We start from the raw sequence: 138762 nt of genomic DNA on the forward strand, positions 1-138762 counted from the left end.
CTAATAAAATAAATAAAATCAATTGACCTTAATTCAATTGTGTGTCATAATTGTCACCCCAAGAATTAGAGGAAAAATATAAAATAAAAAGCACAACGTGACACATTATGAAAAGTTAAAACATAGAAATCTTTTGTGTATTGAGTTTGGCACGTCTTGAATTGTACTTTTGGGAAAATATTTATTCTAAGCCAATAACTTTAATACTAATCTATTTCAATATTAATATGGATGTTCAAATTAAAATTTTCACTATATTCATACAAAATTCAACAAAATATAAAAAGTATTGTGGTATATAAATAATAATAATAATAATAATTTCAGATTTATTTAGAAATTATGTTTCTTGTCATTCATTTTGATACTTTAAAAAGAATTTATTGAAACGATTAAATCTATATTTCTGACATTTATTGACATGCAGATTTTATATTCTATTCACATTAACAATAATATTTATGATTCTATTAAGGGGAGTGAATTTTAGGAGTCTTGCAATTGTTAATCCCTTTCTAATATTTTTGCTCCAATTTCCTCTCGAATTTTCCTTCATATTTGTTTGATGTTTGAAGACGTACATCATTGTTAGCCATTCTTTCGAGGGGAACTCTAGTTCAAAAGCTTTAAATGATGGTGTGAAAATTGTTGTTATTGTTAGCAACTCCAACTTAAAGAGAACTGAGTTTTAAGCTATTTTTTGCAACTTCAATATTTAGAGACCGAGAACTACAAATAAACGATTTTTCTATGGAGAGACCGAGAAATGGAAAAAAGAGTATGAATGGAAAACTTTACCCACAAACTCTACAATTAAACTTCAAAAGGAAAAAACGTTTGGAGTTGGATCACCATTGGATTCCCAAATGGAATAAAATCAAAATAGTAATAACTCTTGAAGGAAGAAGATGATTTTCCTTTAATTAATTTTGCTTAGTTGTCGTCTTCTAATTCGAATCGCCATAGCCACCACAGGCCACACCCATAGCCATATCCCAACTCCTACTTTCTTGTGTATCGTGCATAACAGAACGCAGGGCAGTGATGAATCGCCAACCGCTATGATGGAGATTTTTCTAATTAATTATCATAAACAACCATTTTTATTTTGCCACCCCATTTCCTATCAATCGACCCCACGTTATCATTCCCATTTCTCACCTCCTGCGCTGTGTTTTGTCCCACCCATTTCTCCCAATTCCCTTTTAGAGGCAACCCCATTTCGTTTTGATTATCTAATTTTGCTTATTTTCTTTAAGCACGCAGAACCCAGGGAGATTTCTGTTTCTGGGCATTGATGGGTCGGTGGAATGACAAACTTGTTGCCTTTATCAACAATAGATGGTTGGTTTTTGTTGCTGCAATATGGCTTCAATCTTGGGCTGGAATTGGATATCTTTTTGGAAGTATATCGCCGATAATCAAAACCAATTTGAGTTACAATCAGAGACAAATTTCTCGTCTTGGTGTCGCTAAGGATCTTGGCGATAGCGTTGGCTTTTTGGCTGCAACGTTAACGGAGATATTGCCCTTTTGGGGAAGTCTCTTGGTCGGTGCTATCCATAACTTTGTTGGGTATGGTTGGGTTTGGCTCATCGTCACTGGTCGAGCTCCCGTTTTGCCTCTCTGGGCTGTAAGTTTTTTGCTCTTTATCTTTTAATGCTCTCTATTTGAGTTTTGATCTTTGTCTTTAGATGTTTCTAATAACATATCCATATTCAAATCTTGATTGAATGGCTTCTGATTAAGATGTTTTGCTTTTGCGAACTAATTTCAAAAGTTGCATAGTGATTAGCGGTCAACGAGTTGGAATCTGTTGTTGGCTTCAAAAGTGAATCTGGGGATGGGGAGATGATTCTTTCGTGGTTAGCCTTAATGAGGATAGTTAGATTAAAGATAGTTTGCTACTTGTCTTAGAATTTTCTCAGAATGGTTAGTCTAAGTTGTGTTGTAGCAAAATGCAGCGGGATTCAGATTAACTGTTTGATAATTTGTTTCTACGACTATAGAAGCATTTTTATGGAATATTTCATGGATGCAGAACTGTTTGTTGTGGATAGTACTTTACAAACAGATCTGCTGAATATATAGTTTGGTTGAGGCTATTGAAAAGTCCTTTTGGAAGTTCCAGAATCAATCCTTCCCAACCTGTTCATTAAGATTGGTAAAATGCATCATCTTCTAGCCTTTTTACTCTATAGTCAAAGGAAATGAGGGGTGAGATGCACGAATGGCTGTAACCAAACCACTCTAACCAATTAAAGTTTGAAGAACAAACTGTTGAGCTATTTTCTTCTTTTACCATTTTTGTTTAGTTAAGTATGGATACCATTTTGCAGATGTGCGCTCTTGTATTTATTGGAACGAATGGGGAGACATACTTCAATACAGTTTCTTTGGTTTCTTGTGTACAAAACTTCCCGAAAAGCAGAGGCCCTGTGGTCGGGATTCTGAAAGGCTTTGCTGGTTTAAGTGGTGCTATTTTGACTCAGACATATGCAATCTTCCATTCTCCTGAATCAGCCAATCTTATATTTATGGTTGCAGTAGGCCCTGCACTGGTGGCTATTGGTGTGATGTTTTTTATCAGACCTGTTGCCGGTCATCGACAAGTAAGGCCGTCCGATGGCATGAGCTTTACTAGTGTTTATGGTGTCTGCCTCCTTTTGGCTGCATATTTGATGGGAGTCATGCTTATTGAGGATCTTGTTACCTTGAGCCCCATTGTGATAACCATATTTACTGTGGTTATGTTTGTCATCCTTCTTACGCCCTTTTTTATTCCCGTGTCATTGACTCTTAGCTCGGAGGCAACAACATATGCTGAGCAAGAGGCTCTCTTGCCACCGTCTGAGAAAGAGGAACCTGCTAGAACTGAGCCAGATGGTAATGAAGTGATATTTAGTGAGGTGGAAGATGAAAAATCCGAGGGAGAGGACTTACTTCCTGCATCAGAGAGACAAAAACGCATTGCTCAGTTGCAAGCAAAACTATTGCAAGCAGCCGCAGAAGGAGCAGTAAGAGTCAAGAGGAGGAAGGGTCCACGTCGAGGGGAAGACTTCACTTTGGGTCAAGCTTTAATCAAAGCAGACTTTTGGCTTATATTTTCCTCCCATCTTCTTGGTTCTGGAACTGGATTGACCGTGATCGATAACCTCGGACAGATGAGCCAGTCTTTAGGTTACGATAATACACATATCTTTGTATCCCTGATCAGCATATGGAACTTTCTCGGCCGTGTGGGTGGTGGATATCTATCTGAGATTGTTGTGAGGTACAAAAGTTTGTTTTAGTTGTCTGAACGCCAGTAAATAAAACTTTTGTTCAATTATATCTTACTGTCATTTTCTTCAACAGAGATTTTGCTTATCCAAGACCCATAGCAATGACGATTGCGCAAGTCCTTATGATATTTGGACATGTCTTCATCGGTATGGGATGGCCCGGGGCAATGTACATTGGCACTCTCATAACGGGGCTCGGGTACGGGGCTCACTGGGCCATTGTACCTGCTACTGCCTCCGAATTGTTTGGGTTGAAAAAGTTTGGCGCTTTGTACAACTTCATCACTCTCTCAACTCCTATGGGATCTTTGGTATTTTCTGGCTTAATCGCGAGCAGTATATATGATAGTGAAGCCGAGAAGCAAGCTCGTAATCATCTCACACAGTTCCAAAGCTCCTCGTCATTTTGGTTCACCAGACTTTACACAGAGGGACCGCACAAGTGCGAGGGCGCCATATGCTTCTTTTTAACTTGTATGATAATGGGTGGATTCTGCGCGATTGCAGCGATATTAAGTTTAATTTTGGTGCACCGGACAAAGGGTGTTTACCACAACCTCTATGGAAAATCTCGTACATCAACACTTTCATAGAGTGGTTTCAAGTCTCATATCAATTGTGCTACCGTTTTGCGTGTTCGTTATTTAGAGATCGAGTTGAATTTTTTGCTCGGATGATGGACTTTGAAAGAAGCATTTTCCAAGAGCCAAGGACTCGAAATCGACTTGCTTTCACTGTTACAATTCACCCTTTTTTGGTATGAAGAAGCTTTTTTGCCTGTGTGTTGGAGAATGAAGTTGGGTGGAAGAAGATCATACATACACCTTCATGTCCAATCTTCCACCGGAAAGAAAAAAATTGTATGAAATATAATTGTTGTGAAATATTTGATATTTAAGATTCACCATTATTGATCATTGAATAAAAAGAAAATGTATGCTATTTATTTATTTTATTTTATATTTTTTTGTTGTATTCTCTCTTTAGATAGTCATGGATAGGCTTTGTATAATTGTGATTTTTTCAATATTTATTGGAGAACCATATATAATATATATATATATATATATATATATATATATTTTGTTGTTGTAATATACTTTAATAGAATTTCTAATAACATAATTTTCAGCTGAGGTGGGTAGAAGCAATTGGAAGTTTTGGAGTTGAAATTTTTATGATTTGAATGATAAAAATGAGAAAGGGTCGTTGAAGAAACATAATATAATATATGTTCTCTTTAATTAATATGAATATGAATGAAGATGCTTTTAAAATGTCCATATCCATAGAAATATGGAAGTTGAAGTTTTTATTTTATGAAAATTTTGATATAAATGGGAATGGGACCATTATAGAAATTAGATTCAAAAGAAGTAATATAAGTAAATATATATTAATCTTTTAAATTTTTTATAAATATAGCAAAATCTATCTGGTTTTTGAGTGATAAACTTTTATGGTTGATAGATTTTGCTATATTTGCAATTTCTTTTAAAATGTTGTTATATACTTAATTATTATTCATAAAATTACCACTAATTATAATTACTCTTATAAAATAAAAAAATGGGTGTTATGAGTTTTTTTTTTTTTTTGTGAATATTTTTATGATTGGATGAAATTTTCTAATAAAAATTTTCAAATTAGTAAAAAAACAATTCATTATTTTCAAATAAATATAGTTGTTTAATTAATTTTGGTTGTTAAGTAATGTAGTTGAATACAACAATGCATGAATGAGTATTAATAAAGAATGTGGGGTTGGGGGAAAGACAATGTTGAAAACGTGAGGCTTTCTTTTTGGGTAATTGGGTCCAAGTTGTTTATTATTGCATATTTTTCAAGTAGTTGAAGGATACCATCACATGTGATTATAAATGAAGGATTATTAGAAAATAAAAACATGTATAGATTTGTATATAAGTAAGGTAAATCAATAGATGATTATTATTTTGATGTTTTCTAATTAATTATATATGTTAAGAAAAAACTAGTTTTATATTTTGGCTTTTTCTTTAGACAAACATGTGATTTCCAAAGAAGATGTTACACATAATTGTCATATCTAATTAATTTAAAACAGATCTATAATGTTTGCATTTTTTTAAATATGTTTATTTTTCTCCTTCAAACTTTAACAATAATTACTAGTTAAACAATGGATTAGAACAATTTAACCTAATCCTACTTTTGAGTTCTAATTCATTAGAAGATGTTACAAATATCATAAGTGGTTCAAAATTTAATAAATTTACACCATTACATATATAGTTCATAAAACACATGATTGGAAAAACAAATGTAAAAAGGTTCATAGATGAGTAATGAGAAGCGTAATTATTAAACTCTTGGTATAGGTTTCTTTAGGGTTTAGGCAATGCCCAAAGTAGTGGTCTATAATACTTTTGATTGGTTATATATAGTTAAAAGTTACATCTTTAGAGTTTTCAAGATATAAGACCTAAAGTACTTTACAAATAGGTTTAAACTCACACAACATATCAAGAAATAGGCATAGAAAAACACAGATTCCAAAAAAAGATGTCAAATGTCTCAATGTTTAAATCGACCCTAGCTAAGCAAATGAATATAACAATTGCAAAATAATCAATGAGCCATGTTCAAATTGCCCCTTGGCCAATCTCAAGCACCAAACATATCCTTGGACACTATTGTCGTCATATGTAAAAACGTAGCTAAAGGTGAGACACTTGATTACTTCTTTTTGAGCATTTAAGTATATAATTACGTCAAATTAGTACAAATGTCTCTTAAACAAGCCAACTCATAGTACATTGATACCATATCAAAGAGTACACAGGCAGAGATCAAGATTATTATAAGAACCATATTGAAGTCCAACAAGGACGAGATTCAAGTGCCAATTTAACAAACTAAATTAACTTACAAATCCAAGAATACTTCAATCATCTTGTTTAGGTATGGATCGAGATCAAAAAGTTCATGTGGCTAAACTAAACAAACAACATAAATTAATTAGTTATTTATATCATATCATTGTTTATTTTTTGTTCAAACAAATTCCATGCAAAGGACAAGCAATTGAAAGTTATATATATATAAATTAAAGGCCACAATATTAACGTATACTTCTCTGTGTTGATATATAACATGTATTAGGAATTAAAGGCAGTGCAATCCCTTCGAATTTCACCATCATTACCGGTCTTAACCCCAACTCGACCTAACTTGGTCATGGCTGTGATAAACGCTGCATTAAACTCTGCTCCATTGGTGGCAAAACTACTAACTGTTGGTTGTGATTCAGACTCGGTAAACAGAATCTGATCGGAAGTGAATAAGCCTTTGCCAGAGATGAGGTTTTGATAATAAACGTTGTCAAAGGTCTGAGGAGTTATAGGGTCCATGTTGATGGCCACACTGGGATCCACATTCTGCGGACAAGCATCCATTAGCTGCCGTGCGTACTCGGGGTCCAACGATGGGTCCGTTGGAGAAGAAGGTGAAAATGAGTAAAGGCGATTTGCGAAACGGTCACAGTGGGAGAATCCCTGGGTGTGGGCTCCAGAAAGGGCGATCATATCGATTAGGGTTAGGTTGTGGGCGGCAAACATGTTTGTTAGTTGGTTCAGATCGAAGAATGGTTCTGGTAGGTTTCCTGCCACTCGAGATGCTTGAGAAATAAGCCCATCTCTACGTCCAAGTTCCACACTATATTGTGGACCTCCTGCCTGAAACACAAGAACAATGACTTTTAGATATTTGTATTGATATAAACAAAATATCAAATCAACATATTTTAAACAACATTTCAAATATAGGACGATGCATGTTACTTGTTACCTACCAAGTTAACAACATCTCTAGTTGCAAGAGCCAAGATGTCAGCACAAGAAACGAGACCAGGACAAACATTTTCAACAGCTTGCTTTGCTTTAACAACGGTGTCAAATCCATCTCCCGCTAATGAAAGATTGTCTTTTGCATCTTTCTCTGCATCTCCATTTAGAGAAGCTATCAACACTGAAGCATCGCATCCCTACACACATTCCATTCAAAAGAAAACAAAGTAAAATTCAAATTACTGTTATCGACCTCTTTACTATATCAACTATCTGAAAACTAGTTTGTACTTCAAAGAAAACCCCCCAACCCTCAATCAAATGTGTGAAAATGTGGAGTGAGATGAAAGATAACCAAAGGTGCAAGTTTTTCAACATATATAGTTATACATAAAAGTAAGAAGTTTGTTCTTATTTGGTTAGCTCCAACTCCTCCAAGTCAAATTGTTTAGGTACTTTACTAAATAAGTTGGTTTCTGACTAAAATTTCTTCTCTTTTGCTAAATAAGTTGGTATCACTAAAATTTCTTCTCTTTTGCTCAATTTACTTGATTATGAACCACACCAATATTCTAATATTAAAAAAAAAACTAACCATACTTTCAAAGTCGTACAAAGTTCAAACTTTCAAACAATTGTTTATATAATTTTGTATCACGAAAAAGAATCAAACTCTCCTTTTTGTTCACTGACATAAATGAAAACAAATTTATAACGTGAACAAAGAGAATATGATATCTTGATAGTACTACGAAAAAAAACTTTGATTTAGAAACAGATATAGACATTTTATGTGAAAAACATCATTTACATTAGGATATATCTCGCCTAAAATTTAATTTTTAAAAAGCATCAATAAGAAGAAAGAAGAAGAAGTAATACCTCGACAAAGCAATCATGGAAGAAGAGTCTCAAAGTTGCGGGAATTGTAACAAAAGTTTGAGCAAATTTGGTTTGAACAGATTGCGTAACGATTTGCTCTAAGTTTGGGCAATTTGAGCCATAGAAATTTTCAACTAATTGCGCCTCCCCTCTCTTCACCGTCCCCGTCGCCGCCCACGCAACAACCACTGCTAAAACCAAACCTTTCCAAAGAAACCTCAATCCCATTTTTCCTTAATAATCTATATACAGTTTGTTTACTTCGGCAATTATTATATATATGGATTGCCTATTTATTCAAAACTTAATATGGGATTTGGGTGAAGAAAAGTATGGAAGAAGAAGAAGAAACGATGGCTTTTTCTTATTTTTCCAATGAGAAAGTAAGTAAATCAACATGACGTTTGAGTTGTTGGGGTCAATTGAGAATTGGTATTAGGTTAATAATAAGGATAATCAAATTTACAATTGGGATGACTCGGTTTGTTTATCACTTGGTTAGTTATTCAAAATCATTAGGAGACTTGTGATCGTGTGTTACTTTCGTTCGGTTGTGGTGTTCTTATATCTCTAGCAAATGAGTTTTGTGTAATAATATACTAACGAGTCTAAAGCTACTAATTTTTGTGGAGAAGATACAATTTTACATTAGAAAATGATTTTTTTTTAAAATTTGTTAATTTAGTTGAGGGAAGGGTCTTAAATACGGTTGTTGTAATTCGTCATGTTTAGTGCAAGTGAAATATATATGTGTCCTTGTGGTGTGAATAAATGATTAGTGCAAGTGAAATATATATGTAATTCGCCATGAGCATGTTATTTGTTGTCGTCAGTCGACAAAAGCTTCTCTTGTAAAGACTTAACGGAAGACTATAGCCTTGACATATTTTTCGTTTAAGTCTTAAATTTACAATAATATTATTTGTTTTTAAACATAACTCTTTTTTTAAAAAAAAAAAAGAAACAAAGCATTCCTTGTGACGTATTAAAATTAAAATGATTAATTTGTTATTATTGTTATTATTAAAAGTAAAATTTTTTAAAAAAAATATTTATTATCGTTTTACATTCTCATAACCCTTCTTTAACCTATACAAATTTAAGAGAAAAAGGTTAGAATATAGAAAATCTCTTTATTTCAATGATTAATTTTCTTCTTTTTACTCACTCTTTATCTTATAATTTCTATTAGATTGTTTAAATTTAACATTATTCTAATATTGTAAGTTGGATTTCCATTATTTTTATACTAATTTTGTCAAGAAAATGTTCCATTTTTCCTCAAAGAAAAGTCTGCTTTATATTATTGAAGAATCATTCATTCACACGTGAAATTGAAATTTTAATTTGTTTTTATTGATTTACTAAATAACATACACTATTCCTTTCCTTCCAAGGATGGATGAAAATGATATTATTATTATATATTATTCAAGTTTTGTGCTCATGAAGCCTATATTAATTTTCTCAATTGAAACTAAAGTCAATGTTAGAAGTGGTAAGAAATAGAAAATTTTGATCATATATATATATATATATATTACAATTTAATTTACTACCCACCCAACTTGGGATATACCAAATATTCAAAACACTTACTATTAAGAAATCAATACCCACTAACAAACTTCTTCCCTACTTATAATATATATTGTTTGTTTAATCATATATAATGTTAAATTTTCAAAAAAAAAATGAAAAAAACATTTTAATAGCTTCTTGTTTTCCATAGAATATCAATCAAACAAATAAATTACCCAAAATTTAAAGTTTGATCTAAGTCTAATATGAACTCAATCTAAGTCCAACGCCTAAAGTTAGTATCAATTGGCTAGCATATTTAGTAGCAAAAGTAAGTACCACTGTCGATTAATTTGTTCGTTTGATGACGATTGACAATGTTTAAAAAACTTTCAATTTTTTTTATTGGATCTTTCTTATTGAACCCCTAAAAGGACAAATTTGAGAACAAAGTATTTAAAATTAAAGTCTCCCACGTAACTTCTTAAATTTGAAATCAATAAGTTATCCAACTGCTCCATAATATATATATATATATGTTCAACCAATGTTGTTTTCAAGTCTTCATTAATTTAATCTGAAGCTGTTAGTTTACAGAGTACTTGTGTTGTTTTGGCCCCTTTACAAACATATATTCCATTTTGTATATTAATATATTCTTGTGGAATTGTGTGGCCAATTAAATAAAATGTTTGTCATCTCCAACTATTTAATTATATACGTGGATTATATTCAACCTTCTATCATATCAACAACAAACAAAATTACATGTTTTGTTTAACTTCAACATAAATTCCCTTGATTTTGAATTTCTAGTGGCAAGAAAAAAAAATTAACTTTAGATTAGTTTTGGTTGTTTAGAAACTCTATTTTTGTTTGATCATCTTGAAGTCTAGTACTCTATTCACAATTAATAAAATCTAAGTTTTAGAGGTGAAATAATTTTTATTAGATAGATGAAAGTAGCATTGAGAAAGTGTCGTACTTAAAAATTGTTTAACATTCATTATCACTACGATTAGGTTGTGCGATATAAGTATACAACATGGTAATTAGTTAAGTAACAAATTAATTTGAGAGTATTTGATGGTAATGAGTGGGTTTATAAAGTAATTGACAAAGAAAGGCATAGCAAAGCTTAGGTTCCCCAGGATGATTAGAAAGAATCAATTGAAAGCAGTACAATCTCTTCTTATCTCTCCAGCCTTCCCCGTCTTAACCCCCACTCTCCCAAGCTTCCTCATAGCCTTCACAAACGCCCCATTAAACTTCCCCTTGTTATTCGCAAACCCCACCACCCTCCCCTTCGACGCCGAGTTCGTGAACAGAACCTCATCTGATCTAAACAATCCTTTTCCCTCCACCAGATTTCTGTAATATGCATTGTCGAAACTGTCCGGAGTAGTCGGATCCAGCTTCACCACCACCCCTGGATCTACATTCCGAGGGCACGCTTGCTTCAGCTCTTCTGCGTAACCAGGGTTTAGCGACGGATCTACACCCGAATCAGAGAAGAGTCGGTCCGAGAACCGGTTACAGTGGGAGGCGCCGATTGTGTGGGCGCCCGAGAGGGCGATCATGTCGGTTTGGGAGAGCCCGTGTTTCGCGAACATGGAGGTCAGTGAGTTTAGGTCGAAATTTGGGGATGGTAAATTGCCGTCGACGCGTGAGGCTTTCGAGATTAAACCGTCGCGACGTCCTAATTCGACGTTGAAATTTGGGCCTCCGGCCTGTGGAGATGGGAATTGGGTTTAATTTTGGATTTAATTGAAACTGTACGTGACCATGCATGAATATGATGGAGAGACTTACGAGGACGACGACGTCTCTGGCGGCGAGAGCCAGAATGTCGGCGCAAGAGACTCGACCGGGGCATGCGGCTTCGACGGCTTGCTTAGCCTTGACGACGGTGTCGAAGCCATCTCCGGCGAGGGAAAGGTTATCTTGAGCGTCCTTCTCGGCGTCTCCGGTTGGCGATGCAATCATGACGGAAGCATCACATCCCTCCCGCCACCAGGAAACCCAACCAATTCATAATATCCATAAATTTAATAAATCTAACCCTAAATAATGAGTAAAACAAACAAACAAACAAAACCAAAACAATTCTTTCCAAAGAAATTAATATAATAAGAATAGAGAAATCATAACATATAACATAAATTATAAAACAACATAGTATAATCTATAGTTGGATGAAATAAAAAATCAAGGTCAAATTTGATTTAAAAAAATTATTTTATCTCAATATACTAAAACCAATACCAAAAATGATTTCTAATCTTTTAAAAATAGAGGGAACTTATGATTAACCTAAAAAATGTTTAAAACAAGTAGCCAACCATTTACTAAAATGAGAAAGAATTAGTTATATAGAAGTAGAAGACACTAAACATTTTCTCACTTTTAGGATGGTTAAACTATATATATTAAGAAGTATATGATATATAGAGTTATGAATACCTCAACAAAGCAATCATGGAAGAAGAGACGGAGAGTAGCAGAGATGGTAATGATAGTTTGAGAGAACTTGTTTCGAACAGCTTGTGTCACAATTTGTTCCACGTTTGGACAAGTCGACTTATAAAAGTTTTTCACCAACTGCCCTTCACCTATTTCTACAAAAATCCCCATTAAAATGATGAACACCAAAAACCAACGCATTCTTCTTCTTCTTCTTCCTCCTCCAAATTCATCCATATTTTCCACTCTCTCTCTATTCTTTTTTATACCCATTACCATTTCACTCACCCATTTATTCCAAGTCCTAATGTACTCGTTTCAGCTTACGTGTCCCATTCTTTTTGTAATTTGTCAACTTCGGCCATATCCACGTCATAATTTTTTATATTACATGTAATTAATAATACCGCCACCTCATAACACCTTCCTCTGGCTTACGCTAATATATGATTTGATTTCAACCCTATCCACCTCCCGATCCTACTTGGCCTTCTTATACACAATCCAATCATATTGACGCTACACAATCTAACAAAACAACATACATCGAGAATTTTTTTAATTTATTTTTAAGAATTCCAAGACTAAAAATATCATTTTAAAAATTTATAGACTAAAAGTAGGTTGATTGTTATAAAAGGATCAAATACATATATTCATCCAAAATTAAAACTAGAAGAGGTAATTTGTTGTGGATTTTATTTCAATTTCATTTATACATGATTTTTTATTTCCAACTCCGATTAGGAAAGCAAGTAGTTCTCTTATAATATAATATTAATTGTTTGTTATTATGAAGATGGATATGATACAAATTAATTAAGTCATATGTTTCTTTCATTTTCTTAAAATAACTTGTGGCATTGCTTTCTTCATCCAATATTTTATCAAATACTCTGCAAAGTCTTCACAATGAAAATAATATAATTTGTGTGTTAACCTCAATCTCTCTCTTTCTTACGATGTTTGATAAATTTAAAAGCTTCTAAAATTTTATCCAAAAATCATAATTGTTATATATTGTTATGACTAATGTTATTGTTTACATGATAATTTTTTTTTTTATTTTGACATTTTTATTGGTATCATTATAGATACTAATATTGCTTGACCCTTAAAGATAGAGTATTAACGACGATAACAATAATAGTAAATTTTACATATTTACAATTAAAGTTCATTATCATTGATCCATCAATAAAATTTTGTTATGATTATATTAAGTTTTATTATGGTTTGACAAACGTGGCCTAGGTGAAAGATCACCCAAGTCATGAAAAGAAAAGAGAGAAAAAGAAAGTAAACCTCTCACACTCATCCATTTGCACTCCCACATGTATATATAAAATTTTCCCCAAATGGACACTTTCAAACCGCAATAGAACAACTTTATTCAAAACTACATTATTTGTTACATATTATTATTCCAGCTGCCATGCTTATTTTAGTGAAATTAAAGTCTTCATTGCAAATACTTTTCAATCACTTTCATTTAACATTAAACTACAAATCAAATTCATGTATCAAATTTTGAAGGTTTTCTATTAGTTATATTTTCAACATTATTTGAAGGGCATAAGAAATGTGTCTTTAAAGTTTTAAAGTTAACATGACTCTTTTTTGTCCACATATCATCTCACATTTAGAAGGTTAGACGTTACTTGTGAAAATTTAGTTAATACGACTCTTGTTATAAGTACTTTTATTATTAGCTAGGGAATTATGTGATGCATGTGATCAATCAAAACGTATTGTGCACAAAATTATTATAGGTTAATGTCGGTGATATATTATTTAATTAGAGAAGCTTAATTTCACAAGATGCTTTACTGTTTATCTTGTTGAAAAAAATGGATTTGATTTTAAAAGTCAATATCATAGCAATATAATGTTGGAAGCTTCAAATTTGGAGTCATTAGAGTATGTTTGGTTAACAATTTAGATTTTGGTTTAGGGTTTAGGGTTATTTTTTGAAAAATCACTCATGTAATTCAATAAGCCTTCCTTGACAATACTTGAGGTTTGGTTGTAGAGAAATTACAACCTCCAAGTAAGTAATACACACATAATAGTTGAGAAATAGAAAAGATATGAACCTATGAAGCATATATTAATTAAAGGCAGTACAATCTTTTCTAATCTCACCCGCAGCCCCCGTCTTAACCCCCACTCTCCCAAGCTGAACCATAGCCTCTCCAAACGCATTATTGAACCCACTGCGATCATTCGCAAACCCACTCACGGTGGCTTGCGACAATGGATCCGTATACAGCACTTGGTCCGACGTGAAAAGCCCCTTATGGTTCACAAGATTTTGGTAATACACGTTGTCCATTTTCCTTGGGGTTACTGGGTCCATGTTCACAGCGATTCTAGGGTCCACGTCTTGTGGGCATGCGCCCATGAGCTGCTTGGCGTACTTCGGATCCAGAGAAGGGTCTACTTTGGAAGTGGCTGAGAAGTTGTAGAGACGGTTCGCGAAACGGCTGCAGTGTGAGAACCCAACCGTGTGGGCTCCTGATAATGCGATCATGTTGGTTTGGGTTAGGTTATTTTTGGCAAACATTGTGTTTAGTTGGCTTAGGTTGAAGTTTGGTCCCGGTAAGTTTCCAGCTACCAATGAGGCTTTTGAGATTAGCCCATCTCGTCGTCCTAATTCCACAGCAAAATTTTGTCCTCCCGCCTATATAATATCAGTTGAATTACACAAGAAATTAGTAGATTTTTAAAAGTCATTTGGAAATGGTTAAAATACACATTTCTTAATCACTCTCAATTACACATGAGTATAACGTTTCAATCTAAACTGAAGTTGCCAAAAATCATCCAGAGCCCAACTAAATTCGTGGCTATCCGTTGTTATTTATGTCTTTATAGCAACTTATATGCTTATTTATCAATTTAATGTTTATAAATTTTTCTAAAATACGTAAAAAAGAGGAATTAAACTTTCACAATATTAATTTTTTTAGAGTGATATCTTTTAAGCATTTTTAAGGTGTTTAACACAAAGATTTGGGATGGTATGACGCATAGGTTCGTAGGTGGAGGGATTTCAAGTAAGGATTTCTTGGTCATCGGGTGCATGCAAGTGCTAGTAGGCAAAAAAAAAACATCACTTTCATACCTTATTAATTCTTTATTTTTGTTGGTCCCTTAGACAAAAAATAAATTTGAGAGTTCACACCTAAGCTTCTTTGTCCTAAACAATCTCCTTTGAAATCACTCATATATAACACATGCCATTGGAATCAAACTATCATTCTTATGGTAGACTCTGAATAATTTAGTGTGTAAATAGTTGAGTTTAGAAAAGCTAACCAAAACCACGACATCCCTTGCAGCAATGGCCAAAATATCTGCACACGATACTTTTCCAGGACATTGAGCTTCCACAGCCTGCTTCGCCTTAATCACAGTATCAAACCCATCTCCTGCCAACGACAAGTTGTCCTCTGAGTCTTTTTCAGCATCACCACTTGCGGACGCTATCATAACCGAAGCATCACATCCCTACAACTTCACAACAACCCACAATTACCCACCCAATATGAGATTTTTAATCTACTACACATTTACTTTATTACTACCATTCTAGGGTTTAGGAACCTATTAACAAATGCAACTAAATTTTAGAATAATTTTTAATTTACTACTAATTCCTCCCGAATATCTATTTTTATTCTATTTTTTCTATTAATTTTTACTATATATTTTTTCTCGGTGATTCTTTTTATTTTTAAATACTTTGAATATTTTTTCAATATGTATTCATATACATTTAAATATAGGGATTTGCAAATGTTTCTCTCTCAGCCAAATTTATTTGATCTTAACATGTGTGAAAGAAATTATGAGAACGCCAATGAATAATATGATTGTTCGGTTCGTGAAATGAAGGTAAATATGAAGAAAATAATCGAACTGCACATCGTTTTGTCTAGTTGAAGATTATATTGTCTCGGAAAAATTATTGATCTTATTTATATTTTGTTCTTGGAAATCAATTATTTTTTCTATGATTATGTATTTACATTTCAAGATATTTGTATTTTCTAAAATTTGAATGTCCACAAAAAAAAATTAATACAAAAAAATGAAATCATGAGGTAGCTAAAAAATTAATAATTTCAAAATAATTCTAAAAAAATATAGTACATGTATTTATTTGTGAAATTAGTTCATAACATATAATATTTAATAGTGTAATTTGAGTTAAGTATAAACAAACCAAACTCGCATATAAATGTATATAAGCGGATGAAAGGAAACACGCAAAACCTGTTTAAGTTTATAAATTAACCTCATAATTGTTTGAATAAAGAAAGCAAATCCTATAAGTTACCTGAACAAAGCAGTCATGGAAGAAAAGCCTAAGAGTTGCTGGAATGGTAACGAATGTTTGGTTAATCTTTAAGCTTACGGCTTGGCGAACGATTTGTTCGACATTTGGGCAGGAGGAATTGTAGAAGTTGAAGGAGAGCTGCGCATGGACAACGCCAATGAGCATGCAAAGCAGAGCCAAAGACAACACCGCCACTCGCATTGCCATGCCTGCCATTAATATAAAATGTGAAGCTTCCCAAGTTTTTGTAGGTTTAAATAGAGACAATGGAAGAGGAGAGAGCTATAGAGACAGATAATTTAAGAAACTTAGTGGGTTAGTTCCTCCCATGTTAAATGATTGTCTCCATTACTTTTTTAATTTAGTTGACTTCATTAAGCCAGTGATTTCAATTTTTTTTTTAATAAACCATAATTGTGTGAATTTAATTGGGACGAAAAAATTCTTAAAAAAAAAGGTTTTGCTATGGGTAGTGGACCATTGATGCTATATATATATATACACAAAGAAAATGGCCCTTGATATAGTTAATTAATATATATGTATGTATATGGTCTTTCTTATACTGGATTAACACATGTGATATAAAGAGATATACCTTTTAGTTTCAAATGTCGTGGTGGTGGACCTTAAAAAGACTGATAGAACTTGGTTTGGGTTCTAAAGTCATGTAATAAAGTCCATATATAAGAATTCAAGAGGATCGATTTTCCGCTCAAGAGTCAATACATCTAAGTTAAGGTGTGACTAATACTAACTTCATGATATTGTATATATATATATTGTTATTTCACTTTAAATATAATTCTCTTGTGATTTTGCTAAATTTTTAGCTTCATCCAAATAGGGTCTCGATATATCCACTTATTGTTCTCTAATTAATGTGAGACTTTCGATTATATTTTCAATAATGACACACACATGGAAGCATATAATAAATAAACAACCATGCATATTATTATTATTCTTAACATACATATATATATATATATATATAACCTAATTATGTACATACCAAATTCAAACTAATATAATGTAACTTCAATATAATTATATTTTTTTTACATTTTTAAAATAAAAATGAGAATTTTTCTTGCATCATTGCTGTTCCATTTCATTTTCTTAATAAAGTCAATTTAAATACTTAATTATATCATCATCAATTCAATTGTCGATATAGAACTCGATATATCATTTTAATTATGTCGATAAATTCAAAAAAAAAAAAAAGAAAAATTGTCAAAGTAAAGATTAAAACGTTTTTCCCACAAAATAGAGATAGAATTATATTATCGAATGATCTAAAATTTTACTACATTTATATTTTTATTTATTATGTTATCTTCAGATATTTCTTTATTATAAAAGTGATGCGATCCTTCTTCTATCTTATTCAAAAGTTGTTTTTGCAAGGCACAATTTAAAGTTTTTTTTTAAAAAAAAGCTATTATACAGTCATTTCATTAGTGATGAGTGATGACTCAATTGATAAAGTTAATTCGATCCATTTGAGATATTGATCGCGTTCTTACTTAAATTTTAAAAAATGACTTAAATTAGGCACGTTATTTCTTTTCTTACCATTCTCGATTAATTACTGTATATTTTAGAAAAAGATAACATGTTAGATCATGTTTATCAATTCATAATATAATTTGGTACATACAATTATAATGAGATCTCATCCATCGTAGTGAATCTTAATCACAAATGTAATTTTATTATATTCAGATGGATATTTTGCAAATGCAATTGGATTATGGCTTAGTTTAGCATCATTATATCTTCTTCTTACTACCTAGGTCAATTAGTAGTAATAATAATAATAATTATGATAGATTTATTATTATATTACTAATAACGATATCAAACCATGGATTTCATGTAATTTAAAAATGCAATTGGATTGATCGTCTTTCTCTTTGCAATTAAGTTGCATTTGTTAAGTACATATTTTATCGTAGATAGACTGATATTTCATCACCATTGTATAACACAAATAAATAAATGAAACATGATAAAATGAAATCCACCTTTAATTTTAATTTTAGATTTATACGACTATGTTGTGTTTTTGTCATTTACAAAATACTTTTTCTAAATAAGAGTAATTATAATTAGTATTAATTTTAAAGATAATAATTATCAAATGTATAATAACGTTCTTAGAAAATTGTAAATATAAGAAAGTGATAAATATATTTATAAAAAATATAATCTAATAGCTTTTATCATTATTACACTTTTGACAGATTTTTGAGTATTTATAACTTTCAAAATGTAATTTTATATATATTAATATTTGAAATTAATGATTAAATTTTGAAGGGTTATGAATTTATAAAATATAAATCCAAAAATCGGGTCGGAGCTTGAGGTTGGTGGATTTTAACCGGAAACGACGGGATCGAGCTCCGATTAGGGGATTTCGTCGATTGCGGGCCTTCAAAGTTCAAATTAAATTGAAAAAGTAAGTAAGAACAGATTCTTCCATCTGCAACGGTCCATTGCACTTCCATGGAAGTTGAATCACAATCAGAGTTCCCGTGCTGGAAGCCTCTCCAACGGAGGTTCGATCCTGATTCTCCCTTTTTTGCCTCTGGAAATGTCGAGCGCGAAATCTTAGCCAAACAGGTTTTGCTCTCTCTTATGTTTACCCATATTACTCTTGCCCTTCTTCTAAATCCGTCTGTTTATTGCTAAATGGATCCAGTATTCGTGAAATCAGTTGTTGTCAAAACAAGATTATCAGTATGTTTGTTTGATTCTGAAGCTTTCTAGGTTTTCGGTTTTCTGTTTGTTCATTTCTGGAATTTTCATTCTAATCCCTAATGTTGACGCTCATGATTTTCCATTTTTATTTATTTTGTCCAATTTTGAAGGTTGCCTTGGATTTAACCGAAGATGAAAAGCTACAGCTGCATAATATGGCAGTTGATGCTCGCAGGTAAAGATTCATACGAAGTTTGAACAAGTTAGTTGTGATATTTATTGACTGTTTCTTTCTTTAGTTTCAATAATGTTTCGCTATCGAAATTGTTATCTGTATAGTGAAATCTTTTGCCCAATTGTTGGTTGCGGTGCACACTTGAAATCTCTGGATGACTTTGAAGATCATTACAATTCAAGGCATACTGCCTCTTGTTCAGTTTGCCCTAGAGTTTACCCGACATCACGCCTACTTAGTTTACATGTCTCTGAGGCGCATGACTCGTTCTTTCAAGCAAAAGTCGCGCGTGGCTATGACATGGTATGTATCTTGAACTTGTTGTCCATATATTTCTGTGCTGCAGCCGTAATAGTTCTTACTCTGCTGATCTATATGTACAGAGAATTAGTTATGCTTGGCATTGTACTTTTTTCCAAGTCGGGGCTTTGAGGCCTACTTTGAAAATTTCAATAGTTCGTATGTTTTTTTTTTTTTTTGGATAAGATTCAATAGTTCATATGTTATTATTGCTCTGTATGATTGTGATAGCAGCCATGAGCATGAAGCTTTTAAGTATGGTTGGGGGGAGGGATCAAAGCTTTAGATTTTTTAGACTAAGCTATTAGTATTCTTGTAACAGGATTTATTTTCCAAATTCTTGGTCGAGAGTAGCACTGAACTAGAATAAAAAGCATCATTGTTTTGATTGGATGACTGCATAAGGAATATGATACATCTCTTTTGTAGGTAATATTATCACATCAATTGAAATAGGCTACTGGTTAACACTAGACTGTTCTTGTTAATGGATACCAGTTACCACTTTGGTTCATTGTCTTTTTGTCTGATATTAATGTGTACCGTGTGGCTCAGTATGAATGCCTGGTGGAAGGTTGTGGTTTGAAGTTCAAAAGCTATAAAAGCAGACACCAGCATCTAGTGGACAAGCATAAATTTTCTGCTTCATTTGAATTCTTTAAGAAAGCTCATCCATCTAAAAAACAAAGACAGAAAACGTATCGTAAACAAGCCAGTCAAGGAAGGGAAGAAACCTCCAAAATGGAAGTCGAGAATGAAATTATGGATGGCCTCATTTCAGGAGTATCTAAACTAAGTACTTCGGACTCAACTCCTTCGTCAATCAGCTTTGGCCGGAGGCACACTCGAGGGTTAACATTTGTTCCTCGAGCAGTTCAGCGAGAAAAAGTGTCAGACTCATCAACAGCTGGAACAAAGAGATGAAAGTAGTGTATCTAGACCAAGTATGTCTGTCATTTCCAGCATATTTGCCTCCAGTTTTTGCTGCATAGTTTTTACGGTTGGTTCTTCTCATTTTCATCTAATATTTGATCATTGACCTCATCAATGATTGATTGATATTCATTTTGTAGTTGGGATGTAATTTCAGATGATATAGGAAATGGTAGGGGAGATATCGAGTTTCAAGATGGCAGAACTGATTCCTATTTGTCTCAGTGGAGGAATCAATGTCGGTTGAAATGGATGGATGCCACAATGTTGATAGTCAAAGTTAGCAATGTCTTTAGATGGATTAGTTAGTTTGTTACGTACTTCAAATAGACTGAATATTGATGAAAACATTGTTTGAAATGTTTGAGTCATAGAGTCTTGGGTAGTAAATCACCTCTTGGGATTAGTTGGACTCTTAATCTTAACCGTGCTTGTGGAGAATTGATGAGGATTGGGAAGGTATTTATTTAGCTTTTCTATTCAATTTAAGACATAGAATACCAAGAAACAGAACTTCACTAAGTTGGAAAAGTTTCCATTGAGGGAACCTTGATTTGAAGTTTCAATATTACCTTTTAGGTCTGTTAACATTTCATCACCATTTTTAAACAACTATTTGATTAGAAAGGTTTTTAGAATTTCTTTTGAGATTTGAGACATGCAATGACTCAAAACAAAAATTGTCACTCACAGTCACTTAATTTTTTATTTATTCTTTTACGCACTTAATTTTTTTTCATAAAAAAGAATGGGTAATAATACTTAGGTCAGGGTAAATTTGTAATAAATTTTTATTGATAGATCGATTGATACCATAGTTACAAATGTAATTAAATTATTTTTAATCACTTTTATTTGTAAATATGACTTTGACTCAATAGACCAAAAAATTGAACTAACCAACTAAATCGAAGTTGATCCGTCTAAAATCAAGAAGGTTTTAAAGAATATTTTGAAGTGTTAAACCGATCCAATAAAATTGACCCAACAAAATTGATCGATCGATCATTACTCATTGATGTCGAGGTCGATTGGACACTTTACTTAATGGATTATATTCGGTTCGGGATCGATTTTTTTCTTCAAAAAGCACACTCCGACCGACCAATGGTCATTCATTTTTTGTTACTATTACCATTTAGGTCAACGATAACATTGAATAAATTTTTGAATAACTTTTTTTAAAAAAATTACCATATGACATGATAAAAGCAATTATTTATGTCATTGGAGATGATTTCAAATCATGTTTTTACCTACAAACTTTTCTACTAAAGTTTTTGGATTATGCAGGATTTCATAAAATCTAAAAGTAAATTATACAATTGATGTTGTAATTTTGTAATTTTGAATGAACCCATCTATGAATATATTTAAAATACATTTTAAACTTTCTTTTTCTTTTTAATTACAAACATTAAAATTTAAATACATCCATTAATTTGAAATTATTTTTCAAATTTAAAATCAAGAGATTTAAAACCATTTGAATCCAAAGGGAGAATGAGGCCATCCAAGTAAGTTTTTGTGTTGGTAGTTACATATTTGATAGTGGGTTTCATATTAGCCTCGAGTTTGGCTGAGTGACTTGGTGCGGTCGAGTGAGTGCAGGCTTGTAGCGACTGGCGAGCGTGGTTCTAAAGATAAGGTTTGCATTCGCTCCTTCTCCCTCTCTTTCACTTCTTCATATCCATTTCCTTTCTCAATTTTCTCGTCTTCCCTTCAGAATTCCCCATTGCAGCCATGACTTTAAACCTACTTTCTTCATTCAAAGGTCTCTCTCTCGCCTCCTCTTCCTCCTTCTTCAAAGGCGATTTCGGCTCCATTCATACCTCTCCTAAGCTCTCCGTTTCCTTCCCTAACATATTTCCTTTAACCATTGAAAACGCCCACAAGAAAGGAGCTGGTAGCACCAAGAACGGTCGTGATTCCAAGGGCCAGAGGCTCGGCGTTAAAATCTTCGGTGATCAAGTTGCCAAACCTGGTTCCATTATTGTTCGTCAGCGTGGGACTAAGGTAATTTCTCACCTCAATTCCCTATATTACATCCACTTCTATTTTCTACCCTTTCCCCCCCATTCTTTAGGGCATTCTTCAGCATACCTCCAACTTTTTTTTTTTCTTTTGTAATTAACCCTCTCATGCCTCCATTATGAATCATTGCCATTAATAAAACTATTCTCTTTTGCCCGTGACGTAGTTAGCACATTGTTGTTGAACTACATAAGTATGTGTTGATTCAGTATTGTTTTGTATGTTGTTACTGAGTCACCTAGATCATATAGAATCAAATTTCTTTCTGGTTCCCCCATTGTTTAGGGCACTCTTGAGCATACATCTTGTTCTGAATCATTCTCGTTCTCTCTGCCCTTGACTTAGCTAACACATAGTTGGTGAATTACTTAAATCTAGGTTGATTCTGTATTGTTTTATACACTGTTAGTCGATCAACTAAATTACGTCGAGTTGAAGTTCGTACATGTTCCTCCCATTGTTTAGTGCATTCTTGAGCATACGTCGAAGCTTCTTTGAAATTGAGTCATGATTCTGTTATCTGGGTGCGTGCTATTTACGTTATTAATCTAGAGAAGTGCACCTCCCTTCTGTGTTCAGAATTATTCAAAAAGTTCTTCCTCTACCTGGTAGAGGTAGCTAACATTGTTAGTAAACTATGTAAATCTGTGTATTTTGTATTGTTTTACATTTTTTTTTTAAATTTCTCGATTCTATAACAGTTTCTGTTTCTGTACCAATCATTTCAGTTCCATGCCGGAAAAAATGTAGGGCTTGGCAAGGACCATACAATTTTCTCATTGATTGATGGACTTGTAAAGTTCGAGAAGTATGGACCTGACAAGAAGAAGGTTTTCGCTTCGAATCTGAACCTTTCAGTATGAATCACTCTTACAAAACGAAGATATTTATTTACTTCATTGCATTGTAGGTGAGTGTTTACCCAAGAGAAGTGCAGCCTGAGAATCCAAACAGCTATAGAGCAAGGAAGAGGGAATACTTCAGGTTGCAAAGAGAGCGCAAGAAAGCAAGAAAGGAAGGCATTATTGCTCAACCCCAATTACTCTTAGCTTCCACTGATGATGTTGAAACCAATCCAGTTTGCTGAGTTCACTTCAATCACTGCTTGTTTTAAAGCCCTGATGATCTTGAAGATTGAAGGTCTGCTTCTTTAGCTTCTCCTTTTCTTTTTTTTTTTGTTTATGCACATATAATTTGTCAGATTCTTCACAGGAATGTGTTTCATTATTATTCTCAATTAGCAATGTTCTACTTTTTGCCCCTACGTTTTCTTTTCTCTATCATTCATTTCACTGCTGATTATTTTTTGTTGATTTTGGTGTCAAAATGGGTATTCACCAGAACAGATAATATGGGGATGAGTTTTAATTTATTGTGGTAAATGACTAGCCAAGAAATTAGATGAGTTATGGTGGCTCTGTCCTGAAATTTGATATGAATCATTTAGCATTGCCATGAGTTTATTGTTGAAATGACACTAAAATTTGATATGAATCGTGTAGCATTGCCATGAGTTTATTGTTGAAATGACACCAAGAATTGGGGTTGTAATGCCCTGTTACCGGATAGGAAAGCATATAACATAAGAAAGTTTTAAGTTAAAATTTAATTGAACTTCTTTTTATTACATATGATTTTTAAATTTGAAGAGGTAGGTGGTATTAGAGGAAAAAGAACTTTTCTTGCTAGAGTGACATAACAAGTTATATCATTTGAGCGATATATATGTGTGTGTACCATAAGCATAAGGATGTGTTCTACATGACAATTTCCTACAAATCCTCATTCATAACTCATGAATCCTTCTAAGGTCATGGTTACCTATGTTTGACGTAATTCATCTATGAAAATGTAAAAAAAATGAAACCCAATTGATTAAGTTTGTCTTTTACTTGTGTTTCGTAGAAGTCCAACTTCTATTTTGTAATCAAATTGTTCAATTTAATTGAGGAACAATGGGTGTTTGAAAATTACAGGGTACTTGCTAGATTTACCAATATTATTTTTGTTACGAATCACTACGATTGATTCGTCCATGAGATTTTGTTGTAGTTACACCAATATTCATTTTGGTTTGGTAACATGGTGTGATTTTGTTATTGTTACACCAATATTCTTTTTGGTTTGGTAACATGGTGTAAGTTTGACGTCGTTGGTGCCTTTTAGTACTGCCTTTTAGTACCTTTTCCACCTAGGACTAATTTTGAATTTAATTTCAAGTTTCATCGACTAAAAAAAAATTAAGGATATTTAAATAACTCGAACAACTCAAACTATCCAATCTAAATTATATAATTGATTGGGTTGGGTTCATTTTAATTTGGATAATTATCGTTGGTAGCAATTTTAAGAATGACAATTAGGTATTGTTATATATGTTAATATTTTGAATTCAATTATTATCTATCTAATTATCCCTTTTTAACGATAGTAAATAAGTTTTGAACGAAATATATTGGAGATTTAAGGGGCACCGTCACTATACAAAAAATATTGTAAAATTAAAGCATTATTTAACTTATATTATAATTTAAGTTTTCAAAATTAATATTAAAATATAAAAATAAAGAATGTGAGAAAAGATAGGTGTCCTCCCTCCTAATCTCTTAATGGATCTGTCTATGAACTTAACATTCCATCTAAGCCAAATTGAAGTTTTAAGGCTGACAAAACAACTTGGGTGCAACCTCAATATTGAAGGGTTGGATTTGATTGGAGAAACTTAGTCATTTAAAAACATTGATTTCTTTAATTTAATCGTATGAATTTTTTAAACGTAAAAAAAAAAAAGATGGGAAATCTAATATAAGAAAATGAATTAAAATCTAATAAGCAAAGAAGTTGTATGTATTTATAGATAAAATATAAAAGAGAGAGCAACCCCATCTTTTTCCTTTACTTCATTGGTTGCGAGCAATGGGTAGTGAGTAAGCACCTCCTCCGAACCCCTTCCGACCTTTCTATCACACTCACCCAACCCACCCTAAACCCCATACCAACACACAACACCTCCTCGCCGGCCCATTCTGCTCACTCCTGCATCTGACGTTTCCCAGTCTTTTCCGCTAAGGCTCTCCATTCCACATTCTTTCTTTCTCTCTCTCTCTCAATCTCATCCTGTTCGCAGCACCTCTTAGCAGCCCTCGTCCATCTTCGCCACACTACTGCCGGACCTCCGTCTGATTTCAAATTTTTACTTGATATTGCTTAGGTATCAAAACAAATCACAATTTATTTTTACGTAATTTTTCTCCACTGCATTCAAACACGCTGATGATTTGGAATCCTAAAGAAATCAGGGGTTAGCCAAAAGCTTTGTTTGATATTGCTGAACCGCTGACAAATTCAATTTCTTTTTTCAGAGGCGTCTCTAAGGAACATGGAAAAAGCTACAATTGATTCCGCCTCTGATGTCGAGGAAGAATATGTATTGCTTGACCTTGGTGATGTATCGCTGCTTGACATTCCACCCAATGCTCCCTACGTTCTATCTGTATGTTTCTGACCTACTCTAATTATCAAGTAATTAAATTTTATCTTCCAGCTAATTCTTGATCTTTAATTACTTGCTTTCAAGTTACCGTTGTTAAATTAAAATGAGTTGTTTATTAATTTCCCCTTTAAGCAGTTAAGAATAACATATTTGAGTATTTAAGAATCAGACTTTAACAAGCATCAGGGGTTGTTTAAATTTTATTAATTGAAGTGACAAATGCATCTACTATAACTTTGAAAATAAACTTTGCACTATTACGTGCTTATATGTAATCTTTGGATCAAACTTACCTATTATATAAATGATGTCAAATATATGTTGAGTGTAAATTTTGACGTAACACTTATGATTGTAAACCATCACGTACTCCTTATGATCTTAGTGTAAAGTTGATCCACACTGGTGATACTGTTAACCAATCTCCGTATGCAAGCATTATTGGCAGTCTCAGACATGCTCCTAACTGCATAGTGTGGGATTACTATGTAGGTTTACAAGCAGACCTAGTGTAGAGCATTGGAATGTCATAGAAAGTATCATGAGATACTTGAAGAAAACCTAGGACATAGGATTGTATTAGCATGACATTCTGAACTGTATGGAAAAGATTGATGTCAGTTCTTAATGAGGTGTTTAACTTGTTATTTTGATGCCCAAACGTTCACACATAAATTCATGAATTCTATGGTGTTTAACTTGTTGTTTCGATGTTTTTAAATGGAGCATTTCACAATATGTTCACATACACGATATAGATTTAATTTTTTAATAAAAAAATAATGTCTCCCCAATATGTCAGTGTGTCGTGCCCTACTTTTTCGATAATTGGCGTGTTTGCCGTGTCGGTGTCCATGCTTCCTAGCATATGGGCATTCATAACTTGGTTTGATTTGAGAGAAGAGCAAATTACATTACTCGTGATGACATCTATTCAAAATAAGGTTATACTTTTAACCCCATATGCCTATATAAAGAGAAGTAGTTAACTAGTAAGTTACCTTGGTGCAAACTTTTTCCAACCAGGAGTACCCCCTCTACCAGGTTTTCGCGCTAGACCGATACACAACTTGCGTATTCCTAGAGTATCGTGTGAGAGTTTGGTTGGTTTGTGACTATTACGTGCAATAAGCTTTAAGGAAAATGAATATATTGTGTAATTTGGCAAGCATTCTGTTAATTTGTACGCTTTATGTGAATTTTGATTCATTTGTTTTCCAGGGTTTGGACACCATGAATCCAGTGTTGACTATCTGTGATAAATTTAAGATGGTAAGTTGTTAATGAGATACAAGCTTTCACCTAGTGTACTACTGCAGAACCATAAAGTGTAGTCTCTTGGCATTATTGTGTTTGCTATTGCTGTTAAGAGTACCTAATTTTTTTACCATTTAAGGATAAGCTTCAGATGTATAGAAATTTATGCTAACACACAATTTAAATGATATTGATCGTATTCTCTTATCTTTTGGTTTGATTCAAGGTTGTTGTAGTCTATATTTTGTGATTAACGGGCATTTCTATCAAACTTTCGTATAAAAATACTTGTTTTAAATCTCTTTTGTAGATTGGAGAATATGAAGAAACCATAGGCACATGCCTTACCTTTGCGGAAGGTGAGCAAATTTAAAGAAAACGTAGCCATTTGATTTTAAAGCAAGTTTTCAAATTGTTCTTTAATATTTTGCATAGATATATATAGGAAAACCAATGTCTTACTCTGTTGTCTAATGTAGAGGAAGTCCCTGTGGTTGAAGAAGAAGCTCAGCCATCTGAAACACTTCGTTGCTCGAGAGAAGAAGTTGAACCAAAACAAGCTACCAAAAAGGAGTTGAAGCTCGTTGCCTGTGTACATAAGATCCTTAAATTCAAGTTACTTGATTCTGATGTTCCAAGCTCAATATCTTAGTGCACTAAAGAGACAGATTAATGTTAGTTCATATTTGTATATATTGAGGTGTCAGTTTTATGTATAGTTAGATGCAATGTGACAGATAACCTAAGTAAAGAACAAGTAGAGGGAAAGGTGTATCCTCGTTGGTCAACTCATCACTATCCTCTATAGAATAGAACGGAGTGTTATCGTGGAAGCTAAGAGTATTTTCTTACCAAATATTTAAAATATTCTCCTTCTCCTTTTACTATCCCCTTATATAATTGTACAAGTTTATTACTCTGCATTTGTTTTGTCCTACAATTCCTTTATAACAAATCAAGTTTTAAAAATTATAAAGTATTTTAAAAGGGTTTTTAAATATAGAAAAGTAGGTTCACATTATTTATAAGTTATAGCAAACTCTTTTTACATTTTTTATAGTTTACATAGACGTTGATAGATGTTTGTCAGTGATATGACTCTATCATTGATAGAGGTTTAGTTTGTTTCATGGGTTTTCACTTGATATTAAAAATCTCTAACTCAAAATGTGCCATCAAGAATTTAGCTTAACGGACGTGTATGAAAAATCAAGAGTTTCTAGGTAATTTGTACTGAAAAACCCTAAAATATTGTTATTTTGAAAACCCTTAGAATATTATTATTTTGTAAACTTTAAAGCACATGAACTTTTTAATATCTTATACAAAGTTTGATAGAAAAAAAGCTCAAAATATAGTTAATTAATATTAATATCAATTATTTATTACTAATAATCTATGGCAATTTTAGGATTAATTATTTTAGGAATAAAAATTAAGCCTACAACAATATTTTCAAAAAATCTTAAATATAGGAATGAAAAGTTAGATTTCACAAATAGGGTTCTAAAGAGTATGAAAATGATGATTAAATTCAAGTAGTTAAATTAGTTGAAACAAAGTTTTTGTTATCAAACAATTTGAAGTTTGTTTGATTCAGCATGAAGAAAAATAAGAAAATGAAAGAATGTGCATTGGCAGTTGGCAGTTGGCAGTTGGCGCCATCGTTAATATCTCCCAAAGCCCACAGATTTTTGACAAAGCGACAACTCAGAAGGAAAGCAGCCACGTCAGTTTTCCACGTAGCCTTTCACCATTTTGTCATCTCTCACTCTTGGCTGCGAGCTGTGACCATTTTAAGAATCAAACACATTGTTCCCTCTCCCTCAGCTGTGGCAACAAACCAAATATGCCTGGGTTAACTGCACCCTCAGATTACTCACAAGAACCGCTTCGTCACCCATCCCTCATTATCAATGCCAAGGCAACCTTCTTTTCCCTTTCCTTTATTCCAGTTTTTTACTTGTTTAGAATGGCATGCTTGTGTGAGCACTCCACCATCATGTGAATGATGTACATGATTGCAAAGATGTTTCGCTCATCATGAAACAGTCAATAGTCTTTTAATGCAACTTTTGTTTATAATCACTGGTTGGTCTACTGTTATTTAAACACTATGTTCGAGATCATGGTAGTTAAAGTTTTCTTTAGGATTAAGTCATTCTTCATTAACGTTTCAAAAAATGGATTTTCCATACAAAAACTTACTAACTCTTTTGATGATGTTAAAGTGGCATTTTAAAGTATAGAATTGAACCTGAAAGGAATTTTGAATGATTAAAGATCTGTTCAAAAGTGATTTTAATAATTTCAAAGTAAGTTTGTCTCAAACATGGCTCTATGGATATTTATGTTGGTGTTCTTCCCATGACATCTCTCCCTCAGGAGCCCTTCAATGCAGAGCCACCACGTTCAGCCCTGATCTCCTCTTATATAACTCCTGTACATTTCTTTTACAAGAGAAATCATGGCCCTATTCCTTTGGTGGATGATATTGAAAGGTTTTCTTCTTCCTCCTTTTTCTTCTTCTTTATCTTTTCGTTTCCAGTTTCGATTCCAATTACTATAAAGTACAAACCTTTTCTTTTACATTGTAGATATTGTGTTTCTATAAATGGCCTTATAGAAAACCCAAAAGAGCTGTTCATGAACGATATCAGGTGAGCTGTGTGGTGTGTTTTGGATTTAAAAGAGCATACTCAAACTTTTTATAGTTAACTTTTAACAGACTTCAGAAAGCACCTGAGATTGTTTTGATGTAACAGGATGCTTCCAAAGTACAATGTCACTGCCACTTTACAGGTATTCTCATTAATATGCATTAGTCTTTGGAGCACTTGACCCGAAATCTACGTAGTTTAGGAGTAGCTACTATTAGATAATATAGAATTTAATCTCAAAACCATTTGGTAGTGAGAAGAGTAGCACATCTATCTTATAAAAAGTATGAGGTCCATTGACTTTTGTAATAAGGGATCCCCGAAAATACCATTTGCCGGATCCCCCAAAATGACATTTGAGATGGTGCTTCTTCTGGGTTTATTATTCCTAGAATGAATACCTGCTTGGACTTTGTAGGCTCTGTTATCATATTAGATAACAAGTAGGCAATGAGAAGAGTGGCAAACAATGTGTTTTCAATATAGGATTCTCAACATTTGGATGATTGCTTATGTCATTTGATACCATTTGGCTTGCATGGACTTAGTGTGCAGGTAACCGAAGGACAGCGATGAGCAAAGTCAGAAAAGTGAAGGGAGTTGGCTGGGATATTTCTACTCTAGGAAATGGTATGTGGCGTGAACAGCTAATGTTTTAGATCTCTCAACTTATAAAGTTAGATCTTTTTTAACCTTACAGCTGTCTGGGGTGGTGCCAAACTGGCTGATGTTCTTGAACTTGTTGGAGTATCTAAGTTCAGCTATTGCACACAAAAAGGTGGAAAACATGTTGAGTTTGTGAGCGTCGATAAGTGTGAGGTACAACATTGGCCAATTAGATATGAGAAAAAGAGGACATGAGACATGTCACTAATGATAATATGAATTATGTTAATGAAAGTTAAGTTCCCTTTTGTTCTAAGGAATTATGTGTAAATAGAAAGGAATGATATTAGTTGCTGTGATTATAAAGTACAGGAAGAAAAGGGAGGCCCATACAAGGCATCAATTCCACTTATCCAAGCTTCAAATCCTGAAGCAGATGTTCTACTTGCTTATGAAATGAATGGAGAAGTAAGTCATGGTTTTTTATAACACAGTTCAAAGTACATATCTACATATTGAAGTACTTATAACACTAAACTCCTAGTCTCTACTACTTAACAGACTATATACTGATTGTTTGATTACACAACAATGAACGAACTCGATTTTATTGAATGGACCTGCCTTCTTTAATTTTCTTCTTCACTTGTAGATGAAAACGAACGACCTTATTCAAACTTGATTTGTAGTTTGCTCAACTGTGTCCTTGAGTTTATTGATAGATGAAAAGGCAGAAAATTGTTCAGGGTTAGAAACTCCCAAAAAGAGAGAAAATGTCCTTGTTTGTAATTGTATCTTTTGTTAACGCTTTCAAGTTTCTTTCATGCATATATTCCTTCTGATGTTGAGTGAGGATTGGCCCCTAACTTCAAATGGATGGAGTGAACTTAGCTCACTCCATGTTTGTGGCTCTAATCATAATATTTAGTGTTTCCAACTATTATAACCTACAATTAACTATACTATTACTATTTCAAATCCCTTCTTGCTATCGTGTTTATTATTTTCCATCCGTAATAAATAGTTTTCACCCCAAACGAACAATTATAACCGACAAACCATTATAATTCACTAACTATAATAACCAACTTGACGTCTCAAACACCCCTTCGTTGTTATAATAATGCTAGTAGAAGCGATAGGAGAACTTCCCAATATTATGCCATTACGTTGATTATCGTGGTACTATACTATAATTTATATTCTTTACTTTCTCTGGGAAAAAAAAGCCTCTTAACAGGGATCACGGGTACCCGCTGCGTGTAATTGTCCCCGGTGTTATTGGTGCTCGATCTGTTAAATGGCTTGATTCTATTAGCATAAATGCAGAGGAAAGCCAGGTAGGAATTGAAGTATAAAATTCAAATTATTCTTTTCTCTCGAGAATTAGCCATTCTTTACAATGGAGTTCCATGGTATTGGCTTGTAGGGCTTCTTTATGCAGAAAGACTACAAAATGTTTCCTCCTTCTGTAGATTGGAGCAATATTGATTGGTCAGCAAGGAGGCCTCAAATGGATTTCCCTGTTCAGGTTTTTACTAAAGGCTACTGCCTTTTGCTTTATTATGTTTATTACTTCCATTGAAGAAAATTAGAAGACAGTTCTTCTTCATCTACTTTGAATGTACACTTTTCACTTGACGAATGATGTTGAACTTGCTGAATTTCAGTGTGCCATATGTTCCTTGGAGGATGTAGATCGTATAAAGCCTGGAAAGGTTAGTTCTTTTATGTAAGTTCAATGTTTGAAGAAATATACAAAATGATCCATGCAAAGGATTTGCTTATCATACAGTTGTAAGAGTCTCCAATCTTCTGGCTTTGTTCATCCAGATTAATTGTAAGTTTGGGACATGTAATTTAGCAAAACCTAGAGAATGTTGTTCTTGTTATAGGAATAATATCACATAAAATTAAAATTAAAGAACCTTGTATATATGAGAGAATTTGAGCTTAACAAATTCACCTTTGTTTTCTTAAGAAAATTTTGCTCACTCTAGTGCCGAGCTTCAACAATAATTGTCTCTCGTAGAATAAATTATTATCTTTCTTATGGAAGCAACACCTTATGCACAAAATCTAAACAAACAGAACTTCAACGATTTTTTGAAAGGGAAAAAGTCTCCTAGGAGAAAAGTGCTTAAGAAAAATGTGAAAACCCAATTTGAAGAAGAGACATATTTATAGATCTATTGGTGGCTATTCGAATAGTCATATCCTTTCATCAAGTTGCTTAATTTTGAAGACACGTACATTCATGAAACAATACTACTCATGGAATTGAGAGGATACAACCCTACTCATATTGTCACAACCATTTGTTCCAACAGTTCTACGTGCATATTTAGAATCTAGATTTCATCTCTGACCTAATTTCTTTCCTAGACTATAATGGTGATAGTGTCAATAGTTTTTCCGAATTCTAGCCTCTAGTCTCTTGGCAGAGAGCATGTATCTTAATGATCTTCAAATGTATGTCAGGTTACCGTTAGTGGTTATGCCGTGGCAGGAGGTGGGCGGGGAATAGAGAGAGTAGACATATCAATTGATGGTGGCAAAAACTGGATTGAAGCCACCAGATATCAGAAGATTGGCGTTGCATATGTTGCTGATAGTCTGAGCAGTTACAAGTGGGCATGGGTGTTTTTCGAGATCACAGTTGACATCCAACGAAACACGGAAATTGTAGCTAAAGCTGTAAGTATCATTTGAATGAAAAAATGGTGAATGTGTAGGGTGTATATAAGTTAGTTTATGAGTATGAAAAGCTTTAAATTGAATTTGAAAAATGTAGGTTGATTCAGCAGCGAATGTGCAACCAGAAAAAGTGGAAGAGATATGGAATGTAAGGGGTATACTCAACAACTCATGGCATAGAGTTCAAGTTGGAGTTGGTCGTTCCAAAATATAGAACAAAGAAGAAAGAGGTATCTCATGTGTAGCATGAACTCTTCTTTGTACTTAATTTCACTGTGCTAAGGTTTAGATTTTCCATTGGAAATGAGAATAAGAATATGAAACCTGCTTACACTGTTGAATAATAATGTAGCTCTTTAAAGAGTGCTTTTAAATCTTTTAAGAATTTTTAATCACATTTTTCTTTTACTTTCATCTCAAAAAGCCTTTGAATTTTTCAATATGGAATTTTCTTGACTCTGCCGTTCTTAGATTGGATCTTGCCTGTTTTATTTCCTATTTAGACGACATGAGATCGATCTTGGGGCCATGGATAAAAGTAGAGCTTTCATGAATAAAATATAAGAAATTGGTTCAATTTTTAAAAAAAATTATAAGAAAAAAAGAACTAAACCGATGGAACCCAGATATATTGAGATAGAAAAGATAACAATAATACAAGAAAAAGAAAAACCAAGTGTTCGAGGTACTTTGACCCTTACAATCTTGAAACTCTAAATTCTCTAGCTAATTATTAATATACCCCTAACGTTACTCTAATACCAATACTATCATAAACATTCTCCATAACCATCAACTGCAAGGTTGATAGGAAGAGTGGATACAAAGGAGATTACACAAACTACAACAAGATATGCAGAAACTTAAAACAAGGCTTAAAGTACTTTTGGAAGAAATACTCCTAAACCATTTGAACTCGGGATTGATTATTTGCCTAAGGTTCTGTACATACCTGAAAATTCCAAATAAAGAAGATAAATGATGTAAGGTGGTCTGTTTCAGATCTCAAAATGGAAGACAGTGAGTAATTCTTAAATATCATTTATAATTTAGTCCAACCTTGGCCTGCCAGCATACCTTCTATGTCAAGTAAAAAGATTCAAAGTGATAAGCTCCCAAATTGCTTGTTCCATTCGTCATATGTGCCAAGTTCGCTCAAAGAAACAGAGGGCCTCACCTCTTGCATTGCGCTCTCAAAGTCCTACAAAAATAAGCCAGAAAGAAATAAAGGATAATAACCCTGAGAAAAGGAACATATCTATATTCAACTATTAAAATCCTACTTTAAGGGTTACAGGCCGCATATCCTCCTTTTTAAGCAACGTGATATCTGTGCCTTGTTTCAGAGCCTCCCTTAATGGGCCCATTGAAGCGTCCTTCACAAGGTTTTTCATGTCTGAACCCGAATAACCTAAAATTGCACATTTTCCAGAAAGAATTCATAGAGAAAGTCAAAGACCGGTAATGTGCATTCAGTCCTAGACTTCTAGATAACTAGTAAAGGTGAGAATTTAGTCCTAAACTATGTAATGTAGCTAGTACCTTCAGTCAAAGTGCATATCGTATCAATTTCGTCTTTAGAAAGATTGAATAGTCCATCCTTCTCCAAGAGATTACGCACAATCCATGCTCTTGCTTCTATATTGTCAATAAAACAAGTTAGCAAAGAGATAAGAGCGTCAGCTGCATTTAGTTACTACAGATAAAACCATGACTTGTACCTGAAGAAGGGAGAGGAATGTAAAGTCGCTTGGTAAGCCGTCTCCTTGCAGCTTCATCAAGTTCTTGTGGTCGATTAGTTGCTCCTGTATAGGTTGAATATCTTTAGGATGTTCGCATTTGCTTTTAAAATTGTGTGATAAAAACCTTGAAGAGTTTGAAGATGAACGTTATTAATACTAGAAGTTTAATCTTAAGAGAGAGCGTGCCCACTTTCAGCTTTGTGCATAAGAAAAATATGACTGTCAGAAAGAAATTGATTCAAAACATCTTTTTTGAGATAGTATCGAAAATTGAACAAGTCGTGACCTTTATTTTCAAATTAAAAAATTTTGAATGTCAGGTCACATTACATTCAATCATTTGCATGAACTTACTATTGTACAGCGTTTCCAGAATTTCCAAGAAAAAACACAATAAAACTAGAAGGTGTAGAGCAATTTTCGTGTTGCAATTTGCAAACCATTGCTGATTCAGTCAGGAGGGAGAAAAACAGAGAGAGAGAGACAAATTCACCAGTCAAATGGATACATGGGAACCTCGAGCAATATTTTAAAAATGGGAAAACATTACCTATGAGAAGAATCTGCTCGCTGCCATTGTCAAAGCCCTCCATTTCAATAAGGAACTGTGTTTTGAGTCGTCTACTTGATTCATGTTCACCTTCTGACTTTCGCTGCAAATGGAAGAAAATTTCGAAGTGATACAAAAAGATAAATATATGAAATAATCTTAAACCAACATGAGTGGTCTTTGTTTAACAAACTTGCTTAATGAACAGAACTGTTAAACGAACTGAAAACTAATTCAAGCATGAGGAGACAAGAAGTCTACCTGAGACAAAAGCGAATCAATTTCATCAACAAAGATGACAGCTGGCTGACGACAACTGGCAACCCCAAAGAGGGCCCTCACTAGCTTTTCGCCCTCACCAATCTAAATTTACCACTTGAAAAGTTACTACTTGACACATGTTAAACATATTTTCAAACGAACTAAGAGGCTGGTTGGAAGTTGTTTTGAAAAGCTCACTTACTTTTCAAACAAAAACAAAGTAAAAAGTTTCTTGTTTTTCTTAAAGTTTGTTTTACTTGTAATTTGGTCTCAATAATAGTCCCTAAATAGTTGATTTTCTTCGTTTTGGTGAATTATTTTCAAAAAGTTCTATTTTCTTGTAGTTTGGTCTCAACAATAGTTCATAAATAGTAGTTTAAAATGCACAGTAACCTCAATCTTTGCGACAATGTAAAATAGTTTTTGGAAAAAAACATAAAAATAGTGTTCAGACCAATTCACAAACAACCTATAAAATATTGGAAAAGTATCATAAGATTTTTTTTTAGAACTATGATAAGTGATAAAACAATCAAGCAGTGAAGTAAAAATATTCTATATTCCAAAAACAAGTAGTTTAAAATGGCAAAGAGAAGGTTTCGATTAAAATTTAATGATTGTGTCAACAAGGTAACTAAAAACCATCTTTGAAACATCAAGATCAATCGATATTTTCCCGAAAGCCCAAGCCAAGGATATTCATGACTATTACGTAAATAGTTCCAATCACATCAGCACTTACCCACTTGCTAGTTAATGAGCTGGCAGATATATAAAAGAAAGTTGCTTTTGCCTCTCCAGCGATTGCTTTTCCGATCATTGTTTTACCTGTTCCCTGTAAGAAAATTATAGCTTATACCACAAAACTTCCTGTTTAAAATATTCATGGAGCTTTAAACTCACCGGCGGACCAAAAAGAAGGAGACCTCTTCCAGGAGAACGACAACCTTTGAAAATGTCAGGACGTAATAAAGGCCATATAACCATTTCAGTTACACACTTTTTTGCATGTTCAAGGCCAGCTACAAATATCCATGCAAGGAATTTAAATCAGCACAATTTTGTAACCAACGAAACCATATTGAACAATGAAACGAAATGTCTTGTTATACCGATATCATCCCACCGAACATTAGGATCCCTGTCCATAATCTCGTTGCTAACATGTTCAATAAGTCTAGGCTCCAAGTTCCTTAATTTTTCAGGAAGCTCACCATCAGGTCCGCACAACATGTCCAAACTAGAATACAACATGAAATGTATCAGAATCTAAATAGTCGCAAGAAGCAGATTATATTGTTGACACATCTAAAGGATTTCAAGCAAGACTTCTGTAAACCGTTGGAAAGTTTAGTAACAGAAACTATAGTAACTATCTTATATCATGTAGAAGAGTTAACAATTCCAGAACGTCAGGCCAACTACTAAAATCTTTATATAGAAAACAAAAAATTAGTCGAAGCATCACACACGACAAATGACAAGCCTTTGAGCATTGTAGATGTACACAGAAGAGTTGCAGAGCCAGTAGCTACAGGGAAATAGAGCATTCAAACAGGAAGAGGAACCTACTACCCTCTAGTTTGTCTAGATACTGAGAAAATACTCGATCACTTGGAGATGGTTTGGGGAATAACAAGATGTAAAGTGAAGTCTGGAACTTTCATCAGCAAACTTTAGATCTTGCAGTTAAAATATTTACCATCTCTTTGTTGAGTCATCCAAAGCATCTTCACCTTTTCCACCACTTCGTGAATTTACCATGTTTCCAGCAGTGCCCCCGGTAGACCTAACAGGAGGGACAAAATTACCACGCACTCCACGGCGTGAAGAACCATACGATCGCATCCCATATCCTTTATATGAAACATTATCATTGCATTGAGGGGAGACTGAAGTATTTGGTGATCCCGCAAGTCCTCGTTTTTGCTTTGCATCCATTTCCTAATAGTGAAGAACCAAACAAGTTCTTCAAAAGTTGTTGATAAAAATAAACAAATGAAACAGGCTATGGGAAGACCAGAATCCCTTGGCTTAGGCTAGGAGAACAATGCAAGAATCACTTAGCTAATATACAATTATCTTTCCATAGAGAAAATATTAGCATTAAGTTGATTTACAGTCAGGATATTGGCGGGCCCTAAATCTTCTCAAAATGAGTTCACTTCATCTGACTTTGAAATAGCTTTTATAAAACTATGCACCAGCATTAACTGTGGAAGAAAATACCAGTTTTGTTCTTGCTGTGACAAAGGCATTGCCAGAGAAGTCAGCATTAGCATCTTCAGTACCCGAAGGTGAGTTGGTATTGTCTTCCTTAGGACTAGTTATTTCCATCCGAGCACGCCTTGTCGGTGATGAAAACATGTTTCTGTGAGCTCGCCCTTCCTCCTCAGGTTTTGTGAAAGATACACCTTGAGTTTTTTTATGATCATATAATGAAGGATCCTTTTCAACAATAATACAATCGTCAAAGCGATTACTTGAGTTCAAAGAACTCCTGTACAGATTAGGACTTGTCCTGCCATGATCTTTTTTATACAGGGGGGATGTAACCTTTGCTTCTGCAGTGATTTCTGGTGCGTCGGTACTCAACTTGTTCACTCTCGCCAGCTGATCCTGAGAAGATATCATATGATGAGCACACATGACAAGACATTCTGTACTGAAATTTTCAAAGATCCTAGGAAATTAAATGAATAAACTTCTTCAATGTATGTGAGTTACCAATTCATTTATAATCCTTCCGTTAGAGTGTTGAAGTGCCTGAAAGTACTTTGACTGCGTAATCTTGCTAAAATCCACATCCTTGCTCATGCTAAATACACATCCTGGGGCAGTCCTTGCTTGTTCGAACACTTGTCTGAGAGCGTACAGATGGTGCAACAACCAAATTGGAATTAATAAAGGATAGTACTTTACAGTTAGATGCTTTCAGTCTCAAAGATCAAAATATAATAATATTTAAGGAGATATAACTAAAATGAAACTAATAAAGGATAGTGTAACGTTTAAAGTCTCCAAAGATCACTTATCAGTACATTTAATGAGACGCCTTACAGTAATTGCAAATGCTAATATCTAGCGCTAGCTACCCAATGAAATCAATGTGTAAACTACACAAGTACATTTTGCACTTGAATTGCTTATGTTTATTGTACACCATATGAAAATTCAAAACCACCATCCGTCATCCAATTAATCATGACATCAACCGTCTGCTAGTGTTTACGGTAGTTTCAACAGCTCTTTTCCAACCTTGAATCCTGCTATTTCACTCCCCATTATCTACACGACCTGAGCTAAGGACCAGAAAATTCATCTATTTTTTCCTTCACCGTGACTGAATTTTGCTTCTGATTGTCTCACCTAGCTCTACTCCAACTAAAACCACAATTTTCACAGTTAAACTGGCTACTCAGCTAAGTACCAAATCAATTACACTTCTAAGTACTAAATAATAACTATCCAATGCTAAAGCGACAGTTCGCACTCATTTCCTAGCGCTCAATAGCATTTCTGCAAGTAGAAGGTAAAAGAAGAAATAACGTATGTGCTCTTAAAATTCAAACCGATCGGATTCCGGCATGAGAGATCGACGAGCGACATGAATTTTCTCAAGAGCTTCGCGCCTAATAGGCTGAATAAAAGCTTGATCAAGGTCGGTATGAGTGTGAGAGTCGAGAAATCCAAGAAGACGGAGACCGAGAAGTTGAGCAGCAGAGTAATCGGCTTTCTCGAGGGCGAAATCGGCGCCGAAGAGAAGCGATTGAAGCCTCTTCAGATTCTGGTCCACTTGCTTTCTCCAGCATATCTCCTCCTCCGGTTGGGAACCACCGATTTGTTGTTTGGATTGAGAAGAGGAACGGAAAGACGAGTGCATTGAGGTCTGATTGGACAAGAACTCCTCTTTTCCCGCCATTTTCAGGCGTTAGCGCTATGGCTACACACTTCATTTGAGTCTCTAACCGTTGATGTTGTGGATGAAGCGCAATTAGATATGGGCTTTTCTTTTATCAAAGCCCAAACAAACTTTCGTGCACCTTTCTTTTTTTAATAATAATAAATATAGCGATTAGATTTTAAATATTCGCACGTCTAACCATATTTTAAATAGTTTATAAATATTTATCAATATAGTAAAATATGTTAAAGTCTATCAAATATATCCTGCTAAAAATATTAATCTATTATTAACAAACGATCAAAAAAGTCTAGAGCGATAGACTTTTTTTTTTTTTGTTATACTTCCAATTCTTTTAAATTTTAGTTATATAATTAATTATTATCTATAAAATTGCTATATAATTTAAATAAATTTTTTTTTAACTATTATCCGCAAAAATGAGCGATGATAAAGAGAATTATCAAAAGTAAAAAGATTGATAAAATGTTTCCCTTTATAGGGTTATAGAATAACACTCCAATTGTATTTAACATATTTAATTATTTATGACTTATTTACGATCATGACACATGGTTTAAAAGATCTTATTGTATAAATTCTTTAAACTTAGGAACAACGCTATTCTATTTTATGTAACATTCTTTCTGATAAAATTGATGTTCTTCTGCCATGTGAGTGTAGCTCACACACTGTTTATAAGAAATGGATGAAAGGTTTAGCAATAATTATTAAGAATTTGATCAAAGTTCTACGTTGGTTAAATATGGTGATAGTTATAAGTTTATAAAAAATAACAATTATCTCTGATTATAGAAGGTCTTTTCAAAATAATACCGAAAGAAAAATCATATTTGAAGATATTAAGTCTTAATTTGCCAACTTTACAAAACAAGTTTTCATTGTTAGTGTTTTGTTTTTTCTTTTTGGAGTTTTTTCTCACTTTTTTTCTTTTGTGATAAAATTTAGGTGAAATATGTAGAATAGGTGATAAATAATTGTACCATTTTCTCTCCAATTTACTTTATTGTGAAGGGTAAGATATAATTATAATATAGTAAATTATTGGTCGTTATAGAAGTCATTACTTAGAAGAGTAATTAAATGATGGTAATTATTAAACCAAGTAGATTGTTTATAACATATACACAACAATAATTATGGACACTTATTATTTGTTACTGTTAATTTGTTTTGAGAAACAAAGAAAAATCATTTTTTTTTAAATGTATTTTAATAAATGCTAGGGTAGAGATTTGAACTCGGGATCTCTTGTCCACAGGAACATACAGGTATCAGTTGAGTTAAGCTCATGTTGCCAAAAAAAAAAAAAGACAACATATTTTTTCACTCACATATCAATAATAATAATTAATTAGTTTAGAAATTACCATAGTTTTCAATTTCAAAGAGTTGTTTAATTTTAATTTTCGTATTTTACGTTAATACGGTCTTCATCATCATTATCATGAATATCATGTACATGAAAGTAGAATTATTATACTCAATTTTACAAGAACTTTTGAAATGGTTTATATACTCTTTGAAGCTCTCCTAAATTTATAAGTTTGTCCAAAAACCAAAATGGATAGAATTCTACATAACTTTTAAATGTAGAATGAGTTGTGAACGATATTTATTGTTTCAATTTACCATCGAGAAGAATGATAGTCTCTCTCATAGCTTATAGTCTCGCTATTTCTTTGGTTACCTTTGATAGTTATGCACTAAGAAATGTTAGAAGCTCTTGATGCTTTTGTTTTAGTTTCTACTCATTTTCTTCCATGTAAAAGATTGTTGTAGATTTCATTACACGGAAAGAAAAACGAAACATTAATCTTAAATTCTGATGAAGTTTCATTTTCAAATTTAACTTTCAAATGTTAAATTGATAGTTATTTTTCATCCATTACAATAAAACTTTATCTTCATACATTATGAAATATCATTAAACATCATATATATTTTTTTTATGAGAAGAAAATAATAATAAATAAATTTAAAATTAGAAAGAAAGAAAAGAAAACGGAGGAGTGGCGTCTGGAGAAGGCACCGTTTTGCTTTTACACTCTTTTTCTCCCTCAACGTGAACTCCGTGTTTGTTTGTTCAAAAAGAGAAACAATAAATAAATAAACAAATTCAATTAGTTAGGAAATAACTAAAAGCTGCCCAATAATTTTAGTTAAATTAATTTATTTTTCCCTTAATTATATATATTTCTTCCCTCACTAATTTTATATAATTAAATAAATTGTGGGTAAATGAATTTAGATACTCCATTGACTGTGGAAATCCGTTCAAAGATTTTAATTTCATTTTTATTGAGAGATCATAAGATGGGAGGGGCCATCTTTTGTTTATGTTTAATACTCTTTTTTTATTATTATTATTAAAAGCAAATGTGCATTCATTTAATTAATTACTATAACGTACATTAAATATAAACTATTTAATTTCCTCAAAATACAAGACAAATTATTTAATATACAAATTAATTACTACATTTGACTTTATCAAATATAATATAATCATAATAGGCATATTTGAAACACATACATAAATGCAAATGGAATGTCATTCCACAATTCATTTGTAAAGGAAAATTTGTTCTTCTTTACTAAAAATAAAGTTAGAATATAGTTTAATCAATTTTAGTAAAAAAGATTTTTGATCAATTAAATTTAAAATTTATTGAACGACTAAAAGTATATAGGTTAAACTTGACCAAATTTTTAAGTATAGATAAAAGTAGATTAAAAAAAAAGTTCAAAATATTATTTGAGTTTTGTATTTGGAACTAGTTTTTATATTTTCAATAATTTAATTATAGTCTAACAAATTAGTTAATTTGCCTGAAGATTAATTAGGTAGGACAAGAAATTACACTAAGTAAATAGATTTTTTTTCGTTTTTTTTCGAATAACTAATTAGTAATATAAACTAATTAAATTAAAAATCTATTAAAATTGACGATTTAAAAATGAACTAAAATTTAATCAAAATACAAAATGAATGAAAAATGTATTAATTGATAATGTAATCTAAAATAATTAAAATGTTTTTAAGTATAGAATAAAGAAATTATCCTAAATAGTAAAAAAATGAAAATATTTATCAAAAACAATAGATTTAACAAAATTGTTATAACATAGTAAATATTTTAATTTATTTTGTTATTTTAAAAAGGTGTAAAATTAAATATGGAAAGAAATAATAGATTTTGATGGATATATATGATGAAGGAGAATTTAATTATGTTAAATTTAATTTAGTAAATATGTTAATGTTAATTTTAAAAACAAATGTAGATAAATTAATTAATATTATATGCATTGAAGAGATAAAGATGTGGAAACCAAACGCCGAAAGCATTGAATTCCAAGTTTTGGTTTCTCTTCTTTCTCTTTGTTTCTTGAAATTCCAATTCCAATCCCTATAATTTGATAATAATTGAGATTTATCCATACATATTTCTGACCTTTCATGGGGACTCATACCCTCACTCACCACTCACCACATCTTCTTTAATGACATCCCCTCCTACGTGGATCTACCCTATAACTACTCGCCACCTGTCACTACATTATACACTCACCTTTTCTCTTTCTCTTTCTTCTCTCTCAATTAATTTTGGACCTTTTGTCGTACAATTATTTTCATTTTTTTTTTCATACCCTTATAAATTATAATCTTTTTAAAATACATTTTTGTACATGAAAATACACTGTTTTTTTTTTTTTTTCATTTTCTTATTATGGTGTTTCCTTTTGTTTGTTTTCTGTTTTGTGTACTTTATGATATCTTAGTTTTTGGGTTTAAATAAATAATAATTAAATTTCTCAAAACCCTTTTTTTTTTTTTCTCTTTTTCCTATAAAAGGGGAGAAGTAGTTTTCAGTCCAAACAAGTAATTTGATATCAAATATTATAATTATTATTTTCATAATTAAAATGAAAAAAAAAAGTAATTATTCCTCATTACATTTCTATATTAGAAAACAATACTAATAATAATTACCCATAAGCTGGAGGAATGACAAATAAAACAATTTTTTTTTATTAAAAGAAAGCTATAAAGTTGTTGGCCGATGTTATTGAAATCACATTACAAATTTTATTACCAAACTTAGATCGGCTTACCTCTTCCATCACCGAAGAGCCATTTTATAATCCACCGTCCATTCTTCTTCATCCATCGGTCTACAACACACCAGGTGTTCCAAATCAATTGCATTTGTCCATTTTTGCTCAATCCCTATCTCACCGGATCCAATTAGCCCTCAGGAATCACCGATAATATTTTCAAAATGATACGAATTTTGTTAATTTAATTTCCACTCCATCCTATTAATTAACATTTTTTATAAAAAAATTCATGAAATTGACGTTTAATCATAATGTCTAAAGGATAAACTCTTACGTTATTTTCATCTTTTAAATTCAAACAGTATCACATCAAGTAGAGATAAAGATGCAATATGTATAATGTATTTTTAATATTATGAAATTATTTATGGGTACTGTTAGAATAGCACATGGCACATGTGGGTATGCATGTTAAAGACTAGTGGATTTTTTTTTTTTTTTTGTTTGCGTGGATAGAGTGCAATTCTCACCTCATTAAACTTATTAAACCATAATTGATGTTTTTGTATTATAAAATTATGAATGATCTTATATTTCACTTTCTAGTTTATAATGTTTACCTTTTTTTTTTTTTTCTTGAAATGTGATGGGGAACCAATCAATCGTTTTAGCAATATTCAATCTTGTTCCTATCTTCATATTTATAATATTGCATTATTTTCATAAAAGCCAAGAATCAAAATGAATTTTCTACATAAAATGTATAGGTTATCATCAAATATAAAAAATGGGATGAAACTTCCCTTTTTTCAAGTGGGTGGATTATCACAAATATCTGTATCATCTATTGAAATGAAACACACCAAGCAACTTGACTCAAGGGACAAACTTTCTTTTTAATTAGAAAAAAAAAAACAATAAAGTTGTGAATAAAGACAGAGAATATATGTAATTTTTGTTATGTATATAAAAATGTCATATTTGGTGAAAGAAAGGTGTCACAATTGTAAATTAATGATCCAAATGGGCTCAAACCAAATGAGTGTTAAAGTTGTTTTCTAATACATCACGACGAAGGAGTAAGGGTAGAGATTGAACGTCTGACCTTTAAAAAGAGAATACATGTTGATACCAAGATAAGTTGGAGTCTTGATGAAAACAAATAAACATGATTTTTTTTTTCCACCCAAAAAGAACTACTGACAAACCAAAAATGAAAAGTGGAAAAAGGGTAAAGAATATGGGAAAAAATGAACTGGCCATTAAAATGACCACAAGGGAGAAAATGACAAGACAAGTGCATGATTGAGACGACATTGTTGCATTAAAATCCTAGAACAGAGGAGAAGCTTTGCACTTTCTCCCAATCCACAAACTAAACCCAACCCCAATACTTGACCATCTTCTCTTCTCGTCTCTCTGTGTCCATTTCACTGCACCAATGGATGAGAATCCAAGCTTTGTTACAGAATCAACTCTCACAAACTCCATGGAAGCAGAACCTCAAGATGAAGAAAGAGACCCAGAAAGCAATCCTTTAAACCAACCCCTTCTCAAGAGAAACAGAACTCTCTCTTCTAGTCCTCTTGCCATTGTTGGGGCAAAAGTTTCTCTCATTGAAAGCTTGGATTACGAGTAAGAATAGTACTACATGAAAGCAAAAGCATACCTTTTTTTTTTTCCTTTTTCGTTGAATTCTCCAATTTGTTGAATTGGATTTGGTTTGAATTCAGGATCAATGAGAACGATCTGTTTAAGCATGATTGGAGAAGCAGATCCAAAGTTCAAGTGCTGCAGTACATATTCTCTAAATGGACTTTGGCTTGTCTTGTTGGACTTCTTACAGGGATCATTGCCACTCTCATCAATCTTGCCATTGAAAATATTGCTGGCTACAAGCTTTTGAAAGTGGTTGATTACATAAAGGAAGAAAGGTAAGTACATACGAACCAATTAGACTTGGTTTTGTTCGCCTGCAAAAACAGAAACTTAATGAATTAAAAAATTTATGGTTTCCAAATGATTTGGATTAAGGTACTTAATGGGGTTCGCATACTTTACCACTGCCAACTTCCTTCTGACTTTTGTTGCTGCTGCTCTCTGTGTATGCTTTGCTCCCACCGCAGCTGGGCCTGGCATACCAGAAATTAAAGCCTATCTCAATGGCATAGACACTCCTAATATGTTCGGCGCCACGACGTTGATCGTTAAGGTCTGTATGCCACATACTTTCTTGTTGAATCTCAGCACAACGAACACGGTCGATCGAGTCATCTTTGGATTGTCATCATCACTGTATATTGCATATCAGCATTTGCTTTTGATTGATTGATTGAATAGGTTTAAGATTTAGAAAGGTTACGTAATGCCATGAATGCCAATGCCATTCATTGATCAATCTACAAAATGAATCAGACTGATCTGCAGCTCATACAGAATGTAGATAATGAAATTACTCCTTTGATCTTTGATATCTATAAGGTTTGATCCTTGTAGATTGTTGGAAGCATTGGAGCAGTGGCAGCTGGGCTAGATCTTGGGAAAGAAGGGCCTCTAGTACACATTGGCAGCTGCATTGCTTCTTTACTTGGACAGGGTGGACCAGATAACTATCGAGTCAAATGGACATGGCTACGCTATTTCAACAATGATCGTGATCGTCGGGATCTTATCACATGCGGGGCATCATCAGGGGTTTGTGCAGCTTTTCGGGCTCCAGTTGGGGGTGTCCTATTTGCTCTAGAAGAGGTGGCTACTTGGTGGAGGAGTGCCCTGCTATGGAGGACCTTCTTCAGCACAGCCATTGTTGTGGTAGTGCTAAGAACTTTCATTGAAATATGCAAAGCAGGTGATTGTGGGCTGTTTGGAGAAGGAGGGCTCATCATGTTTGATGTCAGTGGTGTTTCTGTAAGTTACCATATCATGGACATTATTCCAGTTGCTATCATTGGCCTTCTTGGTGGATTCCTTGGAAGCCTTTACAATCATCTTCTCCACAAAATCCTCAGAGTTTACAACCTCATCAATCAGTAAGCAAATTCACTCAAAAGGAAACTAGATTCAAATATTTGTCATAATTAGACTAACTTGCAGAATGATTTGATGAGAATTGCAATGGTGAAAATGGTATTTGCAGGAAAGGGAGAATGCACAAACTATTACTAGCCTTAGCAGTATCACTTTTCACTTCAATTTGCCAATACAGTTTGCCATACCTTGTTCAATGCACTCCCTGCAACTCTTCTCTTTCAGATTCAGCTTGCCCAACCAATGGCCGGTCCGGCAACTTCAAGCAATTCAACTGTCCTAAAGGCTATTACAATGATCTCGCTACCCTTCTTCTCACCACCAACGACGACGCTGTTCGAAACATCTTCTCCATCAACACTCCAGCCGAGTATCAGCCTCTTTCCCTTGTCATCTTCTTCCTTCTCTACTGCATATTAGGGTTATTCACCTTCGGTATCGCCGTCCCTTCCGGTCTCTTCCTTCCGATCATCTTGATGGGCTCTGGCTATGGCCGCCTCATCGGCCTCCTCATGCGACCCTACACCAATCTCGATCAAGGACTCTTAGCTGTTCTCGGTGCTGCTTCCTTAATGGCCGGCTCCATGCGAATGACCGTTTCTCTTTGTGTCATATTCCTCGAACTCACCAACAATCTCCTTCTCCTTCCGATCACCATGATTGTTCTTCTAATTGCAAAAACAGTCGGAGACAGTTTTAATCCTAGCATTTACGACATCATTCTCCACCTCAAAGGACTTCCATTCCTCGACGCGAATCCGGAGCCATGGATGAGAAACATAACCGTCGGTGAGCTCGCCGACGCGAAACCAGCGGTGGTGACACTTCGGGGATTAGAGAAAGTATCACGCATTGTGGAGGTTCTTAGGAACACAACACACAATGGATTCCCTGTTGTGGATGCCGATGCGGTTGTGCCGCCGGTGGGCATGGCAGTGGGAGCGACGGAGCTGCACGGACTAGTACTGAGAGCGCATCTACTACAAGTGCTGAAGAAGAAATGGTTCTTGAGAGAGAGGAGGAGGACGGAGGACTGGGAAGTGAGGGAGAAATTTACATGGGTGGAATTGGCGGAGAGGGAAGGAAAGATCGAAGAGCTTGTAGTGACGAAAGAGGAAATGGAAATGTACGTTGATCTTCATCCATTGACGAACACTACACCGTATACAGTACTGGAAAGCATGTCGGTGGCAAAAGCTTTGGTTCTTTTCCGGCAAGTAGGACTCCGCCATTTGTTGATCGTCCCCAAATATGAAGCAGCCGGAGTAAGCTCATCATCATCATCTTCTTCTTCTTCTTCTTTTACTCAGTCCATCGGAATTGCTTTAATTCATGGTTGTGTTGTGCAGGTTCCGCCGGTGATTGGGATCTTGACGAGGCAAGATTTAAGGCCATACAATATATTGAGTGCATTTCCTGATTTGGCAAGGATCAAAGGCAATGAAAAACGGAATTGAACTATGAAGATTTCTCAAACTCATTCATGACTATATTCAACACAAAGTATACACAACGATCTCCCACATATTCCATTGTTTTCTGCTGCAATTTGTTTCTTCTTCAAGTTCATATCATTGTTTCTTTCTATTATTTCTTTTCTTCTTCACCAATTTTGGGGCCTTCTATTAAATTCAATTTTACAAATAAACAAAATGGATTCTCCATTCAATTTTGATTCTGTTTGTTTTATATATATATATAGTTATGCTTAAATAAAATTTACCATCATTTTACCTCTACTTTCTTTACTTTCTTTACTTTCTCTACTCTTTTTGGGCTTTTACCAACTTGTTGTGTTCCAAAGTCTTGTACAAACAATTTTCGTTTTTGTTTCCGAATGTATTATCGTCCATCTTTAAGATGACATATAATTGATATTGTACGCACTGTTATGCAACAAATGCCTTTGGAATCGAGAGTGCATGATGATGACGACGACGATGATCTTATCATAAAATTGTGAATGACCAAATTTGTATTGTCAAAGACCTAAAATAAATAATGTGATATTTGTTTCACTAATGGTCACAATTGTACTTAAACAACCTAACCTACATAGCTTATAAACAGATTAAGACACTTTCCCACTTCCTTACCCAATACATCATATTTCAAACTCAACTTCATAGTTAACTACATTTTCTATTCTATAATCCATATAGATAAAAACATAATTGTTCCTCTAAACAAGACCGATACGTCTTATTTATAAATTAATTGATAATACTCAATAACATTATCTTATTCTCACTCATATTAATAATACATCAACGTGAATATAACTCAATTGTAGTTCACATATACCATAACCATATTTTAAAAAGGAAAAAAACAAATAACAAAAACATGATTTAAACCAAAAAAAAAAAACTCATAATTAAAACCAACTAACACAAAAAAGACTACAACTCAAAAGTATTTAATTAACATTTCACATGGATCTCAAGGCATAGAAAGGTAGCAGCGTAAGGATGAAACCCATAAGAGAATAAGGTGAATTAGAAGAAGAAGAAGAAGAAGAAGAAGGTGAAGATGGAGTAGAGGAAGCACTGCCAGTGGCTATCTTGATCTTGACCTTCATTCCTTGGCTGCAATGACCGATTGTTCCACAGGCGAAGTATCGAGTACCGGATTTGGTCAATTTAATCGCGTCATTTCCGCTACTCTTTGATTCGATTGAATTTCCAATGTCGCAGTTCTTGTATGAACTTTCATCCGAAAGCTCTACCACACTGTGCAAGCTTGAATCGTACTTGAAAACTGTTCATATTTTGCAAAATATTAGAAGTGGAGTTGTTTCAACGTATAAAAGAAGTCTAAGTTTTGATTTCAAATTATGTTATTAAAAATATTTCAAAGCTTAAGTGTGATAATTTAGTTAACTTCTTTTTTATATACTCTAGTTTGAGTGTGGGAAATAGTGTAAGTAGTCTCGAAAGAGTGTTTTATTTGTAACTTTGGTCAACGATTGCAATAGTGTAGTTTAAAGTTTTTTACGTTAATTTTTATGTATATGAGTTTATTCTTTTCTTGTATTGTGTTTTTCGGTTTTTTCTTACCGAAGTAATGAAAGATTTTTTTAAAAGAATTTGTACAAATGACTATCCTTAGGAGCCCAACTAAAATTTGGCAAAAAAACGAATGAGAAATGACTTCTATTGATGACGTTAACCACGTGTGAAAGTATCCAAAACGCAGCCTCTAGCACTCTATGAGGTCCCGTTCCTTCCCTCACTCCACATCTCTTTCCCACTTTTTCTTCTTATTCCCCATCAGACAAGACACAGTTGCAATTTCTTTCTTTGTTCGGATTCTTCCTCTCGTGCTCTAGTCTCTTTCTCGACTTCTTCCTCTCACTATTTGGTATTTCTCTCTCGCTTTTTCCTCAAACTCACTAATTCTAGGAGGGAAAAGGAAAAGAATTCAAAGGAAAGAAGGAAGGGAAAAAAAATGGTTATTTCAAAACTCAAAAGAGCAACCAAAAGAAAATATTGGATTTTCAACGATCTCATATAGGCCCCTAAAAATAGACTATTGGTACCATTTCTCCAACAAAAACTGTACTTCAAAATCAAATCGAAAGTCACATAAAGTTTCTTATTAATACAATTTTTTTGTATTTATATAGAAATTTACTCACCAATTTGATCACCAACTTTGAAGGTCTGGGAAGAAGCCCAAGAATCAAAATCAACAGATTCTTGCCATCCTTGACTTCCCCCAACCATATGTCTTTGATCTGCCAAACTCATTTCCGCCATTAAAGCTGCACCCACAATCATCATAACCAACACACCTCTCTTCATCATCATCATCATCATCATCGACCCCTCCATTTCTATAAATTCTTAGGCTTTGATATCATATCTCTAGCAGCTTATTCTAATCCTCTATTTATACACTTCCCCTTTTCTCTTCTCACTTCAAAAACAAAACTAAGAATACTTTTTCTTTTTAATGTAATTGATGTTGAAATGTGTGGATTTGCCGCAAAGTTAAATGCGGTTGGTTTAAACAGCTAAACGAAAGCTTGGAGTTGAAACAAAGCTATGTATATATGCACAGCATGATTCATCAGTTGTTGAATTGGATTGAGAACTCAAAACACTCTAAAAACGACAAGTTGAAAGCTACAACACATCCAAATATTATTGTTGTTTTTAAATAGCCTTCTTTCTCTACTAACGACAGTGTTTTTCTTGGTGCAAAACATGCTAACTTTGTATTACCAAACCATTGTTAACAGCCATTTGTATCTTTCTGTTTAAGCAACCAAATTACGTGTACTTAATATCAACATGAACACTGCTCTTACACATATGTTATATTAAGAAAAGTATTTTTACACAATGTATTATAGATTTGTTTGGATGACGAATATTGAGGGTAAAATCGATAGATTTACAGAAATTTAAAAAAAAAATTGATGAAAACATATAAAATCAAATTGTTGAAGTGGTATTGTGCTATAACTAGAATCATAGATATTAAGGATTTTTGTTACCCATCGTATTTGCTAAATGAAATTGACACAGATGTCGAGCAATAGCAATAACAAAATAAATGTGTGCTAGACTCGAGTTAAGCAAAAGTGATTGAAAAAAACTCAATCCATAATTCAGTTGGATGACTAATGTTGAGATCTAACTTCATCAAAATTTTATATCAATTTTTTCATACATCTAATGCAGATATTGACATTGACATACACGTTCTTGACAGTACTACATTGTCACATATTTCAACTAGAAAAACTATCCATGGTGCAAATATTCTAGGCATTGCCCAACATTAAAGAAAATGAAAAAATAAAAATGGGCCGCTTGTAGTCTTCTCTCCTAATTTTCTCAATCAGATGACAAACACTGACCATTGAAAGCTTCCCCTCCTCCAATGTCCCTCAAAATCGCCATCCACCTCCAATGCTCACCTTAACTTTTGTTGGAACCAGCCCATGAAGAGCAAAAACCATGGGAAATGGCATCATTTTACCTATTTCTTTCGTCGAGTTCTTGCAAATGCTATGTACCATCTCTGCCTACTCCTTTTTATCGTGAAGTTTTTCTCTTCTTGGCCTTATTTGCAGGCGAACAGTTCTTCTTCTTTGATCCTCGTGATCGTGCTTTCGGCTTCTTTGTCTGCTTTCTAATAGGTTCCACATCCTCATTGCCATCACTTTCAGCTGAAGTGTCACTTAAAGGTTCATCATCCTCATCCGAACTGAGCACCAAGTCCTCCACAACATCTTCATCTCTAGGAGCTGCCTTATCCTGTTGCTCCATCTTTCTTTTCTTTTTCTTGCTTTTCTTTTCTTCTGGATGCTTCTCCCTAACAATTATAAAGCTTAACCATGGTTCATTTTGTGTGCTAAAAAACAAGTGTAAAAATGTGTCAAGTTGACTACTTGTTTAACTTACTTGGAATTGCTTCCTGGTAACCAGGTGGAACTAAAGGCTGAGGTCCCTTTTCTTCCCTCAGTATCCTCGTCCTCGCTGTCTGACCCACTTTTCCCAAATACCGATGAATGTTCACCATAAAGAACACTGCAACATACAAGCAAGTTAAATAGGAAACATAGGAAATCATACACAACAATTACCAATGCAGGTTTTTTTACATTATCTGCGAAACCTTTGCTTCAATTATCAAAATTATGACATTCATACTTATTTATTTATTTTCTTCATAGGTATCCATATCCAGGTCAGCTTATGTATACCTTGACCACTCCCATGAGATAACTCACTTGACCCAACAACATTTAGGAGCCAAAAAACTCAGTAAGATATTATACGTAAAAGGAAATCCTGCCCTTTTGTCCTTTAGGTTATGGGTCTGGCCCCTTTGAATGCCAATCTCTGTTTCTAATAAATAAAAAATACATATCCCAATTTTCGTCCTGGGGAGATCTCACAACCATCTCTGCTTGCACCATAAGAAATTGTCGGGGCATGTTTTCATACTTAATTTAGTTTCTGCCTTCTGCTAACTTATAAACATCCTTGCACATCAGTGAGCTATTCATCTCCTAGATGGTGGAGTTTATGTAAAAAAAACGTCATGGGAAGCCCTTCTCTTGTAGTCTCCGGATTTGTATGATCAGCCACTTTGGTTATGAAGGACAGCAGTATGGAAAAGTGTTACAAGATTATCAGAACTACTCGACATGTTTTAATTGTAGCCGTGCCAAATATATTAGAGAACTTGCCTAGATTTCCTCTTAGCTAGATTATCAGAGATGTTTGATAGTAATTCTTCTCAACTAGACAGGAGAAAAAATCTTCAGAATCCTAGAAGTCCATATTTTTCCAATTGGAAGTCTCTATTGTAATCACCTTTAGGTGCTTTGGGGTTGCTCCTTATTTCATTTATTCAATGAAATGTTTCTCATTAGAAAAAATAATAAAAATAAAAATCTCGTCATATTGTGTTAAATCTATTGCAACTTTTTCTTGGCTATTGCAGATGTTAAAACTCAAGTCCCACGAAGATCTCTTGCATAATCTCCTCTGGTTTCTTACTGAGAGAGATTGTCTTCTCTTCCTCACTCTCTTTCTCTTCCTTCCCCTATCCATATATGTTTTATTTTCTCATTCTTTTTTTTTTTGCAATGAACACAACATCTTTAAGAAGAAAAAAAAAGGACGAAGAAATATCCCCATCCATACAGAGAAATATATACCTAGATTCAGATAGAGAATCTGTTCGTTGTCGAGCTCTTTGACGTAATGTTGAGACATACTGTGACAGTGGGCTGGCCCCCAACTTCTTTTCATCCTAAGACACAAGAAATGATACTTCTTTTTTGTAAGAAACGGAAGGAATAGTACTAAAACTATACTAAAAATATAATCAATTTTAATAAAATAAGATAATTAAAAAGAAAAGCCTAGCTCATAGTCCTAATGCAAGGCCAATTAACTACAGAACAAAACAAAACCAAAAAAGGGCATGTGCAACTTCCAAAAAAAAAAAAAGCAATGGAATAGAGGTGCAGAAAACTAAACCAAAGACCACAAAATTGCTAGGAAGAAAACTCTAACCCATACCATGCACTATCAACTCTATCCTCGAGGGTATATTAACTTTATCCTAATCTTTTGCTCGTCGTCCATGTTCCACAAAGAAACCATAAAACCTAAAAAGTTACAAGGATAATTTTCCTCTCATGCTCCGGAAAGATTCCATGAACATATAACTCTATGGAATGTTTACATTGACATTCCCCCATTCAGAAAACTTACCTCACAAGAAAGAAGCAAAGGAACACAACATGCAAATTAACAAGGAGTTAGGCCTGGGTTGGTGGGTGAAGCATCCCTGGAAATTAGGGTGCGTTGAGCTATGAGCCTAGGGTGAAAAGTGACCCTCTGACAAGTAGTTATATATATGCACACATTCAACATTGTGTAGCTCTGCATATACTAAAGTCAACAATCATTACTGCGTACATACTAAACAAGAAGACAAACAATCAAATTCAAAGAAGAATAAATAAATATTAAAAAAAAACAAATCAACAGAACACAATAATGCGAGAATTTATGCAATCATTGCCAACATGCTTCGTTTGAGGTAGCACTGACATCAACAACGACAGACCTAGATCACAAATAAACATCCAAAAGCATAAGAAAAGCACAACTGGCAGCAGAAGAAGAGAGAATACAAAGAGGGGACTATCTAGGGGGATTGGCACAAGCATTTAGAATTAGTGAATTCATACAATCACTGACTAAACACAAATTCAGGTAACAAGTAACATTGACATCAACAATGGTTGATCTAGAGCACAAATAAATATCAACCTGGAACTGGAAGCATAAAGAAACGCAAAGGGAAAAAGCAAAAATCCAAACCTCAAGAAAGGATGATACAACAGGATCATTTGGCAAAAAGGAAACTGAATTACGCCTTTCATTTGTAAACTCTGCGTTGGCCTCAACCTAAATAAGGAAGATACAAAAATTTCATGCACAATAACTTGGCAGTATACAAAATACTTGAACAAAACAAACCTTTTAGTTAAAATAAACCCTAATATAATCTATTCTTAGAGTTTCTCTAATTTGGTATAAATGCCACACTCCCTAACAATTATACTCTTAATGTTCTTTTGGCCAATTGGAAGACCTTTCTTTGTGATATTCCTGGCCAAGAAGAATCAGTTTTTTCCCTTCCAAGTATTATGTCACATAATCAATGAAATATTAGTTTCCCGTCCCAAAAAACATGTACAAGAAAGAGGCACTTTCTAAGGATATACGATGCATTGTCTCAACCTTGGTAGGCCGTTGAAAAAGAAAGGATATATCATGTGACCCAAACAGGTACAGAAATAAAGCACTTTGTTGAAATACATTATTTCTAAAAGCATGTCAGAACATTCTCCTTCGTTGTTGAGAATATTTTACATGAAATGGTGATTGCTTATCATGCATCAGCAAATGTAAACAATTTGTTTTCTCTTCTTTCTCAAGTTTGATTTAATTCTACGATCCTACAAGGAATTTTCCTTATTCTCTTGCTGTGTTTTCTTTATCCTCTTGCTTCTCCTAATTCTTCCCCATTATCTTATCCTGTAAGTAGTTTTAGATCCCAGAAAGTAAACATATGCAGTAGAAATTGGATAAAACGTAAAGGACCTACCTGACGAATAAGCTGCTTTATTTCTTTTTGAAACCTCTGAACTTTGGTTGATTTAGAAAAACTACGTAGGCGTACAACCGGGATAAAAGACAACTCAAAGAAAGAGACAGAATAACTCCACTGAGATAAATGGACAGCAAGCTCTTCAATAACTGAAAAAACACATGCCTCCTGAAAAGCTCGTGTTTTTAGGGTGGGCTTGCTTACCTGAAGAAAGGAATAACTAAATAAGATTTAAAAATAAAAGCTGCCGTACACAACAAAGTAATCCTTAATGGTTAATTACCTTCAATATAGTCAGCAAATCAACTGCTTTGCCAATACCTCCTGTTGGCGGTCTGTTTAATTCTTTCATTTCTAGCATGTCTAAAAGAAGCATGGAGACAGGTATAAAAGTTCCAATTGAAGCAGCTATTCGATTTAGCATCTTAATACACCTTAACCTCAAAGGGAAATATCTAGCAGTTGGTACAAGACGAGCTACTCCAGAAATGATCTGAGCCAAGGGATATGCAAGGGGCTTTAAATCAACTTCTGAGCCATAAGCACAAACAGCACCAGTCCAAAGCTCCAGGCAGTTTATGTACTTCCATTCATAAACCTTTCTAAATGCTTCCTGTAAAAAACATTGTTTAAAAATAAACTCAAACATATACTATCAATGTGAAATAAAGTGATTGAATATATCCCATGTTGGACATGGGGAAAAAGGAACAAAAGGAAAACATTATAGCATTTGAAGCAAAGACTGAGCTGATTATAACATAACCATTGGGAAATACTCTTAGAACCCAACCCCCACCCCAACCAAGTTCATTTTATCATCTCTTTAGTGTTTTTAAATGCCCAAGGCGCACTAATGCGAAATGGCCCTTTGGAGCCTAGGCGCAAGGCACACAAAAAGGCAAGGGCTTTTATTTATGAGGTGCACTACATATAATAATATTACATTAAAAAGAGAAAGCATAGTTGAAAAGGAAATATGGAAAAATAAAGACACGGACACAAGAAATTTTGCATATAGGCTTAGTAAATTTGACTTTTTTTAGTTAATAAAGAAGAAAAATCCTTAATTGTTACTATTTTTTTAAAATAATGAAAAGGCTCAAGGCGGGGCTTCACAAAAGCCATGCGCCTAAGAAGCACCCTATTTTGTGAGTCTCGCCTTTCCAAAGCGAAGCACCGGACCTGCGCCTAAGCATGCGCCCAAGAGGGCATTGCCAATGAGACTAATACCCTAAGAAAGTAGAGACCACAGGAAAAATTTCTTGAGCCATCCACTGGAGAAATAATTTAAATATGTCAATGGAACACAATAAATAAGAATGGTTTGAAGATACTTACCTTAGTTCTTGTGTTTAATGCCTCCCTGAGGATCATCGCTAATTGACGGATGAAAAGAAATGCGTGTTGATATGCTACCGAAAGATCAACACGAAAAAGTTCAATGACACAATTTCCAAGAAATTGAATGTGTTGTAACTTGGTTGCATTTACAAATTGGCAGTTCAAAACGTAAGCTTTATACATCCCTTTGTAGCATTCATCGAGACAATCTGATCCAAGTCGAACACACAAATCTCTCAAAAAAAGAAACGAGGTTACAGGGAGGGCACCACCGCCAGTACCCCAAAAGTGAAGGGCAACCTGAAATTTTCAAATAATAAAATCATGACCTTCATAAAATTGATAATGATGAAACAATAAGTGTGAATGGAATAGATAACAATAAATGACATTCCACCTATCCTCTGCCATTCCATTGGGTTATGTAGCACCATTGGACTATCATTAGGATCTTGAAAATTAAACATTAAGGAATTTGAAAGTTAGGAATACCTTTATGTACTTCCGTTTGAGGCTAGGAAATGCAACCAAAAAAATAGAAGAATATTTGAGGCGTCGTAGTGTGAATGATATCATCTCGGTGTCTGTCATTTGGTTGAGAATGTGAAGGGCATTCCCAAGATATGATTTCACAACATGGTTGAATGATTTCCACTTTTTGGTGGTCATCAGCTCTTGTATCATCTCTTTCTTTCCACCAGTGCTAGGAAGCTTTAGAAACTTTCTAAGTATTCCATCCATTTTGCTTAATACAAATAACATAATTTTATTGAAAACAGTACTAGACATGGTACTAAATTTTGTTGAAATGTCATCTCCATTGTCATCACCATAATGACAGGCAGTCCTGAAAGCTTTCAGAAGAGAACGAAGAGCAACCAATTTTCCATTTTCTTCTATTGAATGACACCAAGAATCAACCATTTCCGTAGTTATAGATTTCTTAGATGGTGTTTCTTCCTTCTCAGAAACAACAGGCTTGTTGCTTTTATAATTTTCATGTAAATCAGCATCCTCCACATCACCATCAGCATCTTCAACGTCATCATCAGCATCCTCCTGCACCAAATAGTTACAGAGTTGAGAAACATTGTGTAGCACACAGATGAAACATTGGCAGCTTGCAGCTCAAACAAATGAGTGTACTTACATCAATATCCTCATCGTTAAATTCGAGAAGCTCCTTGTCATGCTCTTTCAAGAACTCAAAAAACTCTGGATCCTATAAACATGATAAACAATGTCAACCAAAACGAGGAGAAAGTACATAAGCAGGGAAAAAAAGCCCACAAAACATATTTAAACTGTTCATTAGCGCCATTTTCAATTATACAAACAACAAAATTCCAAAAAAGAGTTGTGAGGAAATTTTTCATCAACCAGATGATGGGTGGAAGAATGGGAGGATAAGACATTCTCCCAATAACTCATTGAAATAAAAGAAAACTTACCAAGTGGCGTGAGTATTAAAAGGAATTGCATATCTATTTCTTTTATGTCAACTTGACCATAGTGTAGCAGAAAAACTGAACTCCACAAGTCTTTAGATTTTTTATTATTATTATTTAAATAAATTTTAAAAATAAATAAAGTGTAACCAAAAGTCCTCATGGTGAGAACTTTTTTCTTTACTTTATTTTAGAGGAGAAATATTTCATTGAATAAATGAAATAAGGGAGATCCCAAGCACCTATGGGTGTTTACAAAATAAATTTCTAATAAGAGATTAAATAGGAAAGAGCAAAAAGCTTAAAGAGGTCCTCAAGGTTAGCTCTTAACAGACCTAGAAAGAAAGTACCATTAATATTACCACCATGATATCTTCAACAAGGATGTATAGCATTATTTGTTTCTTATTAGAATCTAACTAATAACTAAAGCTGCTTAAGTTCATTATGTTTCCTCAAAGAAATTGTCAGACATAGAGATCTGATAGTCTTTTCTTCCACTCTAGGCAGTTTTATACAAAATAACAAGCAAGCTCAAAGAATAAATTAGCAAATGTTTTAGTATATGTGTGGCGTAGTAAGACGAAAACGACAATCAAATGTTACTACTGAAAACATTGTTAACACTGATGTAAGGGGAACCCACACAACCACCTATGGTGGCAGGCAAGATGAGCCCCGTGCTTGTGGTTGCCTAGTGCAACCATCTTCAGTCATGCAACAATCCTCATCACCTTTCAATTGTCCTTCTATCACCTTCTAAACTTGGGTGAAGAAAGGCAAGTTTCAGTACTAAAAACTTCATAGCTAAAAAATCATATTTCGTTCACCCTCTCTTGAGAATAAAAGGAATCAAAGTGAAGTAACTTTGTTCGATCCAACTATACTCCAAGAATATATTAATTTTCAATGTTATTTTGTATTCCTACTTCCTGTTAACAATATATGATTATAGTATTGGTTATTATACAATTTTTTGTTTCATTGTGCACCTCAATTCACCAATACAATAAAATTTATGCACTTTTGCCCTCCAATAAGCAAGAAGTCTGTCATCTTAGCACACTTCAAGCCCCTAGGTGAGAAGTTTTTTCTTTTTTTTCTTTTTTCTTTTTTTGATAGAATCAACAACTTTCATTGCAGACAGGCATGAAGTTTGTTGTCTTCTTTCCATTAAACTTGATTGCTAATTACCATCACAAAGGTCGATAATTCAATCACTGACCAAGAGCTAATTATCGTCAACAGAGCTAAAATTGTTATCATTCTATTTCATAACTCTTTTAGACTTCTTACTCTCATTCTCGAACAAATATCTTTTTGGGAAAAAAGAATATTAAGCCTTGGAGTACATTGGTTTAAATCTTTCCGGTACTATCACTCTTACAGAAAATTTCATAAATGATTTAAACAACCCAATCAGTCAATATGTTAGATAATCAGATCACATTTGATCAGTATTTTAAGAAGCACTCTCGAGCGTGCGCCTAGGCTCAAGGCACAGGTCTATCGCCTCAGGAGTGCGCCTTTTGTGAAGCCCCAAGGCTCAAAGCCCTGCTTATTAATTTTTTAAAGAAATGATGATAATTAAGGATTCTCCTTAATTGTTAACTACAAGAGTCAAATTTACTATGCCTAAATGCAAAAATTCTGATGTTTTAGGTATTTTTTCTGTATTTCTCTTCAACTATGTTTTCTCTTTTTAATGTAATATTTTTATATGCAGTGCACCTCACAAAAAAAAAAAAGCCTCCTCTTTGTGCGCCTTGCGCCTTGCGCCTAGGCTCCAAAGAGCCATTGCGTATTAGTGTGCCTTGGGCATTTAAAAACACTTCATTGGATTAATTTGTTGACCTAGGTTTATTTATTTAAGTTGGACAAATGTCTAAACCAAACAATTTGATAGGATTCAAAAAGTAACTCACCAACATGACTTCATCTTAAGAAGTCACAACTGAGTATACTACACCAATAACCCTAACCTGCAACTACAAATTATAACAATGAAATACAAAATGATGGGTCCAACAAGTTGCTCAACCCAACCCGTAAACCCTCTTACTCTACAAAAATGACATCAAATCGATCAAGAACTCAAATTAAACCATAACCCAAATCTTTGCCTTTAGCCTTGAAAGTATTTTAGTTACAAGAACAACTAGCTAGTATAACAACTTTTTCATTGAAATAGTTTTCCCTGGAAATTTGTGTACAAGATGAAAAATACCTTAGTTTGAAGTCTCTGCAATTGCTCAATATGCTCTTTGGCTTTACCCCCTGTGTTTGGAAGTGCATTCTTCCCAGTTTCTTCTTCTTCCACCTCGTGGTTTAGTTTGAGGTCCCGTTTTTTAGCTGATATGAAAGCAGTAAAGTTTGATTACTCAAAAACAGAGACAAATGCCATGAGCAGAAGAAATTATAAAAAGGAAATAATATATGCAGTAGTACCTTTGACACCCATGTTTGATAAGTACAAGAGCAGTCCTACTTCAGAGAAGCCTTGGAATGATATCTGATAAAGAAGATTTAGAGCTAATCGCAAGGTTTTTCGATTCTTGCTGGGACTTCACCAAAATGCAAAGAAAAAGAAAACAGAGAAGGAAGACGGCGGGGTGAGGAGAGTAAGGAAATGGGTTAGATGGCAGGGGTGTCCACACTCCGGTCCGGTCCGTTTGTTAAACCGGTATCCAAACCGAACAGATCGGTATTTGGAATCTTTGAACCGACCTACACCGGATTTGGTTCACAACATTAAAAGAAATCAGACCGAGGCTAGTTGGTTCGGTTCACTTATTTGGACTATGCTCATGTAAGTCATATTTTTATACTTAAATTGAAGTGATACATGCTTTTATTTTATACTTTGATAATTATTTGATTTATATATATATTCTATCAAATTTGCTTTTCCATAAGTTTTTAGGATGATCGTAAAGTACGTTTGGGGAGTCAACAATAATTAACATTGTCTATTTTCTAAAAGTCAAAGGTTTGATCTCTTATCTCTTCATCTATACTAACAAAACTTCTTAGGATGACTTTTATTTTTCGCGATGAATCCATTAATTTTATTTTAAACTAAAAACAAAACACATGTCTTTTTTAACTTTTTAACTATTTGTTTAGATGGTAAATTATAGTTTTTTCAACTTTTTATATATATATATAGTGCAAGTAGTTAGAATTAGAAATAAATAATAAAGGTAGATTAAATATGCAGCGAGAGGGATGTTATAGTTATATAATAACTTGTTTTAGCTCAACATAACAAATGTAGGTTGAAGTACTGAAATCTCTAACCACATTAAATGACCGTGAGCTATGATTTACCTAAAATAATTCAATGGTTGATTTTAGATTAAATTTTATACATATTTGTAACGAACTCCTTTAATTCATAACTAGTTTTTACCATTCATACAATAGAAAAAGTGATATTAGTACTTCAATTCACTATTAGATATGTAATCATTTCAATCTCTCCATTCAATATTTGATATGAAAACAAAGGTGACAAGTGGGTTAAAATCAACTTTATTAGTGGAATTTTTTTTCTTTATTTTTTTTGGTATAGAATATGGAGTGATCTTATCATTTTTTTTTCTCTGTCTCTTTTATATCATAAAAGTCCATGGTCTAATCAAGTAGAGAATATATTACACTCTAGAAACATAAAATGAAAGGCTAAAGATATCCATAATTTATTTAATTAACGATAATTAACTTTAGATTAACTCTCGCGTCTCTATATTTATAGTACAATTTTATGTCGACTGAACTATGCTTATATTAGCATTAACAATAATAACAATCAAACAATTCATTTTTTAAATAATAATTATCGTTTCATTTAATAATTTTTCTTTTTTTGAATTCACTAATGATAAATAAAAGTATTAAATGCTTGTTTTGGCCACAAATTGGGTTAATAGATAAAAAAGTTCACTCATCGTTTGGTTCACAAATAATTAAAGAGTTTTATTATTTGTTATTCGCATTAACTCACATTTCTCACTTCGTTATTCGCGTCAACTCAACTTTACACGTTAAATAGACTCGTACGTGTACTGTTTTTTAGTAGGTAGAAGTTGCATTTAATCACAAACTAAACTAGCATTAATCAAAAGAAAGCATCATTTTCAATCAATATGTATCATGTTGATCTTTAAAACCAACTTACTATTGAAAAAGCAAAACTTACATACATCTAGACTCTACCTATTTTCCACTATCAAACTCAACAACACATAGGAAAGGAACACACCCAAACCACCTCTAATCAATGAGAATTAATTAATATGTAACTCAACAAATAAAACACCCATTTCAACTCATAATTTAAGCAAGTACTTTTAAATATAGTAACATATTAATTTAAGCAAGTACTTTTAAATATAGTAACACGAGCTAATTTATTTATAAATATAACAAAAAAAAAAAAATTCACAAGACAACTCGTCTTATCTTACAATATTTAGGTGTCAATAAAACAAAAAATTAATTTATAAATAAGTTTGGTGGCCACCAAAAATTAAACTCATGATTTTTTACTTAAACATTAACAGTGTGTCTCTCTTATTATCACGAGACCAACCCATAAATAGTTTTTTAAAAAAAAAACGTAAACTAATAGAGCTATTTTCAAACATACCAAAATAAATCAAAATATTTAGAAAATATCATAGTCTATATAGGATGGACGATAATAGACTCTTATGTGTTTTTATTTATATCATTATAGACACATATAACCGTCTACCTACACATATAAGGGTCTATCACATATAAACTATGATATCTTGTTAATTTGTAATTTTTTAAAAATTTTGTTATTGAAAATAATTTTCTATTATAAAAGTATAAATCTCTTCATTTGTTATTACGTGTTATGTTAGCATGCCATAATTAACAACATTATTATCTTTTTCGAATATTACTATTTTTTGGAAACAACATTATTGATAACATTATTTCCATGTTATAGCCTATCTTGGAATTTTGTTTCTAAGAAAATAGCAATAATTCAAACATGTAATTATTGAATTGATTTATATTCGTCATTCCTTTTAATCTATGTTGTGTCATGTTATCTTATTTTAAAATTTTATATAAAATTTAAAATGTATATATTTAACTATATTGATAGTCTAACATGAACACATTTCAACTATATGTATTTCTATCGATTTTAAATCTAAAAAAATAATGATTTTCTTATTTGAGTTAGACCATCCAATCATCCAAAATATTACAAATTGGCTTCTATTATAATAATAAATATTCACATTATCAATTGCGGAGGGTACCCATCGATTTAGGGCTCAAGATACGCCATTAATAAGCTTCAAATCCTCCTTCCTCTCACGCGAACTGCTACGCGATGCCAGCGGCGGAAGGCAACACATCTTCGAATCCAATTCAATCGGATTTTCGTCAACCAACTGATTGATTCCGTCCCCTGCTGTCCTTTCGCTGTTGCAGACCGAATCCGTTCCTGAGACACGAGGTTCATCTGCTTTCCGATTTTCTTCCTGATTCAGGAAAGCAAAACTCGCCTCATTCCCGAGGCTCTCTCGGAACAGATCGGCCAGTTTCTTTCTCCTCTTCGTCGGTAATGGCGGCAAGTTGAAATTCGATGCTTCGTTGTCGGCGCTGGCGACACTGACTCTGCTAGTACGGGGAGTTTCCGCCGGAAATCGGTGGTGAAGCGGAGTGTTGCCGCAGGAAGGGGTGAAATCTGTAGAGAAAGAGAAATTTCACAGCATGACAGATAAAAAACTTGACCCAATTGAACCAAACAGAAGTTGATTGGAAAGTTGATCGGATCATGAATGATAGTAAAATTCGGGTAATTAAAACGTCCCTTTAATATATATTATGATAGGATTCACGTAATTAAAACATCCACTTAATATTTATTACACTTACTATAGTCGATAATACTCAATTCGATGCTTACATTAGTACATTCATTTTTATCATAAGAAAAATGAAATAAATACATATATTTATCTATTAAAATGTAATTTAATTAGTAAAATCCAAAATAAAAAAGATTTAATTTAATAAAAATAATGCTGCATCATTTTGTGCTTAAAACCAATTGCATTATGTATACTATAATAATAGAATATTAACATATTAATCCAATAATTTAGTTACAATAATACACTTCCTCTCTTTAAATTAAATTAGAGAGAATATTTTGTAAAAGACAAGATAATATGAAAGCATTAAAATAAAAATTAATTTGATTTATTATGTATTAAAAAATCATTTTTATTTTTAAAAAGAGACTAATTGAAACTCCAAGTCATTATCCATTAAAATGTAAACTTTAATTTTAAATTAAAATAAAAAAGAATTACAATCATTGTAGGGATTACCATACATATACATTTGAAGATTGGTGTATTACAAATTACTAAATCAAAATAGATATTTTAGAAAAATAGAGACAAATAAACATTATGAAAGTTTATATTTTTCTACAAAATATATTAAAAAAAATTATCAATTGAAACAAGATTTAAAATCTAGGAATAAGTAGAGCAATTACATTTTATATTGTTTTAGCTTACCTAATAAGTGAAATTGAATACCACTAATCCTCAAAATATTTTTTCAAAACGTTTTGCACTAATATATAATGAAAGTTCAAAACCTAAATGAAATAAATTTAATAAACATAAAAAAACAAATTTTAAATATCAAATAAATATATAAGAAAATATTTTATCATTAACAATCTTCTCTAAATCAATTAACTAATTAATTTTTTAAAGCCAGAAGAGTAATGTGATAATGGTCAAGCAAGAAGGCTAAGATACCTAAATATATAAAAAAAAACAGGGGATTGGAATAATATTTGTGCTCACCTCCTTTGACACTGAAGAAATCTTCACAATCAGAATCCAACCACGCTCGAGAATCAAAGAAAGCTTCTTCTTTACTTCCTGAGAAAAAATTTCAGATATTTTCAGATATTCATCATTCAGATAACAGAATGGACAAAACAGAGGAGTCAAGGAATGCCATGGCGAGAAGAACGAAACAGAGAACAAAACAAAACCCATAAAAGAATAAAGAAAGAAGAATCAAACCAGAAGGAGTCTTGTGATGATTGGGTATTACAGAGATGTCTTTAATGGCGGAATCGGTATTGTTTTGGAGCTTAAAGTGTTTAATAGGTGAAGGTGGAATCTCAAACTGATCTGTGGTAGTTTGGGGTGGCGCCGGCGGCTTAACGGCGGAGCATTCCGATCTGTTGTAAAGGGAAGCACATGTACCCATTTCTCTTAGCTTTAAAGCAATGGAAGAAGAAAGAAATAAGACAGAGATTGAGAGAGAGAGAGAGAATGAAGGAAAGAAACAAGAAATGAAAGAGAGACATGAAAATGGGAGATGGGTTGTTGGGAAATTGGAACAATTTTTAAAAAAATATATAAAATTGATTAGTGTGATTGGAATGGAGTTATTATGGGGAAGTGGGTACCAAGTAAACAGAGATAGAAAGTGATTTTTAGACTGATATTTGTGAAAGTGATTTCACACAAAAGCTGTGGAGGTGTTGTTGCCCATCTTGGGACATGAGACTCAATTATTTTACATGTGCTCAAGTTTTGACATTACAAATAAAGCTTCTAAATTCCCATATTTTTTCTTCTTCTCAACAACCAAATGGATTGAAATTTGAGTGGAAGGAGAGTTTTATTAAATGAAATTAATATGCAAAACACAAAGTGACTATTTAAAAAGTTTTCGATAGATAATTAGAAACAAGTTTGAAGGATTAAAAAGAGAAGAAATTGGAAAAATATATGAATGAAAGTGCAATATATTTTGGGAAATAGAGAATAGGAAAATAGAAGGGACGTCCCAAAAGAAGGCCTGAAGGGAAGGAAAGTACAAATAAATAATGGTGAGTTACGTTTCCGTTAATTGACTGGTCAAACTTACACCCTTTTACTTCACACACCGTCCACGTGGAGGTTCCGGAAGTGAAACGTTTGAGGGTTTTTTTAAAAAAAATATATATGTTTATATTATTTAAGAAAAATTATAAAAAATATTATAGTAGACCAACTATTTATGACAAAATGGAGTGGAATGAATTTTTATTATTCTTACAAAAAAAACCTTAAATTTAATATATTTAAAAGTGGAAATATTTGAATTTTATTTCAATTTATTCAATATTCAAATAATATTAATTTAAATATCAAATTTATAAGTGCCATTATTAGTATGAAAAACGTTAATAAAAAGTAGTTTTTTCTTCAACTCAATTAATTAAAACAGGTTAAATATTTAAATTTTCAACCTTATAATGTTAAAAACCTAATATTCGTTTCATTTTATTTTTATCTATATTCAATTACCTTCAAAACATTTGTTAGATTAGCATTGCTTTTGTTATACATAAAATAAAGTATTACTCAATCTTTCCATTTTTTGTTAGGATAAATATTTGTGAACTTTTCATCAATCCCATGATGAAAAGTGCACTATACCATGAATAAATGTTAAAAAATTACAAACTATATTAAAATTCCCTAAATACTAGTCATGGTCAAATAAATAAATAGAGATCTTATGAGTTGTTTTTAAGTATACAGTACAGATGAAGGAATAAAAGTAGGAAGTACAATATAAAAATAAAAATATAAGTGACATAATACTGTTGCTGGAAGATTTATAGTGTTGATATCAAAATTTCAAATGTTGTTTAATAATCAAATAGGTTGAGAAGATTAAGGGTGTCATAGTTAATATTAAAATTAAGGAGTACAATTTCGTTAAAAAGATAGTAACTTAGATAAAAAAAAAAAAAAAGAATAGATGATAATTAAATAATTATTGAAGGAAAGTTGGAAATAATTCCAAATTGAATTATAAACTTTGTCAATTATGTAAATAGAGAAAAAAGAAAAGAGAGACACATTCTCCCATGTTCTGAGTGAGGCATAATTAATTATGTTAAGAAATAAAAACAAAAAGGAAAAGGAAAAGGCACCTCATGAGGGTGGTGGTATTGCCTCTTTCTATGTTAGGTTCACGTGGTAGGCTGGATACGGCGCCCTAATTACTCCAATCACCCATTCTCTTTCGTCCCTCAATCCTTTTTTCTTCACATTTTCTGCTCCTCCCATTAAATAAAAATTACCCTAGATAAATTTTAGAAATAATAATTAAATATACAACAATATTTAAAAAAAAAATTATAAATATAAAAACTCTACTGGTGATAGAAATGTTATTATTTATATTAAACCAACTTTTGCCCTATTTCTTCAAAACTTGCTCCTATAACTTGGTTTCTTTGAAATCCACTAAATTCAACACATTAATTCACACTAATTAGGGATAATCACTCTAAATCATACCTAATTAAATCGTTTTTGACCATCACAATAGTTTATAATCAGCGTTGTTGTCATATTCTTAAAGTACGTATAAAGAAAAAGGAGAAATATGTAATTTGGATTAAAAGGAAACAATCCTCACTAAGGAGTTTTCGTCCAAAGTTTTATATTATAGAAAGGAAAATTATGATTATGATTTTTGGAGGAGTAATAGTGAAAAATTAAAAGAATAAATGTGATGTGTTAAGCACTTTTTGGAATTGGGAGGTATATTTGGATTTGGTGTCGGCCATGTCAAAACTCCACCTTTCAATCAGAACCTTGGTATTTGGTAGCTCAAACTTCATTGTCATTTTTTAAATCTTGAAATGCCACATTCTTTTCAATATAAACAAAACTTATTATTACATCAAACAATCATAATATCAATTATTAATGAAAAACAATGTAACAATCAATAGTTCCCAACGAAATTGAACAAATATTTAGTTGAACCTCAACACAGAAAGACAAACCACCTAGCCTATATTAGCATTGGTATGGTTGCTCCTCTCTTCTTTTGAGACTAGTCCTTTTATTGTCCAAGTCTCGAGTATAGTTTGTTCATGAGAGGATCAGAAGACATAGACTCCTTTTTATAGTCTATGACTTTCCTAAACCATTGTAATGCAAAAAAAACTCATGTATTTCGTAAACACTTTCAATGTAGGAGAAACCTATGACTTTTCTAAATCTTTTTTATGTTGGATAGTTGCAGTTTTAATATTTTGCCAAAAAACTCAATAATTTCCCCATTGAGAAAATATTTGAAGAATCCTAGCTTTTGCAACATCCACTAGTGTCTTCACCAGTAATCATAGTTCTCATATCATAGAATTATAATCTTACTTCACCATAAAATAGACCAATTGGAATATCACTTCCCAAAATATTTTCTTTATCGTCAATCGTTGATAAATCTTGCTATATTTATGGTGCAACTTCCAGTGACACGATTGAAAACCAAAGACATAGACTCTCCTTTTATAGCTCTCAACTTTCCTAAGCCGTTTCAATCTAGGAAAAAAAATCATTACTTTCCTAAACTTTTTCAGTGTGAACAAACTTATGACTTTCCTAAACTTTTTTTTATGTTGAGCCAATGCACTTTTAATATTTTACAACAAAAAAACCTCCAACAATTTCCACTTTGGCAAAGATATTTGTACAATCCATAGCTTCTGTAATATCCATTGTAGTTAACTAATAATCATAATTCTCATCTCATAGAATTATAAGCTACTTAACCACAAAAATAGACCACTTGGAATATTACCTCCCAAGATTTTCCCTTTTAATCACATGACAATAAGCCTTACTATATTTATGGTGCAACTTCCACCTACTTGGCTCACCTGAAAGTCCTTCCGTCATCAACATAACTTCCACCACACACCTTACATAACAGTAAAGTCAATGTCTGTGTCCAAACTTGTGGAATCGCTAACATCACATACTCTATCATGACAAGTAGACATACCACAACGATGAAAATATTGTCTTGTTTTAATGGAAGTCATCTTTCGTGATGACAAAGACAATGTTCGCATCTGACTCAAAGGTTTTTTACAAACTTGCTCTATTAGAACAATCTTTTTTACGTGTTCAGACTGTCCATATTCCCAACAAACCCTTTTCTACGTGAACTCTTTCTTCTACTTCCACTTGCTAGCTACCAGTATTGAATCTTCCTGTGAAGTATGCCCCTCACTTCTAGGTCTTCTTTCCTTTGGCAAAAGTTTACTATCAATCTTAGCAAAATCTAAAGTTTCCCTAAGTACTTCAAGGTTGGTTTCATGTGTCTATAGAGAAGGATGAAGTGGCCAAATAAGTTGGAGTGCCTTATCTTCACTCCTATCACCCTCAGCTCATAAAATAATATCATTGAGAATAACCAGATGGTCTGATATTTTTATATATTTCACCATTTGCAGCAGGGAAAACCACTTCTTCAGGTACAACCAATTTAACATGCTCTTGCTTGATACATTGCTTCAAGTTTTTCCCAAAGCTGTTTAGCTGTTGAAATTCTATCCACATTTGCTATAATATTTTTAGCCAAATTTAATCTAATCACACTTATAGCTCTCAAATCCATTTCCTCCCATTCTTCATCGCTCATGCTGAATGCCTTAGAACCTTTACTCGAATCACCATTGGGCTCTCTAAACTCTTTAGAAATACTTAGTGTCTTGTCTTCCTTTGACGCCCTTGTGTAACCCCACTTGTATCAACACATCCTTGACAGCTTGCAGTTGCCACAAGCCAAAGTTAATCCTTCCATCAAATTTCCACATTAAACCTTATTGAACTCATAAAGCTAGCTTGATAGATGTAATTCTTTTCCTAGTAAAAGAACAGATAGTGAACAACTCATGCTATTCACAAATATGTTTTGAGAATGCTTTTATGATGTGGAAGCTCAAACAATGTTGCAATCACATGACATATTTCGAAATTAAAAAAACTATGAAACATATGTTTTGATACCACTTGTATGGAAAAACCTCCCGCTTCTATCCCGTAGTAAATAAGGAGAAAAGTAATAGAGAAATTAAGAGAAAATAATAAAAATGAAAAAGACAATAATTTACATCGAAAACTTCCAACTTGGAGGAAATACCATGGACAAGAAAGAAATCCATTATAAGAAAAATTGCTACCATCACAATAAATAATTCTCTATCCCCGACCCCAATTACAAAAAGACTCTCTCAAAGTTTTTGACTACTCACTCTTCAAGTAGAGAATACAAAAGAAATTTAATTAAAATTAGCACACTAAAAAAATGTTTCTAATAGAGACAATTAAAAACTAATGAGATAAACTTGTTCTATAGTCGATGATAAATCCATCACATTTTAAAACCTTTTTTTAAGTTGAGGATTAAGAGGGAGAGGGAGAGGGAGAGGGAGAGGGAGAGGGAGAGGGAGAATAGTGATTTGTGAGTAAAAAATAAAATAAAGAAAGCAAGATAGGCAAGAGCGAAACTCTAATTTATTAGCTTTGGAGACGAACATTTTGATAATTTGGGTCGAATTTGATATCAACAAATTTTTTAAAAAATGAGGCCATTTAATTACATTATGTTCACCCAATATTTGGATGATCCATATGGATTATCCTTTTGAAATCCCATTCTTATTGTAGGAAAATAATAATAATAAAAAAAATCGAGTCAAAGGTCAGGAAAGTCGAGTCGGGTAAGGATGAGAAGAAATGAAGAACCTTGTGGAGATGGTGGAAAAGGAGGGATGATGCTCTTAAAACACCTCACGAAAGTTGATCTTATTCCTCATCAATCCAGCCGCCAGGGGTTGGTAAGATTATCTTTCAAAACACGCATTTGTTGAAAACCATCTGATTTCGGAGTTGGATTCCATTTTCTACAATTCTCGAGATACATATCTGTATCTGCAAATTCCTCGCAGTTCAGTCGCTTCAGTTTTTGATCGGCTAAGCGAGTAAGAGTTAGACGAAAATGGGAGTCGCTGCCAAAATCGCACCCTCAATGCTATCCTCAGATTTTGCTAATTTAGCTTCGGAGGCCGAACGAATGCTTAAATTTGGTGCGGATTGGCTTCACATGGACATTATGGTACCCACACGCTCTCTATTTCTGTTTTTCTGAATTGGGAATTGGACGAATTATCTTTTGATTCTTGCACCCATTTGATCATAGTATTTCTTCTTAGTCTTGATTGCCCACCATTTACCTTTCATCTAATTGAATTGCTTCATAATCTACTTCACTTTAATTGTTTGAATCATCTTCTTTGTCTATACTTTTTGGGTATCAATAGAATTTTATCTATGTTATTTTAATACTTTTATAGTACTAGTGGGATTGTTTCAAGTAAATTCACCCATTTATGATGGGTAGAGTTTCGCCTTAGCTAATGATTTCTCTGTGCTGCTCGTGTCCTCTCTAGTTTTATTCCTTCCCAATTTAACTTCCTTTGAACTGAATAATAAAATAATTACAATCTTGCCAAAGTGAGCCTTGCTCAATGGTAATTGACATGGCCTTCTTTTTTAGAGGATGAATGTTTGATCCCCATCCCCACAAATGTTGTACTAAAAAAATAGTAATAGTCCTCTTTAAAGAATGCATTTCACTTTCTTATATTGGTTGGTGAGAGTATAGAGAAAGGCGTGTAGTGATGCATAATCCAATTAGATATTATAATGACATGCTTGCAAATTTTGTGATGTGCGAGAGTGGATGTGGTTTTATAAACTACATTTACTTTGCACATTAGTGATGAATTTGTCTGGCATCACATCTGATATCTCTTGTTGCTTTATTTGCAGGATGGGTAGGTTCATTCTATGCTGATATCACGCTCCTGTTGAACTGCAATGTGTTTCATGTTGATGGGTTTGATATTGTGGTTAATTTTATACCTGTTCACCTGTTAAATTTAGGATTGAATGCTTCTCAAAATAACTTGACGTTGACCGATATGGTGTTGATCGCTTGTAGCATCTACTTTCTAGCCAAATGCCTGCTTATTTTTAAAGATTTGCTGAAGAAACTTGCGAAATATCTAGTTTCATTTATTATTTATAAATTTAAAGAAAGCCCCAAATAGTGTGTGCTTAGACGTGCTGCATGCTTACCCATGGGTGAGGTGCCTAGTCTTTTTGAGCATGAGCTTCCCCTGTGATGATTTGTTTACAGAAACAAGCTTGGGTTAGTTTAAGTAAAAGAAAAGATGGAAAAAAAGAGAGAAGAAAATCTAACAAAAAGTTACCATCATCCCTCACTTGGCCTTTTCAGTTGAAGCTCTCTTTTCTTCCCTCAAAAAAATGTGGAGGAACTTGAAAATTAGACCAAGAGGAAGATTTTGTAGCGATAGAAGTCTAGTGAGGGGATGGGGAAAATGACGATGAAAACTTATTTAGTAGAATGGCTCTAAATTTTTAGGTACCTGCATTAGCTTATTTTTCATGATTTTGTGGCTTGTTGAAAGACTCATATCACTTGGATCTTGGTTTGTCTTACATATAAATCAATTAGCTTTTTTTAAATTTAATTTTCCCCTATATGTATGCATCTTTTAATTTTCATTCGCTTTATCTTATTGAATCTTTTACTTTTCTTGTGTCTTATGCTTAATCCCACAAAGGTTATTGCATGTTAGTATTCCGGTAAAATAAAACATTGGTCTTGTTTATCTTCTACTGGACCAAGTTTGTATCTTACTTTTTCAACAATTCAGTTATAAGATCTTTCTTTCTTTTTTCTCAAGGAAAGAAAACATTTCAATGAAATAGGGGCCAAAGCCCCCTCACCCAAACATTTCATTGATTATAAGGTCTTTCTTACTTATTGCTCCTAAATCTCGATTGAAGAAGCTTGGCATTTTAATTTTATGTTTGTAGTTTGCACCATTTCTCATCCCAACGTTTGACCTCCATCAATTTATCCTTCGATTCTTGTCTGTCCATCTCATCCTTTCTAATTGTTTAGACCCCTGATAATGGTTCAATTTTAGGATTTGAATTATGATTTCATTATTTGCCTTTATCCTTCGCTTGGTTGACACTCACTACACTCTTTCTGCTACCACCCCTTTTTATTGGAAAGAAATTGGCGTTGCAAACTAAAAAAGTGTTTGGCCTCTTCTCAGAATCACCTATTTATGATTTAATTGGTAAATGGTTTGATATAGTTCTTTCCTTGATACCTATGCGTTTTGAAACTTTCACAGGTATTATAAGTCTCCAAAAACTCATCCCATAGAAACTAGGTAGATGTTAGGACTTAAGCACCTTGGAGAACCACACCCCAAAAGCCAACTATTGGGGCAGGAGAGTCAAGCCACTTAAGTACCACATTGGTAATTCTATTCTAACCAATGTGGGACAAAGGCATCTCATACTACCTTGGTTCCTAACAATAGAGTTGTTCTTTACTTTGACCATACATTTTGACCAATAGGTAGTTGGATCTCTCTGTAAACTGGAAGGATTTTGGAGTGTTGAGGTGATTATTATAATTTGTGGGTTATAATAGTTTGTGTTTGGGGTGTATACTATTTTAGTGTGAGTTAATGAGAAGGAGAGAGGATGAGTAGGAAAAAGTAAACGTGGTAACAAAAAGGGATTTAGAATAGTAATATTGTAGTTAAGTGTAGGTTGGAAAAGTTGAATCCATTAACTATTATAATTGGAAGCCCAAATGGCCCCTAAGATCCTCCAGTTTTTTTCCCATCTGATCAGAATTCCCCTGAATCACCGAAAGATTCAAGGAAACCCAGCCAGTGTTCATTGAGCTCCAAAAGCACTCCACCTAGTTTCCTATCCATATTCCCCAACTTTACATCTTGGAAGAAAATGTATTTTACATTTTCATTTTTACGAGTGATTACCTTAAAGTTTCCGTGTTACTATATGTTGGCTTTGGCAATCTATTACAATCTGTAATGTATTTGCCTAATTGGGATCCTGGGATTTTATTATAGTGATTAAGAACTGCTAAGCTAATAACGATCATAACATGGGTCTGCATTTGTTTTTCCTGATATACTGTTTTAGTTTTTACCTAGTAATTTCTTGACCTTTCTACTTTCTTCATTTTAAGATTAACGATCATCTGAAAAATTCTAATTATCAAGAAAATCATGAAGTTTTCTTTTAAAAAAATCGACATGTTGGCTCTATGAAAATCTATCTGTTGTCATTTGGTTGAATTCAACCTGTAACAGGACTACGCATAATTTCTCCGTGGTGTGATTTGTGCATCATCTGGATTACACAATTTAGCATGCTTTTTTCACTCTTCAAGTTTTCTATTGGTTTATTTCTTGTGCCTAGCTGGGAAAGTGATATATCTATATTTTTTGTTTATGTATCTACCACAGGCACTTTGTCCCAAATCTGACAATTGGTGCTCCTGTCATCGAGAGTTTAAGAAAACATACGAAGTAATGTAACCACTTTGCTTCTTCGATTTCAAGAATTCAGCACTCTTTTTATTTGTTTATTTTTCTTTCTTTTTGGGGAATGGCCGATTGTTAGAGCTTGATGGCATTGCATTAACTTGTCTTAATTTATTGTTTTGCAGGGCATATCTTGATTGCCACCTTATGGTTACAAATCCTCTTGATTATGTTGAACCCTTGGCAAAAGCTGGTGCTTCAGGCTTTACATTTCATGTTGAAGTATCCAAAGGTACATTGTGTTTGGACTTCTGATTTGTTCTACTTCTATTGCATCATAGTTATTTAAGTTTTCTTTCCCTCTTCTCTGGTAGACAATTGGCAGCAGCTAATCCAAGAAATTAAGTCAAAGGGCATGAAGTCAGGGGTAGCGCTAAAACCTGGAACACCCATTGAAGAAGTTTATCCTTTGGTATGCAATTGATCTTCTCATCTCCTCCCCCAATTTCATATCCTTCATTTACAAGATTGATATGTTGTAGTGATAAGGCCCCCGGTTAAAGGTCTATACACAAGGCATAAGAGGGATTGAAAAGAGTGATTATAAGAGTTGAGTGGACCCTTAGGAATTCTGTTAGTTATGGGACTGTGAGATGTGAGTTTGTTACTTGTTTATTTCCTTTAAATACTCACTAGTTTGGGTAAGGAGGGGCGTCTTTTGTCTTCTGTCTAATATCTTGTGATTGCAATTCTCTTTGAAAATTAAGAGAGGTTGGGAAGCTCTCAAACGCTTCCCCCATTGTTTATAAATAAACTGAGGCCAAGACATATCATAATATATGTCTTGTGCAAATGCTATTCGTCCAATATCCAGCAAAGTACTTATGGTTTTGTGCAAATGCTGCTGCATCAAAATTTTATAATTGTTATTTGATGCTTGTTATTTCTTCAATTTCAGGTAGAAAGTGAAAATCCTGTGGACTTGGTCCTTGTTATGACAGTCGAACCTGGTTTCGGTGGTCAAAAGTTCATGCCAGAAACGATGGATAAGGTTCCATTTCTTCGACATTTTCAACATTCTTTGTACATTGTTTGATTGGCATTCTTGTTGAATCTCGTTACTGATTTTAACTTTTTCAGGTACGAAATTTAAGACAGAAGTACCCATCTCTTGACATTGAGGTCTCTCTCTCTCTCTCTCTCTCTCTCTATTTTAATATCTTTCAGTTTTCTGCGACCTTAATGAATTTTTCTTGAGATTTTTGGGTACCTCAGAATGTGTCCTAAAGCTATTAAAACTCAGTGCTTACTGAAGTGGAGATTAAAAAAATCACTCTCAATTAGTAGTAGAATTTATTCACGTTAATTTTAACTCTGGCTTTATTCTTTCTCTGGTCAAGTATTTGATATAAGAACTCACTCTTTTTGCAAACATGGTTCCAATCACCAGTCTTTTAAGCCCTCGTAAAATTTCCCATGATAAATTAATGTGTTGGAAAGATAAAACCAATCTAGCCAATAGTTTTTGGTTGCAATCTTTGTATGCTACCAGGATTGCACAAACTCTATGTAGCGTACTCGTTGCAGTTGAAATTCAGTGTACAGATGGCCGTATGAAGGATGGTTTCTGACTGGTTAGTTTTGCTTTGGTGGGCAGGTGGATGGTGGGTTGGGACCTTCAACCATAGATGCAGCAGCTTCAGCTGGGGCAAACTGCATCGTTGCAGGAAGTTCGGTGTTTGGAGCTCCCGAGCCTTCGGAAGTTATATCCATTCTGAGGAATAGTGTTGAGGAGGCCCAGCAGAAATCTTGATCCTTTAACAAGCTTCAATAATCCGCCATCAAATCTTGTTTTACTTTTTGCAATCCACATGGGATATTTTTAGATTGACAGAAGTTGATTTGATTCAAGTGGTGTCAGTGTAATCAAAACTACCATACGGTTTGTGAGCCCCCCAACCCCCACCCAATAAACCACTAATAGAAGCAGAGGGATAACAAGTTGATCTATATTTTGTATTTGTTTTTGCTTCTAGTGGAAAACTTTATGTATACTTCCTATGCAATAAGAGGATTTTTGAATAAATTACAAAGAGTTATAAAGCTTCTTTACTTTTATATTAACTAGTAGATCTTAACGTTTGAAGGGCTTTATTTGGAACGACCTTCAAAGTTTTAAAGTCACTCCAAATAGACCTTCGATGTGATTGTATATGAAGTTTTTGTTAGTTATACAAAATTCATACCCGATATACAAGACTAGCATTGCCAACTGGATGGTACATGTTCTATGCTTTCTTCTCTCCAACGTGGTTATAACTTTACACGCTCCCCAGTTTATTTAACTTTAGATACTATGAATCTGAATTATATTCTGATATTCATTATTGATAAGATATAAGAAATGCATACAGAATTTGGATTTAAAGCTACCATATTTTGATAGTATTTAATACGTTTCATTTGTTTTCAAGGATGATTGTATATATATTTGAGAAATTCATGGAGTTTCTTCAAGGAACATAAGAAAACATTGGAGTGGGCGTTGACCGGCTCAAAAAGTAAGGAATGAGCACGTGAAAGAGGAATTAAAGAAGAAAACTGGTTTGTGTTTCTTGACCAAGGGAGGAGCTCCTTTCATTCCTCGGCCGAAGGTATGTCTCTGAAACCAATTCCCAGACATTATTGATATTCTTGTTTTTGTTTTCCAAGATTTAACATCCAGAGAGATTAGCCATGTGCTCTCACATGCCATCTCTTTCCATCTCTCAACTTGGTTTTGATGATATTCTTTGTTGTTTTCCAATTCTCCCTCATGTTAGATCATAGAATTAAGTTAAGTTTTTCTTTCTCAATAATTAATAACAGAACACTGACACAATTCTTATATACATGTAAATTTGAATGCATTCCTGTAGAAACAAAAATTGAAATATAATTGAAATGTGAATCTTGTCTCAATCGGTTTGGTTTAATGGGAACCCAATTCCTGCACCCCAATACCAAAACATCCTCTTTCTAACTCTTCATGGAGATACACTTTTTGCTTCTATTTTCTCTTGTAGTTTCCATACTCTTACCTTTTTCTCATTGTCATATCACCAGTTTCACTGTCTCATAAGTTAGAGTTACAACCCATATATAATATATAGTTCATTTATGTCAATAATGATTTTATTCAGATGTCCCCTGGATGCATGAGAGTTTAAGATCAAAATAAGATATAGGCTTATACTTATAGTTTGTATTCATCACTCAAGGTTGTGGTAGAGCAGCATTTTAATGTGGGGAATGGAATAGGATAGAAATGGGGAGATTATTAATAGGTTCTATATGCTAATAATTATTTAATAAACTATGTGCTATTGGTGCTGTTTGTCAACTTATAATAGTGATGAGAAATTTGACCTAAAAGGTATGCCCAATAATCAATGCCTCAGCTTTAGGATGCATGAAACAGTTACCTTTTAACTTTCTATTCATCCTTCATTCTCAATTTTACATAATTTCATTCCACATTTGTCTGGTTAGAAATGTATACTTATATTCCATCATCTAATTTCTCTCAAACTATTTGAGCTATACTAAGGTTAGCCAAAAACTCTGAATTTTGATATATGCATTTAGAATATTGTATCTAATTTGTGAGCTCTAGTTATGTCATGATTTTAGATCATGCTTCTACTCAATCTTGATTGCTAAAACTATTGACAAAGCATTAATGTAACAAATATGATTGTAGACCCTTTGGCCAAATATGCCATGTAAACATATTAATGGTGTTTATGACGAGAGCTTTTCAATAGAATCATTATTCAAAGACATGCATAATTAAATTTAGTTATTCAACTTAATATTTTAAAATATAGTTCTCCAACTTCTATTGAAATCCACTGTTAGCCATTCTTGTACAAATCAAAATTGAGATTTAGTATATTAGTATATTAATAATCAATAAAGTTGGCTCACAATGACTTCATAGAATAAGATATAATATTTTTTTCGCATGATGAATCATATGTGAAGTTACTAAAAAGTTATGAAGCACATATACTCTTAAACCGTACAAAGAATTAGTATCAGATCATGATGCGTCTAGTACGTGAAATGAAGTATCCGACCTTTCTCAAAGAAATATATTTGAGAGGATTTTTAACTCTAAAACTCATAGCTCACTTAATTATGTAAACATGTTATAAGTATTAGCCAATGAAATGAAAAGAAAAAATATACATCTTGGGTAAGGTTAAGTATCAAAGCCTTCCATTAACTCGATCTCCTTTTTTATTGTCGAATCATGAAATAATCTTTCTATATCGTAGTTTTTAAGAAATGAATGAATTGTTACATCGGATGGTACACGTGCATGGTGAGGAAGGAGCAACCATGGTCTTAAAAGTAGGATAGAATCTCTATTATAAATGAAGTTTTGGTTAAAAGTAAAATAATTGAGGAGAGTCATGAAAATGATGAATTAAAAAAGTAAATTTTGTTGGAGTAAAGTGTGGGTCATTTGGTATGAGTGAATTTAATGATTGAACAATGTTTTGAATGCAAATAGAATAGGCTTAATTAACATCATACCTCTCATAATTATAATTATAGAGATTGAATAATAATGAAAAAGATTAGGCAACCCCTAAGATATAGCAAAGCATCATGGCTTTGTAGAGAAAAAGGGTGTTGTAGTTAATCAATTGATATATGCCTACCTACCTAGGCTAACCCACTTGGTGCTGACAACCATTTTTGTGAATGTTCTTCTCCAATTCTTTCTTATGGGTTAATAATTGGTTAAACATATGGTCTCTTCTTAAAGTTATAGCCACAAATTTGGTATCTATTTTGCATCAATGTCCCTTTGTCACACACTATGTTCAATTTTTAATTATATGGTTATATAATTTTGATGTATGTTTGTTTCTTTTTCAAACCTAGCATTTGGTAGTTGGAGATCTACTAGATTTCGAGACCAAATTAGAAATTAGGATGAACAACAATTAACACCTTCTCTCCATTATACTTTATATATATATATATATAATTATTTCATTTTTAAAAGATGTTGATGAAATTTTCTTCTTAAGTAACCAGAAGCTGCAATTCTTAAGCAGGTTCTGTACAAAAGGTTTCTAAATATTTTTGAGAACTCTGATACAAAAAAGAAAAAGAAGCAATAACATTTGAATTCAAAAGCCAGGTTTCTATTTTTGCCAAAAAATGTTGTTCAATCATATGAGATATAGAGATTTGAATAAAGAGTGAAACATGTGGTGGTTGCTTCCACACAGAGAACTGCAATGTTAAAGCAATGGTAATAAATAAATAACTAACAACGAAAAATCCAATGTTGTCTCAAAAGATATAGCAGCCTAACCTATAAATCTATGCTTTTGATCACAACCAATTAGTAATGAATTCAAAGAACTTGGATTCATAACCATCATCCCTTATCGAATCATATCGAAATCGAAGTTGATTGGTTAAGTGCACAACCGATTCTTGTTTGTGTCCCCCAAAAAATCTTGTCCCCTCCCCCAAGATTTCTCATCTTTTTCAAATGCTAGCTTCTGGATCCAAGAGGGATAAATCTCCACAAAATTTTAACTGTTTTGTGGAAGTTTTTGTTGGGAAATGGCCATTGTTATCAATGTGCTGTTCTTGAGAACTCTTGTTCTGTTCATTTGGTTGGTTTCCTCTGCATTTGGAGAGAGCTCGTTGAGCTGCGATTCCATGTTGTCCAATGCGTTTGGCTTCCATTGCAATGGAAAGGAGACTTTGATGCAATGTGGAACATTTGCTGTTCTTTTCGCGAATTCGGAGTTTTCGTCTCTCTTTAACCTTAGTTATTACTTGGGGATCAATCAGTTTGCTATTGCTGAAATCAATGGCTTCTCTGCTGATACAAAGTTTCTTCCTAAAAACCAACCTTTACTGATACCAATTGAGTGTAAATGCAATGGGAGTTTCTTCCTTGCTGAGTTAACAAAAACTTCCATCAAAGGAGAGAGCTTTTACAGTATTGCTGAGTCATTGGAAGGCTTAACAACTTGCAAAGCGATAAAGGAGAAGAATCCCGGGGTGTCGCCGTGGGGTCTCAGAGACTCTATTCGATTACTGATACCAATGAGATGTGGATGTCCATCTTCCTATGCAGGTGGCCCAAAACCAAGGCTCTTGATCTCCTACCCTGTGAGACAAGGTGACACAATTTTCAATTTAGCCACAAATTTCAATACAACCCCTGAATCTATTATTACTGCTAATAGCCGATCCTTATCTACCTTCAAACCACAAAGCCTTGTGCCATTTTCGACTCTACTGATTCCAGTGAATGGTAAACCAATCCTCGGTTCCTTTGCGAAACCAAAACAACCAAATTTACATCTTCCATCCACCAGCATCCCCACGATCAACCCCCACAAGAATAAAGCGAAAATGTTGCATTTGGGAGTTTACATTGCAGTTGGTGTAACTATACTTGGAGTGTGCATTGCTGCAATAACATATTTCCTTGTAATCAAGTTGAAAAAAGACAAGCAGAAGAAGACACAGAAGTCATATGAAGAAAGAGGTGACATGGAGCTACAACAGCTTAGTCTCAGTATCCGAACAGCGAGCGATAAGAAATTCTCTTTTGAGGGATCCCAAGACACTTTTGATAGTCACCTACTCGAGTCCAATGCAAGCAAGATGCTCATTTCGATGTACACGGTTGAGGAGATCCGGAAGGCAACTGAGAATTTTAATCCGACCAATCAGATAGAAGGATCTATGTATCAAGGACGTCTCAATGGGAAGAACATGGCGATAAAGAGGACGGAGAACGAAACTATCTCCAAGATTGAGTTTAACCTTTTACATGAAATCAAACATCCAAGCATATTGAGGCTTTTGGGAATATGTTTAACCGAGGATCCTGATTCCTTTCTAGTTTTTGAGTATGCGAAAAACGGTTCCTTAAAGGACTGGCTTCATGGTGGTTTGGCAATGAAAAACCAATTCATCATCTCTTGCTATTGTTTTTTAACATGGAGTCAAAGGCTGCATATCTGTCTTGACGTCGCTGCCGGGCTACAGCATATGCACCACGTTATGAAACCAGTTTACGTTCATCGAAACATTAAGAGCAGAAACATTTTCTTAGACGAGGATTTCAATGCAAGGATAGGGAATTTTGGACTGGCAAAATGTGTTCAAAATGACATTGAAGATCCAAAATTATGTTCATCCAATCCAGCCTCTTGGAGCTTGGGTTATTTGGCTCCTGAGTACATCCACCAAGGTATAATTTCTCCAACCATTGACATATTTGCTTATGGGGTGATTCTTTTGGAGGTTTTGTCCGGGAAAACACCAATAACAAAGCCAAATGCCGATGGTGAAGGAAGTGTTAGGCTAACAGAGAAAATCAAGACCATCATGGAATCAGATAATGAAAATGAACTGAGGGAATGGATGGACAGTGCATTGGGGGATAACTATCCATTTGATGCAGCAATCAAATTGGCTAAACTTGCAAGAGCTTGTGTCAATGAAGATCATTCGTTACGTCCAAGTGCAGCAGAAGTTTTCGATAGGTTATCGAGATTGGTCGAAGACTTGCCCCAAGGAGATCAGTGTGTGAGCTGTGAAAGCTCTACAAAGCCTCTTGTGAAGGGACTACAGGCTTCTGAAACAAATCCATAAATGACTCCATTGAACAAACAACCTTCACTTTTAGTTCTTATTTCAAGCCTTGCTGGCATGTAATTTATGTGTAAGCTAATGAGTTGTTCATTTTTGGCTTCATTTCCTTCTTTTCTCTCTTAAAAGAATTTATACAATGGGTTAGTTTTGTAAAACTTTAGCTTTTATTTCACTTATATCACTAATGGCAAGAATCTCTATCATTCTACTAGAAAGTATAAATGGTAAAAAGAAAGATGTAGGATATTTTAGATTGAGGATGAAGGTAGACTAGTGAGCAAAGCTATAAAAATGTAGAAAGTGAGTGAAGATGAAGAGACTAAGATAGTATATTGGAAAAGTGTCAAATCTTTCTTTTATACTTCCAAGTATGTCTCTTCTCTTCCCTCTTCTGTTCCATCAAACTATCCTCTCAATTTCTCTCATACACAAATCTCCTCATTTTCACCCAAATAGTTTAGTTTAACAATTTCAAAACACTTTGTTCTTCTACCTATTTGTTGTCCTCAACTACAACCATATGTGAGATGAGACATTTTGATGGTTGGATGAGTTACACGCTCATATTATATTGACATCCATTCGTTGACTTACACTATAAACCTTGATTTCTTTTATTACTTTTGTAATTGAGACTTGAGGATATGATAACATTTTAATTGAAGAAAATATTTAGGCACAGGGACGAACATGATGGACCAAACTGAAGTCGATCAGTTGGAGAATGCGAGGGGTGAGTGTATCTCAAATTTAGCCCATAACAAAATTTGAAGCATAAAGTCATGGGGATGAAGAAGAGGAGGGGAGATGAAGGAGATTTTATAGATTGTGAAAATAGTTGGCTTCAAGTTTGGAGAAAAAGAAAGAGAATGCAACCCATTAAAAAGAAAACAAAATCAAAGAAGCAATCGTATTATCAATCCATTACAAAAAGGAAAAAAAAGGTTGAGAAGCTACAATGGAAGAAAGTTCAAGACATCATGAACTTAAACTCATCAAAATTAAGAACACCATCAGAATCAAGATCAAATTTGGCAATCATTTTCTTGCAATCATCAATACTCCTTGATTCCCCAAGCTTACTCAACATCCTCTTCAAACTCTTCGTCGTTATAAACCCACAACCATCCATTTCATACATCCTAAACGCTTCTTTCAAATCATTCACTTTCTCTTCCTCTCCAACTCCTTCCACAAATTCAACAAACTCATCCCATCCCACCAACCCATCACCGTCCGAATCCAATTTCTCTACCACCGTCTCCGCCTCCTCGATCGTCAAACTGCCCCCAACTCCCAATATACACCGCTGCAGCTCCGGCGGAGAGAGTTTCCCATCGCCGTCGCCGTCGACTTGCTTGAACACCTTCTCGTACAATGCGATTTTGTCCATGATTTTGAATTCGAGTGAAGGGTAAAGTAAGAGAGAATCGAAGTTGAAGAATTGGGGGATTGGGGAAACATCTGGTGTGAAATTATAAGAAAGAGAATGCGCGTGCTGGTTCCGTGGTTTGACCGTCGGAATTGGTAAATGAGAATGGTAGTTGCCGTCAACTGGTGGAGAGGATGGTCGACCATTACTTTTTTTCTTTTGTTACACGGATTCAACGAAGTGGATTGTGGAATAAAGAATTGTGTGTGAAAAATGTTGGTGGGATTAAATAATGAATTGAAGAGTCTAGAAAACGTGGAAAAAGCCCAAATTCAGCGAAGAAGAAGAAGAAGAAGAAGAAGAAGAAGAAGAAGAAGAAGAAGAAGATTGATGGATTGATGAATTGATGTAAAAGCTGAAAAGCATTCATTTGTTCGTCTTAAATGGTTGGCAAATGGCAACTTGTTAGTTCTTGCTACAACATGTACTAATATAATAAATAGAGAAAAATCGCTTTGATTCATTCCTTTCAAAAAAGTTTCAATCGTTAAGAGTCATGGTCCGACTTCTTCACAACTTCCAGATGGTTTGTTATAATTAATCATTTTAGTCTGAATTTTAAAAACAAAAACAAAAACAAAATTTTGTTCATCCATTTCACTCGCTGGATCCCTCAATTCATGTTCATCTTCATACAAATTGGATACATTTGTTTTTACGTTACAAAGAAGGGTAAAAGACATTCATGTTTAGTATGTGAGAAGGTTAATTTGGTTAATTATAAATTATAAATTATAAATCATATTAGGTTAAGTGGACTATAACACAAAACCAAAATTTGAATGGAGGAAAATGCTCAACCTGCCACACAGACTCCAATGCAAGTTAGAAACTATATATGCATGGCAAGTAGAGTTTAAGAATTAAGATGACAGGTTATAACAATGTATTTACAGTAAGACTCTAACCTAGGGCATTCATATCGAAGTTTCCAAGTCATATTAGGTTAATTTTGGTGCTAAATAGGCCAAGACATACATTTAAGAGGCACTGTTTATAAATTTAATAGGTCGTAGTATGTCACATTCATCATTTGAAGAGAGTCAACCTCACTTTCATGAGACCAATACCGATAAGCTACTTCATCTTAAAGCCAAATAAGCTATTTTCCTTACAATCCTTCTTGATCAAGTTGTTTGTCTATTTACTATTGTTCTTTTTGGCTTGGTAGCTTCCTCTTTAATACGTCGTCACTTTTACACTTCAGTTCAAAAACCTAAAAGCAAACATTCTTTTGAATGGGTATTGTAAACTTGAATTTAAATGTATAACACTCACACCTATATATCTCACTTTGCACCTTGAATAACAATTTATTTAAAGAATAAATATAAATAAATAAACTAACCCGCCAACTCAACCCAGATTTTTTGGGTTGGATTGAACCTATCCGGGTTCAACCTTGTATATTGAACCGATAGGTTTCTTTTATTTTTGCAACTCGAATACTTTGAGTTGGTCCATAATTTTCCTTCAACCGAGCTTATGCATATGTACACTCCTTAGTTTGAGAACAATAATATTTATACTTATAAATAAATAAATAAATAGAGATACATGTAAGTTTAAAATAAAAAGGGAAATATGTTTTTGGATTTTGGGTAATGAGAAACTCAAAACCATACTTGTCTCTCTTTTTCTTCTAAAATATGAACCAAAAGAATGTATTACATAAAATAAATATTATTATCAGACCACAACCAACTGTTTGGAGAGATCAAACCAAGTTATATAAACCACCATAAGATTAAATTGAAAACAAAATACCAAACATATGAACTAAAGGTTAATTTAACCGCATATTATGTTTCACAGAACATTTAGAAGGTGGTATAAATTCCGAGTGGAAGAAACCAATTTTCATTGTTGATAGCAAACTTTTTCACTCAAATTTTTGTTTTAACTAAAATTCACTCATCTCAATCATCACTGCAAAACTCTACTGTTTCTCTTCAAGAAAGGATCCACTGTTCAAACAAACTCTAAGGTACTGTAGTTTTCTCTCTACACATTTACATTTTTACATCAGTTGTGAAGAACATGAAATGAAAGAAATGGCAGCTCAAAATATTGCCTACCTGATCTTCATGAAACTCGTTGTTTCCTTGTTGTGACTGTAGGAAGACTCGAGTCGAGTTTCGAACAACTTGTAATATTTACAACTAAGATGCAGAATCAGACTTTTGCTCAGCATCAGCAGAGGCCTGGACTTGAGCAGCGTACTGCAAGTTCCACAGCACATCCTCAAATGAGGGTCGAGATGCTGCGTCGAGAGATATGCACTTCTTTGTGATAGATATAACTCTTGATAACGACTCTTGGGAGCTAGTGATCAAAACTACTGGATCCACAATTCGTCTTCGGCCATCCGTGCTGCCAAAGGACGCCTGTTGTTGTTTCATATATAAGCATTCAGACACCACAAAGAACAGAATAAGCTCAAATAAGATGACAAGTTTCTGCTCTTTTAGTTGCTGAACTTGAATGTAAAGACTCTTTACTAAAGAGACACTTCACATTGAATATCTCAGCCATTTAGTTGAAGAGCAGAAAACCATTATAAGAAAAAGATGTAAAATACCATGTCATTTAGAAGAAATGTTTCTTCTTTTCCAGTTACAATAGGCCCAACAAGTGATTCAAGCAATATATATCCAAAATTGTAAACATCATTCTCCACCAAGTTTCTCCTGTTGCTGCAAACAAAGACCATGAAAGTTATATGCCACAACCTGAGAATAGGAGATCATCTATTAAAATGAAAGGAATATATAACTGGAAGGTGAACTTTTCTAGTCCAGGTTTTGAGATTCTTTGATTTTGTTTTAAGGTTATTTAAATGACTAAGTGCAAACATGACATGACATAATATTTGGCTACATTCATTCGTTTTCTTACCTTGATTTTGTGCTTTCTCCCTTTGTCTACAAAAAAGAAAGGATATGGTATAAGTTCACTTAACAAAAAAAGCCAGAAGAAATCTCAAAATATCCTGAAGACTCTCAAGCTAACCAACCTCATGCTTTTCAGATTCTTCAGTGATAATTGACATGCCATAGTCGCTAAGCTTTGGAATTCGGTGTTCATCAAGCAATATGTTGTTTGTTTTCAGTCCATTGTTGAATGAACCAGGAATAACACCTGTATGTAGAAAGTGAATGGCCTTGGCAACTCCAATTAAAATTGTCAACCTATCCGACCATTTCAGGACCTTCTCTGGGAAAGTTTCTACATTAGAATAGCAAACAAATGAGGTAATGTCAGCATTCCAACAATAAATTGAAAGCTAAAGAGAGCTTAAAACATGCTCAAAGACTGCATTTGTTTTGCGAATAAAAACCAAGTGACAGTATCTACAAGTTCTACACTCAAACTGTTCTTTTATCAAAGATTATCTTGCAACAAATAGAGAAAACAGAACCATCATTGGTTAATCTAGTGGTAAAAAGGGAGGCATAGTTTCAATAACTAACTAAGAGGTTATGGGTTCAATCTATGGGTGGCCACCTACTTAGGTATTAATTTCGTATGAGTATCCTTGACACCCAAATATTGCAGGGTCAAATGAGTTTTCCTTAAAATTAATCGAGGTGTGCGTAAGCGGGCTCATACAATCATGGACATAAAAAAAAATTAGAGAAAACAATGAATCAAAATTTTTCTTTAGATGGTTAACTAACCTGACAAAAGGGTACGGTAATTCCTGTTCGACACATACTCGTATACAAGAAGAACTTGGTTGACATTTGAGTTGTCATGTCCATCTCCCTCCATACAGTGACCAAAAAGGCCAACTAAATGAGGATGGTGAAGCTTCGAAAGAACATCCAGCCGAACTTTAAGGTTTTGAACTGAATATTTCTTTGATAAAACTAAACACCTTATAGCAACAAGGGTCCCATTCTCCAATTTTCCTCTATAGAGCTGTAGAAGAAAATTAAGTACGTTTCAAATTTGTGGTATAAACCTTAAATTTTGAGGAATAAATACTACATCCTGAAAAAAAAATCTTCACAATAAGATATTTAAATGTTGTTCTAAGCATCCTGGGGGCATTTTTAACATCCCTTGTATTAGTTGCTAAAAATCAAGTTTGTATTCCGATGATTAATCAAAGAGTTTAGAAAAGTTGAGATCCCTCAATGAACTACATGCAATATCACTTGCAACATCTAATTTAAAAATGAGCTCATAGATGGAAGATTAAGGTAAGGAAAGTTAATAAAGATGAAGTATACAAAAGACTTGAAACACTAATAGAAATAAAGCACTACTTTGCAAGTATTCTCATCAGAGCCTCTATCTCATGAGTTGAAGTTTTTGGGAATACCTTTCCTATAGAACCTTCTCCCAAGAGCATTGATTTATCAAAGTTTTTTGTAGCTTCCCTTAGCTCTTGAAAAGAAAATGATCGACATACTGGAACAGTTTGAGCACCTAACTTCATTGCTTGAGAAATAAGTCCTGCCCAAAAAAGAAGAATCCTCTAAGCTTTCATAGTTGATAGAACATGCCTTAGAAACTCTTCACACGTTATCTAATTTGTCTATTCAAGATAATATCAAAATCTTATCAAGATATGAAACGTAGCTTGCTGCCTACAGACAAAATACACAACTTACTGGCATTTGCTAGTAGCTCAGATGGAACAGTAGCAGGTGAACTTTCTTGTACAACTTTTGGTGGTACCGGCTGCTCTTGTACCGTTCTTTTGCACAGTCTCCGGTACAAAAAGAAAACTCCCAAAGCTAAAAGCACTATAACAATTATAGCTCCACTGATGAAGGCAACAATCAACAGTTTTTCTTTTCTTCTAGACTCTCCTGTCCCTGCAAGGGATTCTGCACACAATGATGCTTCATGCTGGTGTTGCAAATTAGTTGCAAAACAATTCCCACTAAATTTAACCATTCTTTTGTCTGAAGAACTTCCCAAACAAGAGGGAAGTGTGCCAGTTAACTTGTTATCGGAAATGTCAACATCCCCAAGTTTGGCACTGCAACTTAGAGGATTTTGAAGAGTTCCACTCATCAAATTTGAAGATAAATTCAGGTATGTAATGTTTGGCAAATTAAATAAGAAAGGAGGTGGCGAGCCCGTCAGTCGATTAGATGATAAATCAAGATGTTGAAGCTGATCCATCTGACCAAAGTGCTTGGGAATTTCACCAGATAAAGCATTCTTGCTAAGTAGCAGTGTAACTAATCCTTTTGGCATGACTGGAAGAACAGAGTTTAACTTATTTTCTCTAATATCCAGTACATGCAAATTGGCTAAAGCACTCAAATCAGGCAATTCCCCAGAGATTTCATTGTGAGACAGGTAAACATCAGCTAATGTTCTAATTTTGCATAATGAAGAAGGAAATTGACCCTTTAGTCGATTGCTTTTCAAGCTCAAAAATGTAAGGTTCGTTAGAGAATCAATCCAATCAGGAACTGTATCGTTGAAGAAATTAGCATCAAGAACCAATGAATAGAGTTGAACCATAGTGGAAATCTTAGGAGGAATTTGACCATATATGTAATTCGAGCTTAAATCTAAGAATTCAAGAGAAGAGAGACGATGAATCTTATCAGGAAGTTGCCCCCAAATACCCAGAGAAATTAAGCCGAGAACCCGCAAGCTACTTAACCTTGACAATGTAGTAACGAATGAATCCATTGAAAACCTCTCAGATAGAGTTTGATTTAGAATTGGAAGCCCATTAAACCCTTTAAAATCGAAAGGCTTATCGCCTTTAATTATGAGTTCAGTGACTACATTGTCCTGGCACGCAATAGTCATATTTCGAGATGGAGAAACATTGCAGAGGTCGCCATCGAAAGCGTCCATAACTTCCAAGGAAGATGGGAACTCCAAATGCTTCCTAATCTGCAACAGGATTTGGGTCTGAGAAGTTTGTAGCTGATGAGTAAAGGGAAGGAACAAAATCCATGAAAGACTGATAATAAGGAAAAATCGGAGAGAACCCATTTGAGAAACCTCTGCAAACTAGCCAGTTAATCAACAAGATGATCGAAAACGAAGAACTAAAGCAAGAATTGTCAGCCGCATGGTATAAACCTGGAAACCTTTTGACCGATATCAGCAAAAACGAACTGTCTGGGGAAATTCCCCTAGTCAGGAATTATTCTCCACTTAAGAAGAAAATACAAAAGTAATGGTGTTAAAACTCTAAAAGAACAAAGAGCCAAGCCGAGCCTCAGAAGGTCCGACCAAAAGGTGAGAAAGAAAAAGGAAAGCAAAGCAAAGAAAAATAAAACAGAGTAAAGAAGAGAATCTTCTAAACAGGGTACAGTTCCCACAGATAACAAACGCCCAAGAATGAGAAAGCTGCTGCAAGAGAATTCGAAGAGACAAGATATAAAAACTCAAGATGACGATTACAAAATACAAACGATGTATTGATAGGATAAAATCCTAAAAAACAGAGAAGAAAACAAACAAAAACAAAAAGGGGACGAGGGAAATAGAGACAAATTGATAGAGCAGAGAAAAAGAAAGCACTAGCGTTGCTCTTCCAAAAAAAAAAAAAAAAAGACTAAAGAAGAAGAAGAAGAAGAAGAGGGAAATTAAGAAGGATAAGAGATAATTGGTGGAGGTAGTTGAAAGGGTCCTTTAAGAACGAGAAACAAGACAGAAAGAGCATTAACTACAGCTACAAGGTGGTGTTCTCTGACATTGTAGAGGTCAACATTCTTGTTTGTTTGGAAGAAAAGAAGGAAGTGGGGATGGATAAAATGGCGATGGGTGTGAGCCCAAATGAAATGTGTGAAGAAGAAAGGAAATGAAGTGCGGTGCGGAGGTCTGTGGCGCTACTAAATATGAACGACATGCTCGTCTGTTAGCTTCGTTTGTTTCTTTCTTATTCATACTCTGTTTTCTTTTTCTTTTTGCTTCTGATTTGTCAAATAAATTTGGGTGAATGATTATTATACAGATTTCTGATTATTTACGTTTATTGCCATCACGTGATGTTATTTTTTTAGTTATTCGTTTTTATTATTTTTGACTAATCTCAGATGTTACCGTTATAAATGAACCGCCGCACTCACCAATCACCATTTCTTTTTATATACCTAAATTACATCTCAATATATATTTTTTTAAAATTAATTATAATATTTTTAAATTGTAATTATTAAAATTGAAGAAGTTTTAATAATTAAAAATAAATATCAAAAAATTAAAAGTGCTTCTATACAAAACAAAATTAAAAAATGGAAGTGTGACAATGTGAAGCATATAAGTGATTGAGAGGTGATATTAAATTGGCCTCACCCCTACCTTTCACATTATTTTATTCACTCCCTCCCTTTTCTTTCTTTTCATTTACCATTCTCTTTTTAATACCATTTCTTTAAAATAAACTAAAATAGTAATCTATATATATATATTAATCTATTTATTGCACATAGATTGTATTGATCTTTATATTTATAAATATTTTTTAAAATCTAAATTTTATATCGGTCTCAAAAAAGCTAATATTCTATTCTATCACTAATCTTTTACATTTTATTCTATTTTGAATATCAACTCTTTTTGTTTGCTTAGATTCCTCCAAAGCTTAAAAGAAAAGAAAAATACAAAATAATTACTTCTAGGAGAAATGGTAAAAATAGAAAATAATTAACAAAATATGGACACTTACATACAAAAATCATAAGAAAAAAACCCTAAAAAATTGAGTAGTGATTTTTATTTTCCTATTATTATTCTTTACACTCTACTTTGGGTTTGATGTGACATCTAAGTGCTCAATCAAAATGTAAATAAAGCAAAGTTGTTTCTTTTGGTTAACATATGGTTCCAATTAAAATTGCTATCTTAATGCTTTGTATTTTTTAGTATAAAACTCTTATGTTGAATGATTCTACTTTCCACCTCTTACAATATCACTTTAATTACAACATAAAATTCACTTTTCACAAATTTATCTCAATTCGTGAATTTATGTTTTCAACTCGATTCATGATTAAAAATACAACTTAAAGTCGTCTTCAATTAACATTGTTTTCTATTTGTTACGCCTTTTACAAATCTTCAAGTGTCTTTTAAATTGATTGAAATTATCCTTTATTTAGAATAGGAATTATATTTTAAAAAATAAACAAAAAAATAACAAAATAATAATCTATCTATAATTGACTATAATAATATAGGAAGATTATGATATTGTGCTATACATTTAGACATATTTGAAGATGTTTTTGTAATTTATAATAATTTAGAAAAGTAGTTTTCATATACAATATTTGTGTTGGGATGAGGCAATTTGGGTTCCAAGTATTGTGGAAAAAAAGAAAAAGAAAAATGATTTGCAAGTAATTAAAAGCGATATTCATTCACATTCACATACAAGAATTGCCTTTTTCAACTTTTTGACTACTTTCCTAAACTGTTTCTAATAGTTTCAATTTTACTTTTATATGGCCCTCCTTCTAAACTTTTGTATAGTTATAACTCATATATTAAAAAACATAGTTAAGTTTTAAATTAAAACAAACCAAACACTACATATAAGTAGATATCTTTGTTTGTATGCTTTATTGATTTCAATGAATGTGTAGATAGACACAAAAGCATCAAATTGTTAATTATTGTAATGTAATTTTAATATTTTTCAGTTTTATCATTTTTAATAACATTTAATTAAGCATCTGGTTTGTTTGTGCAATGTGAGGAACTAATTCATGGTAATATTTTAGAGAGAAAAAAAAGTAAATGAGAGACAAATTGAATGAATAAATTGACATGAAAATAACCAAATCTAAAACAGAAAGGAAGACAAAAACAATTACACTGAGTCCAATGACCAATCACATCTTCATTAGACTCAAAAATTGAAGATGATTATGAAATTATTGATATTTTATGTACCAAATTCAGTTAAACAATAATGAGAAGAAAGTGGGATTAGTAAATCAGTGTCAAAGCAACAAGATTCCTTCAATTCCAACTAAGGACAAAATAAAAAGTGTTAAAGAGAAAAGTGGGCTCACATTTTCATGATAAAACCATACATTTCAACAAATATTCAGAAAATAGAGGGGAAAAATAGAAAGAAAGAAAGAAAGAAAGAAAGAAAGAAGAAAGCATCTTCTTGCTGTGAAGAGCCAAACTTGTAATCTCCAAACTTTTTACACACCCAACATTAACCTCTAAATATGGGACCATTCAAAATACATATACACTTTAACTTTCTCCTAAATTTTAATTTTAATTGTAACCTTACAAAATCTTCTTGTTAACACTTCTCGAATTGTTAAACTAAACAAGTAATTATACAATTTTAGAAAATAGTATTGTAAATGATGTGATGTATGATCAAAATGTGACCCAAATAGATTTAAAATGACATTTCAAAGTTGAGAAACAGTTTGAAGATATCTGTATAATTTAACCTATTTGTTAGTGTTTTTTGGATGTTATATACCTTTGGTTTCTCTTAGTCATTTACATGTACATTACCTTCATCCTTATCTATTTCTTTATCTTCAGTTCCCGAGGATGTATATATTGTTACTGTACCCTTCTTCAATTTATTTTGAAAGGTTAAGAAAAGCCAAAGAATAGTAATAAAAATAAAGTTCTAACGTTTCAATTTTTCTAATTAGATCCTTACTGAATACCATTGGAATTGAATAACAAATCCCTTTTTTTTTCTCTTCAAAACTATAAACTATTGTGTCTAGCTCGATCAATAATATACTCAATAGCAGCAGCATTATTATTAATAGATTTGAAGAGTAGAATAAAAATTTTGGTGTATTAACCACACTTGAAGAGGCACTGAATGTAGAATAAGTAATTCATAATTGTCAGAACAAAAATTGAATAATTAAAGGCAAAAATCTACCAAACTTCTGATTTGTTTGACTGTAGTGAACTACATGTGGTTAGATTGGCATTGCCTATGCCTACCTTTGCATTGAGGTGGAGTTAAATGCCTTCAAATAATTAACAAACCTCCTATTCTATTACTACCTATTTTTCTTATAAACTGTCTTCCTCCTTAGCCCACACCCTTCTTAACATAGCTTACTATATGACACAAAACCTAAATGCTCTTTTCCTCATAACTTTAACTTTAACTTTTTAAATCAAAAGTTAAAATCTTCATTTTTTTACCATTTTATCTGTCTTAGTTAATTTAATCCACGTTCATTTTCTTAAAATTCAAATTATATTTGAATATATTGTCGATCAAAGTTTGATTTTTCAAAGTAAAAAAGTTGACATTTTGACTATTTGTATCATTTTCGAACTTCCGAGTATGAATTTGCATTTATATTTAAATCTCATTTAAACATAAAGTTCTATCTCTTATTTGAAATTTGATGATATATCATATATATACTTGTCAGTTTCTCTTTCCTTACCTAATTCAAACAATTTGGTTCATTCCATCTGTAGAATAAGTAATTCCATAAGGACTTCTATAAGATATCTAACTTTTTCTTTCAAAATTTCTAATTTTAATTCTATATAGAGAGAGATTAATTTTCATAAATATAAAAAAACATTGAAATATTTACGAATCGTGTAACAAATACAAAAAAACTCATGAAGTTGGTAAAATATTTTCATAAATTTCAGATTTGCCTTTGATATTTCAAACAATTCGTCACTTCTCTTTCTTTTTCTTCTTTGAGATTTATTCATCTTCTCTTCCAGGTTTTCTTTCTTCTACTTTTTTTCGCATTATCTTTCTTTCTTCCTTCATCTTCTTCTTCTTTCTTCATCTTCTCTTTCTTTCTTTGAGCCCCTCGTACAAAATATCAAGATCTTTTAAATATCACTTTGATATGATATAAAAGATTGTTTACCTAACTAACATGATCGTTTAAGTTTGAAGTCATTTTTCCATCGTTAAAAAAGAACTAAAAGATCGTATGGATATGATCTAAACGATCATTTACCATAGTTAATACGATTATTTAAGCCCACAACGTGAAATAACAAAAATATGTCTCAATTAATCGGTCACATGCACGTGAAAAAACGATTTTGTATCCATTCTAAACGATATTGTACCTTTGTACCTAAACGATCTTGTAACAAATCTAAACGATTTATTCATGATAGTGGTCTATCTCTGTCTATCTAGAATTAACAAATGATCATTCAGATAATGGTACACGAACGTTTAGATCTTGTACCTAAAAGAAAAAAGAAGATGAGAGATGAAAAAGAAGAAAGAAATTCTATAAGAGAAAGTGAAGAAATCGCAAATAAGAAGAAGTAAGAATATGAAGAAGGAGAAGTGATAATATGAAGAGAAGAAGAATAAATCATAAAGAAGAAGAAAAATGGGTGATGTGAAGAATGGTCCCGCGTTACTAAAAAACAACAAAAAGCAAATTTGAAATTTATAAAAGAAGAAAACAATAGTATCATCCTAAGTTTTAAGTTTTAATTTTATGTTAGCACATGCCATAAATATTTTTTAGTGAAAAACATGTAAAATTATTAAAATAAACTTCTTTTAGATTCAAGATTTCTTTCAAATACACTTTTAACCACACAAAAAATTAACTTAACGTTTTATTGAACAATTATAATGCAATTTTTACACCATTTAAAATAGATTTTGAATTATCAAAATTTAATATTGAACTTAGAGAAATATAATTTGAACCATTCCAAAATTACTTCCTTTCAGAAAACTTATTCTTAAATAAAATAAAACACACTTAAAAAAATGTAATTTTAAATGGTGGTCAAACAATCCAATTTGCTTTTAAAAAATGAGTCATTTTTTAAAATTAAGCACTTCCTAAATTCACTAACTAAACATATATTTAGCATAAAAAGATATGCATTTTGATACTCCTTTTTCTCCACTTACCCTCTTAAGTCCAAGAAGATTGAATCCAAAATTAGAAGATGATTGTATCCAAAATGGTAAGAAAGGAATGGAAATGATGAGTATTAGCTAGAAAGGCAGGTAAAGGGCATAAGAGGAAGGGATATTGACAAACAACATTTATTAGATGTTTGTATGATAGTGAAAGAGCAACCTACATGTCTCTATCTTGTTAATATTTTGTTCATCCCTTATAAGGAACAAATGGAACCACCCTCTGGGCTCTGCAATTTCACCAGTTGTAATATGTAAGTTGTAACTTCCACTTTCTCTTCTTTACATTCCCCACATTCCTCATTTATATACTCCTCTTTCTTCTCCACTTTCCTTCATCCCTCTCCGCTGTTGCCTTCTCTCAGTTACATCTTCATCCCTTTTAATCGTTTGACTATCTGATGCATAAATGCAATTGCACTCTTGGGATTTTTTCTTTTTATGGCTGTTTGTCCTGACAAGGAATTCAAAATTGATGTGCATTTTTGCTTTTCTTTGCGCCTCAATTAGTTTATTCCTCTCAAGAAACTAATTTCATGGCATTTGTGAATTTCAGGGACAAAACCACAGAAAGAGATGAAACTTCATATGATTTTCTTGTTTGGTATTTGGCTGACGCTGCTGTGCTCTTCACCCGTATGTGCTCGAACTGCTGCTAAGCCTCCTGCAGCTAGTCCGATTCCTGCACCGGTACCAGCCCCAGCACCTGCACCAGCTGGCGATCATGTTGACCTTGCTGATTTGCTTACAGTAGCTGGTCCCTTCCACAAGTTCCTTGGCTACCTCGAATCCACCAAAGTCATTGAGACCTTCCAAAAGCAAGCCAACAATTCTGAAGAGGGAATTACTATATTTGTACCAAAAGATACTGCGTTTTCATCTCTTAAAAAGCCTTCTCTGTCCAATCTCACCAAGGACCAGCGCAAGTCACTGTTACTCTTTCATGGCTTACCACATTACTATACTTTAGCTGACTTCAACGAACTAAGCCAAAAGAGTCCGATTACAACATTTGCCGGTGAGCAGTACACTTTGAATTTTACTGATGCATCTGGCACTATCCACATAAGCTCAGGTTGGACCAACACAAAAGTGAGTAGCAGCGTGCTTTCGACCGATCCTGTTGCAGTTTACCAAGTTGATCACGTACTCCTTCCAGAGGCAATCTTTGGAACTGATTTCCCTCCTGCCCCAGCTCCAGTACCGACCCCTGACGTTGCTCCTGCTGCTGATACTCCATCTGCTGAAACTGAGGGCAGTGTTTCTCCATCATCGACGGAGTCACCATCTTCTTCCTTTAGGGTTGGTGGAGGGGTACTCTGGATCCAGTTGGTTTTAGCAATTTCAGGTGGACTGCTCCTATTTTAGTGAGGAAGGATAAAGATGAACTATTTTCGCTACAGTTTATGTCTTTCAATTTTGTTCAATGCAATGTTGTGAAGCTAGTATGTTCCTATTCTTTAATGCAATGGCGTACAACGGTTTTGTTAGTTCCATATTGCTCAGTGTATGACTGATGAAAGCTTAATCTTCATTTTCTAAGACAAGTTTTAAACGGTAGAGAGAGAGAGAGAGAGAGAGTTAAAAATGAACAAGTAAACATTTATTATAAAACAAGCTTTTTGTAATATATTACAAAAAATTGAAATTCCTAAAAGTAAAATTGTGGTTCAATGACGGAACAACTAATGTTACAAAACCCAAAACTAAATTATCCTGGGACATTAGTGTGACAGCCTGAATAAACAATGGGTCAATCCAAAATTCTCTTTTCAATCTATACTAGATAGGAGAGATACCAGTTTCATCAAGGGTTTTCATCAGACTTTTCTTGTTCTGCTATGATCATTAGCATTTCAAGACGCTTATCAAAAAGTAGAGCACTTTCATCTCTCTTATCAAGTTCAGCAGCCTCAGCTTCAAGCCATTTTTCTCGTAGATCATCGAGAAGGTTGCCTTGATCTGTATTAACTGCAGCTCCTGGAGCGCTCGGAACTGTTGTACGGAGCGAGGAATCCCCAGACGGTGGAGGGAGTGTCAATAGCATCTCTCTGAATTCTCGAGTATCAGCAAATGTCTCAAAATTACAAGCTATTGTATCCAAACAATACTCGCGAATCTTGATAACACCATACCTGAAAGGTGAAAACCACTGATAGCTGAGTCCAAAGTTCAAGAACGTGTAAATATTTCAGTCAATTGTTACTCTACTAATAGCTCAAACTCATGGGATTACTTCAGCATCAGAAAGATGTAGGTTTTACAGTTTAAAAGTCAACTATGCAAGAGCTAATGATTTCTACAAAATTGAAGACACTTGAGGAGGATTGACATGAAAAACATTGACATACATGTCAGACAGTATTAGCCATTGGCACAGTTCTGCTGGAGGAACCATTTCCAATTGCGGCAGCAAAGCATCAGCTACAGCTCGCTTAAGAGGGAATAAAAGATATCGTGAAGCAGCATCGAACATTTCTTCTGCCTACTCAATTGACAACAAAAAGTTTAGAAGTAGAAATATCAAGAAGTTGGAAGTAGTTCTAATTGGCATTAAAAACATACCTGATCAGGATCTATATCCTTCAAACAATCTGTGTACCTGAACCAACCAGCAAATATATTTAGAACTAGTGGATGGGGATCACAGCTGATTTTGAAGAATCATTAAAGGATTCTGCTTAAAACTGCAGAGGCAATCTCCAACCACGGTAATCTAAAAAGGATGGGATAAATCAGAACTTACATATACTCTATCATTTTCTCGAATGCTTCCTTGCTCAAATCATGTTCTTCGAGAAATGGAAGAGTATGAACTGCAATTTCATTTTTTCCTTCACCAAAATCCTTGATGCGAGATATTCTTGCCTTAAAGTACTCTGATCTTGATGCTAAAACAACTTTGTGACAGCGGAAAAACTTTTTATCGACCCGAACACAAATATCTGCAAGATCATCCATATGATCATTGATCTGCAATTTACTAGCAAATAAATGTAAATCATTAGCATCTCCAAGTTCCCTAGTTGAGTTGGCTAGAGTGATCTGAAGCATCCGTCGTAATGCTGCTGGAAGACGGTCTTCTTCAGGAAGGGAAACACCCTGTAAGATGAATCGCTTCACTGAGTTGTCAACATTACCCAAAGCTTTATATTGGGCATACTTTTGGTGAACCAATTCTTTCTCAAGAATTCTGAGCAACGATTCGCATTTGCATACTTTACAAATTCTGATAAGGTCTTCCATATCATCTACGGCAACTTCCAGTCTATCAGAATAAAAGAAGTGAAGGAGACTGTATAGAGCTGAATAAGATAGCTTTTCCTTTGAGAATCTAACTTCCTTGCGATCTTTCCAGTCAACTTGAAACTTCCTCTTAAAGAAAGGAGAACGAGCACTTAGGATAACTCGATGAGCTTCAATCGGCCTGCCTTGAACAATAAACGAAACGTCGGAAGGGAAGAACTCATAGTTGGAATCTGATTTGAAAGGAAGGCCTGCTTGATTGTCATCACATAAGCATTGGCAAACAAAAGAGGAAATGAAAACCAGGTGAATTGCAGTTGGCTGATAGACGGACAATAAACAAAAACTCCTGTAGTGGATTAACATATGAAACATGATCTAATTGTTCGTTTTCTATAAACTAGAACAGATAAGAAACAATTTTTCAAAAAAAAAAAAAAAAAAAAAACAGATAAGAAACAGTGACAGGGAGAACTCACTAGAATGAGAAAAGGCACCCATAACTCCTCAATGGTTGGATTCATCAATTGAACTTTCATAGACTATCAAAGCTAAATGCGAAGAAAGGAACAAAAAACCAACCACTCATGGAAAAACATTGGATGTCTCATTACCTAGTAGTGTACAAAATATAATCAATATAGTCAAGAGCTTGGAACCCAGAACATAAAACTTTACCTGAAAGATGATGAAAGCTCTCCACCTGCTCTAAATAAGCCCTATTAGCTCCACAACCCAAGAAAGTTTCTCGCAACGCAGCCTGCAATGGGCCGAGCGGCGGCGGTCGGGCTTCAAATGCCTTCAGAAGCTTCCGGACCTTCAAATTAAGTGCAGCATAATGACACCTATCGCCATCAAATGTGTGTTCCGAACATATAGCGCCGCTCTCGAGCAACATTCTGGCAGCGTCAAGATGTCCCGCCAAGCAGGCATAGTAAAGAGCGACAGAGTCCCACTGGTCGCGAGCGTTGACATTGACGCCGGATTCAAGCAGGTAGCGAAGGCGGTCGACATCTCCGGCACGAGAAGCAGAGAAAATGTCACCGTTTGGGACCTTTTTCAGGGGAAGAGATGACCCAAAATCAGATGGGTCGAGATCGATTCCGTAAAGGTCAGGGTCGAGGTCAAAATTCCAAGGATTATTGCGCCTTGGGGGCATTGGGTCAGTTCAGACTTCGAAATCGGGCACTCCAATTCGAAGAACTTTAAAACGGCTTTAAAGGGTTTTCTGGGGTTTAAGTAATTCCCAGAAGTTTGCCATTAGAGACACATAAACTAATCGATTCTTCTTCTTTTCTTAGTTGTTGTCCATCGCTTTTGATTCTCAAAGAATAAAAACAATGGAAACAGCGATTGTTGAAGAATAAGGGGCTGAAACTTGTTATAAAGATTGTAGTTTTAAAAGTCAGTGGATAACTAAAAACACAAGGAAGTTCGGAATACTCGGTTTGTTATTTATCATTCTTTGGCATATTATCCCAACTATTTCACTATCCTTTTGATCAATTTTCTTCATACTTTTTCTTTCTTGACGAAAACTACTACCTCGTTTTTAGTTATTTTCATGATCCCACGTTGAATTTGGATGTCTATGTTCGTCCCTTGCACTAGAGGTTTTCCCCTAAATAGAAAAGTATGAGCTGAGTTGTTAAACTAAGCTTGGAAAAGAAATAAAAATCTGATTCCATTGAGAGATTACTCATTACATCAGAACAGAAATTATAGAGCAAGGGAAGCCCCACAATGCTCTCTCTGTTTAACAGTGTAATTAACAATATATAAAAAGTATTAACAACATTGATAATTTACATTGTATAAAGCTACAAACACCATCGAAAAACAGATGCTCTCTTGGTTTTTTCTTTCTTTTTTTTTCTTTTTCTCTCTTTTGGTTTTACTTTACTCTCTCTCAGGCAGGGAAGCAAAGTCGAGTATAGCTATAATGTTACAGTTTGATCAGGCTTGATAGGTTGGAATGGAAGGGATCTTATTTGTCATCCGCTTTAAGGGAATTTAATCGTCTCAATCTCTGATCAAGCTCAGCCATAACTGCTGGTTCTTGCTTTTTCCTTTGCTTTGATATAGTGTTGGTAGTCATTGATCCAATTTTGTCATATGCTACCTGCATGTTCACAATCCAAAAGCTTTCTTCAAACCTTCATGCAAAAAGTTGTGGACTAAACCAAATGTTCTTCGATTTACTATCCCATATTTTAAATAACATTTTCAACATCTAGATACATGAATTGACAAGTGGAAGCTTCAAACAATGGTATGCAGGTCATAGTCTACAACAATGTCGAGATGAACTTTCAAAGATGCTAATGAAAAGACTGTTACCGTCAGTAGATCATCGGGATCAAATAGGTAATGTGTAGTCTTTTGTAGAATATTAATGACATCTCCCACATGATGAGTTATAAGCAACTCCCCTTCCTTCATCTGAAACCGCAAAAATAGATATAATTACGAAGTATTCAAGACCAAGTGTGGTGATTGATCTGATTTACAACGAACCGTGAAAACAGATAGTCTCTATCTACCATCAATAGATTACAAGTTCCAAACTGTTACAGATTGATCTGATTTACAGCAAACTATCAAAACAGATAGTCTCTACCATTGATAGATTATAAGTTCCAAGCAGTTACCTTAAAGATAGCCAAAGCCACATGAAACAGAACTTTCGCTCCCTCATAGAAAAGGACATCCCAAACACGTAGAGTCGTCTGCGGAAAAGATCCAAACATGTGTATGTCTCAGTCCCTTCACTAATCAAAAACATAGTCTAGCGAGTTTTCTAGTACAAATATCTATGCATATATACACATCAGATAGACTTGTACAACTCTCAGCTGTTTTTAGTACTATTGCTTACCAAAAAGATGGATAATGTTGAAGGAAGACTTTCAAGTTTGGGTTTCACTTGGTCAGAAACAGGGTATTTCCCATTATTCCATATTGTTACAGCTAAAGGGGTATACAATCTACATTTTTTAGTATTTGAATGCTTAAGAATTAAGTGGTTTGACATAGTGTGGAGTTTTGTTTGTTCTCATGTTAAAAGAAAATCAAGCACGGGCACCCAGGGAGAGCATAGTTCTAACCTCAGAAGGTAGGCTCTTAGAGAAAAGACACAGGAACCACTCAGTGGCAACAAGGGAGACATCAAAATCCAATGCTTCCAAATGGGCAGCTATCCTGCATTTGATCTCCAATTTATAAAAATGTTTGTACTTATTAGACAACAAATGAATATCAAAATAAAGTAAGGCACCTGGGACACTTTTTGGTAAGTAAATCTTTGAACACCCTTTGCTCGACATGACATCCGGACAAGTTGGTCGTGTAACAGTCACTAACTAAAACATTTTCTAAGAGGACAGCTAGCATCCAAAAAGCATCTTCTTCTGTTTTCATCACGAGCAATAACAATGCAGCAACATAGTTTAAGCCCTGCACCAAAACTGAATTAATTCCAAAGTCTTCTATGAATTACAGGTCTAATTCAGCCCACAAAAGGATCAATACCAATGGTATGTGATAACCATATCTTTTAAGTTTTACCAATAGCAAATAGAAATAGTTTCCGTATTCTGAATCAATATTCTAGAGAAACAAAAGGATGAGGAGGACGGCAATAGAAGGAGAGAGAGAGAGAGAGAGAGAGAGAGAGAGATGAATTAATAATGGATAGAACACTGCAGCAACTGATGAGAAGCAGAGTTGAATCCCAGTTTTAGACTGAGAAGAAAAGATTTGGAATGTAGAATTAAAGCAAATGGGGAAAAACCTGTCCCAAACTTATACTAATTTATTGAGCAGTTGTTTATGTTGGAGAAAAGGAGAAAAAAAAACCCACCTGACAGTATCCAACATCAGAGTCACGGAAGGAATACCCAACAAGAACACGTCGAAGAGCAGCGTGACCTTCTGGAGTGTCTAACCAAGGATGACCAGGAAAAGTACGGGGCAAGTCCTGTATATTATAAGAAGTGATTGGAACAAGCCGAAAAAAATATAAGCAACATAAAATAAAGTGATGAACCTCCAATCACATATACTAAGAGAGAAATTATACTAGAAACCATCAGCACCAAAGGTTTCCAATGATTGTACCAATTGTAAATGAACGAAGGATAAACCTAAATCATAATGAGGACATTCATCTTATGGTTACAAGAACAAATGAATAACTCAAAGAAATACATACAAACACACACATTGAAACTGTGCATCATAAAAATAGCAACCAAGAACAATAACTAACATACAACTTGTTATCATCCAAATATTATGAGAGTCAATCACAATCAAGGTCATTAACGCTAAATTTGTATCACATCCACCTAAAGAGAAAATCTAACTCCAGATCCCATCAGCACCATTTATTGTCTCATGCTTAGCCGGTTAAGTAGATTAAAAACAATTGAGGTCCCTTGACAACTCAAATATTTAATCGAAAGCTACATCACAAAAAGAGGCACCCCTCTCCTTATGGTCAAGATGAAATGCAATCCTGATATTCATGTTGAATGAGAATAAAAAACTCATACAATCAAAGCATACAAAATCATTATGAGAACCTATCAACAGGATTACGCAACAAACATGGATTGGCTTATGAACGAGATTCAAAATTCTAAAAGGAAGAACGGAAGTGAAGTTGCAAAGTGCATAGTGATCCAAAATCAAGGATCATTGGAAAAGAACATACATGATCAATCTGCCTAGTGGCCGGCGTGACTTTCCCTTCAACAGCCTTGGTCAAATCATTGTAATAGCTATCAGGAACCGTAGATTTCTTCTTGGCAGCTCCAGATAAGGAGAACCAAACCTTGGGACGAAGAACAGGCGGGATTCCTTTACTAATCAACTTCTTCAAAGTGATGGCATTAGCAAGCGTTGATAGCTTGAGGGAGGATTTGAGGGCGATCCCTTCAGAAACAGAGGGTTGCAAGTACCAATTAGCGCCTTTGCTAGCCTCCAAAGCCCACCAAACACGACCCTGTTGCCTAACCTTTTCCCTAACTTCATTCAACACATTAACATCGTCCACATTGCCTTCCACTGTAAACCCATATAGATCTTGAAACTTAACTGTAATATTTGCCCTTCTCGCATGGATACTCGGCCTTAGAATTGGAATCTGAGCTTGCAATTCTAAAGCAATATCTCTTTTGCTTTGAGTCCCAAACATTTCTTGGTGGGGTTATTCTAAATTAGATCAAGAAATGAAAAAAAGAAAAGGATTTCGTGATTTCGGTTCTTTAATATCAAAAGGGTTGAATAATTTCGTCAGATAAAGAAACCCCACCAGCTTCGAACCATGAGAATTGGTCTAATTTGGAGCTTTAGAAAGGCTGCGTACCTGAGTTTCACAAATAAGGGTCTTATCCCCAGGACTTCCACGAAGAAAATCTACAACTACTCAAGAAGAAATGTTCTCCAAAAACTCCCCACAATTGCCATCAAATCCGCCATTAAAAAAAAAAAAAAAAAACAAATTCTTCAATTAATTTATTGGCTTCTGGAGTCGGCTCTTACATGAATTAAAATTATAAAAAGAAGAAAAAAGAAAAAAGAAAAATGGGAAGAAATCGATTCTTCCCAAAAAGAAAATTACAAAGGCAGAGACAATCAGGTAAAAAACGAAACCAGGAAACACAAAGTGTAGAATCTATATGGTGATTATAGCAGAGAGGATGAAGGGTTGGGATTGAAGGACATAGAAAGTCGAATTAACAAACATTGTTGGAATGGGGATGTCAAAAACGGAGGGGTTGGAGCCGTTGAAAGGGCACAAGAAAGTCGGGAGTTTTAAGGGAAATGAAAGCTGAGAATAAATGGAAGCAAAGGCAAGAGATAGGGTCTCTGCCTCAGCCTGTGAGGTGGGTTTTTGAAATTAACCAAAAGGAGAGGAAAAAAGTAATTAAATTTCTCAAACTAACAAACAAAAAAAACAAGCCAAACGAGGAAAAAGTCTAAATAGTGTTGAGTTCATTTGAGTTTGAATATTATTAAATGGAAATAGAAAAAAACAGAAAAAAGGATTTTTTTAATTAGAATATTCATGTATATTGTTTTTAAAAAATTGAAGAAGAAAAAAATGTAACGTTGTGAACCGAAAGGGAAATGTTAATTGAAGAAAAAGATAAGATTTTAGTTTAATGATTATTTTGAAAAGAAAAAGAAGAGAGAGGGAGAGAGTGATGGACATGATGGGATTAGTTTTAATTTACTTTTTATTTTAATTTTGCAAACTTTCCCCCACCCCCAAAATAATAATAATAATAATGAAGAATAATTTCCATATTTTATGTAATGTCCAAAATATCCTCAACGCCCATGTTGCCTTTTATTTATTGGTTTTATGTATTTTGTTGTCTATATTGTAGAGTTTCTATAGATGTTTGTATTTAGGGTCTATATTATTTTAGTTTTGGTTATAACAAGTATAAACTATTTTAGTTTTGAGAAGGATATGGTAAATATTGTAGTAAATAATGAAAAAAATCTTAGGAGTGGAGTGGACTATAATAGTTTACTCCTTGTTTGCGTCAAGATTTAGTTTTAGTTAAGAATTAGGATTAGGATTTAAAATAACTCACATGTCAGTACTATTCTTCAACCCTATGGATATTTGTTTCGAGGGTTGGGAAGTTCATCGACCAACTCTCAAACACCATCTCCAGTGATCATCGTTGACCAATCTCTGACCACCACCTTCAGGGACTCCATTGAAAAACTTTTGACAACCATGTTCGACGACCGTCGCCACTCATCAACCTTGAAAATTTTTAATAAAAATATTTTTAGGGTTTATTTTAATCTCTAGTGATCGTTGTCAGTCAATCTTCGACCACCACTTTCAGTGACTGTAGTGACAAACTTTTGAAACCAACTCTGATGATTATTGCCAACTAGTTTATTTCAATTCAATGCTTGGACTTGAGAGTTTCAATTATAATTGTAATACATCACTGAGTCAGGTCATTGCACATGATACGGTCACCGTAACTCTTTGTAGAACGTGCTTCATTCAAGGTGATGGGTCATGGGGTATGATCATAGCATATGTTTTAGTCCAACTTTGATGATTATTTCCAACTATCATTCTTGTATTCTTGTGAACTTTCCTCGCTTGATGTTTTAGTCCCTCGCTGAAAGTTGTTAATCGCCAAGAGAGATCCATTGCATAGCCCTTGCACGAGATGTCATGTATGAGCTACTCCTTTCTTTATTTCCCACTTGTCCTGCATTTAAACATGATAACAACATAAAACAAGAATGACATTTATATAGGTTGTATTTCTAAATACTTATGAGTTTACAACATAATTCGTGCGATCTGATCATCTTTTTATGTGTTTTAACCTTATTATTCTAATAAAAAGGGCTACAATAAAGATCATTTTTGCACGTTATCACCAAGTAACCTCCTGTCGTTACCAATCAACCTTGAAAAAATTTAATAAAAATATTTTTTAGGAATTAGACTAATCTCCGATGACCATTATCGGCTAATCTCCACCACCTCTGATGATTCTATCGAACCAATTCCAGCGACCATTGCCACTAACCAATTTTGAAAATTTTTAATAATAACATTTTTAGTATATATAACAAACAAAAAAACTTGTATATGCAAATTCATTTTTTTAAAAAAAGTTTTAAAACACCTTGTGTTTTTATTTTTATTTTAATAAAAATGAATATTTGAAAAACATTGTTCTAAGTTATTCCAACTATTCTTTTAGTTTAATTATAATAATTTTTTAAAAAAAAATACACTTTCGTATGCATTTTTTTCCTTGCAAAATTATTTTATCTACCTATTGTTAAACTTGTTAAGTCATGTATGAAGATTATAGTTAAATTTATTGAAATGAACAACTAAATTAACAAGATTTAATTAAACACATATAAGTTACTATTTAAAAAAAGTTATAATATAATACGGTATAAAACATGCATTAAGTTATAATATAATACGGTATAAAACATGCATTTCAACAAATATTTCAACAAATATTAAGCTAGATTGTATAAATTAGTGTAAGGTACAATTTGAACTACGTTTTCAAAAAATGTTATTTCATGTACTTAATATATGTATATACCAAAAAATAATAGTGAAAAAGAAATAAATATGATGTAACACCAACTATAATAATTTGTATTTCAAACACATATTATAATAACCCAAACTAATTAATTATAATACTTTGTACCTGAAAAACAAACTATGCTAGTCCACGAACTAATATAACCCACTGATTATAATAAATTAATAACCATAGTTTATAACTCACATCCCCTAAATAGTCTTTTTTAAAAAGTTAATTATGAAGTTTGAAATTAATATATTTATTAAATTAAGAAGTGTTTGAGTTGTAGAGTTATTTATTTTGGAATTAAGAAGTTTGTGTTTAGGGTACATAATCGAGTTATTAAATTAAGTATATCTAGTGTAGTTTTATGTAATCCAAATATATGTATATATGTGTGTGATTTTCTAGTAGTTATTTTTGTTTATCCTTTCAATTGGAGGCATGTTTTCTCTAATTTTTAACACTCAATTAGATTGTCAAACTTAAAACCTTCAAATTTATTTTGCAAATTCTTTCATGTAACTATTTTAAAAAATATATTTTTGTTTCCTACAAATTATAAGATTACGAAAATATGTAGGGAAAGTTTGGAGTGTAAAATGACAAAAAATAAAATCAAGTATTTAGGGCTTTTGATGACATATCTTATGTCAAAATTGAAGTTATGGTTTATTATGCATGTAGGTTGGTATTGAACCTGTGTAATTGAAATCTCACATCACCTATAAATCTGTGATGATAAGAAAAATAAGAAAATATTCTAAAATCAATTTGGATTCTCTCTAGATTGTTTTTTTATAAAAGGTATTTTTTTTTTTTTTTCAAAGGGCACCTAAACCTTTTTTTTCTATAAAAAAACTATTTAAAATAAAAATATATTATATGTTTAATTGCAATTTTTCAAAAAGTGTTTTTTTAGGGATAGTTGCAAATTTAGCAATTAAATTCAAATTAATTAAGTATATAGCACAATTTTAAAAAATTTGCAAATATAGCAAAATTTGTCAAATTCTATCCATGATATAAGTTTATCACTGATAGACATGGTCTATCACTGATATACCTTATGAAGTCTATCAGCGATATAAGTCTATCACTGATATTTTTACTATATTTGTAATTTTTTTAAAATGTTGATATATCATTAATTATTATTGCTAAAATAGTCATCCATTGTATTTTTTTTTTTTATTACCTAAGTTTGTTTGGTTTGGGTATGTGCTCAAAGGTTTCTATTAATGTTAAATTATTATATAAGATAACTATACATTATATTTAATAATTTTAATTTAGAAAAAAAAAAACACTTTTTTTTTTTGTCTCTCTAGCATTTTCAATTTTGAAAAATAGGGTTAAAATGGTCTTTGGAGATTTTGGAGGGAGACATAGGAGATTGTGAGTGTAAGGCCCTAATCGCGTACCACCAACGTGATGAAGGTTTTGTGATAGGGATGCTATGCGAGGATACTTCATATAATAAATTGCGTCTCGAGAAAGGCTTATGAATTAAAAAGTCCCTATGCGAGGAAGACTATGTAACGATTGGCTAGGCAATTTGAGCTACTTCACTGAGAAACAATGTTGTGACCCTACCGCCCAATCTAAATTCAGGATAAGGGTTGGGTAGAGACACGTGATATTTTAAAATTGGGCCACTCCTTCCCACCGACAAGGGTAATCATTTCGTCATGGGGAAATTTATCGAAGAAAACCTATAAATAAAGGAATTCATGCCAGTTTGAAGCTGCTTTTTACTCTGAGCTCGTTTAAGAAAGAGCAGGGGTATCCAAGATCTCAAGACACAGAATGAACTTATTTTCAACAAAGATTTTGAGAAGCGCGAGGGAATTCTTGACCGAGTGAAGATAGGGTAATAAAAAACTGGTCAACTGTGAACTGTGAGTGGTTTTCCTCTTACAAATGTTTCCGAATAAAAGGAATTTCTAAAATGTGTTGAATCCTTAAATCTATCACTACTGAGACCATGATCATGTGGATTTTTCCTTATGCTTTTCGATTCCCAGAACACATGTAATCTTATTAATGAATTGGATTTATTGTAAAAATGAAAAGAGGAGGTAAACTAGGTATCCTATAAGTGAATCTCTAAATGAAAGAAAATGTTTTGAATATGATTCCTCTAAACCTTATGAGGCAGCTATGTTAAAACACTTGACGTGTGTTTTTTATGATGTCAACGTTATGTAGAAAATAGAGAACTCATGTTGCATGAAATAAGATCATCTTTGTACCCTTTGCGATGTACTGCCTTATCCTTGATGTGTGACCTACGATAAGATGTATTATTCTTGTTATGTGATCCGGGATAAGATACTCTATTCTTGTTGTGTGATATGGAATAGAATGTCCTATTCATACTATGTGATCTTGAATGAGATGCCTCATACTTGTTGTGTGATATGGTATGTGATGCCCTTTCTTGTTATGTGATTTGACATTGGAGAACACATTAAGCGTAATGGAATTGATGGTATAGGCTGAATGCATCAAGATTTCTCCACACAGCTGCAATTTTGCAAAAGAGTGTGGCAAACGGTTGAGCCAAGGAAATGGTACAAAGACGTAATAGATCGAGGAAAATGATTTTGCGAGATGAAAATATAGTATGCGAGAAGCATACGATGTGGCATGAATTGTGATGACTAATAAACAATTTGATCCTTAAGATTTATGAGTTGTTGATACATTGAGATGTTGAAAAACGTTTGACAATCTAAATAAAGATTAAATCTAAAATGTAATAGTCGACTCACATTTGCTTTAACGCCTATTTTGACAATAGTTTTACGCGATAAGACAAACTTGATTTATTTAAAGGCATTTGAGAAAAGATCCTTCTCACTAGACGATTTAGTTTAACCTTGGAATGTTTTGTCCCCTCTCCCCCAAAGGTAGCGAAGGACATTCAACGTTGAAGTTGTTGCCTTGAACGCCTACTATGCCTCTTGATTGCATCATGTTGGCAGTGGCTAATGCCTACTCGCATAGCATATAGTAGCTATGCGAGGAAAGTTCGAGTATTGTTTGAATCGTGTGTAATGATTATGTACTGAATGTTGTAAACAGTATTAGAAGTACTTGTATTTGTGATATCAATGGAGCTCTTGCAATCCATCTAAGTCCAAACTTTTGCATTAAATTTCCTTTTGATTGCATTTTAATTCCGCTTACTAGGAATTTGGTGCATTACTTCGTCGAGAATATTGCACTAACTACCTAGGCTGTCGCGCCTCTATTCCATCGCATAAAGCGAACTAGGACAGGGCATGACAGTGAGAGTGAAAGAAATTTTTTTGTTTTAATTTCATTATTTATTATCCAAAAAAATAATTAAAAAATTGTTAAAAATTTTGAGGAATGTAACAATCAAGGGTATATATTATAAAAATATAACAACAACAATAATAATATAATTAGTAAATTCAACAATAAAGAAAATGATAATTAAAGAGGTCTTTTAAAAAATAGAACAAAGCGACAAAATATTTACACTTTAAATAAATCAAGTTTGTCTAAATCGAACAAGGCGGATCATAGAAATCTCACGGTGAACTGTATCAAGTGTATCAAATACAAAGTGAGTCGTATCAATAGTGTTGTCAGTATAAGGTACCCAACCTTATCCCTATACTATAGACCCTTTAAGTTGATCTTGAACATTGATCATTATATGTCTCTACATACTGTTCAAGACTCATTAAATAACTTAGGATGTTAGTTTATTAGATTTTGATTATTAAGACAAAACTAATAATTTAATCAATAACAATTATTACAATAATAACACTTTATTAATAACGGTCAATGAATTATATTTACGATCTACAAGTTTTAGGACATAAATCCAACACTTTGACATGGATAGAATATGATAATCCGTACAGATTGGAAGTAGCTGGTGTTTGAGATTGGACGTGAATGTGTTTTGAAGTAAATATATTAGAAGCCCACAATGTGATTACCTCTAACATATTTACTTCAAAACACATTCATGTCCAATACCAGCTAATTCCAATCTTTAGGGATTATCATATTCTATCCATATCAAAGTGTTGAGATTTATATCCTAAAACTTGTATATAGTAAATATAATTCATTGGCCGTTATTAATAAAGTGTTATTATTATAATTTCAATAAGTGTTATTGAGTATATTATTACTTTTGTCTTAATAACCCAAATCCAATACACTAACATCCTCAACTGTTTGATAAGTTTTTAACAATATACATACAAGGATCAATGTTCAAGATTAGCTTAAAGAGTATAGTATAGGGATAAGTCTAAGTACTTTATCCTAGTAACACTATGAATAAATATCACTTTGTATTTGATACAAATGCAATGATCCAACACGTTCGTGTAGGTGACATGCGAGTGAAGATATCTTATGCAATAACTTTGCATAAGACCAGACCACGAAATAGTAACCACTAGATGTAACTCTATTAACTAGTTAGGTTTTTATTTGATTAGGATGATCTATGTAACTTAGTCTTCATTCTGAGTATATTATGAACTCCTGTTCACGAGGGATTGTCCATTGATTTGTACGGGTGAGAGTGATTAGATTGCCAACTCAATATGCTTATCATTTTGGGGATAAGAATGAGTAGGGAGCTGGAAACATAATTACACAAGACGAAATTCACTCATTTCCTACTTTAGGGTAAGTAGATGAGTGTTCCCTTAAATGGTGTCTCCAGGACTTGAACAAAGGACCCTACCCTTTATATGGCACAAGAGCAATTTATGTTTATTGGTTGGACCATAAACATATTGTTCATTAGAAAAGCACTGATATTTAAGGACTATAGGTAATCTAGGGGTAAAACGGTAATTTGACACAACTGGTGTTACGAACACTCGTGAAGGACTAAATTATTGTTATTGGTCTATATTCATGGACATAGAAATATATATCTGTAGTGAAAAGAGTTCAACTGCTAGTCTTGAGTGGAGTGTACACACAGTTAACGAATATTTATTAATGTGGTTAATTTGTTTAGCCAATTAATCTCATATCGTTGTAGCTTCTGATCTGTAGGTCCATTGGGTACCCTTCCTAGCTATTGGGTACTCTTCCTAGCTCGTAAAGAGTAATGAGATTTATTTATATCGGTTGTAATTTGAAATATTCAAATTTACTTTGAGAATTAGTATAATGTATAGTGATGCATTATAATATAAAATTTATATTTTAATCAAACTTTATTATATAAATTTAATTTTGGATATGATTCAAAATTATTTTATGAGAGATAAAATATTTGAATGAGTTCAAATATTAGTTTAATGTGAAATGGATTCATATTGAAATTATTGGTTGTGAGATAAATATACAACTGAATATGATTCAAATAATAAGTTAAATTGGAGAATTAATTAATAATTTAGTTTGATTTTTGGAACTTTTTTAAAAACAGCAAAATAAATTAAAATATTTACAAGCTATATCAAATTTTTGGATTCTATCACTTCCATCAGTATAACATATAAATGACAATCAACGATAGAATTTGCTATAGGTTGTAAATATTTTGTAAAATTTGCTATTTTTGAAAATTCTCCTTAATTTTATTTAATTAAATTAATTTAAAACTATAAGATATTGGAGAGATATTCATTAAATATGAAATATTAATTAAATATGATTTAATTAATTATTAACTGATTAATTAATTAGTTGATTTAAAATTTCTATTAATCTAATATTTTTTAAATTAATAGAATCTCATGATTCTCTTCTACTCCCTCAAGGAAAATGAGTTATAAATATGCAAAAGAAAAATAATTTTTTTAATTAAGAAAAGTCAATGTTTTTGCTCTCTGCAAAAATAGTTTTATCTCTAAAACTTTTTCCATCTCAATTGGTTCCCACAAATCAATCTCATCCTAGAGTACTGAAGGTCCCCGATGGGTGATTTAGTAGATTTAGAGACGTCAAACTACGTATGTTTTTCTTTCTCTAATCTATACTTTATTAAAGCATGATTAATAACAAAATTTGTTTCTTAATTATTTTTTGTCAATGTATTGGTATTTTGGAATTCCTAAATTAAATTGATAAATAGTTCTATAAAATCTTCTTCTGTTTAGGGCTTTTATCCCTTCACAAAGCACATTCACAAAAATAACTCTAAAAAAACACACTCAAACAGCTCGCAAAAGAATTTTTTTTTTTAAAGCTTCTGACACATATCGTCCAAACACCTTACAAGCAGAAACTAATATCATATTTTCTCATAATCCCACAAAAAAAAAAAAAATCTTGTTTAATTTTCAAGGTAGAATTGATTAATGATATTCTTTTTTAGAAGATTTCAAGAAATAAATAAGAGAATACCTTCAACCTTTCTACAGAATACCAAAACCATATCAAAAAAGAAATCTTGTTGTAATCCCGACAAGAAAAGCTTGAGTTCTTCCTCCATCCACGTTACCACAAAATATCATCCCCAATCAACTCTAAGTTTTAAATAAATTGTACTAATTTACAAGCTTTCAAGATAAAATCTAACAAAAATCATAAATGTATTAAGTGAAAACTCCCACAAATTATTAGTCATTTACATAACTACTATACAAACTGTATCTTAAAATCACTAGGTAAGCACCAATTCAAAGAAAAACTGAGAAAATCAAACCTCGCTTGAGCGTAGGTGTTTTTGTTAAATACTGAATCCTCGAAAACCCATCTCAACTCTCTAAGAAACATTCATAGCAACACAAGATATGACAATCAACACAAGATATGAGACATCTTTCTCTTATCATAAATCACCTTGTCGGTGAGGTGAAGAAGAAAATGTATATGTTCTTCCTTGGTTGATTTTTTCGGAGCTCCTTATGTGATCAGTCGAAACGTTTGTGGATCGCCATCGATGAGAAAAAGAGTTTCCTTTTGTGTGGCAGACGGGTGGAGATGAAGAAGATTAAGGTTGGAGAAAGGTTTTTTTTTTTCTTTTTCTTTTTCGTGGAGATGGTAGAGAGAAAAGGAAAGATAAAAGTATAAATATATTTAGTGAAAAATTAGAGGGAAATGAAAAGAAAGGGAAAATTTGAAGTTTGTTGTTAAAATAAAAATAAAAATATATTTGTTCTTGCTCGTGGGATCTTCATAACGTTTTTTTAACCTTCAAGTACAATATCTTTCATCACTTGTAGTTCTCGCCAGAATTCATTTGTATCCTTTAAAGCTTTGAGTTCAGCCAGGGACAAATTTATTAAGGGGTCAGTGGGGGCATGTGTCCCCCCAAATTATCAGTTTTGTATTTTAATATTAATTTTGAAGTGTTAGATTACAATATATATATTAAATAATGCTTTATTTTATGCAAAGTTTGGTTTTGGTATAGTGGTTGTGCCAAAATGCATAAAATTAGTAGTTAATCACTTTACAACCACAAAATCAAATGCTTAAATCTTGCATTTTGTTTTTATTTCAAATTTCAATAATTTTATTTCTCCAAAAACTCCAAAAATAAATGTCAATTTTATTCACAAATTATCTCCAAAATTAAATGTCAATTTTATTCACAAATTTCAATAATGTCATAAAAACAAATTTTTAAAAAGAGGAAAAAAGCCTAACTAAGATAAAACCCTAACTTATTTTCTAGTCGTCATTTGTTATTTAACAAATATTTAGAAAAAAAATGCAACAAAGTCGTTAATCTAAACTTCCACTCTCTCGACAATATTTCATGAAAAAAGATATTATTCTTTTTTTTTTTCATGCAACTTTTAAATTCACATTTACACATTACAAAAAATCATATAAAAATTGTCCGTTTTTTCTTTATTGCTACAAATGTAGTGAATGATATTGGAGCATCAACAAAAAAATCAAAAAATATATATTTTTTAACATTTATTAGTGTGTTTATTATATAGTATCCGATGCCCCATATAAAATTTATGGATCCACTACTGAGTTCAATATAAGAGTCTTAATTGCAAAATGTTTGAACGTTGAAGAAGAAATCAGAGATGTCTCTTCGTCCGATGTTTTTTTTTAGTGAAACAAGGGAGGGTTTATGAGAGGAACATATGTTATTTTGAGTGTCCTTTGAAACTTGGCTCAAGGAGTTATGGGAGCATTGGATAAATAGTTGGATAATGCAGGTTTTCTACGATCCAAACAGCATGCAACATCCAAAATGTTGAAGGATAACTGGAAAAGGATTATTTGTTTTCTTTGGATATGCAAGTTGGTTGGTTGAAAGAAGGTTAGGATGATACTTCTTTCATTTCTCTCTCTCAACTGCAATTTTTGAAGAGGTTCTATGTGGCAAAGGTAATTTTGAGTTTGTTCTGTGTTTAGATACGTAATCTTATTATTTTAAGGAAAAAAAGGGTAAGTTTTCATATATATATAACAAAACACTCAAATATTTATGGTCTGTGTAACAAAATCAAAAAGTCCATGAAGCCGGTCAAAAAGATCAAAGAGAGAATGCTCGTCTTAATTCTGAAGTTAATATCTATGAATTGCACGAACAAGTAGACACCAAGAATAATGACGTTGAAGTAAAGAAAGACTCAAAGGTCATTTTCAGAGAAAAACTTAACAGTGTTGAGTTTTTTAGAGCTACAAAACTCAATACTTAGATTTTGCTGCTAAAATGTTGAGGTAAGCGAGTTAAGACATTTCGAAACAAATTTTTAGAATGAAGTTCCTTGATTTGAGTTCTAAATTTTAAGTTATTAAGCTCCAAAATCGAGTTAAGTTTCTGATCGAAAATCATGTTTCTAGATAAGGCCAAGGGTTGGCCAAGTGCCAAGATGACAAGGTGAGATGGACATGTAAATTGGATATTAGAGGTTATTTATGCCTTGGGTTGTGCAAAGAGTTCAACCCGACCTATGTTATATTATGAATGTATGCCTTGGGTCTTGCCTTTGAATTTTTTCATGAAGCTATGCTAGTACTATATGAATTACCTCTAAATGTTCACATATGATTCCCAATTACTGATGTGAAGGGTTTATCGAGGGACCTAGATCGATTACATCAGTGAAGGCCCTAGTGCTTATGTGTGGAAGGTTCAATTCAACCTCACCTACGTTATATTATGAATGTATGGTATAAACTGGTATGCAATAACTTAAAGTATCGATGTATGTTTGAAAAACTTAAGAAAGGTTTTTAAAAGCTTTACTATGCTAGGTTTACAATGATTTCTATAGTTAAAGTTGAACATTGAGCATTACTATTTTGAAACACGTTATAGAAAACATCAGTCACTGGACATTTCTAGTCCTTTATTTCAATGTTTTCTCACTTTCCAGGTGGTTGACATGTTTCCCTAAGTTGAGCTTATCGTTGCCATGCCGACCAATTTGTTAGGGGAATTTGTAAAGTTGTTATGTTTAGCTAACAATGTTGTGGGCAAAGAAAACTGATTGTATTAGAAGTCTGAATTTTATCAAAACTTTTGTAAGTACCTTGTTTTATAAAAGTTTTGAGAATAAGATGGTCTACACTTGAATTTTCTTTATAGAAAAGATAAGTTTTATAGTTCCACTGAGTTTCATGTAAGGGTTAAAGGGTTAGGGTCAGCTGATATCATTGAGGCAAAAGATGGTATTGGTTGACTTCATGTTGTCTCTCGGTCAAGAGTAGGTGGTCCGAGAGGGAGTGTGACATAGTTTCTCCCAATTTTGTTTCCATTTTATTTGATTCCATTTATTTTCTATATTTCGTAAAGTTTCTAGTTGACTCAGGGGAGCCATGCTTTAAATAACTTTTTTCCTATAATTCATTCATTCAATTTCCAACATTGACGATTTTATATTTTTTTTCTTTTATTAATTTTTTATATTTAGATTTCATATTTATTATATTTTATGATCATATAAGGAGAGTTGAGATGAATTTTCATGATTTTCAGAGTTTTTAGAAGCTTGAATTCGACGAGCAGAGCAAGGAAGTGCAAGACGGTTCGAGGCTAAGGAGTAGGCAAAGAGATTAACTTATTTGTGAGTGGTTATCCCTTAAAATGATTTCAAAAGCGAAAAGGATTTTTGATGTGTTTAGATCTTTCAATATGTTCTATTGAGACTTGAGAAACATGATTTTCATTGCAAAGGCATGTGATTTGAAAATGTTTAAGTTTTGTTGTGAGTTCAAATGTTGAAATGAGATAATCCTTGTACCCTATGCGATGAGGTATCACATACTTGTTGTGTGTTCTGGTGTGGAATGTCTTATCCTTGTCTTATCCTTGCTGTGTGAACGAAGATAAGATGTTTTATTCTTGCTGTGTGATTTCGATTAGAATGCATCATACTTGCTATGTGATCTGGTATGATTGCTTGTGGTTTGGTCTGACATTGGAAGATGCAGTATGCATGATGAAATTGATGGAAGCTTGCTAAATGCGTTAAGACTACTCTGCATCACTGCAACTTAGCAAAAGAGTGTGGTAAACGCTTGAGCTGAGAAAATGATACAATATAATAAATGTACATAATGATTCTGCAATAAAATGATGATATTATAAAAATGAATGTGTTCCATGTGGTTTTAGGAAATGATGTTTTATGTGATTTGTAACTATGATAAATGAGATTTAATTTGCATCATTTGACTAACATGTTTGAAGGACTTGGTTAAACTTAATAATCTGGTATTGAAACATAAAATGTTTATATCACATGATTTAGCGAAATAGTTGTAACGCGTCAAAACAAGATTTGATTTATAAAAGAATAAATAAAGAACCCCACTCACTAGCGTTGAACTTGCAGCCTTGATTGTATGTTGTGCCATTTACAAACGCATCACTTGGTAGTGGCCACTTTCAATCCACGTAACATATACAACTAGGCGAAAAGAGTCATATCTTTGTCTTAGAACATGGTACTTTTGAAATTTTGAGGAGATTTGTGCTCATGTTTAATGTACTTTTGATCTAATATTAATGAAGTCGTGGTTATTGCAAATGAGTTCTCATCTTGTGTTAAAATTTGTGTACATCCATTCCGCTTATTTGATTGTTCTATGTGTTATCTTGTAGATAGGTTTGCGTAGAATATTTAGGTGACCGGGTCTTCTTTTAATCACATTGAGTGACTATAGGGACATATTTAAATTAAAAAAACAAGCAAAAATATTAGGATAAATAAAAGAAGAAAGAATTGTCAAACAAATTTTTATTTTTATTTCTTATTTTAAGAAAAATAGGAAACAAAAATAGTTATTAAACGTAGTTCCGTTTTTTGTTTTTTTTTTTAAAAAAAGAAACAAGAAATGAGAAACAAAGAACAAAAAAAAAAAAAAAAAAAAAACGAGAATGTTATTAAACAGATCCCTGATGTCTAAATTATATTTCATTAAAAATGAATGATAATTATATTGATAATCAGTTAGGATTGAGTTAGAAGAAGATTGAAAGTTAAAATATATTAGTTGATGCCCTTTGTTTCTTTTTATTAAATTAAAAAAGCTAAAATAAATCACACGCTATTTAGGTTGAATCTACGACTAGATTCCACTATGATAGACTTCGTTTAAATTTATATAATCAAATCTATTCGTTTTGCCTAATAACATTGGTTTATACACAAAATTGAGTATGTTTCAAGTTTCAAGTTTTGTTCTAAAATTAAATTTCTATTTCAATGTGATTCATAAACGTGGAGATTTACCTATGCATATCCATTTTTGACTTTAATAATAATGTCTATTAGTTAATTTACAAAACTTATTGAAAGAAGAGGTTATAGGTAAGTGGTTGAAAAATGGTTGCTCTCTTTACATAGGAAAAAGAAACAGAGGCCAATATAAATGGTATGTGAGAAAGCTTAAATAAAAGTGCGTCTCAATTAATATGCCCTTAAATATAATATAATGTTGGAAAAAAGGGGTGAATTGGATTTGGAGCCAACAAAAGAGAAAGCAGATGTTTGAGGAGAGGCGTGTGGTTGACAAAAGTATTGAAAAGGGGATTATGTGAGATTTGTAAACAGAGGTTGGGTGCACAGCACACACCGGGGATTACGCTTTCAACTCTACCACTATCAACCGCATAATTTCCCACAAATTGTGATGCCCTACCACTCACATTCCAAACGCCTCACCTTCCTTCTTGGCAACCCACACTCGATTCCCTCACACCTGGACCTTCCCTTTTCAATAAACTATCTATTAATCTTTTCACTATTCACTCCATCCTAATTTTGAAAACTAATACCTTAATTTTGCCCACACCCAAATATTTAAGGTCTATACAATAATTAAAAAAAAAGTCTAATTACTTTTTACAATTTTATATTTATCTTTACTACTTTATAACAATTTTTGAGTTTTGATTCTTTTTCTTTTTTTTTTTCCATTTTTTGTCCCTCATTCTTTATTCTCTATTTCACAATATTTTTTCTTTTCATTCTCTTTCTTCTCCTTCTATCATTTTTTTTCTCTTTTTCTGCCGTTTCTCTTTTTCTGCAATTGTTTCTTTTATTTTTTTGTTATTTGGTCTTAAGATTGCGTACTAAATATACAATATTTTTTTAAAAAATTTATTTTCAAATTGTTATTTGGTTGTTTAGATCACGTGGCAAATAAAACATTGTGAAAAAAAAATCATTCAAATATTGGATAGCCAAATCTAAACAATAGTGAATAGACAAATTTAAACACAAAAAATATTTTCAAAATCGTTTAGATTTTTCTTTCCAAATTTAAACGATTGTGTACAAAAATAGCTAAATTTAAACGATTGTCTAGCAAAAAATCTTTTAAAAAATCGTTTAGATTTGACTATCCAAATTTAAACGATCGTGAAAAAAAAACAAATTTAAACGATTTTCTACTAAAGAATTTTTAAAAAAATCATTTAGATTTTGTTGCCTAAATTTAAACTATCAAATCTAAAATATCGTGTAGCAAATCTAAACGATCATGTAAAAAAAATAGTCAAATTTAAACAATCGTGTATCAAATAATGGCTAAAAAAATCATTTACATTTTGTTGCCTAAATTGAAACGATCAAATCTAAAGATTTTGCGACCCAAATTTAAACGATAATGTACAAAAAAAATTATTAAAAAGTAGTTTAGATATAGATTTGATGTTTAGATTTAGGAATCAAATCTAAACGATCATAAATGATTGTTCGAAATACTAAATAATGGTTTTCCAAATATATTATACGCGAGATGCCAATTAATCAAGGCATTTTTTGAATTTTCTATTGTAGGTCTGTGAATTTTTTTGGTTTTCGAAATTGTTCTATATGGTGTAAATATTTTGACATTTTTTTCTACTTTTGAAAACACCCCAAAACAATATATATATATATATAGGTAATTTTCAAAAATAATAAATTTGACAAAATATTTACAACATATAACAATAGATTCTATCAATAATAGACATTGATAACTACCGATATGCTTCTATTAGTAGTTATCGATAGAATCCAAAATTTTGCTATAGTTAATATTTTAATTTATTTTACTATTTTTAAAAATGTCTCTAGAAATATATTGAAAATATCAATTTTAATCCCTCTATATAAACTTCAAACTTCAAACTTCAAATTTTAGAAGTATCAATTTAAATCTTAAACTAATAATTGTACGTATAAATTTAGATTCTAAATTTTTTAAAATATATCTATACATTAAATCATAAACTTACATAATTGTATTAATTTAATCTCTTGAGTATGTTTTATTTGAACACACTTATAAAAGTTAAAGAGTGTGAATTGATGGGGTATTTGCACTTGTGGCAAAATATAAAATGAAAATTAAACTCATGACCTAACGTTTTAAATTTTGCAAGAATGACAAATTACCAAGCCCAGTCCAATTGAAATTTCTGAATGACCAAAATGCCCCCATAGTTAAAAATGTGTAACGACTTTTGACTACCGTTTGATTGCTATTTGATGTACATTATTATTTAATCATTAATGATACTAATTTACCATCTCATTATTATTTAATTTAATATGATATTATTTACTGTGTACTAACCTTTTTTTTTATATAATTACTAAGTAGTTTATTGATAACCATCTCATTATTATTTAATTTAATATGATATTATTTACTGTGTACTAACCTTTTTTTTTATATAATTACTAAGTAGTTTATTGATAACCATCTCATTATCTTCCATTTTTTGTCAATTATTAATAAGTAGTTTCTGGTTACCATCGTATTACCATATGATTACCTTCCATGATTTTGTTAATTGCTAAGGATTTTTTCTATTACATTATGATTGTCATCTGATTACCTTATTTTTTGTTTTTGTTAACTTTTACCCAATTTCTCATTACTCTTTAATTTTGTAATCTATATAACATTGTCGATCATCTCATTGCCACTACAAAATGACCATTGGAAACTTATCCACAACGATAAAATAATGAGATACTATCACTTGATTCCTTCTGATTGTCATTGATTACTTTTTTTTTTTCAATTTTAGTTAGCTTTATGAAATAGACATTTCATTACCATCTAATTTTTACATTCTATCTGTAATTATTTTTTTACATTTTAGGTAACTTTTTGAAATAATCATTTAATTTGATTGTCTTGTAATTATCATCTAATTACTTTTTGATTATCACCTAATTACTTTATAATTGTCGTCTAATTACCTTTTGACTGTCACCTAATTACTTTATAATTGTCATCTAATTACCTTCTGATTGTCACGAAATTTTCAAATTCAACAAAGTGGACTAGAGCTATATGTAATACCTGATTCTCTTTTTTCTCGTCTGTATTCTAAGGCAGCAAAATCCAATTGGAACTCCCTCCTTCGCCATCCCTATCGCCGCTCTGTCAATATGAATGGAGTAACCGAAGAGAAATCAGAAGCTTGGAGTCTTAGAGAACTGGCAAAGAAGAGGTACAAAGATTTCAATCTCACGTATACTCTCAAGTACACCAAGCGATCCCATTGCCTCGATCCAAACCTTAACGTCGCCATCGAAATCCTCACTTCCTTTCAGATTCTTTGAGTCGCCACCAAATCTCCAGACAACTGGTACCAGATTCTTCAAGTAGAGTCATTTGCTCACATCAACACACTAAAAAAACAATACAAGAAGCTAGTTCTATTGTTGCATTCAAACAAGAATCCCTATTCCGATCTCGATGAGGTGTTCAAGCACGTAGGCAAGGTGTATTAGTTATCAGATAAGTTTAGGCAGAAGGAAAGGGAATAACTTTGATATCTCTAAAAATAAATTAACATTTTTTATTTGTCCAATATTATTAATAATTTTTACCATGTTTTCGATATAATAAATATCGGTGATATGATGTTTTCAATATAATAAATAGAGGTGATATGAACTTAATTTTATTGAAAGATTTTGATATTTGGTGCAAATTTTCTATTATTAACTTACCTTCCACTTTCTAATATAATAGCTATTTATCATAAACATACACTAATTATTAATAATCAATAATAAGCAGGTTTATAAGACTTCTAATCATCTGGTGAAAAGTATAATAATTATATATATTATTTTTCAATTAAGAACTAAAATGTGTTATAGTTTTATACAAAAAAAAAAAAAACACATAACTGAAACTAAAAATTGGAAGACCATGAAGATAAATTTCAAGATTATAGTTTAATTATATTTTGAAAGATTAATTACATTACTCCAACTACATTAGGTTAGAAGGAAGGAAAGATGGTAACTTTGATATTTATAAAAATAAATTAACGTCATTTTTTATTTGTCTAATATTATTAATAAATTTTGTCATATATGCAATATGATAAATAGAGGTGATAGGGACGTAATTTTACGAAAGGATAGTGCAAATTTCCTAAATAGATACAACAACTATTTTGAAATTTAAATTGATACAAATTGTTTAATTGAAACGATACAACTCCACACAATTTGAGGATAGAGAATGAAATTTGTACAAAAGGTTTTTATGACATTATTTGATGACACTAAAGGCATTAGTAAAGATGGTATAAAAGATGCTCATACTATGTGAAACAGCGGTAGTATCCAAAAGTTTCTCTCTTTTGTATAATAAGTGATGAAAGTTTATTAGCCCTCCATGAGTCCACTCTCAAATCTTTTGAAAAAGAGATAAACAAAGTGAGAATTTTGATCATGGGCCAACCTTTTTTCAAATATTGATCGAATTCAAGAGTATTTTATCTAAAGTTAAAATTATTTACATAAATCTAACCAAACTTAAAATTATTTACAATTCGTGTAACAAAAAAAGTCCATAAAGTTGTAAAATATTTTTATAATTTCCAAATTTTTCATTGAATAGCGCGGACGATTTGTCATTTCTTTTTGTTTTTCTTCTTTTGTAATTTATTCATTTTCTCTTTTAGATTTCTTCATCTGCTCTTCAAGATTTTCTTTCTATTTTTAAACGATTTAGTCTTCTGTTCAAATCTCCTACCTCATTTTTACCATTTTTGGCAAGATTCTATGAAGCTACTTCCTATTCCTCGTATTGAAGAATATCAAGATCGTTTAAATATCATTTTGGTATGATCTAAACTGTCGTTTATCATGATCAACATGATCGTTTAAATTTGAAGCATTCTTTCCATTCGTTTAAAACGAACTACACAATTGTGTTGGCATGATATAAATGATCGCTTACCATAGCTAATGTGAAACTTCAAATTTCTAAGACCTTTGAAACTTGTTAAGATTTGGTAAAGATAAGCTCAGAAAATGAGATTTAAAGGAAAAGAAAGTAAAAAATCTTGGAAAAGTATTAAGGTTTTATGTTTAAGTGTCAAAGGAATGAGCTAGGTGTTTAGAGATAAGGAGTAAGCGGCCAAGTGTTTATAAATAACCTCTAAATGACATACGGCCAAGTATTGGTTAAAAACCTCAAAGTTAGGTGTTTGATCATGTGCCAACCAACTTTAGACATAACCTCTAAAGACAACTCATAGGTGTTTAAGATCGCTTAACAACAATCGAATGGCTAGGCGAGATAATTGATTTAGAGGTTAGCATGAGAGTTTTTGGCTAAGCAAGAAGGTTAAACCATGTGCTAGGCAAGAAGACACTAAGAGGTTAGTAAGTGAAGATGAGCGGCCAAGGCTATGCGAGGAAGAACTTGTATGCGAGAAGGCTTGCAGTCATGGAAGTTTGTAGACAAGGAACTAAGCGTTTGACAAGGCTAGGTGTTTAAGGATAGTATGCAAAGAAACCATAGAGGTTAGCTAGGCCTTTTGGCAAGCTACGTGGCTAATTGAGGGCAATCAATTTAAAGTAAAGCTAGGTGTCCTAATTAAATTCCATGCATTTTGCTGGTAAAGTGGAAAAGGATTAAGAAGCCTAAGAGGTGATTTATCAATTTGGAGGTGTCATTCCAATTTCATGCAAATTTTTCCTATAAATAGGCAACTTCAAACTCAAGTTTCTCACAATCCACTTGTGCTATTTACTTCAAACCACTCTTAAAAGATAAAAAATTGTATCTAGTTTATAGACCAAAGCTTTTGTTCAAATTGGAGACGAGAATGTTTGCTTTTAAACAAAGCATAGCGTAGGTGAGGAGGTCATTTTCAAATAAAAGTGAGCAAGGTGGACATTTGTGAGGCTATAGAACATGTTAGTCAAAATTTGACTATAAAATTTTGAGATAAGGAAGCTAAGACATTTGTAAGTAACTTTGTAAAATAAATTTGTTCCAAAAGAATTATGGATTTAAAATTATGATATTTCAAAGTCAAATTGTGTCTCTGGACAAAAATGTGTTTTTGGGCAGTGGTCGAGTGTCAAGCATGACAATGTGAAATGAGCGTGAACTTATGTTTCATAGAGTTTATTGAGCTTATTTTGAGTCATGCAACACGACCATGGCACAATCCAGGACTAAGGGATGCGCTCAAGCAGCACACATGACTGTGTGCGCAAAAGTTAGCGTGCAAGCATGACGTGCGCAACACAACGAGCGTAAGGCATGCGATGGTGATGCACACTAAATATACGATCAAGATGCACGTGGCACCTCATTGTGAGGTTAGCACACGGTGAGTGACACCCCTCAACGAGGTTAGCACGCGGCAAGGCCTACCCAAGTCATGCGCGTGCCAAGCTAGACCACCATATCACTGGGTGCTTGTCAACATGCCATATTGAGCTGTTTTGCTATTTTTAGGATTTAAAGAAGTTCTTGGGTATTTTATTGATCAAGGAATTAATTAAGAATTAAATGTGAAATTTTCAGATTAAGGAGGCTTTGAAGGAATTCTCAAACCAAGGATCAATTCAAGTATTGTGAGTGATAAATTGATTTCTATAATGTTTATTAAGCATGATTTCTAAGCTAATGTTCAAGACTTGTTTTATGACAAATGTTCAAGTTACCGTATCTACAATATTAATTTGTAAAAGCTTAAATGTTTATTGAACTAATTTCTCAAGCTATGCCATGATTGACGAATATGATCATGCTTTATGAATGCAAAAAGATGGTTTCAAGGTTTTCAATATGTTTTATCCTAGTCCGAATATTTCATGAGACCTATTGCATACATGTGATTAACTCCATACTGATGGTAGGGTTGACGAGCCTATTTTTAACTATGGGCCATTAGGTAAGTATATATTTAATATGCCTTAAAGAAGGAGGATTACACTGAAAGCTGTTTCTTATTGACTATTTTGTCTTAGGACGAAGAGGTTTAATATGGCTGTGGATCATGTTTTCAAGTCTTCCAAGCGCCATGAAAATGTTCTCAAAAGTTTAATATTTTCAAGTGTCATGTTATGAAATAAATGTTTAAATGTTATTTAAGCTATGATTTTATTTGTGAAAACATGTTTTATAAACCGTCACTCACTAAGTCTTTTGACTTCCTCTTTCAAAATGTTTTTCTTCTTCCAAGTACATATTTTGAATCTCCAAATGTAGGACTTACTACTGTCGAGCCAATTAGTTTTCAGTCACAAAAGAAAATGATTATATTGAAAGTATTTTCATAATTTTCGAAAACTTATACTTCTTATGCCTTGTATATTTTACATAGGATTTATGAAAGTTATTTCAAATGGGTTAAATTTTAGTTTAAAAAGAAGCACAAAACAACCACAACTTTCTATCAAAGTCGATCTGATTACTCAACTCAGGATCAAACAATATAATCAGGATGATATCCTAAACAAACAGGTCGTTAATAAGGACAAACAAGGTGTTGGTTTCTGTGAAGAAAGCTGATCGTCAAGAACAGGTCTTATTGTATTTGTCCGTAGCTCTAAAGCTAAGCCTACTGAATCTGATTTTTGCACTAAAGAAAAATTCAAAGTTGAGGCTGATAAACAAATTCACACTAATAAGTGGATCTGTCATCATTGTGGAAAACCAGGACACATTAGACCTTTCTGCTAGAAATTCCATCATGTCATAAGAGTCTCTCACTATGTCAGGAATTTTTTCTCATTAGGAAAGGCTACTGAGAAAACCTCCTCTCCATCTAAGACTATCTGGAAAAGAAAAGAGTCACCCACTTAGAATATGTGCAATGTGGCTTTTACCACTGTCCATTCACCAAATTATGAAGACTGGTATTTTGATAGTGGATGTTCTAGACACATGACAGACAACTCTCTCCTTTTCTCAAGTCTAGAACCAAGTAAAACATGTCAAGTCACTTTTGAAGATGGAGCAAAAGGAAATGTTATGGGGAAAGGGAATATAAATTATTTAGGAGCTCCAACTTTGAAAGATGTGAGGCTTGTTAAAAGTCTCTTAGCAAATCTTATCCGTATAAGTCAACTGTGAGGCTTGATTATATAGGTCCCTCACCAAAGATCTGTGAACACAGTTACAAGTCGTTCCAAGGGTCTCATGTTTCAGACCTTCCTCAGTATTTTCAACCTCCTCTACCTGGCTCAACTTTTGCTGCCCCCAGTATGAATGTTCCTCCTTCTGGTTTGCATCTGCCCCAGGAGTTGGTCTCTCATTTGATCCAATTATTATCGGACAAAAATTGCTTTCTTAGCATTGATATTCAATCTCATACTAAAGCCATTTATGCTTTAACAAGTCATCGTTCTGCTGTTCTCATTGCACTTCAGGCTATTCATCATCTGATTGATGGACAATCCACTGATCGTGCTTCCTAATTCTGCTTTGACATGCAAGGGGAGTTTAAATCTCTTTTTACCGGTCTACTCTTTTTGCATGTTTGAAAAAATCCAGGAAGCTGGCCCCAAGGGAGAGTTTGTTGATTCTGTGGACCCGAGCTTTTCTTATTGTTCCCTTCTTCCAGTTGTTTCTTCATGACAAAAAGAGATTTTTGGAATGTACTTTGTTTTGGAAAGTTTTTGTTTATCCTCCTCAAGATATTATGTCTTGATAATATATTATTCTCTTTATTTGTTCCCTTATTTATTTCCCTTGCATTTTGTAATATTGTGGTCATTCGCTATTTAAGTTCATCTCTTTCACCGTGTTTTATGTGGAAAAATTGAGAGACATAAAAAGAACTCTAAAGCATTTATATTCTCATAATTTTTCAAAAAGCTTGTTGTTGTGAACATTATATTGCTTCTTGTAAATCTTCTGCAACATGTAAGTTATTAGTCGATAATGTTTTAAACAGCACGCCGTTCTTTAGAAGAAGAAAAGACTATCGCAACTAAGTTAGTTCTGGAGAGTCAAGAAACGATCAGTCGACCGTCATTATTTCAAGGGGAGACTCCATTAACTGTTCTTTGGATAAACAAAAAGTCATAGTTGATTAAGATTATAGATTTTGTTTCTACATAATCTTGTTTTGACAATCCTTTGATACTAGTGTTGTATCACATGTCAAGTATAGAGTGTTTAAGTTGACGTAAAATCTCTATACTAGAATCATATCAAGTTGAGTATGATTAACAATTGCCAAAGTAATAAAATAACTAATCATGGGTCAAGAACTTCTGACCGATTACTACTTTGTATTTTTCAAGTTGTTCCTTCAATTGCTTATCTTCTAATACTTATTATTGTTTATCCTATCATATTTAATTCATAAAGGGTTTATACCTAATACAAAACTTTCATCCCAAACCAACAGTAGTAGTAGTGGATTAGATCAAGGGGATATGGATGTAGGATTTTGGTTGTAGGATTTATTAATTTAACACAAGTATTGAGGAAGGGCACATGGAGTGATTGACCACCCTTTTCATTTCTTCACTACAAAGATAACATGATTTTGATGAACAAAACAGTTGAGGCAGAAGCAAAGTCTCCATCTGATCAATTATATTCTCAATTTTCTATTATATAAAAGACCTAAGAATGCAGGAGCTAGTGTGTGTACCCAACTCTTTTTTTCTTTTGGACATTTATTGAAGCATGTCCGTCATCTTTTCCAATAATCATTCTTTAAGTCTGGGCGGATGTACGGTGAGGATTTCATCGGGAACGCAATCTTAGATCCTCAAAATAGGGAGATATAATTCTAAAACTTAGGCCATTGTTTTGTTCTTGGAAAATGAATTTCATTTCTTAATTCACATTTTTTTTTCTCTTTTCTTTGTTTGCTCTAACAGAAGCATCATATAACAATTCTCATCTCTTTCCATTTTTGAAATGTTACGCAACAACCTGGGAACGGATTCAGTAGCTTCAGGTTTCATTTACTACAAAATTTAGATTGTTTTTTAGTGGATTATAAAGCTTTCATACCAAAATTTCTATCCTTCTTGTTTGTAGTTATACACTTGAGCAAGTTATGTAAAAATAAATGTATAAAGTGGACTTTCATAATACTAAAATATTTTCATTAAATTAATTTATACTTTTAACCAATGTCTATTATTGTCACTTATAGACATCAATGGAAGTATATGAACCTCCATTATTAATAAAATATAAACTTTGCAATTATTTTAGTTAATTTTAGTATATTTGAAAACGATAATTCAGGTGCAAACCTAATTCTTGTGAAGAAGGGAAGATTTAAATCTAAACTTTGAGATTTGTTCTAAAAAGAATAATAAAGCCACCTAGTATAGTTATATATTTATATATGATTTTAAAACAAACAGTTCCCTACATTTTGGGAGCTTAAACGGCTTGAGTTCCTTTATCAAATAAGGACATCCAAAACTAGGATGAGTAGGATAGAATTTATTAGGATTTGGAGCTCATACAAACCAACTCAAATGTTTTGCATATTCAACCCTACCATTATTTTCGACTAACTCCTAAGCCATTTGCTACCCTACATTTTGGATAATTCGTTCTCTACTCACCAAATCTAACTATGTCAACTAAGGGATGACATCAATTCATTGCTAGCTTGTTAGCAGAAGTGATTTTTACCTTGTTAAAATCAATTTTGATAGATATACAATTGTCCACACAATTGAAAAAACGAGACGCAATTGATTAAAGTTCAAAGACATGTTTGAGAGATTAGTTGTCTTTATTAAACTCAATTACAATTAGTTATTTGTATTTGGATTGTTCGAATTGAGGAAAAAATAATCACAACACACTCACCCACATTTCATACCATTTATGCACCCCACCCATACTTACACAAAATAGGATGTACTAATAGATTGAGAATAATCACTAAGTTGTGCATAATTGTATAATTCATCCGCAAAAGTTAAAACTAGGCATTCAATTTGGTAAAATCACTAATTTCATTGTCTCCCTTTCTTAACTCTTGCACTTGGGTGTTCTGGAGGAAGGCTTGTATGCACACAATGTATCATTATAAATTTAAGGTACGAAAGTGAACTGTCATTATAAAGATTTTTCAATGAATAATAGATAGTTCATTGTCAAATTGAGTTGTATACTTGGACCCTTAATTTAAGATCCATGAATTGTAAGCATAAGAAAAATTCTTACCTGTAAATGTCATAACATCATCCTGCATTTTGCATGTTGCATCTTAACAACCAGAAAAAAACCAAAATATCAGAAAACTTGGCAAATTGGTTTCGAAGCTTGTTTGAAACCATAAACCAACTTCCATAACTGACAAGCCAACGTAGAATGAAGAAAAAACATGATATTTATAACCAAGTGAAAAATCCATATAGACTTCTTCAAATAAATCACCATCTAGAAAGGAATTATTGACATCTAATTGCATCAACAAGCACCAATTAAAAGAAACAACTAAAGTGAGAAGAACTCGGACTGTCATAAGTTTAGCCACAGGGGAAAAAGTTTAAATTAAATCCAATCCCTCTTGTTGGTTATACATGATTGCTACAATCCTTAGCTTTTTTCCAATGGTAAAAGGATACGACTTTGGTTTATAGAATTAAGGTTCATATTGTGAGGAGATGACTATGAAGAATGTTTCAAATAGAAAACAAAGGATAACGACAGGAAGATATACAGGTAAAGACATGTTCTAAGAAAAACTACAATGATAGTCTTGTAAATAGGATGTGGTTAGTAGAACGAGAGATTTTACAGAGAGACTTAATAGTTTAAGATGGATTTGTCATAAGGGAGAGGTCTCTTATAACATCGAGTAAATGTTTAATATGGGCATAAATTACATAAATCCCAATTTTTTCTCTTTAAACATCCAAATTATTCCTGAACTATGTTACTTTGTTTTTAAAAACACATTTTAGTGCTTAAGTATCTATCATCATTTAACCAAAACCTGTGACATGCGTTCATTTCATTGTCTCCCTTGACTAATCGTTGAAGCAAGAAATTAAGTGTCCAATCGTTATAGTAGGCTCAAGAGCATTTACCATAGAAGTACGAATTAAATTCAGTTCCTTGGTTAAGGAACTCCCTCATCCACTATATGTTGTGACACAGACCATTTCTTGTGGCTTGGTTTGCGTGATTTCATGGGGCCTTTTGGGTGAGAGGAGCTCTATAATTTTGGGAGGGATTGAGTGGTATAATGAGGTTGTGTGGTTCTGGTTCAGTTTCATCTTTCCCCTTGGCCTTTTGGTCTACAAGCTTTTTTTGTAACTACTCTTTATATTTTATTTTCCTTGTTTGGAGCCCCTTCTTGTCTTAGTTTGACTCCTTTTGATCAAAACTTCTTTTTTAATGTTCCCTTTCTATTCTTGTGTTAAGTTGGGTTATTCTTAGATGAAACAAACATGTGTCCAAGTTTGAAATGAATATAGGTTTATATTATGCAAGGAAAATGTAAAGTCACCCATCATCCATCAGCATAGGAGAAGGGCCAAGAATGCAATTGAGGGTGAAAGTTAGTCATGCATGAGAGTGAGGAACATAAATATTATGGTAATGAAGGTGAGGGGACCAATTTGGAGTTATCAAAGAGTGTTGTGGTGCTTGGAGGAGGATGATGTGTCTCTGTTTCTTATTATTACATATACGTTTTATGATTAAGAACTATGTTCATAACTCGTTTTGTAATATGAATAAGAACGATACGTTTCTAAGTTGTAAGTATATTGTAATGACCAACTTGTTAGTTATTAGATTGAAGGTTTGGGTTGATTCAGGAAATATAAATAGTTCAATTGATCATGTTGTATACCATTGTTGGACTTCAAAACAGGTGCAATATAGTTATATGGGTATTCCAAATTGTACAATTTTTCATTTGAAAAAAAAAGTTTCGACATGTAAAACGTGTCAAGAATAAATAAATTCTTGAAGTTTATAAACTGTCAAGTATATATTTACTTGATGCGTAAAAACTATCAAACAAAAAATCCCCTTATTCTTGACACTGGATACTTGACGCTTTTTACGCGTAAAATCTTATATACTTGACGTTTTTTACCTGTAAGTATAATCGTACTTGACTCTTAAAAATTGTCAAGTAAACCTCCCTTATTCTTGACACTGGATTACTTGACACATTGAAAAACATCAAATAAACAGATACTTGACAGTTCTTAAGCGTCAAGTATTGCCAGTTTTGTAGTAGTTAATAAGGTTTTCTTAAAAAAAAAATAGAACAAAATGCAAAAATATTTACACTACCATATAAACAATTTTAAAAAAGGAAAAAACTCATAGGTCTAAAGTGTGAAATACCAAAATACCCCACGGTTAGTCACCCACACACGTGTGAAAAGCTTGTTACACGATTGTTATGATATTGGGACACGATCATTTACCAAGATCTAAACAATGATGTACCAATATTTAAACAATCTTTGTTTACGATCGTGTACCAAGATAATTTATATTTAGTACAAGATCATGTACCAATATCATTTATATTTGGTACACGATCATGTACAAGGTCTAAACAATCTTGTATCAATATCTAAACGATTTTTTTTAAGATCGTATATCAAGGTCTTTTATATTTTGTACATGATCTTGAACCAAGATCAATTAGATCTGAAAGAGGAAATATACTAGAGATGACGAAGAAGGAAGAAATTCTGGAGAAAGAAATGAAGAAATCGCGAACAAGAATAAGTGAGAATATTAAGAAGATTAAGTAATAATATGAAAAGGAGATGAATAAATTGCAAAGAAGAAGAAGATAAAGAAGTGAAAATCATCCACAAAATCAAAGGAAAATCTGGAATTTATGAAAATATTTTACCGACTTCATGGGATTTTCTTATTTTGTTACACAGATCGTAAATATGGATAATTATAATGGGTAGCAATTTCAGGAATAATAATTAGGAGTTTTTTCAAAAATAGAATAAAGCGCAAAAATATTTATACCGTATAGAACAATTTAAAAAAAAGAAGAAGCTCACAATGTGAAATAAAAAAAAAACCCCATGATTAATTAGTCACACTTGCGTGAAAAAGTAATTTTGTAGTCAGTCTAAACGATCTCCTACCATGTCTAAACGATCTCTTAGCAAGTCTAAACGATCTTGTACCCATGTACCTAAGTCTAAACGACCTCGTAACAGGTCTAAAAGAGCTTGTAGCAAGTCTAAACAATCTCTTAGCAAGCATAAACAATCTTGTAGCAAGTCTAAACGATTCTGTACCGTTGTACCAAGTCTAAATGATCTAGTACCCTTGTACCTAGTATAAATGATCTTGTACCTAGTCTAAACGATCTTGTACCTAGTCTAAACGATCTTGTACCAAATCTAAACGATCTTGTACCAAATCTAAACAATCTACTAGTGATAGTGATCTATCTCTATCTATTTGGGATAAACAACTGATCGTTTAGATAATGGTACACGATTATTTAGATCTTGTACCAATGTCATTTAGATCTCGTACCAAGAAGAAAAAAAGAAGATAAATGAAGAAGAGGGAAGAAATTCTGGAAGAGAAAATGGAGATATTGGTTAATGTTTACATAAATAATCACAATATCAAAATGAAGAAGAAGTAATAAAAAAAAATATTAATATGAAGAGGAAATGAATAAATCGCAAAGAAAAAAGAAGAAAATGAAGTGAAAAATTGTTCGCATTATTCAAGGACAAACCTGGATTTTATGAAAATATCATGAATCTTTTTTTTATTTTGTTATATGAACCGTAAATATTTTGGTATTTTGTTATATTTATGAAAATTAATCTGACAACATTTTTAAAAAATTACAAATATAGCAAAATCTATAAGTGATAGAATTCTATTCCTCATAGACTATTATGGTTTATTAGTGATAGATCAATATTTGAAATATAGTCTATTAGTGGTAGACTCCTATTATTGATACACTTTGAGAGATTTTGTTATATTTGCAATTTCTTAAAAATGTTGTTATATACTTAATTATTGTAAATCTAATTGCAATATTTATGGCTATTTTCGTAAATATTACAATGTTTTCTTATATTTATAAAAATTAACCTAAAACTTATTTGGTTTTTTTGGCGACCTAAAACAAAAAGATAATTACTAAGCATGTATTCTTTATTTTTTATTTCTAAAAAAAGATAAAATAAAGTACCATTATCAAACATGATGTTAGTTTTTAGTAACTTTTATAAATAGAAAATAAAAAAACATCAACTGAGTAGATATGCTTTTTTATTGTTTTAGAAAATTGAAAAAAAAATAATTTAAAAAGTAAAATTAAAAATAAAAAACTAATGAAACCATTCCATTTTTTTGTTTGCTTTTCAAATTCTGCTTTTAATTTTTTTTTATTAAAAACAAATACCATATATGTTTTTGTAATTGATTTTAAAACAATATTTTTTTTTCAGTTCTCCTTCCCAGTTTAAGAAACAAAAAAACTAAATAAGTTAATTATCATACACAGCTATTTTAAAAAAACTAAAAGTAAAAAACCAAAAACATGAAATAAGTAAATTACAAAACGATCCTAAAATAATGATCAAACAACATCTAAAAAATGCATCATGTCAAAAGTTAAAGTGTTTAGACATAACAGGTATAAAAGTTTTGAAACTTTAAAAATTTATTAGATATATATATATTTTTTTTAATTTAAAGACCAATAGTCACAAATCTTATGTGGAATTAAATTTAGAATTGTAATTTGAGAAGTAAAAAAAGAACTGAACCTTAGGTACCTTGAACGAATAAAACAATGGAAAAAGGAAAACAAAAGGAAAAAAGAATTAAAAATTCGGGAGTGTTGTTGTAATTGAGGATTCAAAGTCTTAATCCGATTCCCCATACTTATAAAAAAAAAACTTTATATTATAAACAAATAATGAACTAAACATAAGCATAGGCGCGCGACACTAACTTTTATTGCTAATTAATATCGTCTCGTGCACCAATTAATAAATCTTCACTCTTTTTTCAAATTTTTTTTATTATTTATCTACTCTATAACTATTCTTACCAAAATAACGAAAATCTCAATTTAAAACTTTAAATAATGATGGAAATTGATACAATATAACTATTACTTTAATGACTTTAATTAATATAATGGAGTATAAATTGATATTTATTTTTCCCAATAATAAAATAATAACTATTAAAAATCTTTCAATCAATATAGAATTTGAAACTAATTCAACATAATGATTTATTACATTTTAGAGTTAAATACTTATTTTTATTTAATATATTTAAAATCATTATTAGTTTTAGCCGATGCTTCTAATTTATTGTTTTTTTTAAAAAAAAATATTCTCAATAATCTATTGTTGTAGAATGGAATTTGAAAACGTATGTATATAGTACATATTTTTATGAAAATTATTAGTTTTTGTAACAAAATAAGTTTATAAACAACAATATAGAAATTATGATTAATAATTAGATTAACTAAATTAAAGATGTATTGATACAAAAAAATAAAACTGAACATAATATTAAGAGGGAAATAATAATTGAATTTAGATAAGAAATTGGAAGGTAAAAGGATTCTTTTGTAATTGGAGAAAAAGAAGAAAAGAAAAGAAAAGAAAAAAGGAATATGGAAAGTCAACAAGATCCTCGGGCGCAACGCATGGCGTATAATTTTGGACCTAAAAAACCTTGTCGCCAACACGCACTGCAATGACCTACTTTATTACAATACTTATATTTCCATGCTTTATTGCTTTATTTTTTTACATCTCTTTTTTTCTTTTCTTAAACCTTCGTTTTACCTATAATTGTGATCTAAATAGACTAATATAACATACCATAAAGGAAAAAGAAAAAAAAAAAATTAGAACAAGAGCTAGGTGCCTAGTCCTATTTCATTGTGAAGCAAAGAAAAAAATAAGTATTAAATTAAGGTATAATTGAAGAGGGTACATAGAAATTAATTAATTAAGCTTAAGATAATAATACACATAATATGAGACATTTTCCTTATAATTAAGTTCAAAGGTTTATGTTTGCTTAAAGACAAAATAATTTGTCAAAAAAAAAGGGTGGGGGGATTATTATCCTCTTTCAATTAGCATTTTGCTTAACCTACCATTATTGGAAAACAAGCTAAGCTGTTACATGTGAGCTAATAATAATGCTATAGAAAAAATCAAAGATTAGGTAATGAATGATAAACGTAGATGAAATAACCCAAAAAAAGAAAAAGAAAAAGAATATAAGCCTTAATTTCATTTGCACTAATACTAATTAGTCTACTTCCATGTATGTATTGTGAGAATTATCAGCAACATTCCAGAAAAAAAAAAGCAAAAAAAGAGAAAAAAGAAATAAAAGTTTAAAGGAAACTATAATTAGGGGTGATACACCCACATAAAATTATGAGGAAATTGAAGCAAAATTAGAACAAAATGGACCAGAAAAAAGAAAAGAAAAGAAAAGAAAATGCCTGGCCTTCCCATGTACGCCGCCGGTGTGGAGAAAGTGGGGTTTGTTTCTTTTAATGTCAAACGAAGAAGTCTTCAAATGGGAGCCAGCTGAAGAAAAGCTTCAAAATCTCCATAGATGAAACAACAACAGATATTCTTGCAAAATATTGCTTCTTTTTCCTCTTCATTATTACCTCTTTCTTTTTCTTTTTTTCTTTTTTTGTAATTGAAGCCTTAGCTTCTTGTAATGAACTCAAATAATGACCAACACAACAATGGGAGAGAAGGAGATGAAAGGGAAAAGGAAAAATGAAATAAAATTGGAATTTGTTAAAAGGAAAAAAGGGCTAATTAAGAGAGGAAATATTAAAAGAAGAAGAAGAAGAAGAAGAAGGGAAAGATATTCCCAAGAAGATGAGGAAGAGGGTTTCCCGTTGATGCTGTTTTCAAAGGGGGAGAAAAAAGAAAATAAATAAATGAGTTTTTTTTAATCATTTTTAATTTTTAGACTTGTTTTGTCTTTTTAAATTAAAAGTGAGACAAAAACCAAAACGAAGCAAGAGAGTAGGAGTTCCTTTTTGTTTCACACGTTGGGTTCTTCACTTTGTCTTTCTCCTTTCTCCCATAACACCAAACAAACACAATCACACAATCCAGAAAATGTTTCAACAATCCGTCAATTTTCTCAAACAACCTTATATGTCTTACCATTTACATTCGATGTTTATTATGTTGTAGCAACATATTGCATAATTGTTTAGGGTTTAGGATAACCTAATTTCACTTTTCTTCCTTCTCTCCAATTGTTCTTGTGTGTTTGAAATTTCCAGACTCTATTATTAAATATTATTACTCTTTCACCCATTGACAACATCAACCTCACAAAACATTCATAAATTTTTTTGTTTTCTTAATGCTTGTAATGTTTTTCCAAATATATATTTCTAGTCTTTGTTGTATTTAGTTTCTAAAACTTTAAGATTGTTTATCAATTAGTTCTCGATTTTTTTAAAATGTTTAAAACATCCCCAAACCATCTTTGACAACTTTTAATTAATTATCTAAAATGTTAACGAGTGTATCTTTAATAAATAATAATTTTAAAGAGAGGAGATAATTTCTAATTTAAAATAATAGAAAATGACTCCATTAATCTTTGAAATCTAATTTAAAAATTTTAATTACTAAAAATGGTAAAGCTTTGTTGAAGTAAGTATTATTATTATTGCTTTATATAAATGTAAAACGATATCATCCCATTCAACTCAAGGTTTCATATAAAATATTAAAGTATAGAAAAAGAATGGAAAAAATGTGATTGGGATTTGTTGGCAATTTAAGAGGTTGAAGAGTTAATATTAAAGAAAGGATGAGAAAAATGAAGGGTGTTTAGTTTGAAAATAGAGGAGAAAATAATTGTAGGATATGGGGAGCTTTTATGAACTCCAGCTAAGCTTGATTTAGAAGGCAGTATAATAAATCCAAAAATTTCCTATTTGCAAAATAATAATAAGAACAATAATAAATAATAAATCCAAAAAAATTAAAGAAATAATTAATCGGCGGAGGCCCGGCAACTGGCAAACTGCATCCTTTTATTCGATTCCATCCATAAATATGATAATTGTGGGAGGGATATCAATATTGATCATAATATAAATTAATATGAGTAGGGCTTATTAAGAGTGACACTTGTCTAATACATTGGGTTATAAAAAAATATATTATTTTATGTCATACTTTGGTCTTATCTTTCATAATGCACGTTAAAATATTTTATCAAAATTCAATTTAGGAGAGCAACAAATTAAAGAGAATACATTTAAATAATAGGACGATGCTCGTGATGGATCAGCCCATAATGTGGTTAATAGAATAAAAATAAAATTAATTTATTATATGGTTCATTTTGTAAATTAATATAATTATTATTTCTTCTCTTAAAAAACAAATGACAAATGGGAACATTTGGATAGCAAATATCAAATAATGCTGGTAAATGTGTATTAGCTAACACAGCATTGACTAAATGACATGTCTCCTCACCCAATTTCAGGTTCATGGCTTTTGTCCAAAGATTCCTAGTAGGTAGGATTAATGGGAAAAGAAAAGAAAGAGAGAGAAACCACTTTCTTCTTTCTTTCTTTTCTTTTTGGTTAAGCTCATGAGCTTTTAGGGTTCTTTCTTTATATAATGCTTTTTCTAATATAACAATGGTCAACAACAAATCTTTAAACCTTCAACATTATGATAAGAGACAACGTGTCAACTGAACTATGCTTAATTATTTTGACTCTAGGTATATACATTTGATCTTGTTGACACGATTAATATAACTCAACTAATATAAAGTGTGAACTATTGATTCAAGAGGTCGCACAATGGATGATTGCATATTGTTGGATATGTGTGTTATTAGGTTAGGTCTTGAAATGTTAAAAACTTAGTATAGTAGCAATAATAATTACAACCATGCTTTTAAGAGCTACAACTTATATATGTTTGGTAGCGTTTTATGATGTTCAATAATCTCGTGATTGTAAACAAAATAACTCCTTGCTGATGTTCAATCACATGACCTGTAAACTAGAGATGTTAATTGTACGCACGTCTACAACCAACAAATCCTAACCTCATGTTGATATTTCAATGGTACATGTAAGATCTAAATGGACCAATGAAAAAGTTTTTGTAATTTTGTTTTAAAAATGGTAAAT

General features: G+C 32.7%; 20 protein-coding genes and 2 long non-coding RNA genes across 33 annotated transcripts; 10 read left to right on the forward strand and 12 right to left on the reverse strand.

Annotated features, from left to right (window-relative positions):
* The first annotated feature begins 961 nt into the window (after positions 1 to 961).
* Positions 962 to 4244, forward strand: LOC101211655 (protein NUCLEAR FUSION DEFECTIVE 4). Of its 2 annotated transcripts, none has more exons than XM_011651654.2 (3): positions 962 to 1633; positions 2340 to 3274; positions 3358 to 4244. In XM_011651654.2, the coding sequence occupies exons 1-3, from the start codon at positions 1298 to 1300 to the stop codon at positions 3875 to 3877; spliced, it is 1791 nt and encodes a 596-aa protein (XP_011649956.1). In that variant the 5' UTR covers positions 962 to 1297; the 3' UTR covers positions 3878 to 4244. The 2 variants fall into 2 exon arrangements, with proteins under 2 accessions (XP_011649956.1, XP_031737124.1); XM_031881264.1 differs by lacking the exon at positions 962 to 1633 and adding an exon at positions 2036 to 2164.
* Positions 4245 to 5574: 1330 nt separating this feature from the next.
* LOC101213580 (peroxidase 51) lies at positions 5575 to 8276 on the reverse strand. Its single transcript, XM_004138748.3, has 3 exons — positions 7994 to 8276; positions 7117 to 7308; positions 5575 to 7000 (listed from the first exon to the last, which is right to left on the reverse strand). Exons 1-3 carry the CDS (start codon positions 8219 to 8221, stop codon positions 6425 to 6427), a joined length of 996 nt encoding a protein of 331 aa, XP_004138796.1. The 5' UTR covers positions 8222 to 8276; the 3' UTR covers positions 5575 to 6424.
* Positions 8277 to 10496: 2220 nt separating this feature from the next.
* Positions 10497 to 12222, reverse strand: LOC101213343 (peroxidase 55). Its single transcript, XM_011651657.2, has 3 exons — positions 11978 to 12222; positions 11327 to 11518; positions 10497 to 11244 (listed from the first exon to the last, which is right to left on the reverse strand). Exons 1-3 carry the CDS (start codon positions 12212 to 12214, stop codon positions 10681 to 10683), a joined length of 993 nt encoding a protein of 330 aa, XP_011649959.2. The 5' UTR covers positions 12215 to 12222; the 3' UTR covers positions 10497 to 10680.
* A 1718-nt stretch (positions 12223 to 13940) lies between these two features.
* LOC101213098 (peroxidase 51) lies at positions 13941 to 16555 on the reverse strand. The gene is made up of 3 exons (XM_004138746.3): positions 16323 to 16555; positions 15299 to 15490; positions 13941 to 14660 (listed from the first exon to the last, which is right to left on the reverse strand). The coding sequence occupies exons 1-3, from the start codon at positions 16536 to 16538 to the stop codon at positions 14088 to 14090; spliced, it is 981 nt and encodes a 326-aa protein (XP_004138794.3). The 5' UTR covers positions 16539 to 16555; the 3' UTR covers positions 13941 to 14087.
* Positions 16556 to 18699: 2144 nt separating this feature from the next.
* On the forward strand, positions 18700 to 21097 carry LOC101212859 (zinc finger protein 511). Of its 5 annotated transcripts, none has more exons than XR_004214505.1 (5): positions 18700 to 18956; positions 19205 to 19269; positions 19374 to 19572; positions 20125 to 20569; positions 20643 to 21097. XR_004214505.1 is itself a non-coding variant. In XM_004138745.3 (5 exons), the coding sequence occupies exons 1-4, from the start codon at positions 18840 to 18842 to the stop codon at positions 20491 to 20493; spliced, it is 750 nt and encodes a 249-aa protein (XP_004138793.1). In that variant the 5' UTR covers positions 18700 to 18839; the 3' UTR covers positions 20494 to 20513; positions 20643 to 21097. The 5 variants fall into 5 exon arrangements, 3 of the variants coding, with proteins under 3 accessions (XP_004138793.1, XP_031736861.1, XP_031736860.1); XM_004138745.3 differs by having other exon boundaries at positions 20125 to 20513; XM_031881001.1 differs by having other exon boundaries at positions 20125 to 20513; positions 20660 to 21097.
* A 904-nt stretch (positions 21098 to 22001) lies between these two features.
* On the forward strand, positions 22002 to 23800 carry LOC101211246 (50S ribosomal protein L27, chloroplastic). 2 transcript variants are annotated; one of them, XM_004138570.3, is made up of 4 exons: positions 22002 to 22150; positions 22229 to 22518; positions 23265 to 23366; positions 23447 to 23800. In XM_004138570.3, the coding sequence occupies exons 2-4, from the start codon at positions 22246 to 22248 to the stop codon at positions 23621 to 23623; spliced, it is 552 nt and encodes a 183-aa protein (XP_004138618.1). In that variant the 5' UTR covers positions 22002 to 22150; positions 22229 to 22245; the 3' UTR covers positions 23624 to 23800. The 2 variants fall into 2 exon arrangements, with proteins under 2 accessions (XP_004138618.1, XP_011649960.1); XM_011651658.2 differs by having other exon boundaries at positions 22088 to 22518.
* Positions 23801 to 25421: 1621 nt separating this feature from the next.
* LOC101210995 (general transcription factor 3C polypeptide 6) lies at positions 25422 to 28202 on the forward strand. The gene is made up of 5 exons (XM_004138569.3): positions 25422 to 25747; positions 25899 to 26029; positions 27251 to 27301; positions 27597 to 27645; positions 27766 to 28202. Exons 2-5 carry the CDS (start codon positions 25916 to 25918, stop codon positions 27936 to 27938), a joined length of 387 nt encoding a protein of 128 aa, XP_004138617.3. The 5' UTR covers positions 25422 to 25747; positions 25899 to 25915; the 3' UTR covers positions 27939 to 28202.
* Positions 28203 to 28813: 611 nt separating this feature from the next.
* On the forward strand, positions 28814 to 33663 carry LOC101210754 (sulfite oxidase). Its single transcript, XM_011651659.2, has 12 exons — positions 28814 to 29210; positions 29672 to 29787; positions 29884 to 29946; positions 30052 to 30088; positions 30495 to 30576; positions 30647 to 30765; positions 30925 to 31020; positions 31782 to 31892; positions 31982 to 32083; positions 32223 to 32270; positions 33034 to 33249; positions 33347 to 33663. Exons 1-12 carry the CDS (start codon positions 28914 to 28916, stop codon positions 33461 to 33463), a joined length of 1404 nt encoding a protein of 467 aa, XP_011649961.2. The 5' UTR covers positions 28814 to 28913; the 3' UTR covers positions 33464 to 33663.
* A 189-nt stretch (positions 33664 to 33852) lies between these two features.
* On the reverse strand, positions 33853 to 39755 carry LOC101210508 (ATPase family AAA domain-containing protein FIGL1). The gene is made up of 14 exons (XM_004138567.3): positions 39375 to 39755; positions 38530 to 38665; positions 38032 to 38421; positions 37505 to 37746; positions 36915 to 37042; positions 36706 to 36824; positions 36545 to 36637; positions 35803 to 35904; positions 35542 to 35644; positions 34971 to 35054; positions 34792 to 34887; positions 34533 to 34660; positions 34327 to 34450; positions 33853 to 34201 (listed from the first exon to the last, which is right to left on the reverse strand). The coding sequence occupies exons 1-13, from the start codon at positions 39722 to 39724 to the stop codon at positions 34349 to 34351; spliced, it is 2073 nt and encodes a 690-aa protein (XP_004138615.2). The 5' UTR covers positions 39725 to 39755; the 3' UTR covers positions 33853 to 34201; positions 34327 to 34348.
* Positions 39756 to 44796: 5041 nt separating this feature from the next.
* On the reverse strand, positions 44797 to 45995 carry LOC116402120. The gene is made up of 2 exons (XR_004214554.1): positions 45854 to 45995; positions 44797 to 45765 (listed from the first exon to the last, which is right to left on the reverse strand). It is a non-coding gene; the product is annotated as an uncharacterized LOC116402120 (long non-coding RNA).
* Positions 45234 to 48276, forward strand: CLCA (chloride channel protein CLC-b-like). The gene is made up of 6 exons (NM_001280747.1): positions 45234 to 45427; positions 45526 to 45726; positions 45827 to 46004; positions 46289 to 46821; positions 46929 to 48084; positions 48169 to 48276. The coding sequence occupies exons 1-6, from the start codon at positions 45234 to 45236 to the stop codon at positions 48274 to 48276; spliced, it is 2370 nt and encodes a 789-aa protein (NP_001267676.1).
* A 748-nt stretch (positions 48277 to 49024) lies between these two features.
* Positions 49025 to 50703, reverse strand: LOC101212623 (mavicyanin). Its single transcript, XM_004138744.3, has 2 exons — positions 50460 to 50703; positions 49025 to 49579 (listed from the first exon to the last, which is right to left on the reverse strand). Exons 1-2 carry the CDS (start codon positions 50653 to 50655, stop codon positions 49251 to 49253), a joined length of 525 nt encoding a protein of 174 aa, XP_004138792.2. The 5' UTR covers positions 50656 to 50703; the 3' UTR covers positions 49025 to 49250.
* A 710-nt stretch (positions 50704 to 51413) lies between these two features.
* On the reverse strand, positions 51414 to 60870 carry LOC101210259 (nucleolar complex protein 2 homolog). 2 transcript variants are annotated; one of them, XM_004138566.3, is made up of 11 exons: positions 60712 to 60870; positions 60491 to 60615; positions 57966 to 58037; positions 57308 to 57874; positions 56813 to 57115; positions 55755 to 56084; positions 55469 to 55675; positions 54679 to 54765; positions 53502 to 53596; positions 52237 to 52362; positions 51414 to 52147 (listed from the first exon to the last, which is right to left on the reverse strand). In XM_004138566.3, exons 1-11 carry the CDS (start codon positions 60722 to 60724, stop codon positions 51868 to 51870), a joined length of 2205 nt encoding a protein of 734 aa, XP_004138614.1. In that variant the 5' UTR covers positions 60725 to 60870; the 3' UTR covers positions 51414 to 51867. The 2 variants fall into 2 exon arrangements, with proteins under 2 accessions (XP_004138614.1, XP_031737022.1); XM_031881162.1 differs by having other exon boundaries at positions 51414 to 52162.
* Positions 60871 to 63449: 2579 nt separating this feature from the next.
* On the reverse strand, positions 63450 to 65648 carry LOC101209518. Its single transcript, XM_004138563.3, has 3 exons — positions 65367 to 65648; positions 65142 to 65219; positions 63450 to 64000 (listed from the first exon to the last, which is right to left on the reverse strand). The coding sequence occupies exons 1-3, from the start codon at positions 65554 to 65556 to the stop codon at positions 63585 to 63587; spliced, it is 684 nt and encodes a 227-aa protein (XP_004138611.1). The 5' UTR covers positions 65557 to 65648; the 3' UTR covers positions 63450 to 63584.
* LOC116401991 lies at positions 63987 to 65919 on the forward strand. Its single transcript, XR_004214337.1, has 2 exons — positions 63987 to 64111; positions 65247 to 65919. It is a non-coding gene; the product is annotated as an uncharacterized LOC116401991 (long non-coding RNA).
* A 4912-nt stretch (positions 65920 to 70831) lies between these two features.
* Positions 70832 to 76672, forward strand: LOC101209273 (ribulose-phosphate 3-epimerase, cytoplasmic isoform). 2 transcript variants are annotated; one of them, XM_004138562.3, is made up of 9 exons: positions 70832 to 70987; positions 71099 to 71265; positions 71982 to 71986; positions 74537 to 74599; positions 74740 to 74846; positions 74929 to 75026; positions 75513 to 75605; positions 75695 to 75736; positions 76212 to 76672. In XM_004138562.3, the coding sequence occupies exons 2-9, from the start codon at positions 71149 to 71151 to the stop codon at positions 76365 to 76367; spliced, it is 681 nt and encodes a 226-aa protein (XP_004138610.1). In that variant the 5' UTR covers positions 70832 to 70987; positions 71099 to 71148; the 3' UTR covers positions 76368 to 76672. The 2 variants fall into 2 exon arrangements, with proteins under 2 accessions (XP_004138610.1, XP_011649966.1); XM_011651664.2 differs by having other exon boundaries at positions 70837 to 71265.
* Positions 76673 to 79577: 2905 nt separating this feature from the next.
* On the forward strand, positions 79578 to 82419 carry LOC101212376 (protein LYK2). Its single transcript, XM_004138743.3, has one exon. The coding sequence runs from the start codon at positions 80189 to 80191 to the stop codon at positions 82241 to 82243; it is 2055 nt and encodes a 684-aa protein (XP_004138791.1). The 5' UTR covers positions 79578 to 80188; the 3' UTR covers positions 82244 to 82419.
* A 629-nt stretch (positions 82420 to 83048) lies between these two features.
* LOC101209761 (calcium-binding protein CML38) lies at positions 83049 to 84094 on the reverse strand. Its single transcript, XM_004138564.3, has one exon. It carries the CDS (start codon positions 83634 to 83636, stop codon positions 83214 to 83216), a length of 423 nt encoding a protein of 140 aa, XP_004138612.1. The 5' UTR covers positions 83637 to 84094; the 3' UTR covers positions 83049 to 83213.
* A 1388-nt stretch (positions 84095 to 85482) lies between these two features.
* LOC101209029 (probable inactive leucine-rich repeat receptor-like protein kinase At3g03770) lies at positions 85483 to 90556 on the reverse strand. Of its 2 annotated transcripts, none has more exons than XM_004138561.3 (7): positions 88298 to 90556; positions 88006 to 88139; positions 87356 to 87599; positions 86692 to 86903; positions 86574 to 86599; positions 86257 to 86365; positions 85483 to 86062 (listed from the first exon to the last, which is right to left on the reverse strand). In XM_004138561.3, the coding sequence occupies exons 1-7, from the start codon at positions 89649 to 89651 to the stop codon at positions 85838 to 85840; spliced, it is 2304 nt and encodes a 767-aa protein (XP_004138609.1). In that variant the 5' UTR covers positions 89652 to 90556; the 3' UTR covers positions 85483 to 85837. The 2 variants fall into 2 exon arrangements, with proteins under 2 accessions (XP_004138609.1, XP_011649968.1); XM_011651666.2 differs by having other exon boundaries at positions 86257 to 86371; positions 88298 to 90555.
* A 5144-nt stretch (positions 90557 to 95700) lies between these two features.
* On the forward strand, positions 95701 to 97040 carry LOC101208786 (fasciclin-like arabinogalactan protein 7). Of its 2 annotated transcripts, none has more exons than XM_004138560.3 (2): positions 95701 to 95798; positions 96101 to 97040. In XM_004138560.3, the coding sequence occupies exon 2, from the start codon at positions 96121 to 96123 to the stop codon at positions 96910 to 96912; it is 792 nt and encodes a 263-aa protein (XP_004138608.1). In that variant the 5' UTR covers positions 95701 to 95798; positions 96101 to 96120; the 3' UTR covers positions 96913 to 97040. The 2 variants fall into 2 exon arrangements, with proteins under 2 accessions (XP_004138608.1, XP_011649969.1); XM_011651667.2 differs by lacking the exon at positions 95701 to 95798 and adding an exon at positions 95805 to 95908.
* A 106-nt stretch (positions 97041 to 97146) lies between these two features.
* On the reverse strand, positions 97147 to 100215 carry LOC101208547 (BTB/POZ domain-containing protein At2g04740). Its single transcript, XM_011651668.2, has 5 exons — positions 99469 to 100215; positions 98291 to 99041; positions 98110 to 98146; positions 97896 to 98029; positions 97147 to 97679 (listed from the first exon to the last, which is right to left on the reverse strand). The coding sequence occupies exons 1-5, from the start codon at positions 99947 to 99949 to the stop codon at positions 97352 to 97354; spliced, it is 1731 nt and encodes a 576-aa protein (XP_011649970.1). The 5' UTR covers positions 99950 to 100215; the 3' UTR covers positions 97147 to 97351.
* Positions 100216 to 100449: 234 nt separating this feature from the next.
* LOC101208307 (growth hormone-regulated TBC protein 1) lies at positions 100450 to 104703 on the reverse strand. 2 transcript variants are annotated; one of them, XM_004138558.3, is made up of 8 exons: positions 104162 to 104703; positions 103508 to 104007; positions 102653 to 102769; positions 102068 to 102246; positions 101898 to 101991; positions 101442 to 101519; positions 101131 to 101232; positions 100450 to 100912 (listed from the first exon to the last, which is right to left on the reverse strand). In XM_004138558.3, the coding sequence occupies exons 2-8, from the start codon at positions 103988 to 103990 to the stop codon at positions 100778 to 100780; spliced, it is 1188 nt and encodes a 395-aa protein (XP_004138606.1). In that variant the 5' UTR covers positions 103991 to 104007; positions 104162 to 104703; the 3' UTR covers positions 100450 to 100777. The 2 variants fall into 2 exon arrangements, with proteins under 2 accessions (XP_004138606.1, XP_011649971.1); XM_011651669.2 differs by having other exon boundaries at positions 103508 to 104702.
* Between the last annotated feature and the right edge of the window lie 34059 nt (positions 104704 to 138762).

Source organism: Cucumis sativus, chromosome 2 (genome assembly GCF_000004075.3).
Source record: "Cucumis sativus cultivar 9930 chromosome 2, Cucumber_9930_V3, whole genome shotgun sequence".
NCBI classification, from domain to species: domain Eukaryota; kingdom Viridiplantae; phylum Streptophyta; class Magnoliopsida; order Cucurbitales; family Cucurbitaceae; genus Cucumis; species Cucumis sativus.

Bases quoted from the DNA above. Each gene is read 5' to 3' on its own strand.
- LOC101211655 (XM_011651654.2), top strand. From the start codon at position 1,298: ATGGGTCGGTGGAATGACAAACTTGTTGCCTTTATCAACAATAGATGG. The intron at 1,634-2,339 runs GTAAGTTTTTTG...ACCATTTTGCAG, and splicing joins CCGTTTTGCCTCTCTGGGCT to ATGTGCGCTCTTGTATTTAT. The intron at 3,275-3,357 runs GTACAAAAGTTT...TTTCTTCAACAG, and splicing joins CTATCTGAGATTGTTGTGAG to AGATTTTGCTTATCCAAGAC.
- LOC101213580 (XM_004138748.3), bottom strand. From the start codon at position 8,221: ATGGGATTGAGGTTTCTTTGGAAAGGTTTGGTTTTAGCAGTGGTTGTT. The intron at 7,309-7,993 runs GTATTACTTCTT...GAATGTGTGTAG, and splicing joins TCCATGATTGCTTTGTCGAG to GGATGCGATGCTTCAGTGTT. The intron at 7,001-7,116 runs GTAGGTAACAAG...CTTGTGTTTCAG, and splicing joins CTAGAGATGTTGTTAACTTG to GCAGGAGGTCCACAATATAG.
- LOC101213343 (XM_011651657.2), bottom strand. From the start codon at position 12,214: ATGGATGAATTTGGAGGAGGAAGAAGAAGAAGAAGAATGCGTTGGTTT. The intron at 11,519-11,977 runs GTATTCATAACT...TGGTGGCGGGAG, and splicing joins TCCATGATTGCTTTGTTGAG to GGATGTGATGCTTCCGTCAT. The intron at 11,245-11,326 runs GTAAGTCTCTCC...CCATCTCCACAG, and splicing joins CCAGAGACGTCGTCGTCCTC to GCCGGAGGCCCAAATTTCAA.
- LOC101213098 (XM_004138746.3), bottom strand. From the start codon at position 16,538: ATGGCAGGCATGGCAATGCGAGTGGCGGTGTTGTCTTTGGCTCTGCTT. The intron at 15,491-16,322 runs GTAACTTATAGG...GTGAAGTTGTAG, and splicing joins TCCATGACTGCTTTGTTCAG to GGATGTGATGCTTCGGTTAT. The intron at 14,661-15,298 runs GTTAGCTTTTCT...GATATTATATAG, and splicing joins CAAGGGATGTCGTGGTTTTG to GCGGGAGGACAAAATTTTGC.
- LOC101212859 (XM_031881000.1), top strand. From the start codon at position 18,840: ATGGAAGTTGAATCACAATCAGAGTTCCCGTGCTGGAAGCCTCTCCAA. The intron at 18,957-19,204 runs GTTTTGCTCTCT...CCAATTTTGAAG, and splicing joins GCGAAATCTTAGCCAAACAG to GTTGCCTTGGATTTAACCGA. The intron at 19,270-19,373 runs GTAAAGATTCAT...TTATCTGTATAG, and splicing joins ATGGCAGTTGATGCTCGCAG to TGAAATCTTTTGCCCAATTG.
- LOC101211246 (XM_004138570.3), top strand. From the start codon at position 22,246: ATGACTTTAAACCTACTTTCTTCATTCAAAGGTCTCTCTCTCGCCTCC. The intron at 22,519-23,264 runs GTAATTTCTCAC...CAATCATTTCAG, and splicing joins TTCGTCAGCGTGGGACTAAG to TTCCATGCCGGAAAAAATGT. The intron at 23,367-23,446 runs GTTTTCGCTTCG...ATTGCATTGTAG, and splicing joins ATGGACCTGACAAGAAGAAG to GTGAGTGTTTACCCAAGAGA.
- LOC101210995 (XM_004138569.3), top strand. From the start codon at position 25,916: ATGGAAAAAGCTACAATTGATTCCGCCTCTGATGTCGAGGAAGAATAT. The intron at 26,030-27,250 runs GTATGTTTCTGA...TTTGTTTTCCAG, and splicing joins ATGCTCCCTACGTTCTATCT to GGTTTGGACACCATGAATCC. The intron at 27,646-27,765 runs GTGAGCAAATTT...TGTCTAATGTAG, and splicing joins ATGCCTTACCTTTGCGGAAG to AGGAAGTCCCTGTGGTTGAA.
- LOC101210754 (XM_011651659.2), top strand. From the start codon at position 28,914: ATGTGCATTGGCAGTTGGCAGTTGGCAGTTGGCGCCATCGTTAATATC. The intron at 29,788-29,883 runs GTTTTCTTCTTC...TTTACATTGTAG, and splicing joins TTGGTGGATGATATTGAAAG to ATATTGTGTTTCTATAAATG. The intron at 30,089-30,494 runs GTATTCTCATTA...GCATGGACTTAG, and splicing joins ATGTCACTGCCACTTTACAG to TGTGCAGGTAACCGAAGGAC.
- LOC101210508 (XM_004138567.3), bottom strand. From the start codon at position 39,724: ATGGCGGGAAAAGAGGAGTTCTTGTCCAATCAGACCTCAATGCACTCG. The intron at 35,055-35,541 runs GTAATGTTTTCC...CAACCTATACAG, and splicing joins CGAGCAGATTCTTCTCATAG to GAGCAACTAATCGACCACAA. The intron at 34,451-34,532 runs GTAGGATTTTAA...TTATTTTTGTAG, and splicing joins TGCGGCCTGTAACCCTTAAA to GACTTTGAGAGCGCAATGCA.
- CLCA (NM_001280747.1), top strand. From the start codon at position 45,234: ATGGATGAGAATCCAAGCTTTGTTACAGAATCAACTCTCACAAACTCC. The intron at 45,727-45,826 runs GTAAGTACATAC...ATTTGGATTAAG, and splicing joins GATTACATAAAGGAAGAAAG to GTACTTAATGGGGTTCGCAT. The intron at 48,085-48,168 runs GTAAGCTCATCA...TGTGTTGTGCAG, and splicing joins CCAAATATGAAGCAGCCGGA to GTTCCGCCGGTGATTGGGAT.
- LOC101212623 (XM_004138744.3), bottom strand. From the start codon at position 50,655: ATGGAGGGGTCGATGATGATGATGATGATGATGAAGAGAGGTGTGTTG. The intron at 49,580-50,459 runs GTGAGTAAATTT...AAATATGAACAG, and splicing joins CAAAGTTGGTGATCAAATTG to TTTTCAAGTACGATTCAAGC.
- LOC101210259 (XM_031881162.1), bottom strand. The intron at 57,116-57,307 runs GTATTCCTAACT...TGAAAATTTCAG, and splicing joins TCAAACGGAAGTACATAAAG to GTTGCCCTTCACTTTTGGGG. The intron at 55,676-55,754 runs GTAATTAACCAT...TCCTTTCTTCAG, and splicing joins ATTTGCTGACTATATTGAAG to GTAAGCAAGCCCACCCTAAA.
- LOC101209518 (XM_004138563.3), bottom strand. From the start codon at position 65,556: ATGGGTACATGTGCTTCCCTTTACAACAGATCGGAATGCTCCGCCGTT. The intron at 65,220-65,366 runs GTTTGATTCTTC...ATTTTTTCTCAG, and splicing joins TCATCACAAGACTCCTTCTG to GAAGTAAAGAAGAAGCTTTC. The intron at 64,001-65,141 runs GTGAGCACAAAT...CTTTCTCTACAG, and splicing joins TTTCTTCAGTGTCAAAGGAG to ATTTCACCCCTTCCTGCGGC.
- LOC101209273 (XM_004138562.3), top strand. From the start codon at position 71,149: ATGGGAGTCGCTGCCAAAATCGCACCCTCAATGCTATCCTCAGATTTT. The intron at 74,600-74,739 runs GTAATGTAACCA...ATTGTTTTGCAG, and splicing joins AGTTTAAGAAAACATACGAA to GGCATATCTTGATTGCCACC. The intron at 75,606-75,694 runs GTTCCATTTCTT...TAACTTTTTCAG, and splicing joins TGCCAGAAACGATGGATAAG to GTACGAAATTTAAGACAGAA.
- LOC101212376 (XM_004138743.3), top strand. From the start codon at position 80,189: ATGGCCATTGTTATCAATGTGCTGTTCTTGAGAACTCTTGTTCTGTTC.
- LOC101209761 (XM_004138564.3), bottom strand. From the start codon at position 83,636: ATGGACAAAATCGCATTGTACGAGAAGGTGTTCAAGCAAGTCGACGGC.
- LOC101209029 (XM_011651666.2), bottom strand. From the start codon at position 89,651: ATGGGTTCTCTCCGATTTTTCCTTATTATCAGTCTTTCATGGATTTTG. The intron at 87,600-88,005 runs GTATTCCCAAAA...TTTCTTCTACAG, and splicing joins GAGAAGGTTCTATAGGAAAG to CTCTATAGAGGAAAATTGGA. The intron at 86,600-86,691 runs GTTGGTTAGCTT...TCTTTTTTGTAG, and splicing joins AAGAATCTGAAAAGCATGAG to ACAAAGGGAGAAAGCACAAA.
- LOC101208786 (XM_004138560.3), top strand. From the start codon at position 96,121: ATGAAACTTCATATGATTTTCTTGTTTGGTATTTGGCTGACGCTGCTG.
- LOC101208547 (XM_011651668.2), bottom strand. From the start codon at position 99,949: ATGCCCCCAAGGCGCAATAATCCTTGGAATTTTGACCTCGACCCTGAC. The intron at 99,042-99,468 runs GTAAAGTTTTAT...ACAATCAAGCAG, and splicing joins GAGCTTTCATCATCTTTCAG to GCCTTCCTTTCAAATCAGAT. The intron at 98,147-98,290 runs GTAAGTTCTGAT...TGGTTGGTTCAG, and splicing joins GAGAAAATGATAGAGTATAT to GTACACAGATTGTTTGAAGG.
- LOC101208307 (XM_004138558.3), bottom strand. From the start codon at position 103,990: ATGTTTGGGACTCAAAGCAAAAGAGATATTGCTTTAGAATTGCAAGCT. The intron at 102,770-103,507 runs GTATGTTCTTTT...TATAATATACAG, and splicing joins CCACTAGGCAGATTGATCAT to GACTTGCCCCGTACTTTTCC. The intron at 101,520-101,897 runs GTTAGAACTATG...TCTTTTCCGCAG, and splicing joins CTAAGAGCCTACCTTCTGAG to ACGACTCTACGTGTTTGGGA.